The 143,192-nt window shown below is 47.4% G+C and overlaps 2 protein-coding genes, 1 long non-coding RNA gene and 1 pseudogene across 7 annotated transcripts in view; 1 reads left to right on the top strand and 3 right to left on the bottom strand.

Annotated features, from left to right (window-relative positions):
- PRPS1 (phosphoribosyl pyrophosphate synthetase 1) overlaps window positions 1–12,913 on the top strand; it is a 19,809-nt gene extending 6,896 nt beyond the window's left edge. The window contains exons 2-7 of the mRNA XM_033116986.1: window positions 3,090–3,273; window positions 4,392–4,490; window positions 5,797–5,921; window positions 8,553–8,726; window positions 10,718–10,877; window positions 11,797–12,913. Coding sequence (XP_032972877.1) covers window positions 3,090–3,273; window positions 4,392–4,490; window positions 5,797–5,921; window positions 8,553–8,726; window positions 10,718–10,877; window positions 11,797–11,889 — 835 coding nt within the window. The 3' untranslated portion in view covers window positions 11,890–12,913. The remainder of the gene's footprint in view (window positions 1–3,089; window positions 3,274–4,391; window positions 4,491–5,796; window positions 5,922–8,552; window positions 8,727–10,717; window positions 10,878–11,796) is intronic.
- Window positions 12,914–19,421: 6,508 nt separating this feature from the next.
- Window positions 19,422–42,000, bottom strand: LOC117026038 (uncharacterized). The gene is made up of 3 exons (XR_004423689.1): window positions 41,921–42,000; window positions 23,950–23,994; window positions 19,422–20,469 (listed from the first exon to the last, which is right to left on the bottom strand). It is a non-coding gene; the product is annotated as an uncharacterized LOC117026038 (long non-coding RNA).
- Window positions 42,001–50,217: 8,217 nt separating this feature from the next.
- Window positions 50,218–50,626, bottom strand: LOC117026313 (40S ribosomal protein S24-like; annotated as a pseudogene).
- An 18,922-nt stretch (window positions 50,627–69,548) lies between these two features.
- On the bottom strand, window positions 69,549–131,309 carry TSC22D3 (TSC22 domain family member 3). Of its 5 annotated transcripts, none has more exons than XM_033107045.1 (4): window positions 131,294–131,309; window positions 129,805–130,227; window positions 72,195–72,246; window positions 69,549–71,067 (listed from the first exon to the last, which is right to left on the bottom strand). In XM_033107045.1, the coding sequence occupies exons 2-4, from the start codon at window positions 130,119–130,121 to the stop codon at window positions 70,837–70,839; spliced, it is 600 nt and encodes a 199-aa protein (XP_032962936.1). In that variant the 5' UTR covers window positions 130,122–130,227; window positions 131,294–131,309; the 3' UTR covers window positions 69,549–70,836. The 5 variants fall into 5 exon arrangements, with proteins under 5 accessions (XP_032962936.1, XP_032962931.1, XP_032962954.1 ...); XM_033107040.1 differs by lacking the exon at window positions 131,294–131,309 and adding an exon at window positions 130,824–130,977; XM_033107063.1 differs by lacking the exon at window positions 131,294–131,309 and adding an exon at window positions 130,480–130,682.
- Between the last annotated feature and the right edge of the window lie 11,883 nt (window positions 131,310–143,192).

Genomic DNA, 143,192 nt, shown 5'->3' with positions numbered 1-143,192 from the left:
AGGGCCTACACTTTGGGAAATGTGCACGCCGCTCTTCTAGAAAGCCCTCCTTGGCTCCCTCCAGCCCGTCCATTTGAATTATGAAGACTGTCTTCAGAAAGCAATTTTGGCATTTGGCATAGTTGACGTTGCTGACAGACTCGGTTGTTTCTCAAGGCTGGTCAGCTCAGCTGGGTCCACAAAATTGCTGTATTGTTCATTATATTGCTCAGTATCGTTATTTCAGGATCCCACCATAAAATTCTTTGTAGCTGTCACCCCCTATTGGGCCTATCAAGTTGTGGTTCTACCACAGAATAAGTATCTGTCAGCTGAGTATCTGTAAAAGGGTATGAACAGATTTGTCAAAACCTTTTGAGGAAACATGTTGGACCCACGTCTAGCATGAGGCACTATAAAAGTCAATCTTCTAAATTTTCACAGTAAGCAAGCCTGCAGATGGTTCCTACATTCTGTCTAAAGTGAGTGGATCCAAGAGGCAGCCTAACCCTGAGGGGCATTCGTTCATTCACTCTTTGTGTAATATTGACACTTGCTGGCTGGGAGACAGATGAACATTACAGATCTGGTCCCTACCTTCGTGGAGCTTGCATTCTGGTGGAGGAGACAGGCAATAAACAAGTGCATGAAAAAAATAAGGTGGTAAGTGTTGTGAAGGGAATAACTAGGGTGATGAGAGAATAACTGGGGAGGGTAATGTTATTTAATTTTATTGTGGAACATTCAAACATGCAGAAGTAGAGAGAATAGCATACTCCCACCTACCCTACCCCCCATGTACCCATCACCCAATCCAGTTTATGGCAGTTTATGGCTAATTGTGTTTGATCTATTCCCTCTCCATACACCTGCCTGCAATTGAATTATTTTGAAGCAAACCCAGGTATTATGTCACCCATATATATTTCAGTAGGCACAATACCATTTTCTTGCCTAAAAATATTAAACAGTAATCTTTTTATATCAAATAACTAGTGTTTAAATTTCCTTGTCTCATAAATGTGTTTTTTTGTTTTTTGTTTTACAATTTGCTCAAATTGGTATGCAAAGAAAGTCCATACGGTGCTATTGGTTGGTATTTATTTTTAAGTCACTTTTAATCTGATAGGTTCTCAGGGAAGTCACTTTTAATAAGATGGTCAGGGAAGATATTTTGATTGGAGACCTGAGAAATGAACGAGCTAGGTATAGGAAGAACATTCCAGGTCGTGGGAAGAATGTGAATTGTAAATTCACATGCAATTTTAAGAAATAATATGGAGAGCCAGTTATACCCATTACCCAGTTTTCCCAAAGTTCCAAAGTATAGTTTTTCCAGACTACAGTTTTCTTGCACAACTATGGTATAATGCATCAAGCAGGAACTTGACATTGATGCTGTCAAGATACAAAAAGTTTTCTATGGCAAGGATCCTTCCTGTTGCCCTCTTGTAACCACACCTACCCTTCTCCCCCTCTGTAGTTTTCCTTTTTATATTGCCTCTCTCTGGTTTGGTATCTGGGTAATACCAGCCTCATAAAATGATTTGGAAAACAATCCCTCCTCATCTGTTTTCTGGAAAGGATTGTGCAGAATTCATGTTCATTCTTTAGCTGGTAGAATTCTCCAGTGAAGCTGTTTTAGGTCAGTCTTCCTGGAGGTTTATCAATTTTATTGAGTCCCCTTCCCCCAAGAACCAGCTTTTGGTTTCATTGGCTTTTCTTATTGCTCTACTGTTTTCAATTTTATTGATTTCTACCCTTATGGTTATTTTCTCCTTTCTGCTTACTTTGGGTTTTATATTTCCCATTTTCTAGTTTCTTGATGTAGGAACTTAAATTATTGATTTGATCAAATAAGGCACTTTTAACATAAGGATCTCTAGTATAAAATATTTCTTGAATTTAGTGCATGAAGGTTTGTCTCCAGATATCACAAACTAATGTGTTTTCCTTTTTGTTCTAGCTACCAGTAATCTCAGCTTCCCTGTTCTAATTGGTTTCTGGTTTGATTTTTTTTTTTCTTTTTTTTACCATTTGCTTTTATTTTTCTTGCTTCATAATATAAACTAACCCCATTCTTTTCAAATGTAGCATCCTTTCCATTGTTACTTGGCTTGGAAAGGAATAAATATTAAATGACAATTATCGCCTAATAATTAAATAATAATTATCAGCTTCTTCTGGCAATGGAATTATCTCTTGCTGAAGAAGTTTTTCTCTTGGTCAATAGGTGTTATCAACCATTCTGGTTTACGTCTCATCTACACATATTACATACGCATGCACCTATGTGCACCCACAAATACCCCTCACCTAGAGGATTCATAGGGAAGATGGTGTTTTTTTGAGGTGTCACTGAGGTTATTTTTTTAATCATAAGTTATTCTTGGTAAAGATCCGAGTATAGATACTAAAACTTTCATTTTGTGATAAAAGATAGCCCTACTCCATAGTTATAGTAACTTCCTGTGGAATTTTTTAAAACAAGACTTACTGATTGGACCAGAGGACAGTTAGCTTAGAATGAGGGCTAGGACCACATCTGTTTTACTCTCTATTGTATCCCTGGCGCCTACCACAGTGACTGGCATAGGAACATTTTTTTTTTTTTGAGTGAACTGGCCCATATGGTAAGTGTGGTGCGATCTTCTGTAGAAGGCATCATTATAGAACCGTAGTGATTCATTCCTTATACGATCTTTCTACTTTGGTTATATGTGGATTGTGACAGTCACAGATGCTGTATCAAATTTGCATTCACATGTTACGTACCTGGAATGAGATACAAGCCGCCTAACTGAAATTGTGGTTCAATTACTTGTGAGTACTTTAGCCAGTCTTTTTCATGTTGTGTCCCATATAAAAATAGGTAATATTTGTATAGTGCACTGGAGTAAACTGGGGCAGTAGACCGCTTCTGGTACAAGGGCTCCTCCAGGGAGCCTCCTGATGTCTGAGGGGGATCAACGCCCACATGCAGGTGTAACCCCTTCATAGCGTACTAGTAGGGAAGCTATGCTTTTCTTGGCTTGACTGTGTGTGGAAGTATAGTTTATATAGTGCTTTCCAATCGATTGTTTTTATTGTCCTTCCTTTCCTGGTTGTAGCGTGGAAATTGGCGAAAGTGTACGAGGAGAGGATGTCTACATCGTTCAGAGCGGCTGTGGTGAAATTAACGACAATCTGATGGAGCTTTTGATTATGATCAATGCCTGCAAGATTGCTTCAGCCAGCCGCGTTACGGCGGTGATACCGTGCTTCCCTTACGCCCGGCAGGATAAGAAGGATAAGGTAGGAGCATAATCTCCTTTATGAAACAAGTTTGTTTTTTGTTTTCTTAAATCAGGGGAAGCATGAGCACTGGCCAAAGTTCCAAATAATCCCTTCATCCTCAGATATACATTTGGAGAGTATTATTTCTCGCATTCTGTTAGGAATTACCGAATTTTCAAAACAGTCGATATGTAACTGGTATAAAGCAACACATTTGCAGTCTGTATATTTTATTCCAGTCATACGTATATGACTTTATTAGCTCACTGCTGTTTTTCAATTGTATCAGTGAGACTTAAGTACCAGCTCCCATGGAACAGAATTTTTTTTAACTGTGGTAGATCCTCTGGGACCCTTTTGGGGTCGTCATTGTGACCTCTTCATAAAACTTGAAGTCTGTTACATGAATACTTGGTCTCATTATACACACGCACACACATACACCTCACCTTGTTTATCTGGTACATATTAGAGGATAAGGCATATACATAAAACTTTGCAAGTCTATTGTCTATTGTCATCAGTGCCCAATTTTACATACAGTGCCTGGGAGAAGGCCAGATGTTTTATCCCAATAGAGTACGGTGCTCCTACAGAATGTAAAGGGCATGGGCTTTGCCATTTTACAGTACAGCAGATGTGTTTACCTGTTACTTAAGGGGCTTGAGGTCACTGGAAGGTTGACCTCCAGATGAGTAAGGGAGTGATATAATTTACAACACAAACTGTGGTATCTTCAAATATTGACATGTTAGATGTTATACAGTTTTGACTATGTGTTAAAAGAGATTTTAAGAAAATTCTTTCAAAAAAGATGTAAGTCTGCCTAATTTAAATGGAGCATTGGAAACACTTGAATAGGCTGAAAATATGTACATTAAGTTAAGAAAAGGAAAGGTAGGAAGGTATTTCCTTATACTAAATATGTATCCTGAGTTGGAAAAGTGATGTTCAACCTAGTATTTATGCTAGATTGTGATCTACTCAGTCAGTGGCCATGTCACTTTCTCTGGATTTTCTGGTTAGCACAGTGCCTTAAACATTGTAAGTAGGTGCACAGTAAATAAATGCTGCTTCAGCAAAGGAGTTCTTTCTCTAATTGGCTTTTTGGATTTTTTTTTCTCCCCTCCATTTAGAGCCGTGCTCCAATCTCAGCCAAGCTTGTTGCAAATATGCTTTCTGTAGCAGGCGCGGATCATATTATCACCATGGACCTGCATGCTTCTCAAATTCAGGTATCAGTGGAAGCTAAATATTAGCTTAGAGATTTTTAGGAGTTAGAAAGGGGGGAGGAGAGGACTGATAATGCTGAAGACTGCAGAGAAGAAAAAAACTGCTCAAGTACAGCTCAAACTAGACCTTTTAAACATCCTCACTTTAAGCTTAGTTTATGGTCTTAGTCATTTGGGGTGGTTGGAAAGGGAGGCAGTATATGTATTCCGGGCAGAGTAGGCTTTGGGATCCGACCTAGTTTGAATATTGGCTCTGATGATTACTAGTTTTATAACCTTGGGCAGATTATTTGAGTTATGAATATACACTGCTTTGTTACTGTGAGTATTAAGTAAGATACTAAATTCATAGTATAATACCTGGCTGATGACAGGAACCAAATAAATGGGAGCTGTTAATGTCATCATCAAATTTAGAGCCACAGATACTGCAACCTACTTTCTAGCATAAACCCAGAGTAAGGGGAACAGAATGCCACCTTATGTTTATACATTTTAAAGATACTTTCAAATCGTTACCATTGGAGGCTTACGGCATTCCAGTGAGTTATATAGGGCAAATGATTATACCCATTTTACAGAAGAGGAACACAACTAATCTATAGCAACTAGTACCGTGTTTCCCCAAAAATAAGACCGGGTCTTATGTTAATTTTTGCTCCATTAGGGCTTATTTTCAGGGGACATCTTATTTTTTTCATGTACAACAATCTATATTTATTCAATTACAGTCATGTCATCTTCTGGAACATTGTCATAACATATTAAATGCGTCCTTCATGCTGAGATCTTAACTGGTGCTTATCTTCGGGGTAGGTCTTATTTTCGGGGAAACACGGTATTAGAACATAGATCTGGCTTCTAGTTACTGTTATTTATTATAAATATCTTCCACTAAGTTTATATGCCATAGCATCTCTAACTGGTTTACCAGTTAGCTTTTGCTCCTGAAACCAGGTCAACATTTATTAGCATGAAACAGTAAGTATTTATTACCTTGTGAGTCTGCACATTGGCTGGGTAGTTCTGGTCTTGGCTTAACATGGACCTTTTTCCCAAGGGTTCACTCATGTGGCTGTGGTCACTTGTGGGTTACCAGGGGCTGGCATTGCCCATTGTGGCTGGGCTCTCTTGCACAGCCTGGATTCGAGGAGGCCATTTTTAGCCTCCCACACTGAGTATGCCTTCTAATCAGTCTGAATGCTGCAGTAAGGTATTCTTTGGACAAGTCACTATTCTCTTTGTGTTAGTCATTTATAAATGGAAGAGAAGAAACACGAAGCAAACCTGACCCAGCTTCTTCCTACAGGGATTTTTTGATATCCCTGTGGATAATTTGTACGCAGAGCCCGCTGTCCTGAAGTGGATAAGGGAGAACATCTCTGAGTGGAGGAACTGCACTATTGTCTCGCCTGATGCTGGGGGAGCTAAGAGGTAAGAGGTTGGTTTTTTACCTGTATTTTTTTTTTTCAGTTTATTGGGGTGACAGTGGTTAGTAAAGTGACATAAGTTTCAAGCATTTGACAAGATACAGCATCCATTGATGATTAAAACGCTTAATAAAATGGGTATAGAAGGAAAATACCTCAATATGACAAACCCTCAGCTAATCTCATAATTAGTGGTGAAAAATTGAAGCCCTTTGCTCTACGTTCAGGAACACGACAGGGCTGTCCCTTATCGCCTCTGCTTTTCGATATAGTATTGGAAGTTCTCGCCAGTGCAACCAGGCAAGAGAAAGAAAATAAAAGAGATCCTTATTGGGGCTGAAATTTGTATTATTCTGTACTGGGAAAATCTTTCAGACAGTTGTCAGAAAACGATGCTTTTCTATCCAAGTGACAGATTTTAAGTAGTACTTCAGAATGGATGTACCGATAGCTGGGACACAGGCTGGATATAGTTTTACTCACTCCTCTTTCCTGGCCCGAGTCACTACCTGAAAGACAAGACAGCAGCAGAGGGGCCCTATATAGTTTGGTACCTGTTGTGGGCCTGACTGTGACCCGTTAGTAACTTGGCCCCGCGGGCCTAACAATACTGCTGGAAGCCTATAGGGAAGTGGGGGAGGAAATTCGGTTTTCTAATGAGCAGCACCTGCTGTCAAACCACATGATAATAGTGGACAAGTAAGCTTTTACATACCTCTTAATGCTGTTGTTGGTTAGATCATTTTGATCCTTTGGATTAAAGTATTAAGCAGGAAGGAAAATAAAGCGTGATAATTTTATTTAAAGCCCAGACCTTAACATTTTAAACAAACTGCCAGGGATTACCAGTTGCAATATTTTACAGCTCACATGGTGCTGACTAAGAGCTTTTTATTTCCTTAGTGGGTCACTCATTAGTAATGCATTCAAAAGTGACACATGCTCTACTTGTTGTGGGAATAGAATGAAAAGCTACAAAAGGCAGATGATTAGGAAAAGCTAATTCAGATCTCTACAAGCCATTCAAATCTTCAATGACTGTTTCTCAACAATCTCTTTATTTCAGTAACTTCAACAGTACTGATAAGCTGAGAACTTTGAGTTCCATTATCCAGCCAGATGTATGGCTTTGTCAGGCTCATGTAATCGCTGATTACCATCTGTAATACTAGAGACAGCCTAAAAAAGATTCCCCTAATAGTGGTTGTCATACTTATCTTAACTTATTTTCACATCTTGCTATGGGACTTAGAAAACAGTCACATTTGAAGTAAACAAGCAGGATTTTCTTTCCAAAGTTGGGTACAGAAAAATTGCCTTTAGCAGATGATGTGGGTTTTTTGGTTTATAATTTTCTTATAGTGATGGAGTATTTTCAAAGTGAGAGGCCCTCACTTCTGTGTTGGCAGGATTTGGAGTTCAGATCCCTGTGCAGTTGTGACTTGTACATGGTTCTCCCCTCAAGGGCACAGGTAGTGACTTTTTCTAGTCCTTTATGCTTTGTCGATCACTAAGTTTGTTGCTGTTAAGCATGGATTGGGATGCTTGAAGTAACCATGCCTTTCTCTTGGATGAATCATCATTCCAAGCAGATTGGTGACTAGATGTTATGTGCCCACGAGGTAGTAATGGAGAGCACAGGGTGTGGCTTATTTAGATCAGGGTACAGTGTCTACTGGGTTGTGGCTCAAACCTTGTGTGTTCTCTATTATGTGGTCACAGGTTCTCCCCTGTCTAGCAGAAACTCAGGTATGTGACCATTGTCAGAAGGGAATTAGGACAGAGTGCTCTGGTTGGACCAGTACATTCAAAACAAAGCCCAAAGCACAGGCCTCGTCACACACGAGGACGGCACAGTCGAGCACGGATGTACATGTCACTGGGGCTGCAATGTCATTTACTGAATGAATTTCTGTTTGCGTGAATCATGTGGTACTCTGGCACCAGACAGATTTGTCTTCTGTCTCACCTGGTCTGCTTTGTATTTTCTTGTAATTAAAAAAAAAACAAAAACAAAAAAAACAACCTATTTTGATTTGGAGATACTTTGGCTGTACAGTGAGGTGCCCCGTTTGCCCAGTTAATTGGTCTAACTTTCTTTTTAGCCGTCATTAATGGAACTCCCAAGCTTGGTGCCCAGGTACAGTTGACATTGACAGTTGGTGGATCACTGGGGGGAGTGTGATGAGGGCACAGGCATTGGAACAGGTTGGCTACTGCTGCTCTTCTGCCAGGTTCAGGTGCACTTCTCACCCCATCCGCATGTCAAAGTGGGACAGTCTGCACTGCTGGCATTAGTTAACCAAATCTTCTCTCTCCCCTTCTGCTGCGAATTCATTAAATGAATGTGCCTTAGCATTATGCTGCTTCCTGGAACTGGTGAAGGTATATGTCTATCCCCTACTGTAAGGCAGAATGGGTTCTAATTTATATTCGTAAACTGCTCTCAGGATATGGAGGCATTAGTCTATAAAAGCCAATTGTGATGTTAATAAATTATAGTTGCTTTCTTCCAGCCCTGGGAACTGTTGAGTTTCATGTTTTCTCCCCCAGAAAACAAGCACATTCTTCAGTTCATTTCTTTTGTCTCAGGAGCCACTCTCCCCAGGTTTTAACTGAATACCTGCTTTTGCAGAGTGACCTCCATTGCTGACCGATTGAATGTGGACTTTGCCTTGATTCACAAAGAACGAAAGAAGGCCAACGAAGTGGACCGCATGGTGCTGGTAGGAGACGTGAAGGACCGCGTGGCCATCCTAGTGGATGACATGGCTGACACTTGTGGCACAATCTGCCATGCAGCTGACAAGTGAGTGCTGAGCGGTGGGGCTGGTGGTTAGAAGTAAAACGCTGACAGCTGTCTGAGTGCCTTAAGCCTGCTGATTCTTTTGGGAACTGAATTGAGATGATAACTAGCTTTGGGAGTTTTTCATCACCTGAGGCTTGAATCGCAGTATGTATAAATTGATGAGTGCTCTTTCTCCCCCCACCAGATTTCCTTAGTTTTTTTGTCTTTTTATTTTGCTAAATGATACATAACATAAAGTTGGCCATTTTAACTGTGCGGTTCAATGGCATTAGTTACATTCGTACTGTTGTACAACTATCACCACTATATTTCCAAAATTTTTTCATCACTCTGAATACTCTACTTTTGATAGTTTTTATAAACAAGTTAAGGTAGAAATCCACAGGCCTGAGCAGACAAAAATATACTGGGGGTGCCAAAAAAAATGTATACAAGTGGACACTGGTCAACGTTGCTCAAGCAGTAGTTGGTTGTAATCAGAAGTGTCTGGACGCTGATGGTAACCACTTTGAGCACCTCTTGTAATTGCAGAAGTCAAACATGACTTGTATTCATCTTTTGTTATCGGTATGCATTGAGTATTATGATTTTAATACAGTTTTCCTTTCTTAAAATGTGTATACATTTTTTTGGCACCCTCTGTATTCTCATGTTTATATTTTACCTAAGCCTAAAACCCTAGTCTTACTTCTCAGTAAGTAAGACTCCTACCTTCATTCAAATTACTTTCCATCTCTTGCATGCACTGTTTTAAAATGCCTCCCCTCTGTTCTCTCTGCTGCCAGTCACGGGTCTCCTACCTCCTCAGTCCATCTTTCACTTTGCCATCCCACTTGCAAATCTTCCTAAAACCTAATACTAGATCCCATCACTCTCCCCTTTAAAATTTAAGTGCTTACAATCCAAGCCACTATAGACAGCACTGTTTCTCACAACTTTTTTTTTTTTTTTTTTTTAACCTCCAAGCGTGCCTTGCACAGGGCCTGGCATATAATGGGTGCCAAAAAAGTATTTGTGTGCTGAATGAAGTCTGATTTGGATCCTGGAGTATTCATAAAATTCCTTTTGTTCTAGTATTAGTAAGGTAATGCTAATTGCTATACCACAACAACTCCCTGAAATGTCGGTGGCTTAACATGATACAGTTTCTTTCTTGCTCATGGCGTACTCCAATGCAAGTATTCTTCTTTCAGTCTTATGGCACTGCATCAGTGCCTTCCAGGAATCCTTTCAAATGTGGCTTCCAAAAATCCTTTCAAAGACATTTATTTCCATTTTGGCCATCCAAAAAGGGAAAAGAACATGGAAGATTGCTCACCTATGGAAGAATTTTATAAGCTCAGCCAGGAAGTGGTGCCCACATTTTGATAGCCAGAATTAAGTCACATGGCCACACCTAACTATGCAAGGGAGGCTGGGAAATGTAGTCCAACTGTATGCCCAGGGAGAAGAGGAAATAGATTTTGTTGAGTGTAGCAGTCTGCTACAGCTCTTTTACATGAATCCAAACCTATTCAGATTAAGTTCTTAGTCCATTTCTCTCTCCTTGGTATGGATTCAACTGTGGCCCCCTGAAATGTATACATTGAAGCCCTAACCCCCAATGCAATGGTATTTGGAGATAGGACCTTTGAGAAATATTTAAGTTTAGATGAGCTCATCAGGGTGGGGTCCTTATGATGCGATTGGTGCCCTTAATAAGAGACCAGAAAGCTCACTGCCTCCCTTCTCCCCATGCATGTGTACACACAAAGAGGTCAGAGTGGTCGTGTGAATACACAGGGAGATGGTAGGAGCCCACAAGCCAAGAGAAACCTGCCTTGCCACCACCTTGATCTTGGACTTTGCAGCCTCCAGAACTACGAGAAATAAAATTCTGTTTAAGCTATGGACTGTGGCATGGCAGCCAAGCTGATTAATACACCGCTCCTTCCTAACTCAGATTCTATAGTGACAAGATGAACCCAAATCAACTCTGCTTTTTCCTGTAGACTTCTCTCAGCTGGAGCCACCAGAGTTTATGCTATCTTGACCCATGGCATCTTTTCTGGCCCAGCCATTTCTCGCATTAACAGCGCATGCTTTGAAGCAGTAGTAGTCACCAACACCATACCTCAGGAGGATAAGATGAAGCATTGCTCCAAAATACAGGTGAGGGCAAGATTCTTGCAAAACAAAACTCCACCGAAGCATTCAGGAGGTGGTTACATATGTCGAATTACCAGATTCCCTGCTTTGTTCTTAAGGGTTTAGTCTGTCATCAGGATCTGTGATCCAAAAGTAAAACAAAAACGTGTGTTTAAAAATTCAGATTGCTCTACCATGTTTCCCCGAAAATAAGACCTAGCCAGACAATCAGCTCCAATGTGTCTTATGGAGCAAAAATGAATATAAGACCCAGTATTATATTTATTATATTATATTATATTATATTATGTTCAAGACCCAGTCTTATAGTAAAAAAAAGACATAATGTGAAACCTTTAAACTGATGGTATACTCCTTAGAATTCCAGAGTCTCTCAACGTTGCTCTGAAAACAACCTCACTTAATTACCTAGTGTTCTTGTTAAAATGCAGATTCCTTTGCTCCATTCAAGACCTGCAAAACCAGAGGTCCTGGGACCACTGCTTTAAAGTAATTCTCCAAGTAATTGTTAGACAATCAATTTTGAATGCTGAATATATTTTAAAGACAAGGCCTTTGTTTAATTATGTGTATAATAATCTATTAGCTTTCTGAAATATGTAGAATTGGAGGGTTGATGCTCCATTCCTAAGGATTTATTTTCAACTTAAATGTATATTTTTTTCATTCCTAAGAATTTTTAGATGCCAGCGCGCCATCGTCTTAGTGAGTCTGAGTTAGCACTTTTCCTCCATTAGCATTTTGACTATCCTACGTGGTTATATTTAAAATGTCATGAAGAATGAGTGCCAGCTCATGAGGGGAAACAGCACAGTGCAACAGTCTTAAGAGGAAGGACTCTCATTGGGCTGCTCAGCGGTGCGCAAACTGGCCTGTCATCTGTGTCTGTGATACAAACCTGGTGCTTTTCTTGCCTTTCTAGGTGATTGACATCTCCATGATCCTTGCAGAAGCCATCCGGAGAACTCACAATGGGGAATCTGTTTCCTATCTGTTCAGCCATGTCCCTTTATAATAGAATAACTCCTGAGGCTTTTAAAAAATAAAGTGAACCCCACTCCTTGTTTTCCCTTGGTATTTGATGAAAAACTCAGCAGAAGACCCAGCATTTTGCTCCTGTAGCTTTCTACATCCCGTATCAGGTATATTAGTGTTTCTCCAAAATCAGGGAAAAACAGATTGAGACTAACTGCTCAGGTTTCCTACCTGCATTGTCTTATTCTGGCTTCTTTGATTTTGTGAGCCTTGCAGCTTTAACTACAGCTCAGCTGCTGCAAGATTTCAGACTTTGAAGGGTGTTGTGCCGGGGGTGTTGGAATGTTTTTAGGGGAAGTTCAGACTTTCGCATGTGAATACTTTAGGGCTTCCTTGGTTCAGAACTACTAGCAGCAAATCCAACCTAGTGCCCCCCCCCCCCCCCCCCCGCTCACACACACACACAAACAACATGTGACAAGTTCTCTAAGGTCTATGCTAAATTACAAGAGCTGTAGGCAGCCCAGAACCCAGCTCTGATAGCTGAGCCCCTTTAAGGCAGGCAGCTCTTGGTGGGTGGGGGTGGGGGTGGGGGCAGGGGAGAGCTGATGAAAGATAGCACACAGTGCAGCAGATACTTCTGGAGAGGAACAAACCTGATCCATTACCCTCTGCTTGGACTGTCGCTTAGAGTCTTTGGTACCTATTCCTTCTCTATTTGGCTTGACCTTCAACCATCTTGACCTTTTTCTGGCCAAATATCTTCTTGGGCCCAAATGAACATTGTACTAAAGTCTTCTGGAAAGCAAACCTCATTTCTTGCTATGTATTCTTTACCATTTACACAAGGTTATTTCGCTGTAGCTTAATCTTCCTTAGCCCACTACCACCATGGTAGAAGGTTCTAGGTGGTATTGTAGTGCCTTTTGATTAATTTAAGTATTTAATTTGCATCTTTCTTCCTTGGATCTGTTTGGCCTCTCAAATGACCTGAGGTTTCTGTTAAAAAGATTGATGTCACTAGCTCTTGTAGAGGAAATTAATAAAGTATTTGTGTTGTGTGACCGTGGGTCTATATCATATCTGTACTGCGCTGTCTGCCACAGGTTGCGTTTAGGTGTCTTGCTGCCCAATGATACTTATTCTTTATTTCCAAACTATTAGCCACATTGTTAAGCCAAGAGAAGATATTGGCAGCAGTTTTATTCAACTTAAGATTTCTGGGGTTTATGTAGAACTATATATATATACTGTAATTCTATGCAATATACCTGAATTACAGGCTGTATAATGCCTGCTGGATGTCTTATTCCTGGTTCTTATTCCCGGGGAGAGGAATTAGGTATTTTCTTATTGGAAAAGAATAGTTTCTATAATTTATTTTGAACCAATTTTGCCAAATATGGTAAAATTTTCCTACATCAGTAGTTGACATACATTTGGTATTTAATTTCAGCCCTTCTAAATAAATATCTGGGGAAGGTAAATGTGCAAAACTTAAGAATGAATTATAATGCATTCCAAAGTTTTAAGTGAGTTTTTTGCGTTTCATCAAATAAGGGCTTTTATTTTGGGAAGCTACATGCTTCTGGGGCTTTGTGAAGAGTGCTCCCTTATCTTTGAAGCCTGGTTCTGGTTTGTTTTTGCTTTATGTTGAATATTGGGATATCTGTTTTACAATGAGTCTTTTGAAGAAGTGATTCAGAAGGGACGGAAGTGAGATATTAAAAGTATGGCTCTGACCCTCTAGTCCTCTCTCACCCCAAATCTTTGTTCTGGGAGAAGCTGACATGGAGCATCAATGTTGTAATTTGCTGATAATGCTATTTCCTGAAGTATTGAATCAGTTGATCAGGGTTTGCCATGTCAGAAGATTTTGACAAAACATACTGTGCCCCGCCCCCCTTTGGTTCCAGGTCCTTGAATAAGGTTTTGAGATCATTCAAGAGGCCCTCAGTTCCGACCTCTGATCCCTAAGCCTGGGGGAAGGTCAGTATTCAATTCCCTGTGACACTCAGCAAAATGTCACAAGCACCTCCAAGGCCATTCTTTTTTTCTCCAGTGGGAGAGACCCAGGTGTCCCGGCTGGCAAGTGGTTAATGATTCTTGACTGGGGAACAGCAGCAGGAACACGGGTGTGAGGAGGCTACACCAAAGCCGAATGGAGTTGAAGCACAGTTGAATGGAATGGAGCACAGTTGAAAGGAAGCTACCCGTGCGTGAGAGCATAGGATCACTTGAACAAAAGGCATCACGACGTTCTATTTCATATCCCCTCACCTTCCCCCACCATCAGAAACAAGGAAGATTATTTGGACCAAGGGTAAACTTTTCAAGTCCCCAAGCTTATAAACGCCCTTATAAAAGATTTATTTCTTCTCAAATTGGGGCTGTTAGTCCTTCCAGATTCGGAATAGAAGCATTTTCTGCTAAAGGGCTTACTTAATGTGCACGTTAGTATCATGTAGTCCTTAACCTGAGGATTATTAAGAATCATATAAAAAGCTTGCAATTAAGACAAAACATTGTCTCCCCGTGACCTGCCCCTCCACCATTTTGCTCTGACTAAGCTCTTGATTGTGTTTAGTGGGTTGGATTGTGGGGGAGAGGGAAGAGGCCTCAGGGAAGGAGTCTGGCTTCTGGGCACCTCCACCACAAACTCAAAGTGAGGATGAGGAAGGAAGCTCTGTACTACCGCCCAGGGCCCACCACTCAGACTAGAGACCCGTGAGGGAGTAAGTGCCCTATTTATGAATAGCCATTACACTCAGCTGGGAAATGGAGCCAGCCTATCACCCTTTTCGTCTGAACCTCCAGCCATTAGCCAGATGCTTCTTCAGTTGATTGGCTCCTGGAGCCCTGAGCCCTGGCTTCCTCTGCCTCTGGTTTGCCCTTGTGTTGCCTTGGCTGGGGTTCATTTTCATTGCCCATGACAAGACCTTTTGCACCCAGTGCATAATACGACAAAAACAGGTTCAGTTCTAGGAGGGCCACGTGTCTTTGGAGTCCTCTACATCACGTAACTGATGTCACCACCAGGGCCATCTATATTATCCTCTCCATCGCTACAAATGGGAGAAGGGAAGATTAGAATGAACACAACGATGGGAACACACCACAAAGTTCATTCACACCTCATTTCCAGACTGAGGATTGACCAATTATGTGCCTTTTAGTCATTTGCTGCCTTTTGCCCAATGGTGGCTCTCAGGTAAGGCTTTTTGAAAGGCTCGGCCTTTTGCAGGTGGTTATTCAAAAACACGCATGGCGGTCTCCCTCCCCTCAGAACCATTCACTGGCCCCTGGACAATGCTGCTTGAAACAGGTGGCTTCTGTCATGATAGTCATGGCTTAAAGGGAAAGGGTTCTACAGCTGAATATCTCCCCTCCTGCTTTCGTTTCCCGCCATGATTTGAGGCCTGTTTTTCTCCTGCAGATCTTTTTCGCCAGTCTGAGACTCCTTAAGAATAAAGCAAATTCCGTTCCAAATTATGACAGATAAAGCTTGATGTTCCATTGAATCTTGGTTCAAAGCATTTCTTCTAAATCACCTTTTTCAAAGTCTAAGTCTTTGTGAGACAAGTGCAGGGGAGCTAGTATGTTAATGGGCATATTTGGGTCCCATGTACTAAACGCACATGGGGGTTAGGGTCAGGCCTTGCCACTGGTTCTCAGGTTGTTCTGGGATCTTTGTGCCGGGGCAGGCGATATTAGCTGCCTCAGACCTTACACTGTTAAGACAAACCTGTGTAGAAAATCTGTTACTTCAGGGATAAGATTGAATGTAAGGTAGATTTAAATGAGAAGTAAGGCCAGAAAAGTCAGTGGTCAAATCTGAAGGAAATTCCGGTGTCGTCAGTTTCTGAAAGTTTGCCATAGTCTCATAACGGGAAAGTGACTTGCAGTCATGTTTGCTGCATTCCGATGGGGGAAGGAGGTCACCATTTCTTTTGAGTATGGAATCCAAATTGGTGGTGGTAGTGAGGGATATAGTGGGTAATATGAAGAAGGGATGGTCCTTAAAGCTTCAGGAAGTTGAATTTGACCCAGAAGACCCGTGATAACGATTGTCCAGTTGCTGCTCCACGTGGCCCTCAAGATTGCAAAGTAAAGGGGTCTCAGGGTCTGGACAGATTGCTACTGCCTCGCCCTTCCTGAGACTGCTTTCCTGACTCATGCAGCAAGGGCCATGAGAAAGAAGACACTTCCTGACCACCACCTTCCATTCCCCCCCTCTCCCACTGTCTCCTAACGGGAAGCCTGGATGCCCTCAGCCTTTGAGGTTCCAGAGTAGATCTTGCCATGAAGTTTCTTAGGCCCTCTTCTCCTGGAGGATGTTCCCTTGGATTTTTGCTTGCAGAGTGAAAGGGAAGGAGAGACAAGGGGGCAAGGTAGCTTTTTCCATCCCAGTCCTTGGTAACCTTACCAGCCCCAGAGCCTCAGAAGCCTGACTGGCTCCTTGCTCCTGCTCAGTCCATGTGGGTGTGATACTTTGTTGCTGACCTATTGCATGCCCCTTGGTGACAGCATACTGTCCCTGCCCCATGTCCTAAGGGAAACTAGAAGATCTCTACTGGTTACAAGAGTCAGATTCTTTTCCATCTTTTCCCTTTCCCGAGCTTTTTCCCCCAATATATTTCCTCCAGTATCTCAGCTACCAACTATAACATTAAAAACAGAGGGAGGGGAAGCTCATTTTGAAGCAAAAATATCTGAAACTATAGACCTTACTCCCATTCCCCTCCATCCCACTTTGATTTTTCAACTGGCTCAATTCTTATATTCTTGAAGTCTCCACTGCCACACTCAGTCTCCACTCGCTGCTGCCGCTGGGTCTTGTTACTTCACCCATATAGTTCCATGAACTCACATCTTGTGGTTTTGATTCAGGGTTTGAATATAAAACAAGACAGGGCAGCCAGGCGTGACTAATCTATTTCACTGAGCAGAGGTTTCCGAACCTCCAACATGTAATACAAGTAAATCAGCCTGGAGGCACGCTGCCCAACTTTAGTCATCATCCTCAAAGTTCGTGGGGAAGGGCCTCTGATGACACAGTGGGTGGGGACTTTGTGGTGTGGGAGGAGCTGCAGCAAGGTAGGGGAGAATCATGAGGAGGGGAGGGCTGCCCAGATATTGAAGCCTGGCTAAGAGCACTTCCCCTCCGGTCCCTTTCCTGCACCCAGTACCTAGTCTTCGGTACCTGTCACTACTGCCCATCTGCCACTAGGGGGAGCCAAGCAGAGAATAAAGGGAAGGGATATCTGGGGAAAATGGCTTGGGGCTCCGGGAGTGGTGTGAGCGGCAGCCTCAGCACCTGTAGGTCCTCCAGGTCCCCTCTTCTTCCCCTTAACGTCCCCAGCAGCCAGGGTGACAACACTGTGCTCAATTCCCACTCATTCAACAGAAGGAAAGTGCACAAAGTGTAAGTGAATAAACTGAGGTGCTCCCCTCTAGAGGGGGAAACAGGACATTACAACTTGGTGTCATAAGGCCTATAATGAGGGACGAGCAAGGTCTGATGGGAGCATAGGAAGGGGCACCTAGGCCACGGTTGGAAGTCATGGAAGGCTTCCTGGAGGAAACTGACTCTTGAAGCAGTTCATTAGAAGTTAGCCAAAGAGGGAGTGGAGAAAAGGGTAGAATAGCACATGCTTACCTAGTGTGGGGACAGAGTCCCAGAGAGCAGTTTCCAGGCTCTTGGCCTCGCGTTGCGGGGGCGGGGTGGGGGGGTGCTGGCTCAGGTGGTAGTTGGCCGTTGGCTGTAGCCGGTTGGCCAATTGGCTGCTGATGTACCTGCCATGATTGCGTTGGTTGGTTGGCTGGTTGGCAGGCAGAAAGGGGGACGGCGGGTTGCGGATGGTGTGGCTCCTGTTTCGTATGTCTCGCTCGGCTGCCAGCGAGAGTATAGTGGTATGACTCCCCTGTCTATGGATCCGTGGGTGTTCCTTTTTGGCCTCACCATGTCCTGCGTTCTTATGTGGTGAGTGGGAGCTGACATCCCGTGTGACACCCTGCATGACACATGGCGCAGCCAGCAGGGTTTGGTGTCGGCCGAAACTCTCCGTAAGGTAATGGAGCAGTTTATACGTATAAAAGCTCAGTTTCAGAAGGTGCGTGAGGAGCTGCGCTGGAACGGGAGGTTCAGTCTGCCTGGGAGACATGAGCCTCCAGGTGGCACACCACCCTCTTGGCCATAGAAGGCGTCGCCTTCCTCTTGGTGATCTGCTGCTGCCATGGGCTCCGAGGGTTGTGGGCATCTTACACCGAGGCCACCACCCACTCAGACACCTGGCACAGTGAGCAGGATTCCGGCCAGGTCGGAATGGTGTCTGACTCTGGGCAGGAGGACAGGTGGCCCCCACATAGTGTGTGGTGTCCAGTGGCCACTATTCTCAGGAGTTGGACCCCCGAGGAGGGGTGGGAGGACATGGATGGCTCTCCGGCCAGCGTGGAGAGGGCCCTGCAGGCTCTGGTTGAGCGGTCGCCAGAGGAGGCGAAGGGTACAGCCAGCCACGTGGGCTGGATGTTCCTTGCTGCGTTGTGTCATAACATGGAGGACACACTTAATGAAATAGCTCAGGTGCAGGCCCAGCAGCCCCGGGAGGAGGTGCTGGAAGCTCAGGTCCGCCTGTTAGAAGAGGGGCCCCACAGTGGAGACGCTGAGGCAGAGGCGGAGGAAGCGAGTGGAGACAATGTAGCTCCCAACCACCAAACCTGGCCCATCTTGAAGCAAAGGGTAAAATGTGAGCAACCTTTGGACCCCCGGCGGCGTTGCTGCCGGCAACCCAGCTGTGACTGAGTTCACAACCTACACCCCTTACACTCCCACTGAGTTGCAGGAGCTGGGGAGGCGGTACAGAGAGAGCCCTGGAGAGCCAGTCTCGGCTTGGCTACTACATTTATGGGATGAGGGAGCAAACAACATTCTCTGCTCCCCAGGCGAGATGGAAAAGCTAGCCTTTGTGACAGTGCATCCGTCCCTGCGACAAAGGTTACAGAACTGCCATAGGTTGGCCCAAGACCAGGGCAACCCACACTCTAATGGAGTGGCTCACTGCTGCGGTACGCACAGTATGGGGACAGGCTGGCGAGCTGCCAGACACTGTGAGTCAATGGCAGTCATATACAGAACTTACGCAAATCATCTGTGAAGTGGGTATGAGACATGCTATGTTCAACCCTAATATGCGGAGGCCGGATGACAAGCATTTTACAACCAGCATGAGAGATCTGGTTTTGGATACGGCCCCTGCAAGTGCTTTTGGATCCTTGGTTGCCATTCTTACGCCCTATGTGGGGTGGCGGATCCATGAAGTTACAATCTCCATGGCCACCGCAAGTGACTGTGGTATATGGAGGTCCCGATGCCGGGATGATTTTGCGGGGAACCCGTGTGCTCTCACTATGGGGTCTATTATGGGGTCCCCTGTTCTGTTACATGTTGAAACTACGCAAGGAACCCCAAGCACTGCCATAAAGGTTTGGTACCACAAACCGGGAAAGGTGCCAGTGGCAGCGACCCTCCTTTCCCAGGACAATAAGCTAGCGTGTATCCTCCCAGATGGAAGGGATTTACCATTGTTGGTTCCTAAGACTACTGTTTCTTTCCACCCATAGGTGCCTATAGGTTAATACCACACAGGGCCCCTCACGGAAGATGATTGTCACGTAGATTGTGAGGCAAGACCCTGGAGGGGTGGAATGTGGGGACGGAGTCCCAGAGAGCAGTTTCCAGGCTCTCGGCCTCACATGGGGAGGTGCTGGCTCCAGTGGTGGTTGGCTGTTGGCTGTAGCTGGTTGGCCAATTGGCTACCGTTGTAATTGCCATGATTGCGTTGGTTGGTCAGCTGGTTGGCAGGCAGAAAAGGGGACGGCGGGTTGCGGATAGTGTGGCTTCTACTTCGTATGTCTCGCCCGGCTGCCAATGGTATGACTCCCCTATCTATGGCTCCGTGGGTGTTCCTTTTAGGCTTCACCATGTGTTCTTAAGAGGGGAGCGGGAACTGAGACGCTGCATGACACCCTGCATGACACCTAGACACCCAAAAGAACACATATGGGGCTCGTGTGTGTGTGTGTGTGTGTGTGTGTGTGTGTGTGTGTGTGTGTTTGAGGGTAGGATGCGGAGCTGCGAAGAGGGATGGGGCTGGAGAGACCAGATCATGAAGGATCTGATAAGTAGAGTGACCAGAGGCCTATTGCCCCAGCGTACTTATTAATAACACCACCTTTCACTCTCAAAAGTGTCCTTGTTTGGTCACCCTCTTATATGGTAACCCTACTTGTAAGACATACTAAGGAATTTGAACTTTGTTTTCCCCTTCCACCTTCCCCCCTCCCCACTCCAGTTCAAGCCGTTGTTTCGCAGTCTAGTTGTGTAGGACACAGCTCCCTGGCCCATGCTGGGATTATGAGCCTTGCACTCCCCCCCCCCCCCCGGCTGAGGAAGTCAGTCGTAGGTCCTCAGTCGGCCACTTGCAGCAGCTCATGGCAGCTCACGGCTGCTCTCTCCCGCTGCAGGCTGCTCACGCTGGCTCCTGGTAGCACCAGCAACTTCGGCATTAGGAGCACAGCGCTCCAACCACCTGAGTTACTGGGCCCGCCCAGGAGTTTGAACCTGGAAGCAAAGAGGAGCCAGTGAGAGTTTTTAAGGATGGTACTGAAAGGGTCAGATTCACACAGTTAAAATAGACTGGCAGTGATGTGAAGAATGGATTGAGTCGGGGCAAGACTGAAGGAAGGGAGACCAGTTAGTAGGAAGTCAGGCAGTCGTCCAAGGGAGAGATGAAGGCGGCCATGGTGGCAGAAGTGCTGGTAAAGAGAAGATCAATTTGCAGTAGAGCTTGGAGGGGCCCGCCCAGTGGCTCAGGTGGTTGGAGCGCCATGCTCCTAACGCCGAGGTCGCTGGTTCGATTCCCACATGGGCCGGTGAGCTACACCCTCTACAGCTAAGATTGTGAACAACAGCTCTCCCTGGAGCTGGGCTGCCTGACAGACAGATTGAGGTCATCAATACATTTTTGCAGACATGCCTTCTCCAGATGGTCATGGAGTGGTAGGGCTCTACAGACCGGCCTTCAGAATCCTGGGTGTTTGACTCAAAAGGACAAGGAAAAATGGGGGACATTATGGAACAGGAGCAAAGCTAGGGAACAAGGAGGAAAGGTAAAAAGGGTTTTAAATGCACAAAATGAAAATCTGGGTTATATGTTACCTAAAAGAGAAAGATAAATAGAACCCAACAAAGAAGGCTCTAAAAGAAAGAGTTGTGGGTCTTTGTGAAATTATGGACAGTTTATAATAGCATTACAGATAATTTGGGAAATGTGTGTAAAAAGCCTTAACTTATAATCTGCTGCCCCATCACAATGATTATTTTGGTGTATTTGGAAGGTATGCGTGAGTGAAGCAAGAGCAGCAGCAGCAGGTTAACTAAAGAAAATCTGCAGTAACAGTTTAACAGGGTCCAAGGTTAGACTTGGAAGGCTACATCAGCAATCCAGATAGGGAATGCCAATCAAGGCCTCATTGAAAAGGGGGGCAAGGGCTTCAGAGAACACAACAGAGAGTCCCTATGCCTCTGTTTAAATTAAAGTGTTTACTTTGAGATAAGTACAGATTTACATACAGTTGTGAAAAATAATACAGAGAGATCTAATATACCCTTTACCCAGCTTCTCCCAATGGTAACATCTTGCAGATACAGATAAGAGACAAGCAGTACCATCACCACAAAGAGTCCTTGGTTGCCCTTGTACAGCTACAGCCACTTCCCTCTTACTCCTGCCCCCTCCTTAACCCCTGGCAACTACTAATCTGTTCTTCATTTCCATAATTTTGTCATTTCAAGGATCATAGAGCATGTAACCTTTTGGGATTGGCTTTTTTTCAAAACACAGCTTAATTTTCGGGTGATTCATCCAAGTTCATGTATCAATAGCTTGTTCCTTTTTAGTGCAAGTAGAATTCCATGGTCTATATGTACCAGTTTGTTTAATCATTCACCTATTGAAGGACATATGTGTTTCCAGTTTGGGGCTATTATGAATAAAACTGCAATGAACATTGATGTGCAGGTTTTTGTGTGAAGTTTTTATTACTCTGAAATAAATACCCAGAAATTCAGTTGCTGAGTTGTATGGTAGTTGCATTGTCTTTTTTAAAGAAACTGCCAAACTGGTTCCACCGTGGCCATACTATTTCACATTTCCACCAGCAATGAATGAATGGTCCAGTTTCTCCACATCCTCACCAGCCTTTGGTGGCATCACTGTTTTGTTTTTTGGTTTTTGTTGTGTCACTCTGATAAATGTGTAGCAATCTCTCTTTGTGGTTTATTTGCATTTCCCTAATGGCTGATGATTTTTTTCATGTGCTTATTTGCCATCCTTTATGTCCCTTTTGCTGAAGTGTCTGGTCAAATCATTTTGGATCTTACTTAAGCCGTGTGTTTCAGCTGGCTCCTTCGGACATCATTCCAGCATGGGAAGGAGAGGTGGGGCACCACCTCATGACCGCCAGCTGGGGGTCAAAGTACAGGTCCCCACTCAGCCCCCATTGACAACCAAGTAAGGAACCTCCCTGCTACTGCTAGGAGGGCACGGGAGTCCCAGCCTCCACTGGGCCTCTACTGATACCTCCTGGCTGGGAGGGGTAGGCGGTGCTCCTTGCTGCTCCCCAGAGGGCTTCCCCAGACATCACAGGATGGGGAGGGTGTGGCCCCGTTACTGCTGGGTGACCATGAAAGTCTTAACTCCCCACTAGAACTCCTGACACCAACCATCCAGGAAGGGGAGGGTCACCTCATTACTGCCTAGTGGAGGGAGAAGTCCAAGTTCCCCATGTGTTCTCCACTGATACCCCTGAAGGGGGGTCCTCATTACCACTCAGCAGGGAAAAAAGTCCCAGCTCCCTACTAGGCCTGCTCTGACACTCCGTGGCAGGGGGTATAGGCGGGAGCTTGGGGAGGTCTCTTTACAGCCTGTAGTTGAAGTCTCTGCACCCTACCCAGGCCTATGCTGGTGGGGGTTGGGCCATAGTTTTTTCTGTGGTGCTTAGCGACACTAGGGAGATAAATAGCTACAATTTTCTGTCTTCCTAGGCTGCCCCGTTCCTAGAGAGAGAGGACTTTTGTTTGGGCTTTTTTGGTCTGCACCCACTGGTGTTTCCGGGTTGTGGGCTTCTTCAGCCAAGTCTGGAATATATGAGACAAGAAGAAAACCCAGGGAACTCACCACCATGTTGTTCCTTGAGTCTGAAACCCCTAGTCGATCTCCCTTCTCTCCACCTTTCAGAGTCTTCTATGGTCGTTTTATTTATACTGTCCATAGTTTTTGGTGGTACTTAGCAGAAGGAACGGGCAAAAAAGGTACATCTACTCCACCTTCCCAGAACTCAATATGTCTTTGAAAAACAAAATTTTTCATTGATATAAAACACATAAGAAAGTGCACATTTAGTAATTTTATAGCTCAGTGGATTTTCACAAACATACCTAGCAACCAGATGCCAATACAACATTACTAGCACCCCAGAAGTCCCTTCTTGCCCCCTTTCAGCTACAACTCTCCACACTAGAGTAGCTCTTGCCTCTGTGGCTCTTCCCTGGCTGGTGTAGCAGAAGGGCATTGACAGCTTGAGACCCACTCTAACTGGCTTAATGCTCTCTCCAGTGTATGTGTGTGTGTGCACGTACACTCATGTCCCCTTGAGCATAGGCCTGTGGCTTTTGGCAAACAACTTCTATCAATTTGACTTCCTCACCTAGGCACCTTAGGTTTGAAAGTTCTTCACAGACCCGGGTTCAAAAGTGAGCTCCATTATTTATCAAAAGTGCACTGTAGTCACTAAGAGCATGGGCTTTGGAGTCGAACTTGAGTTCAAATCTCAGCTCTACCACTTTTCACTAGGTGGTCTAAGAAAGGGTGATAACAGTGCCGAGCTTGTGGCGTTGTTGTGAGGATTAAATGAAACAACTCATGTGAGCTGTTTAAAATGGTGCTGGGCGCATAAATCAACCCTCCATCAATGGTAGGTATTACCATTATTAGTATTAGCACTGTTGTGAATATTAAATTATGTAAATTATGTAAAGTACCTGGTAAAGTTCCGGCCACCCAGTGTTCCTTGTCTTCCTTCCATCCTGCCAGGGAACAAATTGGTACCATTGTACCAATTGTAACTTTGTTCTTGTGGGTTGGAGGGAGGGAGAGAAAGGTTTCAGTGGGGAGAGTAGCTGTGCTGTGGTGTCCTTCTCAGGTCCCACTGCCTCCCTTCATGCCCCTACTCAGGACTCTTATCAGCGAAGGCCTGCATGGAGCACAAAGCAGTGCTGATGGGACGCCAGCCCCCCTCCAGAGCTTGAGGTCTACCTGGCCCCTAGCACTAATACTATTTTACTTCCCTCTTTATATGGTGGAGTAAAGGTCTTGCAGGGCCCCAGGCTAGCACAACTCCATGCCCCAGCTTGGCCCCTGTGAGTGTTTTCCTTTCTCTGGCAAATGGTACCAGCTGCCATGCCCAGGTCTGCCTCAGTGAAGCCCCAAGGTGGCTCCCAGTACCCCTATTTGGGGGTTAAGGGGAGACTTTGTCACTAAATGTCCAAAATGCAGTTTGACATAACCTTCATTTTCAAACTATGTCATTACACATTTCTGTGAGGAAAGAAGGAATGAGTATCTTGAAGTTAAACAGAGTTAAGGCATTACATCTCCCCAACATTTGGGGATTGGCTGGCTACTCTCACAATGGAATGGAATTTATGAACTCCTGATCCACCTTGTTCAATTGCTGAGAAATTTGCTACAGCCTCTAGATTTATGGCGTTGCTCTTCTCTCTGCAGACAGCAGAGGGCCTCCTTAGCACAAACTCAAAGTCACTGGTAAATATAATACATGGGAAAGGAAGTTTGTCAAGGTTCTAGAAGCACAGTAAAAGTTTGATTAATAGAAATGTGCAAGAAAATTGTTCAGCTTAATTCCCTCAGGAAAAAAAAAACAACAACAACAACAACGACAACAACAACACGATTTTCTGAGTTAATAGGGTGAAGCAGAACCTTCTTATTGTTCCACTCCTGTGGTTGAAAATTCATCCAAAATTCCCAAGTCATCTTTACTGCCTCAACTAGCTACATGGATTTGAGTAGGGTTGCCAGATTTAGAAAATAAAAATACAGGCTGCCAAATAACAACACTGAAAATTATATATTTTAAAAATAAGACAGATGGAGAGAGGAAAGCTAGGGTCCTCAGGACCTGAGGAACAACAGTGGTGAGTTCCCTGGATTTTCTTTTTGCCTCATATATCCTGGACTGGATGCTGGAGAGGCAGGTAACCCAGAAATGCCAATGGCCGCAGACAAAAATGCCCTAACAAAGTCCAGCTCTCTTTAGGCAAAAGAGCAGGAAAGAGACAGCCTAACAAGACAGAAAACTTATAGACAATAACCAGTCTATGGCAACAAACACCACAAAGGAAACATGCCAGACCCGCCCCATGCCAGCAAAGACCTAGTGGGAAGCCATGATTTCCACCTTGCCAGGCTATAAGGAGGTTCCCAAATCCCTCACCAGGGTGGTTTCAGAAAGGCCTAGCATGGGGTCAGGGCTTTCATCACCAATAGGTGATAAGGAGGCCTCTCACCCCATAGTGTCAGTGGAAGGACCCCCCTGCCCCTCCCAGTGAGGATCTAGTGGAGAGCCTGAACCTTCACCCTTGCCCAGCCTCTGTCAACCAAGGGTGTCAACCAAAGCTGAGTGGAGACCCTGGACTTCCGTCTCACATGGCTGTTAAGAGACTACGGACCCTTCTACCAGCAGGATGTCTGAGGAGACTGGCTAAAACAGTTTTAAAGAAGATCCAGAGTCTGATAATACCCCCGATGTCCAAGCTGCAATAAAAAAAAAAAATCAGTTGTCTTCCCAAGAGCCAGGAATATCGCAGATTGATTGGAAAAAAAAAAAAAAGATCATTAATAGATGCCAACACCAGGATAACAGAGATGTTAGAATTATCTGACAAAGATTTTAAAGTAGTCACCATCATAAGAATGCTTCAATGAGCAAATACAAACACACTTGAAACAAATGAAAAATCAAAAGTCTCAGCAAAGAAATAGAGATCTAAAGAAACAATTGGAAATTTTAGAACTGAAAAATACAAGAACTCAATTGATGAGCTCAACAGCAGAGTGGAGGGGCCAGAGAAGAAAGTGTCAGTGAACTCGAAGATAAAACAATAGACGTGACCAATTCTGAACTTTAGAGAGAACATTAATGGGAAGGTGAAAAGAACAGAACATTGGGGACTTGCACGACTCTAACAAAAATTCTAACATTTAAGACATCGGTTCAGGAAGGAGAGGAGAAAGAAGATGGGGCTAACAAGATACTGGAAGAAATAATGGCTGAAAACTTCCTAAATTTGGCAGAAGACATAAACCAACAGATTCAAGAAGCTGAGTGAACACCAAACAGGATAAACCCCAGTATAATCCACACCAAAATACATCACAGTCACACTTCTAAAAACCTAAGACAAAGAAAAAATCATAAAAGCAGGGAGAGAGAAATGACACCTTACCAAGAATGGAAAAGCAATTTAAATGACAGCAGATTTCTCATCAGAAGCCATGGGGGCCAGGAGGGAGTGCTAAAAGAAAAGAACCATCAGCCCAGAATCCAGTGAAAATATCTTTCAGAAATGAAGAGGGGAGAAATCAAGACATTGTTAGATGAAGGAGAATTAAGGACAATTTGTCATCAGCAGACCTACTCTGAAAGAATGGCTAAAGGAAGTTCTCTGAACAGAAAGGAATTGATAAAAGAAGAAATCAAATCTTGGAACATCAGGAAAGAGGAAAGAATATAGTAAACAAAAATATGGGTAAATACAATAGGCTTTCCTTCTTCTCTTGAGTTTTCTAAATTATATTTGATGGTTGAAGCAAAACTTATAACCCTGTCTAATGTGGTTCTTAATGTTTGTAGAGGTAATATTTAAGACAATCATGTACTTGTCAATTATACTTCAATAAAGCTAGAAAAAAATTGAGAACATAAGGAAAAAACAAGTATAAATGAGGGAGAACAAAGGGAGATACGGTTTCTACACTTCTCTCAAACTGGTCAAATGTCGACACCAGTAAGCTGTGATAAATTATGTATATATTGTATAATGTCTAGAGCAACCACTAGAGAAGTTATGCAAACACCCCAAAGCACTATAGATAATTAAAACAGAATTTTAAAAATGGTACAAGTAACCCACAGGAAGTTAGGAAAAAGAGAACAAGAAAACAAAAAACAGAACAAACAGTAAACAAACAATAAAATAGTGGTCTTGATCGCCAGCATATCTAGCACATAATCACATTTGATGAATATGGTCTAAGTACACCAATTACAAGTCTTAGGCTGGCACAGTGGATTTAGAAAAATGAAGGAAAAAAAAAACACTGGGTGGATGTTCACTAGACTTATTGTGGTGATCATTTTGCAACATATACATACATCGAATGATTATTTTGTACCCCTGAAACTAACATAATGTTATATGGAATTATATCTCAATATTTTTTAAGTTAAAACAAATACTATATGTCTAGCTAAATTTGAATTTCAGGTAAACAATGAAAACATTTTTCGTATAAGTATGTCCCATGCAATTGCTAGCTTAAATGCCCCATAGCTGATTGTTTTCCTCCCAGTTGCTCATTTCTCCTAAAAATCAAGAGCAGGAAGAAAAATAAGCAGTTGTTTAATTCATGTGTCTTCTCCAAGGAAACTGAACTGATTGTCTATGAGGCAGATTTCTCTCACAGGATTATTGTGTGGATTAAATGAGCTAATGAAAATGAAAGCCCTTAGCACCCAGGAACTGCTCAATAAATGTTACTCTTCTTTCCTTAAACATCAAGAACTTTCAGACACAGTCAGCTTGGCTGTGGCTCAGAGATAAAGCTCAGCTCTCCCCCTGAACTCGGAATGGCATTATTATTTTAGTAACAAATGTTTTTATTGAAAAGATAGGACATGATTAACAACATTCCAGCCAGTATAACATGGTATACGAAGAAAATGAAGTCTCTCTCCTATCCCAGGCCACAGTCCTCCACTTCCTCTCCCTAGAGGCAAACGCTGTTACAAATTTATTCTTCCAGAGGAGTTCTATGCATATGAATGCCTATATATAACCGTCATTTTTCCCACCAGTGCGAATACACTAGACGCACTGTTCTGCACCTTCACACGCTATTTTTAGCTTCTTATTGCCTGGCTGCAGCGGGGTACGGGCAGTTGATCCGGAGGGTCCTCATGAAAAACAGCCCTTTGAAACTTGTTGCTACCTCTGTGTGAGGATGTCGTCAAGGATGTTGTTCATTGTGTCCCACAGAATCCTCTCTGAGGGACCCCGGGGAGGAATTCCTGTCTGATCTTAGTACTGAGAACAGTTGCCCTTCTGAGCAATGAGCTTGTTTTTATCTCCTGGACATTGTGAATTGTGTAAAAACAAGGTTTCCCCTTTCCTGTTAGCTGCTAGAAAGCTTAGAGCCAACTTTTGGGCCCGCCCTTCACGGGATCAGAGGCTTTTATGCTATGAATGTCTACCCTCATTTTGGCCCCACTTTCTGCCCACTCTTGGTTTTCTATCTTTAATTTATGCCACTTTGACTTATGTCGTGTGTCCTTGTAAGCTACCTGATTTTCTTTCTTACTGAGAAAAGGTGAAGTTGGAATAATTAAATAACTGCCTGGCTTTACTCACTACCTCCAGTCCCCACCTACCCTTCTCTTAACCCCCATCATATCCTTTCATCGGCTTCCTGGTGCTCCCCTCTGGCCTGCTTGCCGATTGCTCCCCCTCCAACCTTTTAACTCAACTGGCCTTTATTGATTTGGGGCTTTGAGGGGGGACTCTCTTGTTTGTCATTGCCTCCCCACCCCCACCCCTTGCCACAGTCCTCAGCTCCATATACATTGTGGGCAGCCTCTCTGTGCTTGATTTGATCATTCCAGGACTGAAAACCCTGGCTCCTGGCCATGTATTAGGACCATTCTGCATCCACCCAAGGTTCCAGCTTGTACCCCTGGCAGCTGGGCCTGCGTTTGGTAATGTGAGCAGTGTGTGCTACAACAGCAGGGTCCTCACAGGCCCGGGTTACTGCTCTAGACCAAGGTGGGCAAAGCTTCAAGGGAAGGTTCCAGAGACGAGATGAATTTAGAAGGAAGCTACGGCCCAGGGCAGCTAACTTTGTTTCCCAGGTGAAGGGCTTGAAGGGCCAGGAAGGAAGAGTGGTCTCTGGAAAAGATCACAAAGATTATAGAAAAATTAGGAGCCCCGACTTCTGTTCCCACACCTGCCACTGAGTGGTTAGGCAATTTCGGACAAGTCCTGTCCTCTCCCTGGGCCCCAGTTTTCTAATCCATAAAGATAGAAAGATTAGATGATCTCTAAGTGCCCTTTCAGCTCTGACAGTTCATGGTCCTACCACTTTTTATATGGCCTCTACCCCTCCCATGGGAGTTTCCCAACCTGTTAGCCAGTCTACATATCTAAGCGGCGTGGCTGGTTCTGCCCTCCTCTAGAGGATGTGTTCATTCCCTCTTGTCTGCAGCAGGTGTGCCTACACTGGACTTGCTCACAAGACAATTCTACTCCTCGGCCATAGAAGAGAGGTTCCTGCAATTACCAATATTCTAAACTGGCAGAGATGCTCCTAGAGATTGTAGTAGTCTGAATTCCAATTTAACACAGTAAGAAGTTCAAGGGAAGCCCAGCTGGAAGGTCTGATTGGCCCACTGTTTAGCTAGTTGCATTTTCCTTTCAATGCAACGCAATATTGTCTGTTTTGCACTGCAGCATTGCCACTGGTCGATAGTCTGGATCATAATGAGCGCCGTTTCACTGTGGTACTAATTAGCACACTGATCATTCTCATCAGAGCTGAAAGTGCTCAGAAGTTAATAGTTGCCTTTTTCCAGGGACTGGAAATATATATTTTTTAAATTCAGAAACACCTTCAAATATATGGAAAACTACAGAAGCAATAATAGCTGATTCTCATAGTTGATATTTGAGGACAGGAATGTAGCAGTCCTATTCCAAGCACTTTTGTGGATTAACTCACTCTTTACAACAACCCAGTGAAGTTGGTACCATTATAATAAACACCTATGTAGCCACGATCCAGACTTAACAAATGTTCACTTTTTGCCATATTTACCTTAGATCCCTTAAACGAAAGAGAGAGAAAGAGAGAGAGAGAGAGAGAGAGAGAGAGAGAGAGAGAGAGAGAGAGAGAGAGAGAGAGAGAGAGAGAAGAGAAAGGAAAAAAGAAAATAAATAAAACATTGCAGAAACAGTTAACATTCTCCCCATCCCATTCCTCTTCTACCTTCCTCACTGGCAACCATTATTCTGAAGTTGGTGGTTGATGGCAGTCTTTCCTATGTATGTTTTTATGATTTAATCACATAGTGTATATTCATAAATATTCTATAGTATTGATTTTTTATTTTGCATAAATGGTGTCATGGTATACATTTCCTTTTTAAACTTTAGTGGTTAATTTTGTGTCTGCTGTAGTGGATGACCTTGTTCACCCAGTTTCCAGATCATAAAATGTCAATGATTAGAGTCCATCTAGCCTTGCCTTCACCACAGAGCTCCGAATTTCCTCACAGCCTTGGGCTTGAAGAGGTCTTCCCGTTAGTCTTCTATGGACCAGCTTTATGTCCCTTACAACAGAACCAAGCTAACTAGCTCCCATCAAGCTACTAGCCAGGAATTCCCTCAACTTCCAACCTGCCGTCCACCAAATTATCTGTATCTTTATTCACCACCTTAACCTTCTTTCTTCCAATTTCATCAATCCCCAGAGCTTCAATGATTACCTATTGAATGAATGACTCGCAAATCCATATAAACCCCAGACTTTACTTCTGATCTCCAGACCTGTGTAGCTATCTGCCTAACTGGACACTGTCTGGATGTCATAAAGGTACCTCAGATTCAACTTGCTTCAAACTGACCTATTTCCACCTTCCTTTCTAAAACAAAGCACAACTCTTGAAAGAATTGCCTCCAAGCAGTTTCAATGTTTCACGTCCCATTTACTCTTCTTTTTTAATCCATTCATTCTTTAACCCACTACCATCTGGCTTCCATCCCCACCACTTCACCAAAACTGTTCTTGTCAAGGTCCCTAGTCCCTCCAAGGTACCAACTCGAATGGTCAATTCTGTCCTCAACTTCCTAGGCCTCTCAACACCAGTTGTCCCATCAATCACTTCTTCTTGAAACTCTTTCTTCATTTTGTTTATGGGATTTCTCCACGCTTTCCTGGTTTTCCTACCTCACTGGTTGCTCCTTCTCAGTCTGCTGTGCAGGGCCCTTCTCATCTTTGTGATCACTAAACATTGGAGTGCCCAGGGCTTAGTTCTTACAACCTTCTTCTCCTCTACCTGTACTCATTCTGATGGGGACCTGTGGGGACAGAGCCCCAAAAAGCAGTTTCCAGGCTCTCAGCCTCACATAGAAAGGTGCTGGCTCAGGTAGTAAATGGCCATCGACTGTGATCAAATGGCCATCAGCTGTGGCTAGTTGGCCGTCAGCTGTAACCGGTGAGCCATTAGCCATGAATATAACTGCCGTGGCTAGGCTAGTAGCAAGTGGGGGCTAGCAAGGAGATGGTGGCTGAGCCTGCAAGTGGAGCAGTGAGGGTTGAGAATTGTGTGGCTCCTGTTTCCTGTGTCTCCAACGCAGCCGCCAGCAAGAGTATAGTGGTATGACTCCCCTATCTATGGCTCCGTGGGTGTTCCTTTTTGGCCTCACCATGTCCTGCGTTCTTATGTGGGGAGTGGGAGCTGAGACCCTGCAGGCCGCCCTGTGTGACACTTGGCGTAGTCGGCAGGATCCCCCACAGGCCGCCCCGCATGACACCCTGCATGACACATGGCGAAGTCGGCAGGATCCCCTGCACTACACATGGCGCAGCGAGCAGGGTACGGTGCCGGCCAAAGCTCTCCGAAGTGCAGTGAAGCAATTTGTGCATGAGTCTGAGGAAGACCAGGAGGAGCAGCTGCTGGAGAGCTGGACCCCCGTGGAGGGGTGGGAAGACATGGACGGTTCCCCAACCAGCATAGGCCGGAGAAAGCAAAGGTTGTTGCAGCCCTGTGAGCTGGGAAGTGCTTGCTGAGGCAGCCCAGATGCAGGACTTGTAGTCCCAGGAGGACAGGCTTGCTGAGTCCTCCGTGGCAGCTGAAGGTTATGTCAAGGTCATCCCTCACCCCCAGGACAGCCCTGGCGATGACTATGGACTATGGGGAATTGCCTTCCATCCCTAATTTAATGGACAGCTTGACTGTTTGGGAACATACCACCATGTAGTGGAACTGGCAGATGTTTGCTTTTGTGTCTTGACCGGCCACCATTGAGAATATTAAGCACCTTGACTGTGAGTCGCTGTTGTTCCAGCACAGTACCCTGAGGGGCCCAGAGAGAGTGGCAGTGCCCTGAGAGCCCTGGCTGTGTCCAGGAAGTCTGGCTGTGCCCAGAGAGAGTGGCAGTGCCCTGAGAAGCCCTGGCTGAGTCCAGGAAGTCTGGCTGTGCCCAGAGAGAGTGGCAGTGCTCTGAGAGGCCCTCGTGTGCCCGGGGAGACTAGTGGTACCCTAAGAAGTCCACGAAGTCTGGCTGTGCCCAGAAGTACTGGTGGTGCCCTGAGAAACCCTGGCTGTGACCAGAGAGCTTGGCTGTGTCCAGGAAATAGCATTCACCTCCAGGCTCCTTGCACAGGGCCCCTCGCGGAAGACATTTGTCGCGTAGATTGTGAGGCGAGACCCTGTAGGTGTGGAGTGTGGGGACAGAGCCCCAAAAAGCAGTTTCCAGGTTCTCAGCCTCACATAGAAAGGTGCTGGCTCAGGTAGTAAATGGCCATCGACTGTGATCAAATGGCCATCAGCTGTGGCTAGTTGGCCGTCAGCTGTAACCAGTGAGCTATTAGCCACGAATATAACTGCCGTGGCGAGGCTAGCAGAGGATGGGGGCTAGCAAGGAGATGGTGGCTGTGCCTGCAAGTGGAGCAGTGAGGGTTGAGAATTGTGTGGCTCCTGTTTCCTGTGTCTCCAACCCAGCCGCCAGCGAGAGTATAGTGGTATGACTCCCCTACCTATGGCTCCGTGGGTGTTCCTTTTTGGCCTCACCATGTCCTGCGTTCTTATGTGGGGAGCGGGACCAGAGACCCCGCCTGACACCCTGCATGACAGGACCTCATTCAGTCTCACTGCTGGCGAACCCTGAATTTGTAGCCCCACTCAACACCTCCCCTCTGAACTCCAGACTCATATATCCAACCAGTTACAGGGCATTTCCACGTGGGTGTTTCACAGACACTTCCAACCAGTGTAGCTCAAACTGAGCTCCAGTCCTTGCCCAAAGCAGACGTCTTCACCTCAGCACGTGGCCCTACAGAGAAACCTAGAGGTCATCCTTAACGTCTTCTTCCCGCACGCTACCTGCCACCCAATCCTGCCCACTCTGCTCCCTAAACGTAGGTCTATTCCTACCACTTCTCACCACCTCTACAGCTACCACCCGAGCCTGAGCCACCATATTCTCTTTCCTGGACCTCTAATTGGTTTCTCTACCTCCACTCTTGCCCTCCTCTAATCCATTCTGCACACATATAGCAGATATTAAAACTATTAGATATTTGAAAACTACTATTGTGGACAATGGGCGAATAATAAAGGATCTAAAGTAAAGTAGTCAATATATTTGATTTATCATGTATATTTGATTTTTATCTGCCCATTGTTCCCAACACTAGTTTTACAACTTATGTGTCAGTGGTGTTTTGTTTATAACAGTGGAACTTTTTTAAAAAACTTTTTTTTGTAAAAACAAACAAAACTCTGTAACTGAAGTAAAAGTGGAGCTTTTCTAGTTGGAGAGAAGCAGATATGCTATAGCCCCATCCACTCAGCTTCTTTCTTGCCCCTTTCTCCCCTCTCAGCCCCAGAAGCAACTGGGGTAGCTCCACAAAGGCCTTCAGGAAAAACCGTTGGAAAACCTGCAGGATAAAGTCCAAACTCTTACAAAACAAAGAAACCGCCCATAATAAGAAAGTACTTCTCCATGGTCTGTGTCCTGCTCCCCTGCCTGTTGCGTGTCTTGCCACGCTACCACACTTCTTTTGCTTCGGCTACAGCCAACCACTGGCCTGTTCTTTGGCACCCCCAGCAATTTCAGCCCTTCGTGCACAAATGCCCTGTCCCCTGGCGTAATGCATTGTCCTCCCTGCCATGCCTCAGTCCGACAAACTTCCCTTTCAAGGGTCAACAAAAACGTCAGCACTGCCTCTGCAGAGTCTTGCATTACACTTCCAGGAAGATTTAGGGAGGCCTTCTTCAAGCTCTCTCAGCACACTTTGAGCCTTGCATTTTCTTGGCCTGGGTGCCTCGAGGGCAGGAATCTTACTCTGCGTATTTCAGTATGCCACGGACGTGCCTAGTTTGTAACAGGTGCCCAATCAATGACTGGGGAATGACCGAGTAGACGGAAGTGATGATCTTGATCCTATTTACAGAGCCTACGAATGTGTTGCTGTAACCCAGAGGACGAACTGGGTAGGGCGATCTTTACTGATAATGTGAAATACACTGAGCCTGGTTTCTTCTCGGCCGGTCTGGAAGCTGTAAACAATGTGCTCCTTCTGTCACAGATTCCTGAGGGGAAAGAGGAGTTTCTTAAAGCCAGCTGCTGTTGGCAGTTTTCCCAAGCCATATCTGGCCTGAGTTGGGAGCCCCACAGGACCTCCAAATTGTTGCACACACAATGGCTGCCATGTGCTGGGCAACAGGAGCTGAAGAGAACAATCTCTATCATCTCTATATTGTTTACACTAACGTAACAAAAGCATTTCACACAAGTGGAGGGGCACCAGACTGAGAAGACTATCAACAAGGGAAGGGGGTGGTGGATGGTGGAAAGGGAAGTCTGTCAATTCAACACCAACCATCCCTGGAAAATATACTGATGGGGCTCCCACTCTCTCCTGGATTTTTGTTGTTGTTGTTGTCATCAAAGAGGCAGTGAGGGGGAGAAAGGGGACTTCAAAATAACAGCTCCTATTTATTTAGCGTTTACTATGCATCAGGCATTGCACTGATGGCTTTGTGTATATTATATCATTTAATTCCTCATAACCCCTTGAGATAGATATTATTATCATCCCCATTTCACAGATGGAGAAACTGAGGCATGGTGAGGCCAAGTAGCTTGCCCAACTCTACACAAGGAGTGAGTCAGGATCCAAACCCTGGCAATTTGGCCCCAGAATTGGGGCCAAATTGTTCATGAGTGTTCCCAGAACCCACGACCTTAGCCACTGCACCACACGGTCTGCCACTGGTTGTACAAAGACCATGGAAGCTGTGGTCCTGGTCCTTAGGGAGCTGACGAAGAGGACAACTGAAGACTGACATGGTCTTCACAGGGGGGGAGCGAATATGACCAGAAGTACGCAGTGAAGTAGAAAATGAAGCCCAGAGAGGCTCACCAGTCAGAGTCGGTGCCAAGGATCACTGGCAACAGGGTGGCGGTACGGTGGGATGAAGTATGGAAGCTTCCTAGAGTTGCTGACAGGTGCACTGAAACAAAGCAGAGTAAGGGCAGAAAGCTAGGAAGGCCAGGCTGCTAGTGTCGCACACGGAATAGGCAAATAGCCCTAACCTTTACTCCCAGGTACATATCGCCAAGAAGTGAAAGCCGAGACTTGAACAGATACCTGTACACCTATGCTCACAGTAGCACTATTCACAATAGCTAAAAAGTGGAAACCCAAATGTCTGGTTGATGAGTGGATAAACGAAATATGGTGTATACATTCTATTAGTCAGCCTCACTTAAAGAAGAGTGAAATTCTGACTCATGCTGCAACATGGATGAACTTTGATGACGTGAGATTAAGTGAAATAAGCCAGACACAGAAGGACAAATACTGTACGAGTCCACTGATATGAGATGGACTGGTGAGAACAATCAAATTCATAGAGACAGAGGTAGCATAGTGGTTACCAGGGGCTGGGGGGAGGGAGGATTGGGGAGTAATTAATTGTTTAATGGGGACAGAGTTTCAGTTTAGGATGATGAAAAAGTTCTGGAGATGGGTAGTGGTTGACGGTTGTATAATAATGTGAATGTACTTAATCACTGGATGGTACACTTAAAAAATGATTCAAATGGTAAAAACAGGCCCAGAAGCTGCCTGATCCACTGAGCTTACAGCCAACAGGGAATGGTGGTGGGTTTTGAGCCTCAGATGGCCGAAACTGGTCACCCAGAGAGAGGAGAGGCAGTGAGTGTGCATTGCCTGAAGAGGGTGCCAGAGAGCTCCAGGATGGTGAGGTTCTTCAACCACCTCCTTCCCTCACCCCACCCCCCCTAGTCTGCGTGTGAGAGCCTGTACACACACACACACACACACACACACACACACACACACACTCACACACTCAGCTACCCCACTCCAGAGCAGACACGGCCCGCCAGCCCAGCAGAAGCGGCAAGTTTGGAGCGGCCTAACTTCCAGGGAGTCCTGGGGAATCCCTAAAACTGAGCAAAGGTTGTATCTGCCTCTCCCAGCTTCTCCAGGGAGCACATCCTCCCCTCCAAGGCTCGAGCCAGTCTATTCTCCAGTGAAAAGATTGCTAAGAGGTGCCATCTGTCTGATCCTCGGGATTGACTTGTGGGAAAAGGAGGGAGTCCAGTACAGTGGAAGGATCATGGAGTGTAAGAGACTAGAGTTCAAATTCTGATTCTACCACTTGGTTGTGTATGACCTTGGACACAGTATTTAACATCTCTGTGCCTCAGCTTCCTTTTCTGTAAGATGTGATTAATAATGGCACATGGATTTATTTTACACTTGTTGTGAGGACTAGTGAGATATGTCAAGTGCTTTCAACAGGGCCTGCATTTAGTGACTGTGAAATAAGTATTAGCTAGCATTCCCTCACAAAGTGGTTGTGATGATTAAATGGGAAAGGTTGAAAGCACCCAGGGCCATATGGATACTTGAGCTCTGGTGAATAATTAATAATAATAATAATAATAATAATAATAATGTTAATACCAGAGATCCACAACGCTGAGCAGTGAGAGTCATGGCCAGAGGAATGTGGAGACACTGAGTGCTGCTAGAGAAAGGAAAACCATGGTTTGCAGTCTCTCAGGAAGACAGTGACAGCCAGTCCCCAAAGAGCATGCCTTGCATCCTCCCTAGGTCATTGCTTGGTGGATCAGGCAGCCATTCAAGAAGGCATGGGGAGGGAAGTGAAGAATCAGCAGTAGACACTGCTGGCCTGCCCTGTATGGGACGTCTTCAGAGAAGGGGAGGGGGGTGGGTCCACCCAGAGTCTCCAGGGACGAGCTGTACAGTAATAGCCTCTGTTTCAATTCCTCCCCTCTTGGTGTCTAAGCTTGTTTTTGTGGCTGGAGAGGAAAGGCATGGGCGGGGCTCTGTTGTACAGCACCAGGAACCACAAACCCGCCCCAGAGTAAGGGTACAGAATGTACCCAGACTGCAAACCACACCCTTGTGGCTTGGGGAGGCCCCTGGGGCGGGCTGGGGAACTGTCACACTACATTGTTTGAGAGTTCCGTGCCTAGCAACTGGCCTGGGATTCCACTGCACTCAGACAATGGGATGTCCTTAGGGGCCATGACTGAGTTAAAGGCCCTCCTGCCTCCCTCCTGGGGCCAAATTAAGTCTGAAGCTTCCAACCTAAGGTCACCATGAAGGGACACTCCGAGACACAGCCAGGCCTTCCTCCACTCCCAACCAATTTTGGGGAACAGATTTGGCCTCCTTCCTGTCTGCACCATCCCCCAGGAAGCCTCATGAGTGTTCCCAGAGTAGTGAAAGGAGGGAGACAGATGGGACATTTGTGGAGTGTGGAGATGATTTCCCCAAATCTGAGGTAACTTGGAAATGAAAGAAGATTGGGAGGAGCCAAGTTCACAGGAGATGGGGGAAGAACTTTCAGCAGGACAGGTTGGAGGAAGAATGTCCTGCAAAACCAGGATGAAATTCAGTGGGGACAAGTGCAAGGGGTCTGTTAGTGACAAAACTTAACAACATAATTTGGTGCAACACAAATAAACAAGAAACACACCAAGTGAAAGAGGGAGTTCACCGCAAGTTGAATGTGAATCAGTCTCAAAATAGAGCATGGCTCACTTATGTTGGCCACATTTTCCAAACCAAAGATCAGGGCACATATTTGACAAGGATGAGTGTACTTATGGGGAAACAAGCCTGGGAACTTGGAATTGAGATTTTTCTTAGCAAACCTAGGTCCTAGGCTCACTGAGATCATGCTCTGTGACAGCCTCGTCTCCATCAGAGAGCTATGTCCAGAATCTAGAGGAAATGGAAGAGGTTCAGAAGAAGAAAAAAGATGAAAAAATGGGGCCTCTGGGCAAGGACCGATAAAGTAGAGGCCGCATGATGACGTAGAAAGAACTCGGGCACCAATGTCCAGGAGCTAGACAACTTAATGACTGTGCAACATCAAGAAAGTTACTTAACCTCTCTGAGCTCCAGTTTCCTTGTCTTTAAAACTAGGATAATAATATCTGCCATAAAGATTGTAAAGGTTCAAGTGATTCCAAAAACGTAAAGCACCAAACACATTGCAGGTCCTCAATATATGCATAGTTGTCAGTCTGGAGAAGGGAAGGATTAGATGTGAGAAGATCTTATGAGGCAGCTACTAAGTAATTGTTCCTCCACGTCCGTGGAACCTGGAACAAGAAGAAATGGACTATAGCTGAGTAGGAAGGATTTTGGTGGGCGTGGATAAGAACTTGGTGACCATCAGAAGTTGCAAACTGGCAGCTGACAGGCTGAATCCAGCCCTCAGGCTTGTTTTGTTTGGCCCGAACAGTGTTTTCCAAAAATTTGAATTAGTTGCCAATCTTTTAAAAAGTGGAAGATTTCACATAAAGATCCAGATTTCTGGCTTCTTTTGAAAAAGCAGAAAATCTAGCAGCTCTGGACTCACATGTACACATGACCAGGATGTGGGAAAGGAGTGAGGGCTCCTTCTTTTAGGTCTCTCAGCTGTAACGTGCTGAGGAATCACCTGGGAATTCGGTTAACATGCAGATGCTAACATCCGGGACAGGCAAGTCCATGGAGACAGAAAGTATAATAGTGGTTGCCCATGGTTGGAGGGAGTAGGGAATGGGAGTGAGATTGCTGGTGGCTATGTGGTTTCTTTATGGGGTGATGAAAATGGAACCAGGTAGATAGAGGTGGTGGTTGCATAGAATTGTGAATATACTAAAACAAACAAATGACAAACAAACAAACAAAAAACCCACACCGAATTGTGCACTTTTAAAGGGTGTATTTTGTGGTATGTGAATGATACCTTAAGAAAGCTGTTGCTTGAAAAACGCAGGTGCTGATTCAGTGGGGCTGAGTTAGGACAGAGGTTCTGCGTTTCTAACACACTCCCCAGGGTCAAGGCTGCTGGTCCTTGGAGTAGCTACGAGGAGCTCTTACAGGGCTGCTTTTCAAATTCTGCTGCCCATTGGAACCACCTGCAGAGTTTTAAAAACTACTCATGCATGGGACCCACACCCCCGGGGATTCTGATGACATTGGTCTGCGGTGAGACCCCCTGAATCAGGAGTTTTAAAGCTCCCCAGGTGATTCTAATTTGCAGCCAAGTTTGAGAACTACCACCTTACACCCTGGCCACTTTGCCCTTTCCCCTTAACTGCAGGTGCAACCTTCCTGGGGCATTGGACCCCTGCTAAGCTCAGCCCTGAAGCTTGGCTTCCCAGGCCCCCTTCATCCCACCTTAGTGTTGGGATTCTTTTTTTTTTTTTTTAACTTTTATTTGTTTGTGTTTTTCCAGGACCCATCAGCGCCAAGTCACATAGTTGTTTTAATCTAGTTGTGGAGGGTGCAGCTCAGTGGCCCATGTGGGGATGGAACCAGCAATCTTGCTGTTAAGAGCACCACGCTCTAGCCAACTGAGCTAACCGCAACCCCAGTGCTGGAATTTTGAGCCAAATATTTCCTCCCCTTCCTCCCTCCTCAAGTCCCTTGTTTGTGCAGGTTATTTTGTTTTCTTGGGTGGCTTTGGGTAAGGACATTTATCAGGGGCTTCTGGAAAAATCTAAAGAACTCGGATTCTACCAGAACTTGGTGCCCCTGGTAAGTAATCCAGGACTCGCCCCGGAGGCTCCCCTCCTCCCCCCAACTCCGTTTCCCTGCCACGCCCTCGTCTGGTGGCCGCGTGGCGGCCCACATGTCCTCCCGTGTCCCCCAGTGGAAGCGGCATGGGATAACATGTGCTCACGGGGAGGGTGAGCCTGAGGCAAGAGCTGCCGGTCTGCCTAGACTTGGAAGCCGCCTAAACACCAAGGACAGAGGGAGGGGAAGGAAGGGGGTGGGGCGGGGGAGGGGACGTTGAACTGAGGCTGACTGGGTAATTCAGCATGTTGCGTGAGAGCGTCTTAGAGCTGCAGCTCTGAGCAAGGTCCAGACTCCAGCAAGTCATTCCAAGTGAAAAGAGGTTACAACCACAAAAAGACAGAACATTTCGTTCTGAGTGGGAGGAAGACAACTGGGCAAGGCCGATGGAAAGGCCCCCCATCCGGCCTTGCTTCCACAGGACACATACCACTTCCCAGATGTTTTAAGCATTAACGTCTCTGTTTAACCCCGCTGACTGCTTATTATCTCTGTTAGTTGGCTTGAATTGCAGCTATTTGTGTCCTTTTCTCAAGTGTTTGCTTGTCTGTTTTTCTAGAAATTGGAAATGATTTAATGAGACTCTACCTAGAAGGTACAGTAAAAGCTGGGGAAAAGCTTGATTGCTAAGGTGATGCTAATTGATTTAGCACCAGGGACATTTTCACACTTGGTCTTGATAACTCCTCGATAGTGTAGTGACATAAGTGCAATTTGGAGGCCTGGTGTACAGTTTCAAGAGCAAACAAAGGCCTCTGGTGGCGGCGGGTCACTGCCTGGCTCTTCAAGGCAGCGTCTCTTTTCAAGACTAGCTTTGCTCCTTGAATTTTCAGTGTTTAGTATGAATCAGGGCACATGGGTGTCTGCGAGAGAGCAGTGGAGGATGACAACGCCGGGCTGGGCTGAGGGGCCGGCAGGAGGACTATGTGGGAGGTAAGCTTTGGAGCTCGTTGAACTTCTTGTTCCTTCCTTCCACCCAAGAAATCAGAGAGCCTGTGGGGGAGGAGGCGGTTGCCAGCGACAGGCCTGCTTGGGGCAGAAGCAGGGGCCCTCAGCAGCCGCACTGAAAAGTGTTGACAGCACAGACTCAGCATCAACTCCCTCCCGCCTGGCCCAGCCAGCCTGCTCTCCGCCCCGGCCCTCTGTCCTCATCTCTGGCTCCCTCTCCAACAATGGCACAGGAGATAAAAGGCCAAAGATGGAGCTATACAGGGCAAGTGGCTCTGAATTAGGATGAGAGGCCCTGGGAGAACCACCATCTATGGAGCAAGGACGGAGTTACTCAGAGAAGGATCCTTGGGGAGGGCTCTGTGGCCAGGCAATGGTGGCCTGAAGGGGATAGGTCTGAACTGTGACCTTGAGAAAAAGAATGTGATGAGGGGTGAGAGAGAACAGAGAGGCAATGGGCAATGAAGGAGGATAATTATACTAGCTAATGTTTATTCAATGCTTACAAAGTGCCAGAGGAAGGGCTAAATACTTTACATGGGTAATCTCATTTAATTCTCTCAACTACCCTAATTGCCACCATTTTACACATTGGTAGTAGAAATTCAGGCTCAGACAGGTTGAGTAACTAGTCCAAGGTCCACAGTTAGTAAGGGGAGAGTGAGGCCTAGAACTCAGCTCCTTCTGAGTTTAGAGCCACTGCCCTTAACTAGCCTCCCCACTGATGGCATAATGGCCTCAGAGGTTACCGAGGAAGGTGCTGGCAACTACATTGCAGGCCCCGCAGGACTACTGTATCCCACAAATCCTGGGGCCAGACAGCAGGGGTCATGGGAAAATTCTTACCTCACCCTCTCTGCCCACTTCTGTAGCCTGTGAAGAAGAGCCCTTCCTTGCTAGCAGCTTCCACTCCCTGCAGATCCACGTGCAGCCAAGAGGATCATGGGATAGGGGCGGGACTTGAGGTTGGCACAAGTGTCTGGGCTAGAGAGGAACAAATTGACACACAGAAGCAGGCTCTGCCTTCTTGGCTCTTGCAACCCCAAGGAGTGCAAGGCTTGAGCTAGGAGAGAATTTTAGGTGTTCCTGGCCAGCAGGGCTAAGATGGAGCATCTCTTTCATTAGCTGTGCTGAAAATTGCCCCAAAAACAGCCAGCACCATTTGACACCTATTGTTTCCCCCCACGTGAACCTTTCTGTAAGGCTGTGCACAGGGGACCCTTTGGAATGTTCCCTGGGGTTGCCTGGTCCTTGCTGTAGCAGGCTGGCCCTTCCGGCCAGGGACAATGAATCACCGAGTCCAGAATGTGTGCATCTGCCTGGGAGAACACTGTGTGCCCTGGACTGGTGCCGGAGGCCGAGGGGAAAGGGAAGTGTGCGGACTGACTGGCTAGGGGAAAGACGGGGAGGGGTTTCTGCTATGGCAGCTGCTCATGCTCCTGCACCTAAGCTTCACCAGTGTGAGCCTCACCTCTTTCTTTTGGCAACAGGAGCTCCTGGGAGAAATCACATGATGCTGCACCCGGCCCCCACTTGGAGGCTGCTCCCCTACAGGCCCTGGGCATTGAGTCAAAATCCCCCAACGGGTACTTCTTACTAATATACCATCATCTGATTTGAGGTGGATTGCTTGTGGACACCAGCCTATTCTCTATGCCCCCCGCCTCTGTAATGACTCGGGTTTTGAGCCTCTGTCCCCTGAATTGCTGTCACAATTTCCAGGTCCCCCCCACCGCGCCAACCAGTTCTCCTCACCACTACCTGAGCCATCTTTCTGTGAAAGGCATATCTGATCATGTCAGTCTTATAGTTCAAAACCCTTCAGTGGGTCTTCATTATCATCAGGGCACAGGGTAAACATTTTGTTGTGTCATTCAGGGCTTTCATGGTTTGGCCCAATCTTGCTCTCCACCAGCATAGGGATGCTCAATTAAATGTGAATTTCGGATACACAACAAATAATTTTTTAGTTTAAGTATGTCCCTTGCACTGTGTTCTGTAATTTTATTTGTTAAATCTGGAAACCCTACTACAGCCGCATAGCCATTTCTACTGATATAGCTATACTTCAGGCCCTTATCATCACTCTCTTTTATGAAGTTACCAGTGTCCAAACTGAACCCTTGGCCCCTGGGCTCTCCCTCTTTTAAACCATCTTCCCTTCTGCCCCCGAATGTTGCTCACACCATTCCATCACTACCATTGAAGAATGTTCTTTACATTTCCCATTTCTGTCCAAATCCTTCCTCACACTCAAATTCTTCCTCCATGATGCTCTCTCTAAGAGTCCCAACAACACTCATGCTCCTGACTTCTGGGGTCTTAACACACCTCACTGTCCCATCTAACATTTGGTCATGTCATGTTTTGCATTGCAACCTGCTGATCTGTGGCGAGTGTATCTTCTCGACTAGATTGAAAGCTCCAAGAGGGCAGGCATCAGGCCTCATCATTTTGATTCTCTCCCTCCTCCCACCATTGTGTAGCGGGGCCTTGGTAAATGTAGATTGGTTGATCAGTGGCTTATTTACTCTCTGACAAAACTGTCAGCTCCTCAAGGGCAGTTTCTGGACTGAGTCTCATGCAGTTCTGTTTGGCTTAATGAACATTTATTTGAGTGCCCATTCTGAGCCAGGAGCTGTTCCTGATGTGATGATACAGAAATGACTGGAGTAGAGCCTTCTCTCTCAAGGAACTCATGGTCTAGCTAGGGAGTTCCAATGTGTATGGACACTTACAAAGCAACATGAGTTGTGCAATGAAGAAAGCATATACAAGATGCAAAGTGCTTCCGGAGGTCAAAATGATGAACAGAAATTAGGAAATGGGATGTTGGAGACATTATAGCCAAGGTTAGGCTTCCTTAGTGGGGTGGGGGGATAAGGGAATTCTAGGCAGGGGGACCTCAGGTACCAAGGCATGGAGGCAAGAAAGAGCATGGTGTGTATGAGGGAAGCATAAGAAGTTCAAGATCAAGGCAAGGTGAGAAGGACCATGAAAAGTAATAAGAGATATTTGGATTGTGGATGATGGGGAGCCATTCAAGGGCTTTCCCCTCCAGCTTTGTTGAGCTATAATTGGCACAGAACATTGTGTGAATTTAAGGTATACAGCTTGATGAGTTGATATATTTCTATATTGTAAAATGATTATCACAGTAAGATTAGTTAACACATCCATCAACTAGTTAACATTTCGTTCAAGGGTTTTAACTAAGCAGACTTCTGTATTAAGACAGGTAATGAAAGCCAAACAAAAACAGACCACACGGTGCCTGGTTCCATTTATATGAAATGACCAGAAAATGCAAATCCACAGAGACAGAAAGTAGATTAATTGTTGTCTGCGGCTGGGGTAGGAATAGAAAGTGACTGCTAATGGGCATGAGGGACCTTTTTGGGGTGATGGAAGATTCTAAAATTGGATTGTGGTGGTGGTTATACAACTCTGAATATACAAAAATCATTGGACTGTACACTTAAAACAGGTGAATTTTATAGTATGTAAACTATACCTCTATTAGGCAGTTTAAAAATAAGAGACCATCAGTCTGGTTGCAGTGTGGGAAATGGATTGGAGTGGGGCAAGCCTGGGTGTGATGAGAGCAGTGAAGAAAATTCCACAAAAGTCCAGGCAGAATTAGTGAGCTCTGGCACTAAGGCAGTGACAGAGGGGTTGAGGGGGAAGAGTGGAGTCAATAGACATTTAGAAGGTGAATCAATGCAGTTTAGTAAACGGATTGCCTGGAGGGGATAATTAAGAGATCAAAGAGTCTAGGGATGACACTCTGGTTTCTGGCTTTGGCAGGTGGGCAATGGTTGCACCACCAGCCCTGATAGCAATTAGTGCACTGCTTGGCCTTCAGCACTCATTTATGGAACAAATAAATGATTGAATGAATGAATGAATGAATGAAGTACATTCGTGTCGTCTGCTGTTCTATTGCTCCTTCTCCCCTGTAGACTAGGCGTTTGGACTCTAGTACTTGTTTCTAGCACTGCCCATTTAGAGGCATGGAGATTCTGCTGTTCCCAGATTCACCCCTAGAAAAACCCTCATCTTGCTTCTTCCCTTCTGGCCCAGAAACCCCCGGGGCATACCAGAGATCCCTATCCTGGGGTGAGTGGAACACTCAGGAATGGATGGCCACCAAGGCCCTGAGAACTCTTGTCAAGGGCTCAGGATTCCTGTCTTACACCGTTAATCCCCCACTCACCCAGACTCTGCCACTCACCCACAAACTCCCTCCTTACCCCCATCAATCAGTGATGCGTCCCAAGTCCTCAAGGTACACTGTAGTGCTAGGCTTCCACTTTTAAGTTCCCACTTGCTTCTGGTGCCTGCCAGTTCAGCTGACCAATGTTCCACAGAGTGTTCTGTTTGGACCACCAGTCTCAGAATGATGTTGGGGGGATGTTTATTAAACATGCAGATGGCCGAGCCCCATGCCTGACCTAATCCATCAGAATATACAGGGCTGGGTCAGAGGAAGGTGTGGGTTCTGTGTGTTTCAGGAGTTCCCTGGGTGGTTCTGAGACCCAGTAATGTGAGAGCTGCTGTGGCAGAGAATGTGAGTGTGGATTAGGGGTGCTTATGGGCCTGCCACCCCAGCACACAGCACCTGGTGGCCACTCGATGGGCAGAGAGCCCTCCCCAACATGGACTTCCTTTCCTGCTCCTCATCTTTCCATCAGGAAAGGCCTCCTGCTCTACCGCTAATCAGATTACCCTCTTGCACAATCTTCTGCCCCTCTTCCTTCACCCACTAAATGTCCACAGGGCAATCAGTGCTCAATTGCTCTTTCCTCTGTCCTCTCAGGCACTTAGTACAGGGTGACGTGAATAAGAATTGGTTGTTTACATGTGAGCTTTTGAAGAGCCCAGATAAAGTCTGGAAAGATGAATGGCTTTAGACTAGCAGCATCTAGGACAGGGCCAGGTACACAGTAGGTGCCCAATAGTACTTGGGGGGGTTAAATTACTAATGAAAGGAGCCAGAGGCATGAATAACAAGTAAACCAAAGTCTGTTGTTTTTGGCTTTAGGAGTGACCCCATTGCAAGTCTTCCAACAACAGATTTGCTCCACTGGCTTACCTAAGAGTGAGGTCAATAGGTCAACACCACTGTGTTAAAGCTCCAGAAAGGGTGGGGACGCAGCGACCAGGCTAAGGAACTATAAGACTGGCACTGTGGGCTGCCCAGTCTGGTGAGGAGCTTCATTCATTCATTCAATCAATTTTTAGCGGGCTCCTCTAATGCGCCAGTCACCGCACAAGTTACCAAAAATTAAACGGTGAACAGGATAGACAAGCTTCCTGCCCTCACAGAGCTTACAGTTTAGTAGGGAAGACAGACATTAAAGAATTATAGTTGTGAGAAGTGCTGCGAAGGCAAAGAGCAGTGTGCGCTGACAGGGTACATAACAGGAGACCCGGAATGAGCGTGGCGGGAATGGAGGGAGGAGGCTGTTCTAGGAGGGTGGACCCAAGGAAGTGACCTTGAGTCAGGACCACAGCAGGACCAAGAGGGAAATAGGCAAGAAAACTGAGGGGAGAGCATTTCAGGCAGAGGGTGCAGCCACGTGAGGACCTGAGGCGGTTACAAGCTTGGCGTGTGTATTTGTGGAACATGAGAGAGGGCTGGTTGTGGCTGGGAGAGGGAGTGAGGGGGTGGGAGGCAGGAGATGAGACTAGACATCTCGGTAGGGGCCTTGCGGATCACGGTAAAGAGTTGGCATTTTATTTAAAGCTGGAGAGTAGTACGATCTAATTTGAGTTTTAAACAGTCCCCTGGCTGCTGTGTTGATAATGGATTGAAGGGGGCAGAAGTGGAAGCAGAGAGACAAATCAGGAGGTTTTGATGGTGACCTGGCCTTAGCCTAGGGTGGTGGCTGCAGAGACCTCAGTGAAGCAGTGCAGCCCACACATTTTATGGATGAGGAAACGGAGGCCCAGAGAAGGGGAATGACTTGCCCAAGGTCACTCTGCCTCCCCGTCTTGTTCTCCCACAGGAGGGAGGTTAACAGAGAACCAAGCAGAGAAGGCAAAGTGAATAACAGTATGCAAGTTTCAGATGTTGTGGCAGGTGATGGTGGGTTGGGGAAGAAATTTTTGGATGGGGACAAGGGGCGATCATACATTTATTGTGTTTTTTAATGTACCAGAGTAGGATGAATTTATCGATGACTTGGGGCACACATGGGGGTCTGGAAGCCGATGTAGATGCTCAGAGTGGGAAGGAGATGAAGTGACTCTGGTATCCATTATTCAGGCACTCTGAAGTTCCACTGCCTGGGGGTGCAATGAAGCCAGCAACAGCCCTCAGTTGCCTATCCCAGCCCTGTTTAGTCTGGCTGTTGCTCAGCCAGCAGCTGAGTACTTACTGGCCAGTTCCTTCCAGTCTCCATAGTATAACCAAGTGTCGAGCTGGGCAGAACTCCCAGTGCTCCTTGGTCTCAGAGCAAGCAAGCAGCAACCTCATGCGGGGCCACGTGAGGTCAGGGGGGAGGGGCAGCACTCCTGAGCTTGCATGGAATTGATCGCTCTTGGACACACCGATTCTGTCGATGGCCAATCACAAGAGCCACAGCATAGTTGCTCTTTTTTTTTTTTCCTTCTGTGCTTGCCCTTGTGAAAACCACAGAACTTCCCGCCACAAAGTGAGCTGGGGAGAGAAGTTGCTTCCCTCCCCTGCCCCACACCCAGCCCAGAAGGCCTTGTGGAGAGGCACCTGGCTCACAGCCCAAGGAGGATGAATGCTCTGTTTCCTGAAGTGAAACATTAGCTCTTTGGGGAGAACTCAGTTGACAACCAATTAGAGAGAAGTAACACCAAATGGATGGTCAATCAAGACTTTGCTGAAACAGCCTTGGGTGTAGAGAACCATGAAAATAATCCTAAACAGGAACATTCTCACAGGCCTCTTTTGCTAGTCAGCGTCGGTGTGTCCTTCTACTGCACCAGCCAAAGAGGCGTTTGCTGTCTACCCGCCCAACCTGGCTCCGGCAGCTCAGTCCTCACTTCACTACCCACCCATCTACTTTGGGAGTCAGGTTCTTTGGGCAAGAGTGGCACCATGGCGGATTGAAAAGGATTAGGGAATCTTTCTTATCCTGCTTCTTTCATGAACAAGTCGGAAAACCTCCCTCTAGGCTCATTTCCCCATTTAGAAAATGAGAGGTCCAAGTAAATGCTCTCCAAGGTCACATTTAGTTGTGACATGTTAGGAACCTAATAGCTGCTATGCACCAGATGCCGGGCTTGCCATTTTACATTCCTCATCTCATTTAATCTTCACAACAACTCCTGTGAGGTAGATACTATTATCCCCCCTTCACTTTACAGATGAGGAAATGAGGCCCAGAGAGGTTAAGTGACTTACTCCAGAACACACAGCAAAGGACAGAGACTGGATCTGAATTCATGTCTGTCTGATCCCACACCCCACATTCATAATTGCTTCCCTAAGCAGTGACGTTATAGGCTCTACACAATCCAAATTGCTCTTGAAGCCCTGACAAGCTAGGAACGCCCAAGAGAGAAAATGACCACGCCTCCCCATTTTACACTTGGATTGCCAGCCTGACATGTTGGTAGAAGCAGGGGGACACTTTGTTGCTGTGAGCTGAGGGGTCAAGAGAAGGCCTGTTTCAATTAGCTTCTCGTAATGGTGCCGTGGTAGGGGTCCTGGGCACCCAGGGGAAAGTAGGAGGGCACTGCCACCTGGGAAAGTTGGCAGGAGTGCCTCATGAGGGTATTACCCACTTTATAGCCTTAGATCCCTTTCTTGGATTCTGGGATAGCTGACAAATACTACACAGGTTCTCAGGTCTCTAGTCTAATGATATTAATGAGGACAGGGGAGCCTGGTGAAAATTTAATAGACAAATATAAAAAGTTTCACAGACTCTGTCTGCAGAAGTTCTTTTGAAGGTCTGCACAAAGCTGCAAGGGCTGCTTGGAACTCTCCATCCAAAAAATAATTAGCCTTCCTCGTTTCTGGAGAACGATGCAATGTGTTTATTAAATACCTAAATTAAAGGGAGAGGATACCGTCCAGTTGGGGGTTTTCCACCATAATTCATTTGAGGCTCTCGGTCAGGGAAATTCGAGCCTAAGGCTGACTCGGCTTCCTGACCACTTCCTGCTCCCAGGCTTCCTCCAGCCCTGTGCCTCTAATAAGTTCAGGTTGTTCAGAGTTCAGCTCTCATTAACCCTTTGAAGTCTGGGTGGATACATCACAGTTAAAGTTCACAAACCACTTAATGTACATCAAAGATTGGCCAAGGAAGCAATTGTTCCAGCGTGGAGGCTTCTATTGTAAGGATCAAATGAGATAATGTGTGTGTGTGAAAGCACTTTGTGATCCTTGAAGCACAGTAAATTACTTTTATTATTATTTTTCTCAATAGGGTGGTTTGTTTATTTACAAGATGGATGCCTGTCCTCATTAGGGGCCTTTAAACAAACCAAGTTAGTACTTGGCAAGCCTGGAAAAGTACTAACCTTTCCTTATACTTCCTCCTGTGTTCCTCAAGCTAATTGACCCTTGATTAAGAACTTTCTGATAGGCCTGTCGCCTTGTGTACTTGGAGCCAGTATGATTTGCTTACTGTTTCTCCTCAACAAAGAATGTGAAAGGCACAAGATGCAGCAGCATTGCCAGCAATGGTGGACTTGGGTTTGTCCATGCTCCGCCTGGCATGGGAGTTCTCATGGAGCAGGGTTGTGTGCTGAGTGGCTGAGGGGCCTTCGTGCGTAATGGAATGGATCAGTCATACACAGAGACAAGTCAGCTAGGAAATGGAGCTAGTTAATGTTCTGAGAAAACCCTCCTCCAAAAATGCCTGAGGTGACTCTCGTGCATTACGGCTGGAAAATAAAATTGATATAACCCTTTGGGGGGGGGCATTTGACGATATCTCAAAATTATATATGCATTTACCTTTTGATTCACCAATCCCATTTTTAGGGATTTACCCCATGATACACCTCCAATAGTATGCAAATGCACATGTATGAGGTTATTCATTATGTTCTTTTTTTTTTAAGTTCTTAGTTTATTAGTCCTCTCCTGAAAAATCTGCTCAATCACTACAAAGTCACTGACGAATCTTTACTCCTTCTGTCATCCAATCTCCACCTCACTTTTTGCCAGCACCAACACTGGCCTTTGCAGTCCCCTAACTTTCTTCATTCTGTTCTTGCGTTCCTTTCGCTGTCTTCTTGAGGTCATTTTCTTCTCACACAGGCCATGTCTTGCAAGTCTATGTTTGGGTTCGTTTTTCTTTGCGTAATCCAAGGAATCATAAATCATGCCAAAGCCAGTTCAGTTGTCTTGCCACCACCAAAATGGGTTCTGAATCCAAATACAAAGATGACATCTGGTGTGGTCTTGTACATTTTGGCTAGTTTTTCCCGAATTTCTGTCTTAGGTAATGTTGCCTTCCCAGGGTGAAGGGCGTTGATGACCATCTGTTTCCGTTGAAGTAGTCTATTGGTCATGAACTTCCTGGTCCGGATAGTTACTGTGTCGTTCATGATGGCAGTGGGCCTTCAAGCAGCCAGGGGGAAAAGAGGATTATATTCTTTATAATTGCAAAATATTTGAAACTACCTAAATGTCCATACGTAGGAGAGTGATTGAATAGATGTTGGTACAGCCACAGAGTGGAGTACTACACTTCTGTAAAAAGAATGAAGACATCCCCTGTGAACTGATAGGGAGTGATTTCCAGGATACATTGGTAAGTAAAAAGAAAAAAAAAAAAGCAAAGTGCAAAAACGTATCTGTAGTATGCTTCCTTTTGTGTAAGAAGGAAGGGAAGTGAGAAAATACAGATGCATCTGCTCATTTGTACAAAAAGAAACATAAGATAAACCAGAAACTAATGGAATTAGTTACCTACAAGATTGGGTGGGAACAGTGCACCATAGGTTCTCAATAGACGTTTCCTGACAATGACTTCCAGGTGGTCTAGAAGACAGTAGAGTGAATGGTAGATTCAGCCTGGGAGCATCAGGAAGTTTCTGTTGCTGACTTGAAAGATGAATATGTGGTCAGCAGTTTGGCTGACCATAATGGGGAGATTATTCCAAGCAGAGGAACCAGTTATGAGCAAAGATCCAGAAGGGGGAGATAGCCTGGCATGGAAAGTGGCTGGAGCATTAGGTGGGAGGGGACTACTGTAGAAGAATGCTGGCTAGGGCAGGCAGGATCCAGAATGTGGACTTCCTGTTCTGCAGTGGTAGGGAGTTTGAATTTTATTCTAAGTGAGATGAGAAGCCATTGGGAGCAGAGGAATGATATGGGCCTTTTCATGCTGCATCAGTCCCTCTGGCTGTAATGTGGGGTATGACTGAAAGGGAACAAAATGGAAGCAGGGAAACCCGTTAGGAGGCTACTGCAGCCATCCAGGCAAGAGAGGGTGGTGGTTTGGACCAGGAAGGTAGTCGTAGAGGTGAAAAGGAGTGGTCATGTTATGGATCTATTTTGAAGGGACAGCTGGTGGGACAAACTGATGGGATGGATGTGGGAGAAGGTGAAGGAGAAGGAAAACTCTGGAATAATTTCCAGATTTCTTGCTTAAGTGATTTGGTGTCTGATGGAACCACTCAACAAGATGGGGAGCACAGTAGAAAGAGGGAAATTTATGGGGAAAGATGATGAGTCGGCTTGGATATGTCAAGTGTGCGGTGTCAGTGCGACACTCCGCAGTTAGAAGCACAGGTCTGGGGCTCAAGGGAAAGGTGCGGGCTGGCACCATAGGTGTGGGACCACATAAATGGAGGTTGAAAGGATGAGGCCAGAATGTGAGAGTATAGTATTACCGCGAGAAGACAGGAGATCTGGGGACAGAGTCCTGGGGAACACTAACATGAAAGAGGGGCAGAAGGTGAAGACTCCATGAAGGGCTACAAAACAGTTGTACTAGAAATAGGAGGGCTAAGAGAGAAGAGGGCCATGGAGGCCCCGGGGGAGAGAGTTTCGAGGGCAGGGTGCTCAGCAGTGCCCAGGGCTGCAGGGGTGTCCCTAAACTAAGAGCTGCAAAGTGTCCCTTGAGCAGATGGGGGGATCGGTGAAGCCAAGCTGCAGAGACTGCTGAACATGGGAGAAGTGAGGAAGTGCAGCCAGCGAGGCAGGCTCTTCTTCAAAGACTTTTGAAGGGAAGGGAAGGAGTGAGGGGGGATGGCAGCTGGGAGAGGGGAGGGTGAAGGGTTGGAGGAGAGTCATTATTATAAGCAAGCCTGTTTCAGTCGTAGAGAAAGTCAGCAGACATGCAAGGCTGAAAACCCAGAAAAAAAGGAATTAACCGGTAGAATCAGGTTGGCATGGAGAGGCCAGGGAGAGGGGCAGGGTTGAGTGGAAAAAGGCAGACCTCTCTCTGAAGGGTAACTTCTCATGAAATCATTTTCAATGTGAAGGAAGCAGTGAAGATCAAATTATCCATGCATGCACTCGGGCTCTTTGCAAGCTTGGAGGCTACGGGCGTAATCCTGTGCTAATTCAAACAGAACCCCGGGCCTTGGTCATAGGCATCTGGAGAAGACAGTGCTGACAGATGCTGGTTGCCCGCTGCCAACTGCAAACAGTACACATTTCAGGCATGTTTGTACAGACTCAAACGCAGTTTAATGTACACAAGGGAGGCAATGGTGTTAATCAAGGTAAAAAGTCTCCCTTAAAACAAATGATGAGACTTTACAATGAATAAATAGTACCTAATTCATGGGTTTGCCAATCGTTCTTTCCCGCGCTGGACTTTGGCCAGGAGCTGGAGGGCTGAGAGCAGGTCAGGGAGAAAGGCCGCAGGCTCCTTTTCTGGTTCTCATCTCTGAGGCCACCCCTAACCTTGAAGGTGCAGAAGAACACGGGCAGAAGTGAGGCCTGCGTGTGGCCGCAGGCTGATCTGTTATGAAGCAGACAGGCCCAGCGGTCACAGTTTGTGCTCCAAGGACGGAGGACTCAGGGCTAAGACATTCTGTCCCTTTGCAGACAATGGAACCTGTAAGCTGTTTCAGAGGAGCTCGTGCAAGTCATTATCTAACTGCAAAACAATGCTGACCCTCCCTACATGGCGTGATATATATTGGACAGAGAAGCAAAACATTAGGTTTGGGTCCAGGCTCTGCTGCAAGCTTGCCGTGTAACTTGAGGCAAGTACCTTCTGCTCTTTGGGCTTCAGCTGTTCCATCTGCCAAAAAAAGTAAACTGGACAGATCATCTCTAAGAGACCTGCCCTCCCTCCTCCAACACACACACACACACACACACACACACACACACACACACGCACATTTATTTATTTATTTTTATTAATAGACTTTATTTATATAATAGGTCCACAGCAAAATTGAGTGAAAAGTACAGAGAGTTCTCATGTACCCCTGCCCACCCACATGCACAACCTCCTCCACCTGTGGACGTCCTGCGCCAGAGGGGTACATTTGTTACATTCGATGGACCTATATTGACACGTCATTATCACCCAATGTCCTTAGTAGTGGTGTACATTCTGTGGGTTTGGACAAATGTATAACGACATGTATCCACCATTACAGTATCATACAGGATAGTTTCACTGCCCTAAAAATCCTCTCTACTCCACTAATTCATCCCTGCTTCCTCTCAGCCCCAAGCAACCACTAATCTTATTACTGTCTCCATAGTTTTGCCTTTTCCAGAATGTCACATAATTAGGATAATTCAGATTGGCTTCTCTCACTTAGTAATATACACGTAACTTTCCTCCTTATCTTTTTGTGGCTTGATCATTTCTTTTTAGCACTGAATAATATTCCATTGGATGCTCCACAGTTTGTTTATCCATTCACCTGCTGACGGACATCTCAGTTGCTTCCAAGTTTTGGCAATTATGAATAAAGCTGCTATAAACATCCATGTTCAGATTTTTATGTTTGGCATAAGTTTTTGACTCATTTGGATAAATACCAAGGAACATGATTGCTGGATTGCATGATTAAGTGTATGTTTAGTTTTATAAAAAACTGCCAAACTGTCCTTTTAAAGTGGCTGTGCCTTTTTGCATTCACACCAGCAGTGAATGAGAGTTCCTGTTGTCCCATATCCTCTCCAGCATTTGGTGTCACCAGTTTGGGATTTTGGCCATTCTAATAAGTGTATAGTGGTATCTTGTTTTTTTAATTTGCATTTCCCTAATGACATATGATGTTGAACATCTTTTTGTATGGTTACTTGCCATCTGCATGCTATCTATTCAGGTGAAGTGTCTGTTCAGGTCTTTCGTCCATTTCTTTAATTGGGTTGTTCTCTTCCTTCCTTCCTTCCTTCCTTCCTTCCTTCCTTCCTTCCTTCCTTCCTTTTTTAATTGGGGAATATTGGCGAGCAGTGTGTTTTTCCAGGACCCATCAGCTCCATGTCAAGTCGTTGTTTTCAATCTAGTTGTGGAGGGCGCAGCTCACTGGCCCATGTGGGATTTGAACCGGTGACCTTGGTGTTATGAGCACTGCACTCTAACCATTGAGCAAACTGACCATTCGGCTCAGCTTCAAGCTCAAGCTGTTGCTGGGCCATGTGGGAAATCGAACCGGCAATCTTGGTATTATGAGCACAGAGCTCTAACCATTGAGCAACCGGCCACCCACCGGGCTGCTCAGCTTCAAGCTCAAGCTGTTGTTTTCAATCTAGTTGTGGAAGACACAGTTCACTGGCCCATGTGGGAATCAAACTGGCAACCTTGTTTTCAAGAGCTCGAGCTCTAACCAACTGAACCATCTGGCCGCCCCAGGTTGTTCATTTTCTTGTTAAGTTTTAAGAGTTCTTTTTATATTTTAGATAACAGTTCTTTATCAGATGTGTCCCTTGCAAATATTTTATCTCAGTCTGTGGTTTGTCTTCTTATTCTCTTGACAGTGTCTTTCACAGAGCAGACGTTTTTAATTTAATTTAATTTAATTTATTTTTTTAAATGTATTTTTTTATTTTCACACACGTATTTTTTTACGTGAATGGCATTATGCTATGCATATTTTTAACCTGAGTTTTTCATTTAACAATCTACCGTGAGTTTTTTCATGTCAAGGACAGTGTCCTGCGATTTCCTTATTAACAACCGAAGAGCGTTCCTTTCTATGAATGTGCAGCAGGGTCCTTCTATCCAGTGTCTCAGCAGCTTCCTTTTTCCTTTCTTTCTTTCTTTCTCTCTTTCTTTCTTTCTCTCTTTCTCTCTTTCTCTCTTTCTCTCTTTCTCTCTTTCTCTCTTTCTCTCTTTCTCTCTTTCTCTCTTTCTCTCTCTCTCTCTCTCTCTCTCTCTCTCTCTCTCTCTCTCTCTCTCTCTCCCCCCCCCCCCCTCCCTCCCTCCCTCCCTCCCCCCCCCCCCCCCTCCCTTCCTCCTTCCTTCCTTTCTCCCTTCCTCCTTCCTTCCTTTCTCCCTGTCTTTCTTAGTTTCAGGTGTACAAAACAATGTAATAGTTAGACATGTATACCCCTCACAAAGTGATAACCCCTCCTCCCCCATCTACTATCCCTCTGACATCGCACACAGCCGTTACATTTCAACTGTCTCTATTCCTTATGCTGTACTCTGCTTCTTGTGACCATATATATATATATATATATATATATATATATATATATATAATTATAGTTGACATTCATTAGTATTCAGTTTCAGCTTCAGGTGTACAGAGTTTTTAATTTTAGTGAAGTCCAGCTTATCAATTATTTTTCATGGATTGTGCCTTTTGTGTTGTATTTGAAAAGTCATTTTTATAACCAAGGTCATCTTGGTTTTCTCCTACCTTCTAGAACTCAATATTGTCGTAGTATTACATTTTCCATTTTAGGTCTATGATCCATTTTAAGTTGATTTTTGTGAAGAGTGTATGGTCTGTGTCTAGATTCATTTTCTTTTGCATGTGGATGTCCAGGTTTTCCAGTACCATTTGTTGAAAAAACTATCTTTGCTCTATTGTATTGTCTTTGCTCCTTCATCAAAGATCTGTTGAGTATATTTATCTGGGTCTATTTATGGGCTCTCTATTCTGTTCCATTGATCTCTTTGTGTATTCTTTCACCCACACCACACTGTCTTGATTACCATAGCTTTGTAGTAAGTCATAAAGTTGAGCAGTGTCAGTCCTCTGACTTTTTTTCACCTGCAGGATTTTTATTCTTTTAAATTTGTTAAGGTGTTTATTGTGGCCCACAATGTGGTCTATCTTGGTGAATGTTCCATGTGAGCTTGAGAAGAATGTGTTCTCTGCTGTTGTTGGATGAAGTATGGATGTCAATTATACCCAGTTGATTGATGGTGTTATTGAGTTCAACTATGTCCTTACTGATTGTCTGACTGCTGAATCTGTTCATTTCTGAGAGAGACGTGTTAAAGACTCCAACTATAATAGTGGATCATCTATTTCTCCTTGCAGTTCTTTCATTTTTCTCTCATGCATTTTGCTGCTATTTTGTTGGGTGCATATGCATTAAGGATTGCTATGCCTTTCTGGAGAACTGATCCCTTTATCACTATGTAACCCCTCTCTTTATCCCTAATAACTTTACTTGCTTTGAAGTCCACCTCATCTGAAATTAATGTACTGTATTTTGCTGTGTATAATGTGCTCCCGTGTCTAATGTGCACCCATAATTTTGGCCCAAACCTTCAGGGAAAATATCTTTCATTTTAACTTTTTAATTCAAGTTTTTATTTGTTTACATTTAGGTACTTGTTTTTTGTATTATAAAGAAATTTTGGCATTTATTTTTTAACATATTATGGTACAGGAAATTTTATGCAACAATTACAAAACACGAGAACAGACACAAGGTACAAGAAATTTTATGTACCGGTAGCAAATTTACGATATTTACGCATCATAGAAGGCGAAGAACTCTTCGTCGTTGCAACTTCGTCCTAAGTTCAACAAAACCGATTATCATATTCCAGGGTATTATTTTTCATGTAGGTATCGTTATTGATTTCTACAGTTAAACTTTTAACTCATAAGCATAAATAAAACAATTAAAAACATTTATATAGATAGAAAATTAGTACTACCCATGTATAATGCGCATCCTTATTTCCCCCCCCAAATTTGGGCAACAATGTGTGCATTAAACATGGCAAAAGACTACCTACTTCCACATTATGTTGATTAGTGTTAGCATGGTATATCTCTCTCTATCCCTTTATTTTTTTTCCCCTTCTTCCACCTCCCCCCCCCACACTCCAGTTCAAGCCGTTGTTTCTCAGTCTAGTTGTGTAGGACACAGCTCCCTGGCCCATGCTGGTATTATGAGCCTTGTGCTCCCCCCGGCTGAGGCAATCTGTAACCGGTCATCGATCGGCCACTCACAACAGCTCATGGCAACTCACAGCAGCTCTTGCTGGCTGTCAGCCATTCACACTGGCTGCCGGCCACTCATGGCGGCACATGGTAGCCTGAGGCAGCCCACGGCAGCCCGTGGCAGCTCATACCAACCTCCGGCTGCCCACGGCAGCCCATCTCCAGGGAGAGCCATTGTTCACAATCTTAGCTGTAGAGGGCGCAGCTCACTGGCCCCTGTGGGAATCGAACAGGCGACCTCGGTGTTAGGAGCACAGTGCTCCAACCACCTGAGCCACGGGGCGGGCTCTATCCCTTTACTTTTAATCTCTATGTGTCTTTATATTTAAAGTGAATTTCTTGTAGACAGCATATAGTTGGGTCTTGTTTTTTTGATCCTCTCTGACCATCTCTGTCTTTTAATTAGTGTATTTAGTCTATTGATGTTTAAAGTGGTTATTGATTTAGTTGGATTAATGTCTACCATATTTGTTACTGTTTTCTATTTGTGGCTCTTGTTCTTCTTTTTGTCTTCCACACTTTTTCTGCCTTTTGTGGTTTTGAGCATTATATATGATTAATTTTCTCTCCTTTCTTAGTATATCAATCATACTTCTTTTCCCTGCCGTTTTTAGTGATTGCCCTAGAGTTTGCAATATATATATTTGCAAGTAATCCAAGTATAATTGCTATCTTTCATTTCACTTATACATAAGCAAAATGTATTCAAATGCATTATTACTATCATTATTTTGAACAAACTATTATCTGTTAATCAATTAAGAATAAGAAAAATAAAAATTTTAGTTTACATTAATATATTAATTCTCCGATGTTCTTCTTTTCTTCATGTAGATCTCAGTTTCTGACCTAAATCATTTTCCTTGTCACTAAAGAACTTCTTTTAACATTTTTTACAAGGTAGGTTTACTGGCAGCAAACTTCCTCAATTTTTGTTTGTCTGAGGAAGTCTTTATTTCTCCTTCACCTTTGAAGGATAATTTTTCAAGGTACAGAATTCTATGTTGGTGTCTTTTTTTCTCTAAGTATTTCACTCCATTTTCTTCTCGCATGCATGGTTTCTGAAGAGAAGATGGATGAAATACTTATTTTGCTCCTCTATAGGTAAGATGTTTTTTCTTCTAGCTTCTTTAAAGATATTTTTTCTTTATCTTTTTTTTTTTGAAGTTTGAACATGATACGCCCATGAGTAGTTTCTTTGGCATTTATCTTGCTTGGTGTTCTCTGAGGTTCCTGGATCTGTAGTTTCGTATCTGACATTAATTTGGGGAAATTCTCAATCATATTGGCTCAAACATTCCTCCTCCTCCTCCTCCTCCTCCTCCTCCTCCTCCTCCTCCTCCTTCTCTCTCTCTCTCTCTCTCTCTCTCTCCCCCCTTCCCTCCCTCCCTTCCTCCCTCCCTCCCTCCTTTTCTCCCTTCCTTTCTCTCCTTCTCTTTCTTTCTGGTATTCCCATCATATATATGTTACACCTTTTGTAGTTTTCCCACAGTTCTTGGATACTCTTTTTTTTTCTTTTCAGTTTTGTTTGTTTGTTTTTGCTTTTCAGTTTTGGAAGTTTCTATTGTCATATCCTCAAGCTCAGAGACTCTTTCCTCAGCTATGTTTAGTCTACTAATAAGCCCATTAAAGGTGTTCTTCATTTCTATTAGCATGTTTGATCTCTAGTCTTTCTTTTTGATACCTTCTTAGACTTGCCATCTCTCTGTTTACATTATCTGCCTGTTCTTGCATGTTGTCTACTTTATCCATTAAAGCCCTTAGCATAGCAATCATAGTTTTAAAAAATCCCTGGTCTGGTAATTCCAACATTCCTGCCACAGCTGAGTCTGGTTCTGATGCTTATTCAGTCTCAAACTGTGTGGTTTTTGTTTTTGTTTTTCCCTTTTAGCATGTTTTATAATTTTTTTGTTGTTGTTGAAAGGTGAATATGACATACTGGGTAAAAGGAACTGCAGTAAACAGGCCTTTAGTAATGTGGTGGTGAGGCGTGGGAGAGGAGGAGCGTTCTATAATCCTATGATTAAGTCTCAGTCTTCTGCGATGCTGTGCCCCTGTACCGTGAACATCACCAGTGTTTCTCAGTTTCCCCCCCATAGGAGTGGTTAGAGTAGGCTGGAGTTGGGTAGTTCCCTTCCCCCACATGGAAGGCTAGCGCCAGCTAGAGTCAAATATTTCCTTCCCCCAGGTCAATTAGACTCTGCTAAAACCCCAGAAGGTTAGGTGCTGGTAAATCGGTTTCTCCAGAGGGCAGGACTTTTTAAGAAGAATAGAATGTTCTGATGCATTTCAAAATAATTACTTTTCATCTTTCCCTGCGAGAAGCACAAAGGAATTTTTTCCAATATTCACTCTGAAGACCTGGTTGAGCTCCTGGAGATAATATTCACAAAAGCTGGGTGGTCTCCTGGAGTTTTTAAATCTCAGGTTTGTCCACACTGAGCCACCAGAAATTCTTCAATGACAATTCAGGTTTTCCTACCCTGGTACTAGTTCCCACAGAGGTTTCTTCTGCTCCTGGGTTTCTGCTCTAAGTTGTGATTCTTTGTATCTCCTTGTCTGTCTCTCCAATTTGGGGGGTAGCATTTTGCCCTGTGACTTCACTTCTGTTATGGATCTAAGCTTTTTAATTGTTGTTCAATGGAGTGGAGACTTCTAAGCTCCTCATATGCCAAACTGGAAACCACAGGTCTCTATGGCTTTTTCTGTATGTTTATTTATGTCTTGTCTCCCTGATTATCCTGTCATCTCTGTGAGACAGGAACTTTGTCTGTCTTATTCATTTTACGAGTATATTCGCAGTGCCTAGTACTGTGCCTGGCACATGGTGGGTGCTCAACACTCAATGTACATTTAATGAAAAAATGGGGGGACTGGGAGTCAGAAGATCTAGATCGTGTGATCTTGGGCAAGTCCCTTCCTCTCTTCCGGCCTCTTCTTCCTCACTATCTGATGTGGTTCTTGTTTGGTTACTTATTGTCTGTCTCTACTGGAATGTACGCTCCATGAGATCAGGAATCTCATCAGTCAGAGAGCCTGGCACAAAATAGGTTCTCTACTAATACTTGTTGAATGAATGAACAAACGACTGAATGACTGAATCTACAAAAGGAGGGGATTTACCTTGGTAATCAGATGGCAGGCGTTTCTGGGAACTTTCCCTTTTCCATACCCTGACGGGGGTGCCTGTCTGGGCTAGTTTTATGTACCCTTAAGAGAGCTTAATGCCTCTCTAGGAGAGGAACGCAAATAGGTCACATGGGTTAAGATGATCAAAAGTGTATGGGAAAACAACTTGCCGAACTTTGGAACTCAGTAGCTTCCCTGTGTGTCAGCCAGAACACAGGCTGTGCTCCAACAAGTGTGTCTGACAACAATTGGAAGCTTGATGTTGAGCCCTTCAAAATCACATAGACTTAGGTCATGTGACCCAATTTCTTGGTTTTGCCAAGAAGGGGGTGTGCAACTGGGAGAAGGGCGTGCAGTTATTTACCAGTTTCTTCCTAAGGGCAAAAAAACAGAATGTTCAGCATTTGTGGGAGGGGCAGGAGTTGTGTTCTGCCTGAGGAATTTCTGCTCACTGGATGGGCAGGGTCACGTGACAAACTTCCATAGCTCAGCCTGGCACTAGAACGGGCCCTGCCCAGAAGCAGGGGAACTGGGTGTTATTGGGTCATTTTTACCCACAAAAATATTTTGGCTCTGCAGAAAGGTACATTCTCATAGAAAATAACCCCCTCAGATTAACATCTCTTCAATGCAGCCTGCCTGTCTTGAGTGTAAGGTTGAAGGGTGGAAGACAGTGGTGATTGGTGGGATAAGGCCGGATTTGATGATGTGCAAGGCCTCTTGCAGCCCCAAGAATTGAAGATTCTGTGCTGATGTTCCCTTTAAAATGGTCTTCTCTGGGATTTTGACTGGATATCGGAGCCCCAGATTTTGGCCTGGGGCTTCTTGTTTTAGGGATCACTTTCCCTTTTGACTCCATAGATACATTTAAGAGGATAGTCTGAACTCCCAGTTTCCAGAATCTTTCTGTTGAGAGGCTTCTTGGGTTACCTCCTAAGAGCCCCTTGGCAGGGAAATTGTGGAAAAACGGTTCTATAGCAGTACAGACACCCCCTCCCCGCAAGGGTCTACTCTGCTTGCTCTGTTCCTAGAGCACGTGGTCACACCTTCCAGCCAGCTCTAGCCCACTGGAGTAGGCAGTGGTCATAGACCCTTTTATGATGGCCTTTTCTATGCCCTCTTCCTTTTTTCTTCTTCTCATCTCTCAATATAGCCAAATACCTGAAGAAGAAACGCTGGTTACTTACTCCAACATCCATTCTCCTCTTCCTTAAAAACAGAAACTTGAATTTGTTTGGGAATAGCAATATACCCAGTTAAAGAAAGCTGCCCTTAGGAGGAGTGACCAGACTACATTCTAGCCAATGAGATGTAAGCAGAAGTGTTGTGCAGTATTTATGGGAAGCTTCCTCAAAAAGAAGGAGTGATGTTTCTTCCCCTTCCTCCTTTCTGCTGTCTGGATTGTGGATGCAATGGCTGGAGCTTAAGCAACCGTCATGGACAATGAGGCAACATGCTAAATATGGTGGATCAGCAACTTGGAAGAAGTTTGGGTGTCTGGTGACTTTATAGAGTCACCCTATCAACCCTATACTGCCTTCTTTGATTGGAATTTCCCTAGGAAAGCACCATGGGAATGCCTCTAGGCTGTCTGCAGTTTCCCTTCACAGTAAAGCCCATGAGAACCTGCGCCACACCTCAGATTTGCCACAGTATCCTCCATGCCTCGCCTGGTGCCTGACAAATAGAACAGGCTCAATTAAAAACTGTTGAAAGAATAAACAGTTTGTTGCTTTCGTAACTGACATAATTAACAGGCCAGTTTACTTGTGTGATTTGAAAGACTGGGAAAGCTCTCCCCTCGTACCCATCCCCAAAATTTCTTCCACCACATCTGAAACTTGCGTGCATTTATTTCCTGATCAGCTTGTGACAGGTACTGTGTTCAGCTCTGAGGATATAGTGGTGAGGAGAACAGGTAGCGTCCTGCTCTTCGGGAGCTTCTGGTGCAATGAGGCAGACACAACAAACAAAAATATGTGAACTGGTGTTTACAATCTGGGATAAGTGCAAGGAGAGAAACAGTAATGGGGGAAACTTCTTTAGACAACGGTATGGTTGAAAGCCTCTCAGAGGAAGGGAGTCAGCTGAAGGATGGGAACAATCGGCCATGAAAATGGTGGGAGCATTCTGGACTGAGGGAACCACATGCACAAAGGCTCTGAGGTGTGTTTAAGGAATGAAAGAAGCTCAGTGGGGCTGGAGCTGGGTAAGGGGGGGTGTGATGTGCGAAAAGCCTGGAGAGGTCATCAGAGGCCGGATCACGTAGGCATCTGTAGGCTGTAGGAAGGAGTTTGGACTTTATTCTAAGTGCAGTGATAAGCCTTTGATAAGCTTGAAGCATGGGAACACCAAGATCTGATTTTGCATTAAGAAAGTCAGTCTGGCTGCTGTGTGGAATTGGACAAGGACCAGTGTGCAAGCAGGGAGACCAAGGAGTGAGGCTTTGTCTCCATGTGAGAGAGGAGGGTAGCTTAGACCAGGTAGTGGCAATGGGGCTTTAAAGCAGGGACTCGAGGTGTGTCTTGGAGTTGGACCACACCGGGCAATGGATTGGCTGTGGGAGCCAACGGGGAGGGAGGAATCAAAGGTTCTGGTTTGAACAGCTGTGTAGATAGGTGATGGTGCCTTCCACTGAGGTGAGGTGCACTGGCGGAGGTGGGAGTCAAGACTTTGATTTTGATCACGTATATACTGATGTACTTGTGAAACACGCAAATGGAGCTGTCGAGGAGACAGTTGAATATTTGAGTCCAGAGCTCAGGGGAATGCTTAGGACTGGAAATATAAATTTCATGTTGCTCAAGGCCTTGGCATAGATGGAATCCATCAGAGAGAAAGAGTGTAGAGAGGGGTAGAGTTGAGTCCAGAAGCACTCCAGCAGTTAAAGGAGGAGAAACCCGCAAAGGTGACTGAAAATTATGAAAATTAGGATTATTTGTATACCATCCACCATCCCCAACAGCACGCTTTAGAGTTTGAGGAGGCTAATCCATAGCACCTGTTGTCTTCTGCCTCCAATCAGAATCAATCAATCAGAGAGACATACACACGAGTCAGGCAGGAGACAGGCCTATCGCCTTCATGAATCACAGAGCTGCTTGGAGAAAGAGGAGCAGAGTTGTCTGTAAACAGGCCTGCTACTGTGAGCAGCTTACTATGAGTAGCTCTCTCTTCTGGAAACATAAAATGAGCTCCAGGAGCACAGAACCCCTGTCTGACCTGGTCTGTGCCTAGCAGTGGGCCTGGCGCACAGTAGGTGCCAATGTTTGTTGAATGAGTGTATCTGGATGTCAAGGTTGAGACAGTCTTCACAGATCGTCCGGGAATTAACCAGGGAGCTTAAAAATGCCTATACCCATGTTACAAGCCCAGACCCATTTTGTCAGCATTTCTGGGGGTGGGCTTCAGGCCTCAGTACAGCATTAAATGATCTCCATGTGGTTCCAACGCACAACCAAGGATAAAAACCACCGCTCTTGTTTTACAGATGGGGACACTGAGGCTTAGAGAAAGAGGCTCATGTGTAACATAGTGGCTAGGACAAGCCTGTTTCTCTCTATAAGCTTCAGTGAAGAGACTGGGACAGTTAATTTCAAGAGCCCTATTCGGCCCTAATGGCATATTACTCTGTTCTCTGATCCCAAGTGTGACTTAACTCCCTGGAATACGGTATCATTTGTGCCTGAAGATGCTTCTGCACGATAGTTAGGTTAGTTTTGCACCTGAATGACTGAGTTCTGTATTGCAATGGACAGCAAAGCAGGGATGTGTGGGACAGTTCAGGACCCATGGAGCAGTCTGTGGTGGAGAATTTGTCCTGTTTTCTCTTAGGTCGTAGCAACTGGAAGTTCACCAGTAGAACAACAAAACAGCGGAGGAGCCAGCTGAGGAAAGTCCACTGGGCTGGGGCTGTCTTTTCTGCTCATGTTCCTCCTCTTCTAGTTCTTGTCTTCCCCTGACCACTCCCTCCGAGTCAGCTCTTTTTCATTCCTTTCCTTCCCTCTCCATTTATATGCATCAGTCTCAAGTCTTTCAAAGGCGAGTCTGTTCCCTCTGCAACCAGAAGTGGGTCACGAAATGATAAAGGCTGGGAAATAAGGCTGTAGGTGATTCCTTCCTCTATGAAATTAAATGAGGTGTTGTGGCGCTCAGCCATGTGTTGGTCTTTAAAAGTGGCTGTTTCTTCAGCAACTTGATAAGACCTTGATATGAGGATAAATAGAATCTGGGGGCTAGAAGGGAAACTGAGGGCTCCAGCAAAGAGATAATGTGTATAAGGCTCACAGGTGCAGGGCTCTTCCAGGCCTGGGTACTTACTAAGCACCTGGCTTAGAAATGATCCTAGGTAACCGCTTTATTTTGCAAATTGGAACGCTCAGGTCTAGAGACACTGATGACTTACCCAAGGTCATATAGCTTGTTAGCCAAGGACAAGGACCACGCCCCACGGCTCCTGACCCCTCTTCCTAGAACGCCTCAGCTGCCTCAGCCTTCCTCAAAGTGACCTTCAGGGACCAGTTTAATTTTATACACCGGTGGGGCTTGGGGTAAGGACTAGGAAGAGGAAATGACAAAAAGAATAGACAAAAAGATAAAAATGGAGAGGAGGTCACAATCATCAGCTAGGATTTTCCAATGTCTGTCTCTGACACCTCCGCAGCTGGCCTTTCCTCTTCCTTCAAATTGCCTTACTGTGGGCGGCCTCATGAGGCTCAAGCTCCGGGCCGGCTGCTCGGCCTCCTCTACACACACTTTCTGGGGCCCATGTCTTCTCACGTCACTTCAGCTCCTTTGACAGGCAGGCACTACAGCATCTGGTGCTCTAGCCCTGGACTTCACACTTCTTTCTGCAGCTGGTTCGGAGATAAATATGTAAATGTGCTTATGTAAATATGCTTAGCTCAGATGGAAATCAAAATTGGAATTCATTTTCTTTTCTGAAAATCTGCAGCCTTTTTCTACATCTGGTTCCTTCAGTACTTCTGTATTCTCCCAATCCTCCAGACTCAACCTTTCACGGCCCCAGAGGCTGGGGGGAGGTGGGAATGGGGAGGTGGTGTTTAATGGGGGCAGCGTTTCAGTTTGGGAAGATGAAAAAGTTCTGGAGATGGATGGTGGTGATAGTTGTACAACAGTGTGAATGTACTCAATGCTACTGGACTGTACACTTAAAAATGGTTAAGATGAAACATTTTTTGACCACAATTAAAAAAAGACACACATAAAAAGAACTTTCAAGTCATCCTCAACTCATGGATACTTTGCTTTCTCCTCCCCAGCTCACTTTGTTACCAGGTCATGCTGATTTTTCACGTAGTGGAAGTTCCTCAAACTTTCGTATACTCCAGCATCGCCAGGGAAGCTTGCCTGAGTGCCACTCCCCTCTAGTCTGGGACTGGGGCCTGGAATATGCATTTAAACAAACTTCCCAACAAACCTGATACAGACGGACACAGACCACACTCGGAGAAATACTGCCTTTCGGTGTCCTTTTGGCTTTGTCCCTTTGTCTCCTTTCCACGACCGCTCTCCCTGTCCCGGCTGGCTCTCATCTCCTCACACCTGGAATACAGCAACAGCTGGCCTGCCTTCAGCTAGCCTTTCTCTGCTCCATCCTCTACAGCTGCCAGGACCCATCTTCTGCAAATATCGTTGGCATCACATCATTTCCCTGCTCAGAAGCCTACTGTGGCTCCTTCAGACTTATTAGATCCTATCTCACTCACTTCATTTGGCTGGGAGCCAGCCAAGTCAGCCTCCCATTCTTCCCCTTTCTTCCTTCCTTGTTTACTTCCATCTCTCCAGGCTCATTGGCCATTTTAAATCTTATGTTAGCCCTTCTGCTAGTTTGGGGTGGTCTCCTTTCCACCCTCCCCTCCCCACCCCTGGAACACTTCTGGTTACACAGGGGAATCATGAAAACTGTTGGGATTCTCCATCCTTTTTCTGAATGAATTTTCTCCCCCCGACCCCCCAAGTCCCGGCTCTGCCATTCACTAGCTGCATGACTTGGGCAAGTTGCTTCACTTCTCTGTGCCTTAGTGTTTTCATTTTCTCATCTGTAAAATGGGGATCTTAATGGCACATCCTCATGGGTTTGTGGAGAAGATGAAAAGAATCAATAGACATAAAAGGGTTTAGAACAGTCTCTGACACCAAGTGCCATGTAAGTGTTAGCTATTATTATTAATTATTGTTATGATGGCCCCTTCCAGCCAGCTCCTCCCTGGAAGCCACTTTTGTTTGGAATAGCTCACTGATGGAGTTCTCTGTCAAACCTTGTGAGATCTAGGGGACGTGGTTAAGTGTTAAGTATTTTAGTTCCAATGAGCTTCTCTGCATGAGACAACCTGAAGAACTGGGCTGTCCACAAAGCTCTGATTGTGTCCATTAATTCCTAACTTACAAGGAGGAGAGGAGGGGAGATTTGAAAGCAAGATTTTTCCAGGATAAGTAGGATGATGTTGGGACAATTTCAAAACACCCTAAGGGACAGTGGGTTGTGCACCTTCTTTCCTATGGTCTTTCTAGAGTCCTTCTCCCTACACACCAAGTTCCAATGGCCCTGCTTCCTCACCTGCTCACTCTCTGGGTTCCTTCCAGAGCGCAGTAGGGAGCACCTTCCCTGGTGACAGTTCCCAGCCTGAGAGCCTTGCACCCCAGCAGTCCTTGTCTGTGAATCATGTACCGCCCACATTTCTGTTCTACTTTTCAAATTCACCTGTGTGCTTTTGTGGCAAACACACTACATTCCTTTAAAAGCGCCCACCGAACTCAGTCAGTTTGTCATTACGTGTTCTCTGGCAGTGAATGCTAAAAGTTCAGCTACTATCGGGTTAGGGGAGGTCTGACGATATTTTTTCATATTTAAAGTGGGCCCTTGTGGTCTCACACAGGCTGGGAACCGCTGCACCATGGGATACGTGGGCGCTGTGGGAGTAGCACTGAGCTCTCTGGCTCTTAGTTTTCTTGTCTATCAAATGGAGGTAAATCATAACTGCCTCTTTTTCTAAGGGCAGGAAACAGAATGTTCTGTATTCATGAGGGGGGACGTGGAGGTGTGCCCTTGTGATTCCTGTCAACATGCGGCGTGCGGGGGGGGGGGGAGCTGCTGTGAGGATCAGATGAGATAATAAATAGGCGGGGACAGGGAGAGGGAGCATTATTGCTGCTGTTTCTCTTTTTCTTTTCCTTGTTCCAGCTCCAGCTGGACCAGCCAAGTCCAGAAACCTAAAGCCCGCGAAGATCTTTCCAGGAGCAATGTGTTCTTCTGCCTTTCCCCACCCCTAGTTGTTTTTCTGTGGGATGACAACAACGAGCTGTTCCTTTATGTGACTAACAAACAGCCACAGAAGTTCCTCTTATCTGGTCTAGCAACCGCTGTGGCCACCGCAGTGGCAGTGTTTGTCTCTGTTTAGTTGGGGTTGCCTAGGAAACAAAGCTGTTCTCTCTTTCCCACTATGTGACTGTGGGCAAGTCTTTTCCCCTTTCTTGTAGGGAAGGCGTGGATCACCAGAGAGGGCTGTGTGTTTGCTGGGCCATCTTCTGAGTTTCCTTTTTGCATCTGTTAGCTCTTGTTTGGCTCCAAATCACATGTGGGGAGTCTATAGAGGAGCTGAAGACTCAAAAACTCCCTCAGCTCATCTTGAAAGGGGGAGTGTTTGGGAGTTAAGTGGGGACTGAGGACAGCCCGTCCACGTCAGGGCTGGCTGACTGGTCCAAAGTTGGCATCTGTTCAGTAGCTGTGAAATCTGGACACCATGACCAAATTGGCAGGTGTAGACAATGAACTTGGCATCATGAGAAGGGAGGTTGGGAGTGGGTGGGAAATTGGGATTTGAGAGGCCACCAACCAGGGGTTTGCAACACTCTGAAGAAGAGTTTTGGTGATTAGAAAAGAACAGGCCAACAAGTATGAGCTTTACAGTAGAGGAAGCATGACATTTTGAACATATTAAGGCCATTATTGGCGCAAAGGATGGCGCCAAGACCCCCTGGTATCTGAGGTTTGTGGTTCAGGAAAGTCCAGGTGTTCTGTTCAATTGCAAGGGGCAAAAGAATAGTTATATATTCTATGGGAAGCTGAGATCGAACAGGTATGATAGCCTCCACTGGGAACACAGTGGGCCTAGGACACAGCTCAGGGTCCAGGGTGGCTCCGGGTTAGGGTGTGGTAGACACCGAATGCTCATTGACAGCCAAGGAGAGAAATGGCAGGACTCCGGCTGCCAGAGGACATGGGGCTTTGAAAGGGTGATGGGTGAGGACGAACACCAAAGAGAGGCAGAGAAAGGAAGCTGAAGTCAGGACCCTTAGACTTGGTCTTGCCCACGCGACTGCTGGGTTTTGTGAGCGAACTTCCAGCAGTGACAAGTGGAACAGCAGGGACTGAGAGCAACTTTCCTCGGAGGAAAGAGATGGGGTTTTGGCCACCGCATACACTTTGCGCCCTTTTCTCACTAAGGTCCTTTTAATCCTTTGCCAAGGTTGAGGGTCTCGTGTGGATTGATTGGTATTAAGGCAAGTGTACTAAGTGATCCCAATGATGGTTTTCGAAGCAGAAAGAGGCCGACTCGTGCTTACTTGCTTCTTCTCTTCTTGCTCCCTCACACATATACCCTGCCCTTTTCTTTTGGGACTTCGTGGGGTAGCCTTCCTCCCATGTCAGCCCCTCAAGCTGAGGTTGTGTGTTATAAGTCACTTTGCCACTCACTTTGAACACGTCATATGAAAGCAGGGGTAGGACAGAGAGAGATGGATGTAGGGTTGAGTCCAATTTGCCCTAATAGCTGTGTGACGTTGGACAAGTCACTTAAACTGACTCTGTTTCCTCACTCATACAAATGGGGGTACTCTGACGGTTACAGAAGATCAGGGAGGTGGCGCAGGCCTGCCCCTGAGGGGGTGCTGCCGAGTGGTCAGTGAGTCAGGAAACAGTGCTCCCAACCATGCAAGGGGCCCTTACCACCCACTCCATTTATACTCAGTCAGACACCAGGTTTATTTTTAGAAAAAAAAAAAAAAGAGCAAAGTTTATTGAAACTTCAAGCTACAATTGAAAAATCCAAATCCAAATCCTGGAGACATACGTCAGGATAAGGTGTCAGAAAGTGGAAAGTGTTCACTGCCTCAGAACCCCTCTCAGACAAGCTCCCTGAGCACATCACCCAGGCACCGTCGGGTCAAAGCCATTCTCTTGTCCTTCCCGTGTCCACAAAAGGATACCAGGAAGCCAATCGTTCTCTTCACTCGAAAGTTTTTCACAAACATTTTAAAAATAAAGTTTTCGAATGACAATGTGAAGTCCCAGCTGATCTCTCAACCCCATTCTATGTAGTCAGCACCAGTGAATGGTGGGTTTGGCATTCAAAAGAGGACATCACGTGTTTTCAGGGGGCAGGTGGGGCAAGGGCTGCAGCAGCAAGGCATCCGCGGCTGCATTCAGAGGCTGGGCCCCTCCTTGCCTTTACTCTTAGTCTTACCTAACCTAGAGGACAAACTGGATCAATTTGGTAAACAAACACAGTCAAAGAATTAGCCTTAAGAGATAAGGGACCGGTCAATACTCCCAAAGCTGGTTAGGCCCTTCAACATGTAGGTGTATGTGTATATGAATACATCGCTACACTAAGATATAGATCTAGCCCTATGGGTATATATACGCATGTATGGCTATATAGAAAACCTATGCCATTACTAACCAAACAGAACTTTGTAAGCAGTCATCCCAAAGCCGTAATCCCACACTGGGCTGTGCACAAAGCCATGCATTATACCATATGAATCAACAGAAGGCTGACTTGGCTCAATCTCTCCCATCTGTGGCACTGCCTTGGTGAGGCAGGGGAGACGAGAGAGGTTGCCTCTGCTTAAAACACAAGTGGCTTCTTCATAGGAACAGTTGTTAGGTGAAGCTGTTGAAGATGTCCATGGAAATGAAAAGCAGAACCCCTTATGCTTTCTGGAGCAAACTGGCATCACATCTCAAACTACCTTTCTCCTTTGCCAGTAGCAGCTAAGTTGCCTGGGCCCTGGGAGCCCCCAGGGCGCGGTGGCATTAGAGGCTCACTGGCTTGGGGTGACGAAGCCCCATGCAACTCAGCCTTCAAAGACCTGCTCTTTGTCAGGGGTCTGTCACTGGAGTGGACCCAGGTGGCCATGTCCTTGGGACATCTCTTGGCACCAGCTATGCTAGGTGTAAAGTTCTCCACGTGAGATGACGCTTGGGGAGCCAAAAACAAACTGGAAAGAACTAGGTAGAACAAGTTTAGTGGCTCTGCCCACCCTGAGGACAGAGCCACTTACACCGCAGAACCACCAGGGGCCTCAGGCGATTGTGGGGTTTCGGGAGCCGGCTCTTCAGGGCTCAGCCGGGACTGGAACTTCTCCAGCTGCTCTGGGCTCGCCAGGGTCTTCAGGAGGGTGTTCTCACGCTCCAGCTGGGAGTTCTTCTCCACCAGCTCTCGGATCTGCTCCTTCAGGATCTCCACCTCCTCTCTCACAGCGTACATCAGATGATTCTTCACCAGATCCTGTCAGAAGAAATCACAACGAAGACATTCGTGAGCCGGCAGGGTACCTCCGCAGCCCTTTCACCTCCCCGTCCAGGTGCCTGCGCTGTCCCTCATGCCACCGACCCCCAGCTTTCCCTCAGCAGCCCCTCAGCATGCGGGCCCTGCAGCCCCAGTCGTCCTGCACCCCTGTCTCGCTCAGGAGGGCTGAACGATCAAAGCCCCGCCTGAGTTGGGAGACCCAGCTTTTGAGCTACACAGGACCTTCCTTGCAAATTGCTTATCACTTCCAAAGCTGGCCGCTTAGGAACTTTCTGGGTGAGACTGCTGCTGGTTGCTGGTGGCTGGCTATATCCCCACGTAAAGTCCTGCTGCTGGCCCAGATCCCAGGGAGGACCTGCAATGCACCCCATGCCCCCACGCTGTTTGTCTGCTTTACACATCTTCACCGAGACAATAATTGGCCATTTTGGAGTCTCCTCCTCTCCACATGACCCAGCACACTGAGTTGCAGCTGTCCTGCAGCCTGGCACGACAAGGCCCTGGGGGAGGTACTGGATCGCTGCATCCTCTCAGAATTTGATGACTGCCCTGGGGGAGGGGAACTGTGCCATTAGGCTCCAGGGCACAATTAAGTGGTTGCTAACTGCTGGATGCCTTAACCCCTTGCAGCCATGATGGATGCTGGGTAGAACATGCCCTCCACCTGGTGAGGAGACCAGGAGGGGTGGGGTGCTTTGTTTCCTGTTCTCTCCCAACTCCTGACCCCAGCCCAGGCTCTGCAGAAGCACTGCAGTGCGGCTGCATCCAATGAGCTCTGGCCCCTGCCAAATGTGAGATGCAGACAAATGCAAGTGTCTGAGCACACTGCCCTGAAAAGAGGCCTGGGAGGGAGCCAGAGGCTGCTACCAAGTCCGGGGATGGGCAAGGGAGGGCTGAAAGGAAGGAGCCAAGCGAGAGTAAACTGGAAATGCCCTCAGAGGTGCCACTCTGATGGGACTCTACTCAAGGCCTCTGGGGGACAGGAAGCAGGCTCTTGGGTGAAAAGCATGGCTATGGGCTTTTCCATGCACCCTCTCAGTCCTGCCCTGAAATACATAAGCAGCAGCCAGGTCTGGGGATGGGAATGACGCAGTGATGCCACTCACCATGGCCTGCTCAATCTTGTTGTCTATGGCCACCACGCTGGCTCCGGAGGCACTGCCAAGACAAAAAGCAAAGCGACCCGGTTACCCACTGCATTCCACTCTGAGTACCTGGCAGCTGTGGCCAAAGTCCTCCATCTGCCCCCAGCTCTTCCTCTCCTCCGCCTCCGTGGCCCGCAGTTCCGGGCACCTAGTCCCCAGGTCCCTTCCTGGCCCCAGCAGGAAGCTGCACCTCCCCACCCGGGCTGGCTCCGCGCCGCCACCGCCCAGAGCTGGGCGTGCAGCAGCGCGCGGGTCCCGGGGCGCCGGGGCCGGCGAGGCCTGCTCGACAGCCCGGGCGACAGGCAAACAATGGGGGCTCGCGGCCCAGGGAGGCCCCCGCCGCCGGCCCGTTGCAGCGCTGGCCCAGAAGGTCCTGGGCAAACCTACCAAGCTCCGAAGCTAGCTAGGAATTCCCTCTCGGCTTGGAAGCTTCAGGCCTGCTCCCCAGCGGCGCCCAGCCCCCTGCCCAGCCCGGTCCGCCGCCCCTCTGCCTCCGCCTCCGCCTCGGGCTGCAGCTGCTCGTTCTCACGGCGCAGCGGCCGCAGGGACGCTCCGACCGCGGATCCCAGCGCGGCGGTGACCGCCCCTCCCTGCGTCCCCTACCCCCGCCCCTTCCCAGGATGCTGCACAGCGGGGAACCGGGACCGGCGGCGCGCGGCTCGCTCTGAGATCCTGCTAGCAGCTCATCCCCCGCCGGCGCTCGCTCTGAAGCTGCGGCCAGTGTTTACCTGTTATCCAGCTTAACGGAAACCACATCCCCTCCAAGCAGGGAAGAGAAGAAGGAGATGTTGAAATTGTGCAGCTGATAGACCGCCACCTCCATGGGGGTCTGATACATTTCGGTGTTCATAGCTGGGCTGCCAGGGAGCTCTGGCCGGGCTGGGCGGGCGGGAATGCTGAAGCGCTGCGCCGGGCTGGGCTGTGCGCGTCCGGCCCTGGGGTTAGGAAGGGGCGAAGGCTGCCGAACGGACCCAAAGCTAGGCAAGCACGCCGGACTTGAAGGGAAGTAACTCGAGGGGTGTCACCTAATGTGTCACAAACTCCACGGCCGCTAGTCCAACCCAGACTCAGAGATATTTCGGCTCCTGCTTCATTATATAGGAGGAGCCGGTTGCGTCACATGGCGTCAGGGGCCATGCAAATGAGCCTCATACTGGGCTTTGTGGCCCAGTGAAACCACATCCCCTCCCTGAACCTGAGGCTGGGACTGTAAACAGTTCAGCACTTTCTTGTGCCAACTGGCATCTCCGAAGAGGGTTCTGGAGATTGGTGAAAACCAAACTGGAGCTGATTTCTTAGAGAAATAAATACAAATGCCATAACAGGAGGAAGAAAGTGTGCAGTAGAGGGCAGCGCCGGTTTTAAAAGCTCCTCTTCAGGGCTCAGCCAGCATACCCCCATGGTTTTGCAATGCTAACACACGCCACACTCCCTGGACACCCACCCTCACCACCAGGAGCCCGGTCTTATTCCCACCGCCTGCCTTCTCAGCCTCCCTCCTGCACGCATACTTTGTCACCCGCATGTCCCCAGACCCAGTCAGCTGGCCCGCTGGCTCACTCTGACCCCAGCACCTATCCACTCAGCTCCTCCTTTGGATGCGCGTGTCTGTGTACTGACACACGCGCAGATCTGTGACACGTACAGGATGTGTGCACGGGTCTGAGATATTCTGTGCATGCCAATGTACATGCGTGGGGGAGAGAGTGTCCGGAGCTCGGGTGAGCGGGGAAACACATACAGGGAGCAGCAGGGGCCCAGGTGGGTGACAGAGGAGGCGGGGAGGAGACGGGAGGGCCGTGAGCCCTGCAGTGACCACAAGATGCCAGCCCTTTTCTCTTGGGTCTCCCTACCCTACTCTGCAAAGAACACACGTTCAACATTATCCAGGATCTCATGTACCTATTTTTAAAGACAAGATTTTGTTACTTTCCTATAAACAGCAAAAGACAACAGCACTGCAAACCAAACCATCCCAGGAAAACACCTACCCCGTGTTGGGTCCAGGAATACATAAGGTTAGAGGGTACTTCAGACACAAACAGATTTCCATGTCACAAGGACAAGGAGATGAGCGCTGCCTCATGTATATATATATATATATATATATATATATATATATATATATATATATATATATAACTCTTAGTAGGCAACGCTCATCTCCTTGTCCTTGTCCTCATATGTATACACACACACGCGCGCGCACACACACACACACATATTTCCATCAAAACATGTTTTCATTCTTTTCAGCCACAAGCCTAAAAAAAAAAAAAAATCAGAGGCTTGAGGACCTTTTCTCTGGCTCCTTCCTATGTGAGGCCACCTGGTGGACAGACGCAGAATTGCAGCCAGAAGGAGCAACCCGGGCACAACAAGGGACAGGTGATGCAACTCCGAGTACTAGTTACACCAAGTCAGGGCCGTAAGGAGACACTGGGTTCAGCCACATATACAGTAGTTTGGTTGAAGTTAAGGCCAGTACCCGTGAGTCGGTTTGTGATTCAGGCTGTGGTCCAAAGAAATCCCTTAATGCAATCTTGCTGTTGGAAAAGTACTGTGGCTCTCTTATCAGCACAGAAGGTAATTATTTGCTTCAGGATATTTCTCCTAACCAGGTGCCTGGCACTGATGCCCTGGCCAAGGCCCCGGCTAAGCCCAGTCTGAAGGCCTTGACGTTCTCTAGGCTGCCAGTGCAGTTATGCCACCGGACAGCCAACATTTTTCACTTTGACGTGGGGCTCCCATTGGACCCCACTGGTGGTAATGCGTGCACAAGGGCCATTCTGTTTGCGAAGGGATGACAAATAGAACTATCCAAGCAAACGTTCTGTACTAGGCCAGGGTGGTGTTTTTCTTTATCCCCGTTTAGGTGGGAGACAATCCCAATTTCAGAACATTAGGTTATGTTTTGGTCCCAAGCTGCCTGAACATTGGTGTTTGCACTAAGACCCCTGTGTACTACACAGAACAAAGTGCAGACTATATTTACAGGCCATCAAACACATTAGCTGAGAAAAAAGAAAACCTTTAATCAGGAGCTTAGTTGATATTGGAATCTCCTGATATATTAGTGTGCCCTCGGTACCACATAGAGCTTTCTTGGTTCAGGAAGAGTCTCTGAGTTGACCTTTCACTGGCTTGTAAATATTTCCTAAACTAACTATTGCTACCCACCCTGAGATTCCGAGGGAGATGATGAAAAGAAAAAGGGAGAGATAAATAAATGGGTTGGCAGGGGGAAAAACAAAAAAAACAAACCACCAGCAGGAAAACAGGGCATAGGACCGAAGAAAAATTAGCTCCTTCAGGGGGGCCTCCTTTACATGGACACAGAGGTAGAGATATCCAGGTAGTTTGGGGAGGGAAAAGACAAGAGGTTAAGTTTGCTAGCTAGGCTGTGTTTGAACTGTATGTTAATTATACTATAAAATAAGCTGAGTTTGAGACTCGCTGACAATAATAGCGACCATTAACCGAGCACCATCGGCTGTGCTGGCTGCGCCACAAACCCTGCATGTAGGCGCTGTCACCATCACTTCACAGAGGAAGAAACCGAGGGTCTGAGAGGCTATCTTGCCCAAGGTGGCGCAGCTAAGAAATTGTAGAACCGGGAGTGCAGCCCACGTCTTCCTGACCGAGACCAAGCTCGTAACTAATATACTTTCTAGTCCTCGTGGGGCAGGGAGAAGGTTTGTTAAATGAGTGAGTCCAGGCAGTTGGGGGATGGGTTGGAGGTGCCAGGAAAGTGGCGAGGAGGCAAAACAGGGTGAAGGGCAGAAGGACCTGTGGGACGCCTGCAGCACTAACTACTATTAGAGAGAGGTCCAGAGGCCGCCTCTGAGTTCCATGAGTGTAGCGGGCTTTTCTGACACTCACAGGAAGGGCAAGCAGCATCGGGGCACAGAAAGAATATCCAGAGTCCAATTTTTCCATAAGAGGGCTGTGCGCACCCACATCATTTGAAAGGCAGCCATGCAGGCCTCAAAGAAAGCACTCTGTCTAGGGAATGGGAAACATTAATGCGACCGGGTGGCTTGCAAAATGGAGTCCATCATCCTGGGGTACAGGGTATCCCAAATAAGGCCAGAGTCTTGGCAGTCCAGTCAGATCTCCTGTTCCTAGGGCCCAGTAACTGGCACCTTAACGAATTCTTCCCCCTGCCCCATTCCTGCTGTGCTCAGCTTTGAAGAGAATGAAGCCAACAACAAGAAAACAAGCTCATGTCAGGGGTTTAGTTGAAAACAACAACTTTGAGGGGATGCCCCAGGCTCAGCCCACACTCTGGCAATCTTGCATTCGCTCTACACTTCTGCTTTGCCAGCCGCCAGCCAAGTGAGAAGTGATCACTTCTTGGGGTCCTCCCTCGTCAAACGGGTTGGGTCCCAGGATCCCAGGGCTTGCTTAGGGTAAGACAATGGACACAGATGTCCCCGTAGAAAGATTTTCAAATAAGGGAAGGTAGGAGGAGGAGACAAGAAGGAAGAACCCAAAAGGTTTTTTTCTGCTGAACCCTCAGTGCACGAGAAAATTCCTCTGCCTGGAATAGCTGCGTCAAACCGTGCAGTGAGTCCTGTACGAGATATCTATGATCTGATCTAACTTTTCTGAGTCAAGTGCTGATCCATGAGGCTCTCAGCATCTTTATGTCTTGTGGACTTTGAGGTGAGCCCCAGGCAGAAAACAGTGGCCTAGGAATTCAACAGCCTGGCAACCTTGTGTAAATGTGTCCAAACTCCCTATGTCCCATCCTCCATTTACAAGGTAGGCTGGTCCCAGAGCCAGCACAGCAAGAGCGCCCAGCTGATGAGCCAGGTCCTTTGCTGGCTCTCAGATCTAGCCCTACGGCTCCGGGATTCAGCAATAACACAGACACAGCTATCTCTTCCTCTCTCAGGGGCGACCTTCTAGATGGAGGGTGGCATAATGAGGACCAGGACTACTTCCTCCATTTCAGGAGGCCATGGCAGCCCACTTGTCCCCTTGGAGCTGGAAGAAGTGTCTCAGCATTCCCACTGGTCTGTTCCACTTCAAAAGCCAGACTCTCTAGACAAGAGCCCTTCCTGCTTCGGGTTCCCATGGGACAGTGGGACGGATACTGGGCAGTCAGGACCACTGAACCCGTGGGTAGGATCTCAGCCCGCTGCCAAAGGGTGGGGGGAGCAGCCTCGGGTGGGTGCGGTAGATAGAGGGTGGCAATGAGGGGGAACATCTTACTTCCCTCTTTGTCACACTCGAAGCACTGTGTACCATGCAGCCCAAAGGAAACTATTTATAGGCAAGTCTTCCTTATTTTCTACAGGGAATGTTCTACCCAAAGATTCAGTACCGTTGACAGCAAAACACAGGATCTAGTGTCAGGAGAAGCGGAAAAAGACACGATGTGAGAGGTGTGGGACAAGCCAGAAAGCAATCACTGGGTTAGGCACTGGAAAAGGAAATCCAAAAGGATATTGAGCATGGGAGCGTTAGCACAGTTAATGGGATACGGGATGGCTGCGAAACAGCCCTCCCTACTTACTCCTCCATGGAGGCCCCCTTCTGGCTGAAGCTCTGTCTACTTCTAATTACTTACTTGTCCCTTTTTCTGAAGAGGCTGGGGGAATAAGGAGGCTGAAACGCCATCGTTTAGTTTGTCCTTGATTCTCTCTTATCTTCTCTCTTCCCCTCTGGTTCCACTCCAGTGTGGAAGACTATAGACGGGAAGACTGCTGCCACTTACATCGTAACTTTGGCTTTGTGGAAAATCCCCAAAGTCCAGAAGGAAGGAAGCAAGAAGGAAAGACTGTGACAGAGAAAGTGCCTTGTCCTCTGTGGGTCATGTGAGTGTCCCTGCGTGACCAAGGCCCAGAACCCCAACTTTGGGGGGCAGGAGAATGGGGAGGAGATTGCGGACACAGATGCAGAAGGCGATGGTGGGAGGGAGCCCAAGGAGAATCCTGGCGGAGATGGACACACTCTCTGGGAAAAGCAGCTGTAGCACCCGATTTGGGCCAAACCCTGGCACTGAGTGATGGCAGGAGCAATGAATTGTGCCTTTCAGCTCCGTCCCGGATAGGGTCCCATGTGAGCTTCACAAACAATCTCTGAGTGACACCAGGGATGACAGGCAGAACCAAACCCCATTTGGACCAGGCATTCTACCCCACTCACCCTCATTCAGAGAAGTGAAAAAAGTGTTCTTGTCAAATCAGCTTTGTCACCCCAACTTTGGAGGCTAACTATGGGCAGTTTGTCCCGGCGTCTCAGCACGACTAGAAGAATTGGCAATGTGATCCACGAATGCAGTTTAGCTCCGGGGACCTTCAACTGCATGAACCTTGTGTCAATATTTATGCCTGTCTCCCTTCCCCTTATGTCTTGCAGCTGGGAAAATTTACCTCCATAATTTTTCCAAGCCCTCTCCTTTCTCATTTCCAACCCTCCCCATTGCCCATCCACAAATATGAAATAGATATTCCTGAAAAAGTGATTGTAAAAGTAACCCCCATAAATGGAATCACTTCCTCCCTGCTCCCCACACTGGTTGTCATTATTCAATTCAGTCCAGTTCAACTGAGTTGAATTCAAAGTTGCTGAAATGCCTATTCAAAGTGCAAGGTACATTTTAGGAAAGTCAAAAACAAACAAACTGGTAGTACAAGTCAAAAATCGTGCTTCCTTCCAGAATACCCTGGGCCTGTGGCAACCTCAGAAGTCTCCCTACTGGTTAAATCTCAGTGAAATGTGTGCTTCAGGAGAAAACCTAGGGCTTAGGGGTGCTTGGGAGGGCAGTCTGGGCTTTGGGAGGACCATGCTACTGGCCCCGTTGGCCATCAGCTCCTTCTTCTGAATTGGGAGTGCTTTTTTTCTCCCGCCCTGCCCTTTGGCCCTTGCCTGTCCAGATGGGGGTAACACAGCAGCCACAAAGCTTAGAGTTGCTCTGGGACGTAACGCTCCTCTGACATTGTGGCTGATAGTGCCAGGGTCCCGGACTCCCATTTCCTTCCTTAACCCCTGGGGTTTGTCAAGAGAAGGAGGCACATGTGTTTGTTCTTTGAGTTGCTAGTTCCTTCCTTCTGAGAAGGGAGTCTATGTTTAGTGCAGGGGTCACTTCTACCTACGAACGTCTTGGCCTCCCTTCTATGGCCAGCTCCTCATCTTACTCTTGTTTCATCTCGCCCTCCCAGACCAGCAAGCATCTTCAGATGAGCAAACAGTCCCCCTCGTCATGGCCCACGCTCTGGGAATGCTCGCCCACTTCAGCCTTCCCTGAGAGAGGCTGGGAAAGAAAGCGGCAGGAACATGGCCGCTGCATGCTTGCCTGCACCAGCCCTCCACCAGACTACCCAGGCCTCTCCCCAGCTCCTCTGCTCTATGGAGCAGTCCCAAGAGCCAAAATTCGAAGCTATTTTTTTTCTGGCAGTTGTCAAGGTTACTCTGGGTGGTATGTGAAGGACGTGGGGCTACTGGCAATACTTGGAAGACAAGAGCCAGGAGGGCCTTGTCGGGGACATGAGGCCAGCAGACAAGGGGACTGTGGGAGGCCAGGGCCACTTTGGGTGACATCTGAAGTAGTACAGGCTCCCTGGAGAACAAAACCACGGTAATATACCAGCCTTTTCAGGCACTCGGGCTCTTGGCCCATGATGGGTAAGCATGATGAGGCTCCCAGCGCTCTCACACTGTATTACGAGGCACTCTGAGAGTCTCGGTTACCTTACAGCAGAGCGACTCAGCGGGGCTCACTGGAGGACGCTCCTTGGTCCTCTGCTGTGGGACTCTGTGACTTGTGAAGAGGGGCTGTGCAATGACAAGGGGCCTCTGGCCCTCTAGCACCGACCCCACCTGGGGCTTCCTGGGGGAGAGAAGGCAGCCCATCTGGGAGACAGTGGCAGGAGGGGGCAGGAGACACACTACTCCCAGAACAGAAAGAAAGAAGAGAAATAAGGCCAACTCCTCCCCGGGCAGCACTCCCCCCACCCCCACCCCGCTCCAGCCATGGGAACAGTGCCAGGGAGCTCAAAGGAGTTCTGGGAGGGGTTAAGGAAGGCCTCCTGGCCCGGTTTGAGAATTGCTGACAGGGAATACACACACCTTATCAGGAAGAAAGAGAAGCACGAAAGCATACACACATTTATGCAAACACAGAGATAGGAAGGCAGAAAGGCATCGTTCTCTCTCTCTCTCTCTCTCTCTCTCTCTCTCTCTCTCTCTCTCTCTCTCTCTCTCTCGCTGTCTCTCTTGCACTCTCGCTCTCTCAGTCTCTCTCTCTCTTGCCAGCTTCCCTGTGACCCCAAAGGGGTAGTGAGGCAACAGGACATGGGAAAATAGCAAGGCAGGACACTCTAGACAAGGCCATGAGTGTCAAAAGTCACGGCCTCTGCTCTCTCTGACGTCCACAGCTGGCTGTGTGCTGTGCAGGGGTCAGAGGTGACAGGGTCCTAAGGGAAGCTTGGAGTGGCAGTCAGGTGGGCATGGGGGAAACAGCTTGCAGCCTTACGCTGTATACCAGAAACAGGAAGCCCTGGTGCTGCCAGGTCCACAGTGTTCAAAGATGTCAATCACACATTAAAATGAAAGGGAAATAAAAACAAGCGGCACTTGTGCACAATCAATCATATGAACAAAGAAATGAACTAAGAAATGATTCCCACAGGCTGCTCGTGAGGACAGCTTTAACTGGAGCCAGTCCCGGCGTAGATGCCATATGCGACTGGCTACCTGAGAAGTGCGATTTGAAGGGCACTGAGAATACATTCCTCTCAGCCCAAGCATTGGCCCGACCTGACTCTGACATGCCTACAGACATCAGCCTCTGACTCACATCTTTGGGGTCTGACTGAGCTTTTCACACTTTGAGGAATTAGAAATGCAAAAAGCCCTGGGAAAGTGCCACATTCTGCCATCATTAGTCACAAATACTTAACTATGAGCTAAATTATCGTATGACTTTCAAGAGTAGTCGTTGGCAAATCAGCATCAGACTACTGGACACACAGCAGGTAAACTTTGTGGTGGGCTCTGGGGGGAGAGAAATGAGGTTCTTAACATCAGGATGGAGGAGGGGAGCTGGTGGAAAGTGCAGGTGTCCTGGGCTCAAGCCCCAGGAAACCTAGTGGAATAGGTCTGTGGCATGGGGAGGGTGTATTCAGGTGATACGGATGCAGCTCTTCCGGCCCTGGTCCATGGAAGTCCCTTTGGGAATCACTGGCCTAAAGGAGAGCCCCCGTAGTGCCACCGTCACCAAGACCCACTTTGGATGACACACCATGATGGGGTGCAGCATATTCTGGGCCGGATGTCTGTTTGGCCATCTCTTTTCCTTTCACTCCTGAGCTCGACCAGAACATGCATGAGAGCTGCTTTTAGAAGGAAACTTCAAACCTGCTCTGATTTATAAATTAATCTTTGGCAAATTTGGCCCGTTATGAGGAACACATCACTTTTACTTCACAGCTGTCGGTGGCGGTGGCGACTCTTCGCCTGGGTGCTTGGGGACATGGGGGAGGGCATCACAGGGCAGGTAGGAAGAAGAACCTGGGGAGACGACGAGAACTGGGAGGGGCTGATTCCTCTTCATTGAACCAGCCCTGCCTATCTTCTACAATCGCCAGCCCTCCTCCGGCCTGGTGGCTGTCACCACCCGGTCAAATGTGGGTCCATTTTGAGATTGGCTGCAAGGTTGGGACTCATTCCCCTTCAGGAACCTGCTGGAGCTGACTACATGCCCATCCCCACCCTGATTCAAGCCTTGCGCTCCTCTGCCCCTGCCATCCTTACCCCATCCCTTGGCTTGTGAGCACCCCCCTTGCCAGGAGGCCCCAATGCTCACAGACCCCTCTCCCAGGGGACTGCAGAAGGGGAATTCGCTGCTCCCTGTGGTACACATGCAGCCTGCGTTTTGTTATTTTATTTTATTTTGATGTTTAATTTATACTGCCTGCTAGGTTTGGGGCTTAAATAAACAAAGTCTATGCGTCCCCCAAGGCCTGGACTTCCTGGTTGCCTGTCAGCAACACATTGACCCTTTCAACCTCTCCTCTGGTCCTTGAGACAGGCAGTGTTGGGGATGGGGTTGGAAAAGGACCATATTTTGAGTGAAAAGCCGGGAAATTCTCAGTGCCAGCCTAAAATACAGCCCCTCGTCCCCTTCTTGACAACATCAATGTTAATTCCTGATGCCACCTTACCAAGTATAGACTTCTTTTAAAGGCCACGGCAAGACCTTAGGGTAAAGCACAGAAATGTAAAATTCAAAGTGTTTGTATTTTTTGTTGTTGTTGTTGTTGAAAAATCTATTTACAGACGTCTTTGTACCACTAAGCAAAGACAGAAGGGTCCAGGTCTTTGGGGGCAGAGCTGTGGCAGCAAAGCAGCCTTCCAGGCTTATAGCCTAAGCTGAGCGTGGTGGGCCTGCCCGGGAAAGGCCTCCTGCCAAAGCTCAGACACCTTCCAAACTAAGCGAAACACTGGCCCCTATGTCCCGGGACAGCACTCTAACAGCAAAGTAATGAATCCTGGTCAACTGTTCTGACATCCTGTTATTTGCTAAAACTAATAATACCATGGAGTTTGTTGACAAAATTGCAGAAGAGCTAAAGTAAATATGGAAACTGAGGAATGGCCAAGTACGACAGTTACTAGCTCAGCAGGTGAGAAGAAGGGAGTTTCACAGATACTCCTTGGGCGTCTTGCAGCACCAGGGCCTGAGCACGGCTGGGAAATAATTCAGAGGCATGTGCTATGTCACCCGGCAATCTCTCTCCGACAGTACACTGCTGCAATAGCCGGCTTGGCCCCTGGAGCTGGTCCTGAGCTCTCAGACAGAACTTACTCAGGCATGACACATTTTACTGCCCTTTGCAGATAGTGCATTTTTTACAAATTGAATGTCTGTGGCAACCCTGTGTCGACCAAGTCTATGGTGCCATTTTCCAGCCGGCTCAGATAATGGTTAACATTTTTTAGCAATAAAGTCCTTTTAAATTAAGGTATGTGCATTGTTGTCTTAGACCTAATGCTCTTGCACACTTAATAGATTACAGTATACTGTAAACATACTTTGATATGTACTTGGGAACAACAAATTTGTGTGACTCTCTTTGTTGTGATATTCACTTCATTGTGGCAATGGAACCGAACCTGCAATATGTCTGAGGTATACCTGTAATGATAAGAAGAACTGAGAGAGATTCCCCTAGTGCATATGCCAGGGGAGGTGCTGCCTGAGAAACACAGCTCTAGCACCCATTCTAAATGAACTTGGTTAAGTGGGAAGAAAAGATGTTCTTTTTCCAACTTGGCCACTAGCCAGCTTGGGGGGGTGGGGGGTGGTGCTGCTTAGAGGGTTTCTAAAGCCCCTATACTGCCAGCTCTTCATTCATGAAATGGGAACGATGCTTCCTTCCCCAACATACATACTACACAAGGCGTATATGTTTATGGACACCCTAAAGTCTAGAAACAGAGATAATACTGTATTTTTTTGCAGACTGATGATGTCCTCGGCAACAATACATGTATTTGCTCGTGTTTCCAGACGTGGCGGACATGCATAGGCGGCATAGCTGAGTTCTTTGGGAAGCAAGAAGAATATGATATGCTCCATGATGAGCAAAGGCCCTGACCCCCAAACACTGCTGGCAAAATGGCTCCCCAAGTCAACAGCCCTATCGATGCGGTTTCAAAGTCCAGCACTGCTAACTTTCTGTCCGGTTCCAATTGTTGTTTCTGTGGTTTCACAAGTTATCAACAGTGCTCATGGGGAGGGGGTGGTTAGAGGGATTGATGTGAAAATGGAATCAGTACTTCAATTTAGTCTCTTGAAGATCTTAGCAGTCTTTCCCTGTAAGTAGGATCTGAAACCTGCACAAGGTTTTGGCTTTGAGAGCCTCTCAGTGGCACAAGCACTCAGTAATCAGCAGGACCTCTAGTCTTGCAAGCAGTACCGAAGGCACAGCCAGATAAGACCATGAGCGGAAGTGGGCCGTGCAGAAGGTTTTAAGTGGGCTTCCTAGACCAGAATACAAGCTCTGCGAGAGCAGGGGCTTACCTTATTCATCACTATGCTTGCAGGGTCTGGACCAGGGCCTGGCATACAGCCTCAAGGAGGTAAATATGTGCTTAATAAATAAATACAGTGTTCTGGATAAATGTTAGAACTTTGCTAATGGCCCCCATGGGGAAGAATGATAGGCAAATTCATGAATTCGCCTTGTGTGAACATTTTAATTTGGGGATGATCATTGTCTGAGAGCAACCTTGCAGTTAAAAACATGAAAGGCCAGTGAAAATCAAACATACTTGGGAAACCGAACCCAAACACAATTTAATTGAGTAAGTGGCCACTAATGACCTGGAACCAAGGCCCAAGTTCTTCAATAAAAGGGATAATTCACCCGTGTGTGTGTGTGTGTGTGTGTGTGTGTGTGTGTGTGTGTGTGTTTGTGTGTATGCTTCTGGTCCTCCACTAACACTAAGACTTTGGTCAGTTTCCATCTTTAACTGGAGGGGTTGGGTCAGTTGAGAACAGGACACCCACAGGGAGCAGTGGGGGCTGATGAAGCCCAGGAGTAGGGCAGCCAAGTCTCAGCTGGCAGCGACATCAAAGACGGATTTCGGACTAGCAGGACTGATTCTGAGCGAGTGACAGCCATATAACCGGAACGACTGGGGGCGGGGGGCGGGGGGAGAAACTATCCTGACTAAAAATACCCTGATGCCCGCCAAGAGAAAGGGCATTCTCACCATTAATGTCACCCTTGCGTTTGAAATCTTGAGGATCCCTTTAAAAATGAAAAGTCTTTCTCAGAAGGGGAACTGTTTAGTTTTTCTCAGGAAAGAAACATGATGATCTGCTCAATGTGATCCAAATAGTGGGATGTTTCTAGGAGAAGTGACCCAGGCGGACTAAGTGGAGACTGGGGGTTTGCTGCCTGAAGCCGGGCCTCACAATGGGTCCTGGCTAACTGGTGGCCTTGCACTTTCAGGGGACAGGCAAATGTGCCCCAATATTCCTGGACTCGCTGTCAAGAAACCAAAATGCCTGAGTGTCCTGTCCGGGGGAATCTCATTAGCCTGCTCATCAAAGCGTGTTTCCTGGACAGGTCCTCCTTAAGTTCTGCTTACTCATTTACACTTTGGCACAGGTGAGAACTTGACCCCCAGGAAGGCTCTGTGCTCGATGAATGGTTGATGGGTTCTCTTTCCCTAGGGTAACCTTTTCTTTCTTTTCCTTTTTCTTTTCTTTTACCAAGAGCCTCCAGTTAACCCACAGGAATGAGTCTGACTTGGGGCAATGCCAGGCAGAAGGGGAGAGTGCTGGGGGGAACTTTGTTTGAATGCTTTCCGCCACTCCCTGTTAGCAGTTACCTTCTCTGCCTGTGCAGCAGGCAGCCCTGGCAGCAGACGCAATCATCATAGCAGGACAACCCTTGCCTCTCAGCACCCCTCCTTCTTACCCTTGTAAAACTGGGGCTTCGGACTCTCACTCTGTCTTGACCAGGGGATGGCCAACCGCCTGCCACCGGGCAGAGCTGGCCCAATGGAGGCAGGCTGGGGAGTAGGGCGGGCAGCCCCCCACCACCTCCATGGCCCTATTGTGAGGCGCTGACAGCTGGGAGAGGACCTGAAACCAGTGAGCCTGGGGCTCCCAGCCAGCAGTGTATTTTCATCTTGTTTTGACTGGGATTGTCCTCCCCTGTGTAAACATGTCCATGGCAGGGGGAAGAAAATGTAGAACAGCTTAAATAGGTGGATGGCATGCACACCACCCATGAATCCCCAGTGCAGGGAATGTCCTGCAGGTGGGCCTTGCTTTAAGCAAACCTGACATAATCAAACCTCGATTCAACAAGAGGGCCAGGATGGACTGCTGTTTGGTCTTGACCTATCACTGGGAGATCTCCAAGCCACATCTGGCCTACGTAATAACACCAGTAACTCCCACATACTGGTTATTGAGTGGGCACCATGCCAAGAGCCTTACATACATTAGCCTTTTGAACCTTGTCAACGGTTGCATAACTGATGGCAGGAACTGGGTATCATATTGTCCTTAGGCCCATTTTCTCAGATGAAGAAACTGAGGCTCATAGAGGTTAAGTGACTTGTCTTGGGTCACCCAGCTAGGGTCATAGGCCAGATAAGAATCTCTGGTGTGTGATTCTAAAGCTCTGGACTGTTTCTAGCAGGGCATTTCACTTAGTTTTGAGATTTCCAGGCAGGGCTGCATTCTAAGTATGAATGTCCCTACCCACTGAACCTCCTTCGTCACTGCTGCAGGGGACTTGGAAACAGGCCTTTATCAGGGTCAGGGCAGGGAAGCCCGCCAGTGGGGGCTGCATCTTTCCATTGACTACAGGATTCCCATTGCGATTCTCTGGAGAGGGGATACCCCCTAGCATGCCAGGATGGGACAGAGCTGCATTTCAATTCAGGGGCTGGCAGACAATTTATTTAAGGGCAACTGCTTGACCAGATTCAGGGAAGGTCCCTCAGAAATCTACAAACTACTCAGTCTGGAGAAGGGACAAAAGACTCAGTATAATCCAGTGCAAGGAAAAGACGACATGGAAACATGTATTTTGAAACCATATGTCACCGGTCACCATGTCGGTACAGGGCTGGCCCCAAGGCTAAACTGTGAAGTAGGAGTCTGTCTTCAGAACCTTCCTGCTTCCTTCTCAGGTACCTTCCTCTTGCCTGTCCCCTCAGGTGACCTGTGCCTGACTTACATGGGACCCCTCTCTACTGTCTGGGGGGCAGCCTGCCCTCCCTAGCCATGCCCCCTTTAAGGGAACTCCCAGTCTCTCTCCTCCAATCAAATGAGCCTGGCCTTTGGGCCAATCCTAAAGGACAAATCAGAGAAATGTGTGTAAATGGTAGGTAATGGTTTAACAGGTTTTGCCCAGTCAGATCACAGGGCCTTTAATCCAAAGATTTCCGTCAGTGATATAATTTCAGGTATGGGTTGGGGGCTGCAGGTGGGGTGGGAACAAGCTGAGGGGGCAACAGTGGGAGGGGGAGATTGTTCATCAGTAATCTTCAAATCTTGCCAAGTGGGCCAGGTGCTACTCTGAATGTAGGTTAAGTCCGGCTCTACATAGAGGGATAAATACTATGTCCTTATACTCATGCTGTATTCTTTCCAGAACATGGTGGAAAGAACACTGGAATAGTAGTCAGGAGACCTGGGTTCTGACCCAGTTCTGCCCCTGCTACCAGAACAAACTTGGAAAAGCCCCATAACCATTCTGGGCCCTGGATTTCCCTAAATGTAAAATGAGATGATTGGGCCTGCAAATTTACATTTATTTCAGTACTTATTGGATGAGTGATAGCCCGATTTAGACTGGGAGCTCCACGAAGCCGTATACCAAGGGCCTATAACAGTGTTTGCCACATAGTAAGCATGCAACGATGGAATAATTGAATGAATGAATGAACAGCAAAGTAACCTCTAAGGTTGCTGCTAGTCCTAACAGTCCTAGTCTCAATCTCCTCCGATGCAGCTATTTACAGTGGAGGGACCAGGCCAAGGGCTGGCTGAGGCCTTCAGGCCCTTGCCCTCAGGACCATGTGGTGCAGAGGCAGCCTGCACTGTGGAGGGGGCCCCTGGGAACACAGACAGCAGGCCAGAGTTTCTATGCAGCCCCAAAGGCTTGCAGGATGCTGGATGGGGGTGGCGAGGGCTGTAGGAAGGACAAGGTTGGTCAGGAGGAGTCCAGATAGTCACTTTTACAGTTTTCTGTAAAACGGGAAGCCAAGATAAGAGACCTGATGGGTGTATGGGCTGAGGTAGGAAAAGTGCCGAGTTGCATGGTGACTCAAGGTCAGGGGCTGGAATGGGGCCCAGAGCTCTCAAGCCTCAGCTCACCCCCTTGGGACTGGCCCCTGGCTCCTGGCCAGATCCCTGAATAGCTCCCCCACTCCCACCAACCCCTCCACAATTTCAGCTTCTTAGGCCAACCTGCTTCCTTAGCTGCCCTCCCCCACCGCTACATGGAAGTCTTCCCCTCCCCCGGCCTTCCTCCAAGGACTCCAGGTACAGTCACCCAATAGAGCCCTCTGAGGCCTGCTTCTGGCTGGACTTGTCCCCCTTCTCGGTGTCGCCAGCATTCACGCTCTGACGCAACTCCTCCTCTTCTTACGCAAAAGGGGATGGTTTGCCAGTGCTGCTCCCTTCCCTCTCCTTTCCTCCTAACAACCCCCCTGACCTGCCCTCCCCTCCCCCACCCACTCTGGCCAGGGCCCTCTGCTAGGAACACTCCCAGGCTTTATTCTAAGGTGCTGAGATATTCTCCCGTGCCCCCACACTTTCCTCCAGCACCCTTCCACGTCTTAATAGGGTCTACAGTTTCATGCCAAAAGAATGAATCTGTAAGAGTGTAATTGCAGGCATTAGTGACTGGAGAGAGAGAGATTTATGGGGCAGGGTTTTCCCCAGTGTTCCTGAGATAACACTGTGGAGGTGGTTACCTCCATACTCTGGATGCTCATTAGGCCAGTTCTGGCCTTCCCGGCCTGGGAGTCAGAGGAGATCCAAGATCTTGCCCCCTCGCTGCCATTAAAATTGTATGACCTTCGGCAAGTCACTTCATCTCTCCGACTCTCAGTTTCTTCATCTGTCAAAGAGGCGTAATTACCCCATGCCCTATCCACCTTGACAGGGCTGTTATGAAAATTAAAGGAGACTCTGTATGTGTGTGTGTGTGTGTGTGCGCGCGCGCGCGCCAGGGTGCGCTTTCTGAGTGGCAAGGTCCTGGACAGATATCACGGACTATTATGTCTCCCCCCTGCTGTGCTAGAAGAACTCATTCTGGTTACTTAGTAGAGCCCTCTTTACAAAAAAAAAAAACAACCAAACAAACAAAAACAAACAAATAAACAAAAAAAACCTGCCACTATCCCTTTGGTCTGCCCCCTTCCTCTCGTCCATCCTCTGCCTCTCCTCCAGGGCTTGGTCCTTAGCCAGATGTGGTCTCCGCCGTGCTTTAACATCTCCCTCTCTACTCCTGTCCCCTCACCACCCATCCTGTCAGCCTCAGGCCTTCATTCACCAGCCGCCACACTCTCCCCTCTCCAGGCCATCGGTGTGCCAACCGACTCCGCTCCCCCATGCCTGACTTCAGCCAGTCCCCATGGAAGCTTTGAAGAAGAAGAACTCTGGGGGGTGGGGATGGTAATGACTGAACTTGACAATTTGCTACAGAGGCTGAACACAATGTGAAACACCTGGCATGTGCTCAGAAACACACCATCGTTTGGTTACATGTGCTGGAGGAAACCTGGGGGTGGAGTCTGCTTTGGGGCACATGAAATCTCGCCAGATAGGCCATTGCTTGCTCTGCTATCTCTAGATTCACAAGGCACCACCCGCCTGCTCTTCCCACCCATCTTTCCTTTCACCTCTCAACCCAGAGAATGGGCTAGGCTCTTTCATCTCCAGGACCTGCACGCTAGAATGTGATTTCCAGCCTCCCTGGCCTAGCGCCACCAGTTTCTCTACTGACCCCACCTTTCCCCCAAGGAACAACAGGCTGGGAGCAGTTTGGGACACCCTCTGAATTTCCCAGCATAAGCAATCAGCTCCCTCTGAAAGGCCGCACCCAAGAGTCTTTTCACCTGAGGAAACCTGGGTTTCCCTCCGCAGAATGAGGGGCCCCTGAGCTTTCCGAGTGGCTGGCGAATGACACCCACCACAGGTGAGCACAGATCGAATAGAGCTGTTCCTCTATGACGTGATGCTCATCCCCTTGGCTGCAACGCCTCTCAGTCTGGCAAATACTGGAGGGAAGCTTTCGCCCTAATTGTAGGGGCAGAGTCCTTGCTTTGATCCGAATGCTCAGGGCTTTGTTTCAAACTCTTCTCAAAGGAGGACATTAGAAGCAAAAGGTGACCTTGCTATCTACCGTGTTTCCCCACAAATAAGACCTCGCCGGACAATCAGCTCTAAGGCATCTTTTGGAGCAACAATTTATATATAAAAGACCCGATATTATATTAATATAATATTATATTAAATTTATATATATATATAAATTTATTATAATTTATATATATTATTATATTTATAATTATGGTCAATATTATTATATTATAATTAATTTAATTATAATATAATATTATACATTATAATTAGTTTCAGTTAACTAATTATATCATAATCAATTAGTATCATAATTAATATAATTGATTAATTGTAATTAATATTAATCGATATGTATTTATATATTATATTACTATATTAATTATATTATAATTAATATAATTATATTATAATTAATATAATTATATTAATTATAATATAAAATAATATTTATAATTTTATAATACATATTATAAATATTACATAATATTTATAATATATAATATACTATTATATTATAATATTGCAATTGTATGACCTTCGGCAAGTCACTTCATCTCTCTGAGTGACTTGCCGAAAGTCATAGAATTTTAATATTATATAATATTTATAATATTGTAATATATTATAATATAATATAATATTAATATAATATTATACCAGGTTTTATATGAATTTTTGCTCCAAAAGACGCCTTAGAGCTCATTGCCCAGCTAGGCCTTATTTTCGGGGAAACACAGTAGTAGGCCCTGCCAGGAAACTGGTGACAGGGTGGCAATGCATGGCCTCATTTTGTTGGCCCCCACCACCTGTCTCCCTCCCTCTGTGCGCTGCTGGGGCCCCATGTTGGCAGGCAGGTCAGGAGGAGATGGGACTCTCCAGAGAGGCCACCCAGGGAAAGCTGGTTCTGTAATGGAGGTGACGAAGGTGGCCTCAGAGGCCCATAGGTCAGCAGCTGAAGCAGTGGCAGGATTCTGAGGCAAGCGAGGGAACAGGGCAGTTGCTAGTGCAGAGTTTAGGTCTTTGATGACGGTGGGAGGTTGGTAGGAAAGATCACAAACTCTCACATTTATTAAACCAGTAACGATAAGAGTAATGATAACAGCTACTACTTATTTGAAGTTTCTTATGTGCCAGGCACTGTGCCAAGCTCTTTTTGTGCATCATTTCAATTATTCCTTATGACCTTATGTAAAAAGAAAGAGAAATTTTTTTTTCACAGATGACAGATGAAGAACTAGAAGCTCAGGGAGGTGGTGACCAGCCCAAGGTCACACAGATGGAGGTGGGATTTGAGGACTAGATGACTCTAGAACCCACACTCTTCACAACTACCCAGCATTCACTGTCCTGTGGCCAAAGGGCCCACTTGGTACCTTCTAGCATGGTTTGACCTCACAAGGCCCCGAGAGCCTCAGTTACCTGGAAATGCTTTTTCTTCAGTCCATTTTTTTCCCCCTAAGAGGCCCACAATTCTAACCAAGGATTTGTTTCAGACCATGCAATGGAGGGGGCAGGAGTCACACAAAAGAACTGGGCTCTGAATCGGGAGACCGACTCTTGCCATGAAGTTGTCATATGACAAGTATCTCTGGGTCTGGGCAGGGATCAGTGATGCATAACATCCAAGAGTATCGAACACTTAGTGAGGAGCCCCTGACCACCCTCTCTCCATGGAAGGACTGCCAGGTTGAAAGCGGTCCAGCTCCTCGCCTGCCACTTGGGGCTTAGCTTTGGGTGAGTGTGCTTGTAGCACTCATCACTACCCTCAGCATCTGGTCTGCGACCTACTCAGGACTTCCGTGCCAGGCAGTGGTTCCTATAAGCAGGCCCTCCAAGCAAGCCCCTTTTCACCCAACATGCTTCAGTGTTTCTTCCAATCACTACCCTGAGATGACCTCGCCTTGCCTTTTCCTTCCTCTTCCCCTTCTCCTTCCTCTCCTACCGTCCCCCCTCCCCCTGCCACCCACTATTGCTCTAAGAACACCACCCTTCTTTTCTCCTCCTTGAACATGCAATTCTCCCCTTTGGCCTACTTGGCATCTTCCGGCCTCGTTTTGTTGTGTTTTGTTTTCCCACATATTCAGAGAGATGGAAGGAACCATACGGATCAACTAGTTCAATTCCTTCTTTTTGTGGGTAAGGGAACTGAAATTTGGATAGGGCAAATGACTTGCCCACGGTCCCACAGCCAGGCAGGGGCAGAGCCAATATTCCATTCAGGTCTGTCTGATTCTGAGGCTGCTGCTCCTTTAATTTTCTTCTTTGCCCTTTAGGTAAGGCATCAGCCTACCAGCCACGATCACCTGCCCCTTCTCCCAACGCACCCATGGTCTATGTCACACCACTGAGCACTGATTCTGTTCCCATGTGTGTATATAGGTTTCCCAACAAGAACTTAGTCTGGGGGCAGGGAGCTTGTACCTCCCACTTGAATGAGGTACAAAGAGGGTAAGTGACTTGCCTAAGGTCAGACAGCTCATTAGTGGTAGAATTAAGAACAGGATCGAGACCTCCGAATCTCCACTTGGGGCATTTCCGCTTCACCACGATGCACTGCACCTCTCCGCCATTTTCCCACTTCTGTGCTGTACTGGAACGTTTCATTCTTGCTCTTTCCTCTCTTCTTTATATTCTTCTCCCCTTCCTAACTGGTGCAGTTTTCACAAACCTTGCTGGATTTTAGAGCTGGAAGGCACCTCAGGGATCATTCAGTTCCACATACCACTAAACAGACGAGAAAACTGAGACCACGAGAGGGGAAGTCATTTGCTTGAAATCAGAGAGCTAATTAGTGGCCAAACGGGATACAAGCCCAAGTCACCAACTCCTAGTTCACTGCCCTTTCAACCCCTCTCTTCCTATCTAAGCTTCCTGTGTAAGAGTCCTTCTTCCTTGAAAAGCCCTCTCCCCTGCCATCCAGGTCCAGTGAAATCTAAGAGTGCTTGAGCCCAGAGTCATACAGTGTCCCTGGGGAAAGGTGGAAGGAGCAGAGAGGCCTGTAACCACCCACATCCTCCCTCATCCCACCGGGGGAGGCCCTGGCCTGGCCTTGCCGAGAGTGGTGACTATCAGGCATGTGCTGAGATAAAGCCATAGCCTCTCAGATTCTTGGTTCATGGCCTAGACAGTGGCGTCAAAGCCCAAGCCGGCTGCAAAACGAGGTCAGTTCACTGTCCTTCCAATGGAAAAATCTTGTAAAATCAATAGCACTTATAATGTCAACAGACCCAAAGACCTTTCCTCTGTTTGTTTTTTCCTCCTGGGCCACTCTTGTCTCACCTACCCTGCTGTGAAGCCATAGACAACACAGGAATCTGGCAAGCAAAGCTGCAAAGACCAGACCTCGGCTCCCAGAGTCCCTGAACTGAAGTGGGAGGAGAGGGGGCATGCTGAGGTCTGAGTGACTTAGGAAGACCCCAGCTGAGGCCGTCCTGGCTCCCTCAGGCGGTGCTAATCAAATCCAAGCTCCTCCTTCTCAACAGGCACCTGGTTGGGAATAACCAGAAGCCTCCCAGAGTTCCAGGAGAGATTCTGGAGGCTCAGCCCCACCCTGGCTTTGCCACAGGACCTTCACTAAGGAAGAGAACAACTAGACAGCCAATTAGACACCACCATGGGGCCTTCCTGCACTGGAAAGTGTCTGAGGCCCTCAGACTGGAGTGTATGCTGGCCCTTTTCCCAGACATCCTTCCCTCACCCTCCGTGGGTGTATCCTACCTCCCCTCCATACACACAGAGGGTGGTTGCCCCCATGCTGTTATCTGCAGGGTCACAGCAGGCTTCTTCCTCCTGACCCTGATCGAGTCCTACCCCAGAGGCTAACATTTCTACGATTAAATGCAGTCTTTTATAGGAAAGGATTGTGAATTTATTCCAGGATTGTGGATTTATTTGACAAATATCTATTGAGCATCTACTCTGTGGCAGACACTGGCAGCTTCTATCAATTGTGTTTTATGCTGCTGAAGACTATATACCTCTTGAGTCCCCATCGAGAGGGCAGAAACAGCACATTTGCTGCTACCAGGCAGAGGGACCTCAGGGAGGAGATATGAAGGCAGGTCCTGAGAGTAAGCACGGGCCTTGGTGTGGGTCTCTGGACATGAGGGATATTGAGGCATAGGTGCTTATGGCGATGAGCTTCTTCCCCACAAACTCCTAGGAACGGGGACAAACATCACACCCCAGGGAAGCCGTCCTGGGTGGCTACAAGAGGCCAAAGAGAGGACAACCACAGGGCCTTCCCCAGCTAAGGGACAACTGTTCCCTCTGCCCTCAGTCCTCAAGCAGGGATCCTTGCCTGTTGGCCTTCCAAACAAGGCAAAGGACAGGAAGCTTTGGAATAAGCGGTTCTCTCTTTTCTAACATGTCCCCTGGGCACCTGAGTTCGGTTCCTCTGCAGCTCGACATGTACGCAAGGCCTTTAAAGGCATCCAGGTGGCTCTTCAGTACAAAGTTTTCCTGGTTAAACACTGTACCCCGACCTCCTGAAGGCATGAGCTACACTGTACAGCTCTTCTTCTAAGCAAGGTCTTGGCACTCTGCCTGCTCCCCCAACCCTGCCCTCTGGGTGATCTTGCTCAAGGACGCCCAGGGAATTGGTGGCAGGGGCTGGGAGTGGAGCCCAGGTTTCCTGGATCCTGGCCTGGCACTCTGGCCACCAGAGCCCACCACCTCTCCCTCTCCTCTCTTGCCCTTTGTGCTCTGTCTGTACCCTCTGGAGGCACGTGCCCTGCACCCCACTAGCTTTCACTGGGCGAGATGTTTCTGTCCAACACCAGTCAGTGCTTCAGCCATATGGGGCATAGGGAGTCTGGCTGCCTGGGGGAGGGGAAGGGCAGGCCGCTTTGCTGGTCTGAGACCTGCAGAGCTGGGTCCCTAAGGCAGTTGTTTTTGTTGTTGTTGTTGTTGTTGTTGTTGTTGTTGTTGTTGTTTGCCTGGTACCCTAAGTGCAGTCCCTATACTTGGTATCTCAGAGCTAGGGCCAGGTCACCGTGGAGCCCCTACTCCCAGGCTTGTTGCTATGACACATGGTTCTTTCTACAAGTGCTGAGCGGCATTGTCAGGGCCGGATGCAAACGGCACGCAGCAGAGTCTCGCTGTGAGCCAGTTGGCCAGCTGACATTTCAGGGTCCAAAGAGCTTGTGTGTACTGGACAAGCTGTTTATTGTGGTCTTGGCACTGCCCGGCCCTTCAGACAGCAACAAATGCTCCCAAACTGGGAAAGAGGAAATAAGGAATCATCCGTAGCCAAAGAAGACCTGGAATCTCTTCCCTCATGCCATTTGCTCCCTGCAGCTGACATGCTGCTGGTGCCAACGATCGGAAGTGCCCCCATGAGGGAACTGGAGGGGGCAAGCCCCACAAACTTCCATTAGTGAAAACCTAGATCACAAATCGTGTACATGCCCACGTCAGCATCCTTCTGACTACCCAGCTCTCAGAGGCTGCTGCTGAGGGAGGATCGAGCAGTCAGTATTTGGACTAGGAGTGAGAAATGTTGGTGTCACAAGGCTTAAACAGGCAGAGGAACTGGTATCCCAAGGCTGCAGGCTCTAGACACACAACCCCCCACACACACACAAACACACACGGTCACTGTGGACCCTGAGAAAGAAGATACCTATCAACAAGGACTGCTGGTGGCTAACCTGGGCTCAAATTTAAAAACAGAGCCTAGCAGCCATTTCTACACAGGGGCCTCTTACGCATATTGCACTTTAGGGAGAAGCCTGCCCTGAACTGCCTGCCTGCACTGCATTCCTGCCATCTGAGCTAGCTTATAAAAGCGTTCCTGGAATCGTATTTCAACCAATAGGACGGAGGCTTTCCCCGTCCAATTGGAGCTGTGCACCTATATTCCTCCATCAGAATCTTTACCAAAAAATCAGAGCAACTCAATTCTGACCACTCAGGACAATGCCTTTTGGACCAATCAAACTGCGAGGATTTGGAATCCTCGTTTGTATGAGGACAGACCAATCAGGGGCCAGAGGTGGGGACTTCTGTCCATATAAGTCAACTCCCCTCTGGCTTGGAGAGGGGCCCTAAGAGTGCACACTTTCCCTTTCCATGGTTTCCTTGGCTGGAACTGTAATACCAAAGATGAAACACCGAAGAGGTCTTACTGGACTAGAGAAGAGCAGACCAGACTGGCATGGAGTGGAGCAGAACAGAACTGTTTAGCAGAAAGGGCCTGGCCCAAGAGCCACTTGGTCCCAGGGACACCTCGCAGTCATGCTGCTTCATAATTGAGCAGTAATACTATTGAGCTGTTCCACAGCCATGCCGTTCTCACAGCCATGCTGTATCACAATTAAGCTGTTTGCACTGAATAAAGTTTCCTTCTCATCGCACCCCAAATTGGGTGCACCCTGTTGGTGTTGAATCGACACCAACGGCCATCGGTTAACATCATCAGCAGGGCATGATACAAATAGTCCTTGTGAGTCCTGGCCTGGTCTTTTCAGATACACTCAGAGTTGACAATATGCTGAGGGAAATGTGGCATGGGCATGTGTGTTAGAGCATATAGGGTGGGGTGAACAGGTGACAGAAAGAGGATCCCGAATGAGAGAACCCAGGAAGCCAGAGTTCAGAGAAGTTGTGGGGAAAGGGAAGCTTCCCAGAAGACATTTGGCCCCACCCATGCCCGGGAGCCAGTCCAGTCAATCCTATGTCCTGAGGGGAAATGTTACTTAGTAGGGGCTGGATCAGAAATAAAGGGTTCAACTCTGCCTCAGGCTCTCAACTTCCACACCTTGTCCCACCTGGTATTGTGGCTGCCAAGGCTGGACAAATGGAACTGCTGAAGTCTTCTGAGTGTCCTCATCAGGGCCTCCGCTTTGTCTATGGTTTAGTACGTAGTCGGTCCTATCAGCCTTGCTGCACATGATAGACGTCTTCAACACACACACACACACACACACACACACACACACTCACACTCACACACTGCAGCAGTATCGAACACCAGCAGTTTGCATTCATTGAGTACCTACTTTATACCAGGCATAGTTCAAAGCACTTCATATTCAATTTATATATATGATCTCAATGAATCTTCCCCAAGCCCTGTTGGGTTGGTATTGTTTGTATCATTCTCAGTTCACAGAGGGGGATTGTGAGCTCGGCTCAGAGAGACGAAATAACTTTCTCAAAGTCCCACCAAGGTATAGTGAGTGGCTGAATAGGGATTCAAGGGCTGTCTGACTCCAAAGCCTGTGCTCATTATACTACAGAGCCCACGTGACTAAGCATGTGAAAGGGTCCATCTGTACAAAAAGCCTCAGGGAAGGAATCAAGAGAGGGGTAAGACAGAAGGTCCAAGAACTTGGCCTTGGGAGAACCACGATGGTGAGAGAGGGTGTGCAAGAGGAAGGATTGCCAGCAGGAGGCCAAGCAGACGCCAGAAGCTAACACCACCTAAGTTTGGGCCTCACTCCTCTTGGTAAGCCCCACAGCCCCCAGCACGGTCCTGCCATCTCCCTGCAACTCACTCAGGGAAACCGCTAAAGAATGCATAGGCTCAACATGGCAGCTTGTTGAGAAGACACACAGACCAAGTTGTTGCCTCCTACTTGGTAAGACCAAAGCTTTAATGTGGTTTCCCCAGAGGCCAGGTCACAGACTTTGCTTTAGCCCCCAGCACATGGCAGGCAATGGGAGTATAGAGACGAACCCAACAGGACTCCTGCCCTTAACATGTGGCCAGTATGGCAGAGGGGATGTTTGACTTGCTTTGAGCCATCCCCAGGGGCCCACTGGGGCGAGGGGTGCAGGCTGTGCAGAGTCAGGAAACAGAATAAAGTTCCTGGGCCTCCCCAGGGATGGGGCTGCTGCCTTCGGCCCCACTCACAGAGCTGGGCAGCCCCGCCGGCACCATTCTGCACTGGTTGCTCCTACAAATGCAGCTCGGAGCTGCCTTTCAGGGCTGTGATGGCCACTTCAGCTGGCAAACCAGGAACCTGAAATGGGTGAGGGCTGGGAGAAGGGGTGAAGCCACAGGAGGTTACCCTCACCCTCTCTCTCCTTAGCATCTGCCAGTGGGCCCCCACCGCCAGGAAGGGGAGAATCCCCTTCTTTAGAGCTCTCTCCCACCCACACATCATCTCCTTCCTCCCTGGGAAGCCCAAGGCTTAGAGAAATGAATCCAAGTAATTAACTAATTAATGAATCTGGACGGCAAAGTTGCTGAGGTTGCTGGAAAACACCCTGTTGCCGCCAGCACACAAAGCGAAGCCAGGCACTGCCTCCCACTGTGGGCAAAAAGGAGGCGACAGGGGCGACTGTGTCTCCCCAAGACTCCAGCTGCAGCAGAAGCGGCTGCCACTGAGCAGCCCCTTGCCCAGTGCCGGACACTCATGTCTGGGCAGCACCCATACACACACAACAGTCACCCCCCCGCCCCTCCTCCAGCTGCGCCTGCGCTCTGCTAGTTCCCCAGCATCCAGGGTACTCTCTGTGGTCCCAGAAAGCCTGTCTGTGGGCTCTCCCAACACGAAGTACAAGAATGCAGGAGATAGACAGATAGAGATAGGAGAAGGGGAGAGAAAAGGAGAAGGAGAGACCAAGAGGCACACACAGCTGGCAGGAGCCCATCTCCAGCTGTTGGGCGGGCTGTTTCCTTTGATAAAGCACTTGGCAGTACTCCCAGTTCTGTAGTTTCTGGCCTGTGAAAGCACACCCGGAGCACGAGCCTGCCTGTGGGAGGACTTCAGCCTTGCTTTGTTTTCTTTCTTTCTTTCCTTTTTTTTTAAGCTATAGAAAATGCTCCACCCCTTCCAAAGAACCTTGCCCCTCCTCCACACCTGGGCAAAGTGAAGTTGTAGCAACAGGTGTGTGGGCTGGGCCACTGATTGTTGTCACAGAAAGTCAGTGCAACAGAACCACAATTGGGGATCTGGGAGGGGTATGCAGTGAGGCCTCAGCGTATGTGTTTGTGTGTGTGTGTGTGTGTGTGTGTGTGTGTGTGTGTGAAAGAGAGAGAGAGAGAGAGAGTGGTGTGTGTGTGTGTGTGTGTCTCTGTGTGTGTGTGTGTGTGTGTGTGTGTGTCTGCCTGAGACGCTGTGCTTGTTTGTTGTGGCTGACACTGCCTTCTGTGTGGCACATCATCACTCTTCTCCCTGCCTAGGCTCCTTCCAGCTCACTGTTTCCCTGGAAAGGACTAGGAAATAGGGGGAGTCCCAGGGTCATGTGATCACACAGAACAACAAGCCCTCCCTCCAACCCCTGGTCCTGCAGCCTCCGTGGAAGCCCGTCTCCTCCCTCCCTCATAAAACGAGGAGCCCGGCGTGAAGTCCTCCAAGGTCCCTTGGAGGAACCAGAGCATGGCATGCCACAGAGCCCCCTGCCCCCTCCTTTCCCTCAGGCTCATTTATACCCTAATGACAAACCGCCCCCAGGCCCCCAATTTGAGCAGCCCCTGCAGGGCCTCCGTCAGTCCCAGTTTCCCAGATTCCTGAGAGGAACTTGATCTGGCCCAGGGGTCAGCACGGGCTTCTCACATCGTCCCCAGAAATCACTGCTCAAGAGCCCCAGCACAGCACCCACTCCTACACCCAGGCAGCCCCAAGGCGCCGGGCGGCTGGTGTGTTGGAGGGGTCCTCTCAGGGTCAGTTCACCAGGCTCCCTGCCTGGTCAGGCAGGAGAGGGCGGCTCCAGCAGGAGTGGCAGAACTTCTTCCGCAGCCCGAGGGGGAAGCAGCCACTCCGCCTGGAGCAACTCACTGACCTGCCGCCCCACTGTGTTCACAGCCCAAACCAGAGTGGCTGTTGGCCCTTAGTGATGGGAGAAACCAGTCAGGAAGAAGCAAACACAACACAAAAACAAACACAGCTTGGGAACTTTGGACCAGCTTCCAAACTGAAAGTCCTCAAATGTCCCTTGCCCCCACCCCCCAAAAATGTGTTTACTATTGAAAAAAGGGAGGACAGTTAGACTCTGAGATGTGAGAGCCAGAATGCACCTTAGAGATCATCTAGTCCGACAATTTCATCTTACATATGTGGAAACTAAGGCCTCCAGTGAGACAGATTTCTGCTGCTTAGCAGAAAACCTGGCACTAGAAGTCAATGCACTGTCACAAAGACTTCTGGTTCCTGGCCATGGCTAGAAGAAGATATACCAATTTAAGTCCCAAGCAGGAATTTGGGGGCCCAGTAGCTGTAGGCCCAGCTCCAGGTTGCAGTGGGCAGTGTGTCCTGGTGAGCTGAGGGTGGCCATGAGGGCAGTGTGGGGTTGTGAGCCCTCTAGACCCCTTCTGCCTATCAACAGATATGCCTGCTGACATTACTGGGCCAAGTGGCATCACACCTGAGGCTCAATGTCAAGCCTGGTTGGGTTGGGGACCCCTGCTCTTCCCTGTCTTTACATTTTCTAGAATATTCTTCCTACTGAGGGCTCAAGCTCTGAGAGGGGGTAGAAGCCCAGCCCCAGTTTCTCCACTGGTTGGGGGGGTAGTGGGGGGACAAACCCCGATATGTGGCCTTCAGCACTCCTTTGGGATTCAGAGCCCATGTTGTTCTTTTCCAGCCCAGATGGAATGCTCCAGTTGTGAACAGGAAGAAGAAGTGGGTGGGTGAGAGTGCCTACCGGCTTGAAGCAGGTGATAAACAATGGATAGCTTTCTTAACTTTGAGCAAGCTGTGGGGCCAGATTATAGGCACACGGCAAGGTCCACAGGGCTGACCCTGGAATGCTCAGGCCAAAATGAAATAGAGGGTATGTGCTGAAGCCATGGACTGGGGGTGAAGCCAAGTTGACCCCACCCTCTCTGACCTGGCCAACCCCCCCGCTACTAGAAGGCGTCAACCCTTCACTATGACCAGTGTGGAAACCGCACATGGCAGTTTTCTGAGACAGGGTGATGTGGATATCTGGGAGAAGCTCTATTAAAGTACAGAGCTCAGCATGGAAAACAATCGTGTCCACTGCTTTCAATCCTTAAAACACATGCTTTGGAACCTACTCCAGCCACTTCATTTCGTCTTGTTCTTGCTTGGGGCTGCGTTATTCAGGCGACAGAACAAAGTCCTATTGACCTTTCACTCACAAAGTTCTGCACCAAAATTCCGGACAGTCACAACTGCCACTTCATTCCACCTATCATTTTACAGAGCCCATCGTTTTATAGGATATTTTGGTATGTGTCATTTTGCATCTGTGGACATATATCTTTATAACTGTTCTTGAGCGATTTCTCTGCATGTATTTCATCTTCCCAACTTGACTCAAAGCTGCTGAAAGATGGAAAGCAGGCCTTTGGTGCTTTTCTCTCCCCTCCTGCCTTCCCCTGTGGCACTCAGCACAGTGGTGTGGCCAAGAAGATGGTCTCAATAGTGCTGTTCAAGTCAGTCACAACAATTGGGGAGGCCAGCATAATTTCTGAATTCATTTGCAAGAGTATCCAGTGATGATGGAAATCTGCAGCTGGATGTATCGGCTGCAGCAAATAAAGAGGTATTCTTGAAGGGAGGGCCACCCAAAGCCAGCATGTCAGTTGACTTAACCGCCCCCTTCCCATCCCATCTTGATGAACTAACAAATAATCAGTTGGGAAGAGTGGGGTGCCTCGCACCAAGCGGCCATTAAACCCAGGAGCTGGACACTCCATTTCCCAGCATCCTCTGTTCTGTTTCACCCATCTCTTTGGCAACAGGGTGTAAGGCTGCTTTCTAGGTTTGTTTCAGAAGTGGTGGTCTCCCTGAATCTAGCTACCGGACTGACTATATCAGATCCAGAGTGAGTTATTGATAGGACATTATTTGAAATTAGAGATCATATTTGTTCATTAGTAGGTATTAAAATATGTCTTGTTTATGGGTTTACCTAGGAGAAGATATAAGGGGACTGGTTTTGATGGTGGACACACACATATGATGGGAACTTTGAGTATTTGGGAATACTTTCCCTAAACACTCATTCCAATCAGAACCGTCTCTAGGTTTTCCTTCTTTCCTGTTTTACAAGTGGCCTCCCCGGCCAGAGTAAGATAGAAATCTTTCATTTCTGACAGGAAGAATACAAAGGGAGCCTGGAGATCTGTGTTGTAACTAAGACTGAATTGTGCTAAAGAGCTGAACTACTTACTATTAACCAAGTCATTAATTAGGATCATGTTTGCACTTCAATTGTCAGCCCCAAACATCTGTTTGTTTAAACTGAGGTCACTTTAGTTTATAACAGTTATAGCCACTGGTGAGATAATCTGCTTAGATTTCACAAGTATGTGTGAATTGCCTACCTCAGCCCTTATTTTCACAGAATAAGAGTTCTCTTGAAGGCACAGGGTCAGACTAAAGATAATAAATGATTTTCCTTCTCAATAGAACTGAAAACAAGGCTTTAATTAATTCACCAGAATTCTAGGATTGAATATCTATATTACATTTCTTAATGGTGTGACTCTGTCCAAGGGTGATCCACGGGATTCCCGTTGCTCCAAGAATAATCTTTAGGCAGACATATCATTGGCTCTGAGATTGTTTCCCAATCATTCAGTGCTGCCCTTCTCAACAGCGGAGTCACTCTCACTTTGTTGGTAGAGACTGTAGGTGGCCTGGGAGAGGGGGCAGTGTGGGGCATGATACAGAAACAGAGAAAGAAGGGATACACGCTAGAAACCATCTCCTTAAGGAGCAGGAAACAGAGGCAGAGAACTTAAGGTGGTCCGTGAGTGGACAAAAGGGAATGGAGGCCAGGGAAGCCTAAGACTTGAGGATAGTCCATACATACACACCTATACAACCCCTCACCAGACAGACAGACAGACACACACACACACACACACACTCACACACACACGCTCACATACCTTTTTCACATGTACCTTCCTCACTCTAACTCTCAAGTCTCATAAACTGGAATAGAGTCAAATGGAACTACGTACATGTCTCACCCACACAAGCACACACAAGAACCTCCTAGATGCCATCCTCCCAGCTATCCCTTCACAAACACTTGTATCTCTCCTCCCCACACACATAAATAGATTTACCATACATTTTGTCATACCCTTTTCCCGTAAGATTTAAACACTTTTATGTATATCCACATTACCACCCGAATCCCCTCCATAAACCCAAGTCCTGACATATGTACACAGGTGCACATGCACACACTCATACACATCTTCCTTCTCAACAAAGGCAAAAGGAGGCTGTACTCAACAAATTCTAGTGCTTTCTTCCTTGGTGGATGGGATTGAAAGGGATGGCTATATAGCTAAGTTAATAAGAGAAGTAATTTTTCTAATGGCTCTTCACATGGTGGAAAAGTCCATGAAGGACTTTTGAAATCCCTCACAGAGTTTACTCCCTTGGCCTATAGACAAGACACCAGCGGTAACCTTTAGTGACTGCCAAAAGCTTCTAAGCTTCTCTTAGTCCTGCTATGCTAGCTGACCTTTGCAAGGAATCCTGGGTATTTTGAAGTAAGAACATTTAGTATAAGAAACAAAACAACAAAACAAAACTCTTGCCCTGACATTTAAGAACAATACGAAAGTGTCTGTCCAAATTCACCTGGCAGGCCTGGCAAGAAGGGCAAGTTGAATTTAAAGTCTACTAGCTCTGGATGTCCTCTTGGAGCCTGCTCCCTTCCCCCTCACTACTCATGCCCTGCAACCTCAGCTTGTCCCCCGCCGGGCTGACTCTGTACTGGCCAAAGAAGACTAGAAGTGGGGAGAGCTTTTGGATTTGATTAGAAGGAAGTCATAGGCAAGCTTAGAGGGAGCAGTGAGTATTAGATCTAAGATCCAAGTGGCAGGCACCGTGATCTCCACAGTGCCGTCTGCATAGAAAATCTAGGGTCTAGTGAGTTTTTATCCAAGTCCTGCCAGCCTGCACATTAAAAAGTTCAAATGTGGCTCGGTGAAAAGCAATCAGATGTGTTACTGACACTGTTTCATTCTGAATAGCAAATAGGACTAAAGGCTTTCTTGACTTGGTTCATTAGTTAGCTAACAAGCATTTTCCAAGCACCTACTGTGCATGGAGCACTCTCCCAGATACTCGGCTCTTGCTGTTGCTGCTACTGCTATTGAATTTCTGAATACAGGCTGTTGCCAGACATCCAATTTTCTGAGTGCTTGCTCTGACAGGGAACAATGACTAATGAACCAAACATCAGGGAGGGCCCTCTGATCTCCAGCACAGAACATGCCCATAAAGGCAGAGTCTAATTTGTTCAGCAAGCAGCTGCCAATTCTTCTGGGATCTTAATTACCTGGAGCAGTTTATATGGGTGAATCCCCTTGGGAGAGAAACCCTGAACCCTGCCTTTCTCACACCCTCTCATACCCCAGGCCCCATAAATGGCTTTAAGCCTCAGCCATTGCACATGGGTACAAAGTCCAGGCCACAGCAGTTCACCAGACAGACATTAGGACACTGCACACAACTCTCCTTCACACCTGTACACACAGTCCCCTAGAGAGAGGGAGAGAGAGAGAGAGAGGCAGCAGTTGGCTATAGTGGGAAGCACTCTGGACTGCAAGTCGGAAGATCTGGGTATCAACCCAGCTCTGCCTTGGCTTCTCTGCGTGACCTTGGGCAAGACTTTTTTTCTGTCTCTGGGCTTCTGTTTCCTCTCCTATAAAATGAGGGGTGGGACTAGATGATGTCTATGGGCCTTTCCAGTTCTAGGACTTGACATTCTGCTTTCTGAGCCTCAAGAGAGCTGTATCCCATGGGGGTGAGGCAAGGAGGGGTCACTGGACGGCTCAGGAGCCTGAGCCATCGCCATCACAGGGAAGGGAAAATCTCTCTGCCTCCTTTCCAAAGTCCATACTACTTCCAAAGAGTTTCACAAACCAGCCTGGCAGAGCCGGTGGCCCTGTGGGGTCTGCTGTTCCCTTCTGCCTCATCTCCCTCCCCTGTCATTCCTTTTATAACCCTTGTTTCATCCAACTCTCATTCTTTTTAACCAGCTCTTCAGCTCAAATTGACTAGTTCTCTTTAGCAAGCTCTTCAGAGAAGCCAGTGAGTAAATGGTCTCAAGAGTCTCCTGAGTCTGTAAAATGTAAATAACAGCCCCTGCCCTGGCGGCCTTCATAGGCTTTCCAAAGGATCAGATTAAGATACAGTCTGTGAAAATGCTTTGGGAATTGTCGAGTGCTATGCAAATGTGAGGGATTATTAGTAATGATGGGTGGGGAGGCAGCCACGTGATGCGAGGAGCAGAGCGCCAACTTGCTTACTATCCTCACCATCTTCCCTGGGTAAAGAAGGCACTGGCATTGCCTGCCAGCCTGTAGCCAGGTCACCCATCAATCAGGATGGTTATTTGATTAGGGTTATCTGCCCCCTTCACTCTCCCCTAGAAGAGCTCCGAGGAAAGAGGACAAGGAAGGAGTGGGTTGATTGGGGTTTGGAGAGACAAAGACCTAGAGGAGTGATTGGGAAAAAAAAAAAAAAAAGTGGACCCCTTCTTTCAAACAGTCTCACATGGCAAATCCAATTTATAAAAAAGACGAGGCAGAGCTACTCTAGTTGAAGTTGGGGTCAGTGGCATGGAGTCCCACTGGCTGGGCTCTCCACATGCCCTTGAGATCAGTCTGGTGGGTCCCTAGGATTTCAGAGGAGCACACTGGAAAAACCGGGGTATTGAGCAAGAGCTCTTGCGTGGCACCTGGTGCTCTGGGCATCCAGGAGGCAGCCACAGCCTGGGCACCGCAGGGCTGGGGGTACCGGGCACAGAGAAGGGGGTGAGAGAATGCTATGGAACGGCAGACAGGCTTGGGTGCAACACCTTTTGTCTATTCAGCAGCTTCGCCTAGGGTCCCAGGCCTGCATTTTCCGGTTACCCTAGAATGGGGTTGTAGCTTTGTGAATCAGTTCTGGAAGGCCTGTGAAACATGTGGACCTAGCAATGGGTGAAATGAAGGCCTGGACCAAATGAACATGAGCAGTGCGCCTCCTCTCTCCCTTAGCTTCGAGGTGGAGGAATTGTTCCCCAGGGTGAGTCTGCTGAAGCAGTTCCTTCCAACTCATGGCCCGACCATGAATGGGCATCCCTGACCTGATTAGGAGGAAAAGGCCAGAAGGAATTGGCCGGACAGCTTTAGGTCTGCTCAGTGACCAGGTAGGCAGACATCTGCCAGTGGTCCAGGGGCTGAATGGAGAGGAGTGGCGGAAGTTTGGGTGGCCGAGCACAACAGCAGAGCCACTACTCCACACAGGGGTATTGGCCACGGCCACAACTGGGCCCAGAAGCTAGAGACACAGAATGAGGAGGGGAAGCCGGGCAGTCGGGGGTCGGGGGGAGGCGGGGAAACACAGAACAGCTCCCTCCTGGAGCACTGGCTTCATTTTCCCACCCTCCCCACCCAGACAGGCTCAGCGACAGGGCACAGCTGACTGACGAGGCAGAAACTGATCAGATACTGCAGGTGGAAGCTGAAGGTTCCAGGCTGGCTCGGGGTATGTGCGCCCCAGAGTTTCACAGCCAGGACATGGGTGGTTGCTGACTCCCTAAGGCAGATGGAACAGTGTCAGGGGTTTCATTAGAGTCACTGCACCGGGGAAGATATAGCAATAATAATAATAATAATAATAATAATAATAATAAATATCACCTAGGCGTAAATGATGCTGGCATCCTAGAAACATCCAGTGCTAGTATTCCTATATTATTAAGGCCCTTTGCAAAAAGCCCAGCATCTTTCTCTAGGAGATTCTTATTCCACATGTGTCTTCCCCTGATTCCTTTTCCACATGTGGTGGCCCAGAGCTCCTTCTCAAATTACCCTGAGGTAGCTGCTACAGAGACACATTTGCTGTGCCAGGGCTGAGCAGGAAATGGGTAACCCAGAGCAGAGGATCAGCAGCAAAAGCCATTTGTGCTTGAAGGAAACGAGAGCATTTGGAATTCCGGTGTGCTTGGGCGGAGGGGAAGAGGTCGTTACATCGGCCCAGACAGTCTTTGTCCCCGCTCTTCTGGAAGGGAGCAGTGGGACTATCTCGGAAAATGTGTTGGATGAGAGAATCGCTTGGCTAGGGGTTACTTCCCCTGCATAAGCCTGTGTGAGCACAGACATAGGGAAAGGAGGTGGAGAGGGGGGCTCTTGAGGGGCCTGGAGAGGAACAGCACTCAAGGAGGAAAGAAGAGCAAATGAGCCAAAAATAGCTTTGCAACAGACCCTTCTGAAGAAGGGCTGTAAGCCTAGGAGCTTCTCCCTTTAAACAAGAATGGTTTTGCTATTGTAACCGCCTCCCTCTTGTTTTCTCAGGTATTTAAAAAGTCAACTGACATTTCTCCAAAGAGGACATACAAATGGCAAATAGACATGTGAAAAAATGCTCAACATCACTAATCATCAGAGAAATGCAAATAAAAACCACAATGAGATATCACCTCACCCCAGTCAGAATGGCTATTATCAACAAGACAAACAATAACAAGTGTTGGAGAGGCTGTGGAGAAAAAGGAACCCTCATCCACTGTTGGTGGGAATGCAGACTGGTGCAGCCGTTATGGAAGTCAGTGTGGAGGTTCCTCAAAAAATTACGAATAGAATTACTGTCTGACCCAGCAATCCCTCTCCTGGGTATCTACCCAAAAAATCTGAAAACATTTATACATAAAGACACGTGTGCTCCAATGTTCATTGCAGCTCTGTTTACGGTGGCCAAGACATGGAAACAACCAAAATGTCCTTCGATAGATGAATGGATAAAGAAGTTGTGGTATATATACACAATGGAATACTATTCGGCGGTAAGAAAAGATGATATAGGAACATGTGTGACAACATGGATGGATCTTGAGAGTATAATGCTAAGTGAAATAAGTCAGACAGAAAAAGCAGAGAACCATATGATTTCACTGATATGTGGTATATAAACCAAAAACAACAAAAGAACAAGACAAACAAATGAGAAACAAAAACTCATAGACACAGACAATAGTTTAGTGGTTACCAGAGGATAAGAGGGGTCGGGGGTGGGAGATGAGGGTAAGGGGGATCAAATATATGGTGATGGAAGGAGAACTGACTCTGGGTGGTGAACACACAATGGGATTTATAGATGACATGATACAGAATTGTACACCTGAAATCTATGTAATTTTACTAACAATTGTCACCCCAATAAATTAAAAAAAAAAATTCAACTGAGTCAGGTACACAGGAGGAGGGATTTCCGGTTTCTCCCCTGCATCGTGTAAAAGTGCCTGGGAGGCTGGTGGGGGGAGGGCACAGAGGCCTGAGCGGCTTCAGCGACCTGATCTGCAGGCTAAGCCAGGGCCCCCTCGCCCCCGCGCGCTGACACCCATCCCCTTGTGTCTGTGCATCTACGGGAGTGGGGGGGAACACAGCCAGAACTCTCCCAGGCCCCTCTGCTAACGTCCACCACACACATCCCCAGGCATGGCCTTACACATACATGGACAGGGTAGCTGTCTGCTTCGTGTGATTTGAGGAGCTAGAGGTCAAAGGAACCTTGTCCAGGCCCCAGAAGGCCCACTCCAGCAGCCCACAGGTGAGCCCCAGTTCTGACTTGCCTTACGGTAGAATTGTGACTTAGGAGGGGAACGACATTCAGCTACTATCAGCTGTTTACACTTTCGCTGGATTCATTGTATCACATTAGCAATGGTAGAAAGCAAGCCTCCTCCTAGGGGATGGTTAAGATGCTGGGAGATGAGGAAAGTTCTGGAACATGAGCTATATCACCTTGTAGTTGAGAGCCCTGAGCAGCTGGGGATAATTTGAGGGAGCTTGTGCTACAAGGGGGAACGAGGGAGAGAAGAGAGTATCAAAAACAAATCCTCCCCAGGTCACCATTATCCAAGGGATGCCCTTGCTTCCTGTACCCCAGCTGATAATGTTTCAGATTTGGCAAGTGGGTTTAACACAAGGGAGATCCCACATCCTTTCTAGATAGGCATTTCCCAAGAATTCATACTCACCTCCTCCCAGTTAATGCAGGGACCATGAGGATCCCTTAGTGCAGGTTGAGGAGGAACGAGATCTGGAGTGGGGGTGCCATTCACCTTCCCTACTGGGCTTCAAGCCCTGGCACGGCTCACCCCTTGCTTCCTAAGAGGGACAGTCCTTAGTTTGTCATGGCAGGGGTGGTGGAATTTGCTCCCTTGGCCAAGCCCCTGCCCGGAGACAAAGAACAGGGAAGGAACACACAAAGAGCTGCACCTGGAGGGCAGGATTCTGTCTCCACTGATGCCGGGCACAGACGTGAGTGGAGTGGGTGCTCCCAAAGACAGCTGGCGTGGACTTTGCATCTGGGGTCCATTTGCACTGGGGAGGTTAGAAGCCATCTGGACAACTACAGCCCTAAAGATGGAGCACTGCTGCCCAGCTTAGAGTCCCCAGAGACACCGCGGGAGCCTAATGAGGTTGCCAAGGGAACGGGTCTGGCATCCTCTTGGCAGGGGAAGGGATGTGGAGCAAAGACAGTCCCAGGCTCAGCAGAGGGCCCATAGCCAAGATACGCACGGCAGGCAAAAATGCAAAAATCAATTCACAAAGACAGCAAGCATTAAATCTAGGTAGAGCCTGACTGAGTGAGCCCCCTGGCCTGTGTGGGCTGTAGGGACTGGAGGAACTCCACCCACCCAGGTTGTCGCAGTGCCACTGTGGAGACATGGCATCAGCCTCCAGCTGCCGTGGCTAGCTCAAGGGGCTGGGACCCATCCGTTTGGCCTCTAAGTGCCATGCAAAAAGCAGCACAAGCCTCTGCTCTCCTTCCTACACCTACAGCTCGGCCCCTGGCATGGTGCACCTGGCCAGCACTGCTGTTTTCTTACGTGTGCCCTGAGCCAGGAAGAAGACAGTGAGGGAGGAAGGGCGCGAGGAGGGAGAAGGGACTCCAGGAAGGGAGGAAGGGCTGGGATGCCAGCCTCCTGAGGTAGCACAGATTCTGAATGAATACACTACTGACTGTGAAAGGTAGCAGTGCTGCCTCTTCCAATTCTAGCACTTCTGGGAGTCATTTCTCAACTCACACTTCCCTCCTGTGACAGATACATAAATCCTTGGCTGAAGAGGTTGCCGTGCCCCTTCCTGTCTCAAACGTGATTTTCCTCAGATGAATTGCACCACCTCCTTCATACTTGCATAGGTCAGACGACTAGACCAGGCACAGTGATATATATAGCCATCAAGTCATGGTGAGGAGGGAGAAGGGAACCAAGATTCCCTGCTGACTCCTTGGCCCTGTGTCTCCCCAAATCAAAGTAGGTATCAGTGGACAGGCCCCTTAGACCTTCCTGGACAAATCCACGGCATAATATGCATATGACACATTTCATAGACCCAGAAAAGACTTCTGTATGTCTGAAAACCAACTTCCAAGTATTTCTGGGTGGCTTTTCCACTTGTGAATTGTCTCTGGCAATGCTTGGGCTCAGCTTAGCTTCTCCCTACGTCCAGTTTTTCCTCCTGGTTTCCATATACTCTGGGATGCAAGCTCATTTTCCTATCAGCCCAAATAATTAGGAAGAAATAACTACTGAAAAATATTAGACCCATAGTGCAATTTCCAAGAGCTGTACATGATTTTTAAAATATTATCTTTTATTTTGATTACCCATGCAACACGTCCGATGTTCCCCCCAGCCACGTGAAATTCAACTATGATTATATTTGGAATCTGTGTATGAGTGGATGATTTATTTTCACAAGGACCTTCTTTTCTGTATGCTCGTCTTGGACTGCTGTCAAAGTCACCCCGCATGCCTGAGTACCCAGAGGCAGAAAGGATGGGGAACCTGGGACTTAGTGATCACTATGGATAGCCCACAAAGTGGATAATGAATAAAGGAATAATCAAAATGTGACTCTATCCAGATACAAGAATGGGGCTGTGTGGGTGGGTAGGGCGGCTGAAGACAGAGGCTGCAGTGAACCTTTAGCACACAATTCAGTATCATTACGGAACAAACATGATCCTGGGTGCTCTAAATAGGAAAAAGGCACACAGGAACTATGAGGTCATCTTCCGTCTCTATTCCATGGCCATCGGCCACTAATAAAACCCTACACTGCTCCAGTCTCCTATAGGACAGCTAGCTTAGGGTGTTAGGGCAGGTGATTGGGTCCAGTTAGCTTTGCTCCTTTCCTAACCTGCCATCTTGCGAATGTGTGTCACTGGTCAGAGGAGAGATTGCGGTGGTTGGCTGAATGCAAAGGTGTGCCTGCTCGTCTGGTGGGCAATTTGGAGATTGTCTAGAGGATGGAGAAAAATGGAAGCTGGTCCAAAGACTTTATTTTTTAAATCGATCTAGCTAATTTGGAAAAGAATGCCGACAAGGTACATAAATAAGCACTACTATTTAAGCATATTAAGTGGTGCACAAGAAGGCTAGAGGACAGCATTTAGGAGGAACAGTCTTAGAGAGCAGAGGTTATTAAACATGGGCCTGTACAACCAAAGGATGCTGTGGTATTTCCTTTCTTAGAGGTGTTGGAAGCTCAGCTGTCCCTGCTGGAGCCTTTTGCTAAAGACAGTTTCAGGGATACAACAATATAGGAAAGTCACGCAAGGCTGCTGAGGCACAACCCAGCCAGAAGGCAGGAGACCAGACCCCAAACCTCTCTCACCTCCTTTGCTTCCTTTCAGGGCTTACCCTCATAATCTGCAAGGTGAGCCCTCGGAGGAAGCAAGACTAATGAACATGTCCTCTATCTCATGGCAGTGGAAGGAGGAAGTAGACCAAAGAGACCATCACAAACTTTCGACGGAAGTGGGACCTCTCCTATCCAGTGTGATTTTATACAGTTGTCCCACAAAATATGTCCAAATCTGTCTGGAAATTGGCCCAAGTTCATGTGAAATCATTTCAGTGACATTATTTCCTGCCCTTCTCCTGTGGCTTTGTGCACTCAGAGAAAGACTGTAACCTCTTTGACTTGCTTCCTGGAAATACCTCCTTACGTTGGAGTTGAATACGCCCGTGAACAATGCTGAGAAGAAATCCGTGGAAGCTGGTGAGGACAGACAGCCCCACCACCCTTTCAGCGGCTGCTTCCCCGTGTGCGCGGGAGTGTGGCAGAGACAGACAGTGGCCTGGAGCAAGGGAAAGGCCTGCTGCTAATCTGGAGTGTTGAGTGTCACGGGGGCAGAGCAGGACAACGGGGATATAAAAATAGCAGGGTGTCCTTACACTTGCAATAGGGCTGTCAGAGGGGGCGTTCAAGCTAGGCGTACATGGACAAGCCGATCTCCAATCACACCGTGCGGCCTCCATGACTCCCTGGCTCCTCTCACCTGCCTCTGCTAACACGGTGTGGTCTACGGTCCCTATCCAGAGATTTGCTGACCCCTGTCAAGATGTTGGCCATATATTAGTGCTGTCGGTAGGCTATTTATCTCCTATTTTCTCTAAATTAACTTAAAGTAGATTCACTTCTTAAAAATGCCTCCACGTTACAAATATTTTTGAAATCACAGGGTGTATGGATTAGATACATTTCCCCCTAATACATGTTAAATAAATAAATAGCTATAAAAATAGAAAAACAAAGTTGGTCCACCTACCACCTAAAATCAGCTTGCACACCACCAGTGTATGTTTACCACGCTTAGGGAAACAGTGGTCTCTGTATAGTGCACGCAGATGGTCCCCAACTCCAACAAGCACGGCTTTATTTCCTCCTCCAATGTAAAGCCGACAGGGCTTTAGGCCGCCTGAATGGCTGGGATACCATCCTGAGCCTGCCTCTCTCGCCTTCCTCTCAGGGCTAGGGCCCTGGCCCTTATTATTTCCCTCCTTTCAGGTGCCAGCCCCAGCCAAGGCTGGAGTTTACAACAGAACACAGGGCCCTTATTCTCAGTCAAGTGCTCCTTCCCTCGAGCTATTTCCCCTGCTGAGAATTGCACACTAGACCTCACTTAACTCGGACAGTGCCCTCTGTGGAGTGGACTTCCTCCGCCTTGGCCCTAGGGGTTGCTTCGGCTAGAGTGCCCCCAGCCCACATCAGTAGCCCCAGCAACCTGCAGTAGCTGGGGGAGCCAGGATCACATGGGGCCCCTAGTTGGAACACAGACTTCCCTGGGAAGCCAGTAACCCCTGCCCGGTCCTTGAGCCTGATCCCCTGGTGGTCAGGAGACAAAGGAGGCCCTCAGCAGGAATAGGCTAAGTGGGGGCAAAGCATTCTTTGAGGCAGAAAGACGTGTGCGATATCGGCTAAACCCAAGGACCATCCAACAATCAGGGCTGACCAACAAGGGAGCCAGCTTGCAGGCCCTCAAGCCAAGTGGGCGTGCCTAAGCCCTGGGGATGCTTTAGAAGAGATTCCCGTGTCAGCTGGAGAGTTAAGGTCCTTCAGGGGCTTACATATGTTTGTTGTTGTTATTATAAATAGATAATCACCCCACCCTTCCCTCCACCCTCCTTAATCTCACCAGGCCGCTCTCAGGGTCTCTGGATATAAAGTTCTTAGAGGGGCAGAAAGGCTCCGAGAGAGTTGGGGCTGAGGCTGGGAGCTCCATGCACTGGGCTCTAGGAGCTCCCAAAGCCCCCTAGCTTCCACCACCACTAGGGAGACACTTTCTAGTCCATGGAACCCTCTGGGGAGAAGAGCATGCTAGGTGAGGATCCAAACTTTGCAATCTTTAAAGGACATATGTGGATTCTTATTTGTGTCCTTGTTTGTTTAGAGGTGTCAACTCTATTTGGTGAGGGTGGTGGCACAGTCCAGCTCCCTCTTTCTTGTTGTCCTCCCCACTTCTTCCCTCCCTTTCTCCCTTCATCTCCCCTTCCTGCAGCCTCTAAGGCGCCAAGGAGGACCGTAAGGGCTTGGTATAGTGCAGCCCTATTCCCTGAGGCGAATTCTGAGATCTCTTTCAACCTTAGGAATCTATGATGGATTGAGTGGCAAGAAATGATTATTGAACAAACTGAGCTAAGAAGAAAGAGGGCTGGCAGCGAGGGAGCGGAGTGCGCGGTGGTCAGGGTGAGGGTGCTAGGGCAGCGGGCAGGTGTCTGGATAGGTGGAGGTGGTTCTTTTTCTAGTCACTCTCCCCACTGCAGTCTCCACAGTAGTGGAGATAATGGTGGGTACACGGTTGGCAGGGGACACTGAAGATGGTCTGCCATGTAGGGAACACCAAGTTCTTATGCATGGGATGGCAAGGAACTGTCTGGTTAGTGAAATGTTACCTACTATGGCTTATAGACGCTCACCATATAGCCCAGAGAAGGATGACCAACTTTGAAGAAATCTGAGTGCCGTGAAATGCACCAGACACCAACACTCACCAAGCAGATTGGTTTTGGTAGCTCCTCTGTGCATCAGTGGGGGGAGAGTAGCTATATATAGTAGCCACCAAATTCTCAAAGGTCCCCACACTGAGTCATGCAGTGGTGGGTTTGGTGAGAAAGGGGATTTACCAAGAAAGGAGGTTTCTAAGACAAGGGGCCAGTCTCATCCCTCTCAGACTCTATTTTAGATCTGGACGTGAACATCCAAGATGTGAAAATGCCCCCAATTTGATTGAGAATTTCTGCAAAGACACACATGAAGAACTCAGAAAACACATTCTGGGTTAAACACCTGAGTTTTGAGGATGAAGGAGCCCCTGGGAGACATTTGGTGGAAGGGCTCATTAGCAACTGTGCATTGACCACACCCCCAAACACCCTAGTTCTCCTCACTCCCTCATTCCAAGCCCATCATTCTTGAGTTTTGAACATTGACCCTAATGTTCCATTCAGCCTGGACTCCCTCTTGGGGTCATGACTTTTAACACATTTACCCCCTTCTCCTGTTTTTCCTGGTTCATGTGAACCCTCTCTCCCCCACCCCCACCATTCTAACAATCAGGGGTTTCAATGACTTACTCAAGTGTCCGTGCATCCCATCCACACAGGTGTGGTCTTCCAGAATTATCTGAGTCGGAAGAGACCTTAGACACCATCTTGTCTGTGCCCTCCCCCATTTTGTAAGTAGGGAAAGCAGCCCACAGAAGGGCAGGGACTTACTTACTCGAGCTCGAGCATCAGATTGGTGGCAAAGTCGGGACTCGAACCCAGATCTTCTGGATCCAAATCTGACCCACTTTCCACCACCTCGAGCTGTAGCTCCTCCAGGAACTGTGCCTCCTCCATGAGTTCAGAGTCCTCCACAAGCTGGGGCTCCTCCAGCCTTTCCCCCTTCATCTCACCACTGCCCAGGGAAGCAAACCCAGGGAAAGCAAAGCCCAGGGAAGCCCAGGGTTTGCCTGGCTGGGGTTGGTTCCCTTCCCCTTCTCTCTCTCTCTTTCTCTCTCTCTCTCTCTCTCTCTCTCTCTCTCTCTCTCTCTCTCTCTCTCTCTCTCTCTCCCCCTTTCCCTCTCTCTCTCTCTCTCTTCCCCCCCTTCCCTCCCCCTCCCCCTCTCCCTCTCCCTCTCCTTCTCCAGAGCTTTCTCTTCCCTCTCCCTCTCTAACTCTCTCTCTCCTCACTCTGTAGCTGCCGAGCTAGGGCGGGAACAACTGAAAACTCTTTCCCAGGCTCGGAAGAAAAAGTGCTCAGGGAGTCCCGTGGCCAGCCTGGGCTGGCTCGGCTGTGGAGGCGGAGGCGGGAGGAAGTTCCCGGCTCTGAGCGCCTTGGGGGCTCCCAGGCTCTGAGGGAAGGCTGGAGCTCCTGGGGCGAACGCTGCCCTCCAGATCTTCTGCCGAGGCCAGGCCAGCTTCCTAAACTAACTCCCAGACTGAAGGGGAGGGCCGGATCCTCCGGGGGAGCCCAGACGGCGGCTCTGCCAGCCAGCCCCTGTGGTTGGAACTTTCAAAAAGACCAATGTTTCAGCAACTGATTTCTTTTCCAACCCGAAACAGCAGGCCTTTCTGTCCCCCTTGCATGACTGTGGCTGTGGCATGCAGCCCCAGCCTGAGCAGAAGCAGAATTCCAGGGCTGGGGCTCCATAACACCCAAACCACTGGTCAATTCCATTAAATAAAATCAAATAAAAAAACACCGTTTTTGGCATCAGGTGGACCCAAAGCTGGTCTCCTGGCATGGAGAAATTGTGTACCTACTGGGATGGGATGTGCACAGCTGTCTAGAGATGAGAAGTCAGAAGGCCATTGGATCAGAGAATCAGGAGATATGGTTTCTCTTTTTAGCTGGTCACTAATTGGCTGTTTGATTTTAGGCATGTACCCACCCCACTCTGGGCCTCAGTTTCCTCATCTGTAATGGGAGGGAGTCAGACTGAAGGGCTGCAAAAGCCCTATGAGTTCTGAGCCTCTGTGTGTCCATTTAAGATGCACGTGGAGGCAGAAGGTGCAGGCAGCCAACACCAGGAGGGAGACAGCTCCGGGTCTTGAAGAGGCAGTGCCCAGCTCCACTGCGCTCTGGGATCCTTCTCCAGTTGCTAGCTGTGCCAGCAGGGCAACCTTGTGATTCTGTAGGTTTTGATCTCTGGTAAAAATTCCAGAGCTCCTGGCAGCTCACCCTCGCGTCCCCCCTCCACCCAGTGGAAGAAAACCTTCTCAGTCATATCTGAGTGTGAATGAAGAATGTTCAGAGAGCAAGCAAGCCTTGACAGGGAGAGAGCGGCCAAGCTGGGTGGCAGGTGTTAGCTGGCTCTGAGCGGGACAGGGTTCCTGACTGATGGAGCAAGGGAAGGGTCAGTGAGGGCACTGGTGACAGAGGGAGGCAAGGCAAGTCAGGGAAGGTTTTGTTCTAGCTCCACATATGGCTTGCCTAAGGTAACGAAGGCTTCCCTCTTACTGAGCGCTTCCTGGGAGCGTCCTCTCACTTAACCTTCACAACCACACTTCCCCCATTTTCTAGATGAAGAAGCTGAGGTCCAGAGAAGTTGTCATTAGCCGAGTCAGAGAGTCTGTCAGTGGTAGTCCATTGGAATGGCAAGGCCCTGCGCATCACGAACACACGGTGGCTAATGTCTTTCTCTGCTCCTCAGTGGCCCCTCCAGGGCCTTTCAAAGGCAGAGAAGCCCCTCCCAGCTCCCTCACAAGTGCCAGCATCTCCCAATCCCGCTCTAGGCTCCTGGCTTCCCAGGATTCAACAGCCCGGCGCACACCTTGCCGCGAATGCTAGAACATGCTAGCAAAGCCTCCCACATTTGAATAGGAGACGGAAGACACAGCATTTTGGAGACATGGTTGTTTCTGGGGGCCAGTTTCAAGTATAATTTCCGGTGCATTAGTTCTTTATTCTCATCACTGACCTTCATCCTCTTCATCTGGCAAATGATGAGCTCTTCAGTCTTCCTGATCCTGATTTTCAGCTGATAGGCCAGTATGGGCCTTAGAGAATCACTCTGCTTAAATCAAGGCTGCTTGATCTTGGCAATGAGAACATTTCCTTGGGGGTTTGCTGCTATCCGAGTGCCTCAGTGAGCCAGACAATCTTCAAAATCCACATGTTAGGGCATTAGTAGTGACTGGGTCCATTTTGCCTTCCTTCGCTACAGATTTGGGGCAAGAATTCCCCCCAGAGGGGCACATGCAGTGCCCATGGTTTTAACAAGGTGACTTCTTTTCTTTTTGAGGATTTTGTAACCCTGGGGGAAGCCCCCTTAGCATATATTCTCGCAGCTTCCTGCAACTTTCCTTCATTACGATCAATTGTAATGATATGATTATTTGTGTAGTGATTATTTGACATCTGTCTCCACCACTAGAGTGTAAGTTTCCTGCCTCAGGATCCTGCCTGGTTTGTTGACTGACACTGTAGCTCCTTTGTCTACTGTTTGCTGTGTACATGAAAGGAGAGATCCTCCTCCTCTCCAAGTACCTGGGGGGGGGGGCAAGTTTTACTCCACTGACCCCAGGGTGCTCCCCAAAATTGTTCGACTATGGAAGGTGGGTGCCCCACTGAGGCTAATTTGGCCAGGAAATGAGAAGGGAGAAGAATGCGGGAACGGACCCTACCAGCTCCTTAGTCCATTCCCCCACGCCATTCGGTATCAGGAAAGTATATGCTCGTTTTAATGACTAACCTCTAATGGAGTTTCATAGACACTTTTATCAGGAAAGTATTTTCATGAAAACAGTTTCATCTACACATATCACACACGCACTTTCCTTTTCCTTAAGAAGCACCTGCTTCTGACTCCTTTGCTTTCCCCACCTGTCTGTCTCCTTCTGTCCATGGTCCTTATAACCAACCCTCTCACGGTTTTATCCAGTTCTTTATTGCCACTATCACCACCTTCCCCATATTTACAAATTAATATAACATCCCATGGTAATTTTATCTAGCTTCTCTGAATGCTTGCAGTCAGGAAGTACTTTTGGCTATCTAATCTCAATTCTTCATGCTACAGTAGAGGCCTGTTTCCTCTTGTTCTGTTCCTAGTGTGGTTTGGAAACAGCTAGTCACCATCTCTGAGTTGTGACTTTTCTTATATTTGAAGATCAACCTCTGTTTTCTCTCTCTACCATCCTCCACTCTACCTTTGAACTCCTCTTAGATCACTCATCTTAGTTCCTACAGCCTGACCCCACAGCCCTCTGAAGTCCCAGACTTCCCTCCTGTTGGCTAAAGTAGTCTTACCAGCCTTATCTGGACCATATACAATCAGACTCCCTTGGAGCATGCTGAGCTCTCAGCTGTCACTTGCCTTGACATTGTGTGGAATTTTCCCTCTGCCATGAAAGCTCTTTGGAGCCCCTCGATCAATCTCTTTGCCCCTCTCAGAGATGTAGCCTCCCTTCCCTTCTGCACTCAAGCTGTTTTTCAGACAAATATCTGACATTTGAAGTCCAGAAAATTTACACCTCGAGCCCCAGAAAGGCGTGCAGCCCAAAACACTGTCCCCACCGCCTCTGTACAATGAGAAGCATTCATAGTAACTTAGAAGGAGGCCTGCAAAGGGCAAAGAAAACCCAGACGACCCTCCCCTTTCTTTTTCCTTTACAGTAAATAATTTACAAAAAGAAATTTTCCTCCCCCTCCCCCCTCCCCCCCCCCCCCCCCCCGCTATACCCACTTTATCACCAGTTCCCAGGGCCAGTCTTTACACATTTCCATAGTGTCATGGACTATTTTTAGCAAAGGATTAAGTACTAGTTGCCCTGTGGGCTTGAAACTCATTTCTTCCTCTTGTCAGAATATTGTCAGCCCTCTACTTTTGGACCTGCTGGCCAGAAAGATATTATCACGGGTGTGAGCAGTTACCTACATGATATGATTTCAGGGGATCTTTTGAAACTCCTCAGTCTAAAAATGTCTCCTTTGGCCTGGGTCTGATGATTAGAATTTCAGCATTCGAGATTCATTTCTTTAGCTCAAGTATCACTTCCTCAGGAAGGCTTGCCTGATCCTTTGTTATGCTCTCTGACAGAAGCTCATTCCTTTTCCCTCTTGGCACTTAGTTTGAAATTACACATTCATTAGTGTGACTATTTGGTTAATGTCCATCTCCCCCACTCCACTGACTATTCCATGATGGTTGTGACCGTGCCTTTTGTGAGTTTCCCATTCTATTCCCAGTGCCTAACACTGAGCCTGGCACATGGAAGGTGTGCAAGATTTGTTGTTGACCGAATCTGTGCGTCAACTTAAGTGTGAATTCTTCAGAGCACCGGTGGGAAATGGATGCGCAGGATACTACCTGTGGGAAAGGGTCCCGGAAAGCCAAGGTGCACTGCTGAGCATAAGCAACACCCTCTTTCCCCAGGTGACCTGAGGCTGGTTCCTCTTCCTACCCCAGTTCCCTCTCCTTTCCTGTCTTCTTGAGGCTTCCCTTGTTGCTCAGCCCTGCCCCAGGGCCTTCATTTATTGGGCATCTGGGAAAAAAGGGTTTGACCCACGTGCAAACAAGGCTAAAATGACACCCTGAGGGGCCACCAGCAACTTTTTTTCCAGAGAGACTTGGACAAATGGTATATACAAAAGAAAATGTGTACACATTTTTAAGAAAGGGAAATTGTATTAAAATTGTAATACTCAATACATATTGATAACAAAAGATGAATACAAGGCACTTTTGACTTCTGCAATGACAAGAGGTGCTCAAAGTGGTTACCATCAGCGTAATTTTAATACAGTTTTTTTCCTTTCTTAAAATGTGTATACATTTTTTTGGCACCCTCTGTATATTCTCATGGGAGCACCGTGATACCCCACTGGAGTTACCCACCTCAAAAGGGCCCTAGTGGAGACTGAGGCCAGAGATGCACAGGTATGAAGCCACATCCCAGGCTCCTCTGGTGCCAGCCCCAGACTGCACTACCAAGCTCAACCCTCCGGGTCCCAGTGGGCTTTCTCCAGGCACCAAGGGAGGTGCCTTCCTGCTCCCAGGTCCTGAAAGGCCTCCACCCATCCAGGGCTAGCCCGGGTCCTTGAGCAGAGACTGCTAGGGGCCAGCTTGCTCCGAGTCTGAGAGGGGCATGGGAAGAGGGTCAGAGTGGGCCTTTTTCTCATTCCTGAACCTTGGTGACTGGGTTCCAGCCCAGGAAGAATGGAAAGTATTCCTCGCTATCCCCACCCAAGGCCAGCCCCTTTCTACCCATGAGCCCCACTGGATGGCAAGGCCCTCTCCCCTCTCCTGACCAGAAAGCCTGCAGCCAGTTCCCACAATGCCAAAGCCAACCCATTCTTTAAGGCTCTTCTAGAAGCTGCCACCATAAAGAGACTCTCCCTTCCTAGTTTGCTTTGGCACTGCCCACGCTCTGGCCCTGCAGACCCCGGGCACCATAAGCTTGAAGCTTTTCCCTCAAGGAGCAAGGGCCCCAGTGGCACTACTTTGTTCCCCACCTGCCGTGGGTATTGCTGCTCCCCTCCCCCGGCTACACTCTCAACTCCCCACGGCCCTGTCCTAGTCTCTGCCACCTCCCGTGTCCTCTACCATGCTCAGCAGGGAGGCCTTCGATAAATCCATAGTAAGTGCTCAATAAATTGCAGGCCCTTGGTGAAATAGGAGGGACGGACTCACTGAAGTGCTTGGTCACTCAGTACAAGGCTGAATGAGGTGCTGCCATCATTCATTTGCTGTGCACCTGAGCAGGCAGAGTATGTTGCCTTAACACTGAGCAGGGTTTGTTTCCTATTTTTTTTTTCCCTGTTTGTTTCTTTTTCCACTCAGCACTGACTATGAACTGAAAGAGCAAGGAGGATAGGGAGAAGTGAGTGGCTGGAAGCCTGGGAGAGGGCTCGAGGAAGGGAAATGCTGCATTTCCACCTCAGGACCCGGTATGGACCGAATTCCAGCTCCCCCGAGCACTGAGATGATGGTCTTCAAATTGTCTGAGGATGAATGTGTCTGAGCTTTGGATGCAACCAGACCTACTGGTTATCCCCACGCTACCTTTTTTTTAACTTTATTTCCTGTTTCTTCTTTCTCTGACTGGAGAGCAGCATCCCAAGCCACCCTCAGCCTGTGAGGCATTTACCCGCCAGCAACACAATGGGACAGGCTGGCTGGGTAAAGGCAAGGGAAGGCACGAAGAGGACCTACTGGTTTAGTCACAAACTTTGAGCCAACGGAATATTAGATTCATGGGGCTACTCTGTGATAGTCAAATGAGCTTATTAGAGAAACATGTCATAGAATCCAGGCAGCCTGACTTCACTGGGGGCTCAGTTGTACCAAGGCAGTAATGTAATTTACTGAATAGGCCAGGAAGACAGCTGAGAATCATCGAGAATTCAGGCCGGCCTGGGGACTTGGAGACTTCATGGAGAATGGACTGGGAATTGGCTCTTTTAGGGCCTTCCTTTAAACAGCTTCTCCAGCTTCCGGTAAAACCTTCTGTCTGGGGTCCCCAGAGTCGTTCCTGAACCAACAAGCAGATAAAAAAGGAAGAGGGACTTCTGAGACCTGTTCTGTACCTCCCCCTGAAGCAGCAGGCTGTCCCTTTAGCAAGGTACTATCAGGCGATAGCAGGGGGCTCCTTCCCCCGATAAGCCCTAAACCACACTCAGCCCACAGCAGATCACCTGCCTGCCTACATTTACTGCTGACTGTGGGAGTTCCAGGGGGATCACCTTTGCAGCCTGGTACTTGTCTCTGAGCAGACTGCTTGCCTGACACTAGGGAGAGCAGGCTTTTCCTTTGGGAGTATGATGAGCTCAATTTAGACCCCCAGCAGGCTTCTGAATCCTGGCCCCAGAGAGGCCTGCCACTGAACAAGCAGAAGCTTGATGCTTCAGTAACCTATCTCTGTTACATAAGGCACTGCGCACGATATGAGTCAGAGCCCTCAGGCTGGCCTAGGCCCTGTCTAGTCTGGGAGTGAGGCTAAATGGGAGGTGTGTGTGTGGGGCGGGGGGGGGGGGGGGGGGGGGGAGGGTGTAAGCCAGGAAGGAGCTGCTGGAACCATCTCCCTTCCTCTCACTTCTCACCCACTTCCTCAGGGATAACTGTAGCCAATCACTGGCCTAGAGAGCTCAGGGGAAATCCCAAATCCCGGCCAGACCCCTAAGCTGTGAGCAGCTGCTCTCCATCTCCCCTGAAGAGAAGACAAAAGGAAGCGAGGTGAATACCCAAGGCTGTTCGTGAGTAAATTCTTCCTTCGAGGAAGGATGGGGAAGGTCCCTGTGGTGCTCTGTCCACAGGCAAGGGCCTGATTTCAGGCTGGGCCTATTTGAGGCAAGTGGCTCCCAGGGGAGGAAGGCTGATAGCGTGCCTGGGGCATCAATGACCAAACAGGCTTCCAGCTCTTGTTTCCCCTTAGGCTAGTGTCTGCATAATGGAAAGCTTCCCATTCAGTCTCCTGTGCTGGCGGTGATCTCACACCTCTTAGACTGTTTCCAAAAGAGCGATAGCTACTTTGGGGCAGGGGTTTCCAGCTAGAAGGTAGAAGTGAATTTGTCTTGCCTGCTGATAAGATTCTCTCCTGCTTGAGTTCAGATTTGCAAAAGCTTGCTTTCTACTCTCACAGACCCCCATCTCATCCCCACCCAGACGCCTTAACTAAGCTCGACAATGGCCTCCATAAGCCATTTTCCCTGCCCTGCCTCCTTACCTAACCTGCTTTGAGACTTGAGATCTAGCCTTCTGACCTTCACAAGGTTCCCATTAGTCCATGGGGTTGTGTAGAGGGCCTGCTCTGCCAAAGCTGCGGACCCACAGTGAAGCCCTAACCCTTCTCCCATTATTGCAAGTATTGGGACAGCACAGCATGCCCTGGGCCATTATTGCTCTCTTCATCTAAAAGGGACATTTTGTCTTTTTGACCCCGGTGGTCATGGAATGCTCTCCCTTGAGTGCACCAAGCACACAGAGTGCCCCACCAAATGGCCCCACGCTTCATTCCCACTCAGCGTGTTGGCTTCTCTGGGGCTCAAGAGGCTATATTGCATGAGACCAACCACTTAGTTATGTAAACTCAGCCAGCCATTGCCGATTACGGCTTTGTAGTTATATTGAGGGATGTCTTACATAAGAGGAGAAAGTTCAGGTAGAAGCAGAATTGTGATGAGCAAACACAGCACAACGGCCACCACCAGGTGCAGACACGACCGCCCTCATTCCTCCCAGCCAGCCCAGAAGGTGGGGGCAAGGGCTCTGCTGAGCTCCATCACTCAGGGGACCCAGAGACCCTAGCAGTCGTGGCCAGACACATCCATCTCCATTGACTCAGACTCCCTGGCCTTCAGGACCTGTTTTGGAAAGGAGCCAACACTCTACCTGGAATTGAGAGTTTGCTAGTTTATCTGGAAGTGCAAATATAAGCAAGAGTGTTAACCTTCTCTTCAGGCGGAGAGGGAAAATAAGGTCACCCTGGAAAGAGTTATTTTCTGAAGTGTGGACTCACATGGGTCCACTCCTGGCAAACTGGAGAAGCAGGTAAACGTCATGCTCTGGTCCTGCCACTTTTCCTTAAGAGCATGAACCTTCCATCCAGGCCTCCCAAGCTCTCATGCTGTCCAGAGCCCCACACTGCAGCAGGCCTTTCATGGACTCTAGCCTCGATCCCTACCCCTCGTCTCCAAACTTGGCTTTCCCACGTCCCATTCCCAGAGAACCCTACTCCCTGTGAGCCGTCACCCTGAATGAAGGATGAACAAATCCACACAAAGCAGTCAATGATGAGTAAAGATGTCACTCGTTAGTCCTTTAAAAAGTGAGCCCTGGGACACAAACCAGGGTAGACCCTGGTCATTCATGAGCGAGACACACTAAGACTTTTGCCTGTCCCTTATTCATGAGCATCCAGAAAATACATCATTTCTCCCATAAAACTTGTATTTCCATCACTTTGTTAAACTTCTTAGCTCTCTTTACATTATAATCACTAGCACCAGCAGCTGACTCAGGTAGGGGGGCATTCTCTTCAAAGAAACAGACATTTGCTCCTTTCATGAGAGTTACTATATTTCTGTGGACTGACTATAACCAGAGGACCACAAAATTGGGTTGAAAAGTAGGTGCTGGGCAACTCCAGTCCTAGGAAGAGACCCAAAAGAATCGAAAGAAGGGACTCAAAAAGATAACTGTACACCAATGTTCATAGCAGCATTCCTCACCGAAGCCAACAGGTGGAAATAACCCAAGTGTCCATGGACGAATGAATGGATAAACAAAATGTAGAATATCTATAAATTCGAATATTATTCAGTCATGAAAAGAAATGAAGCACTGATAGATGCTACAACATGGACGAACCTTGAAAACATGATGCTAAGTGAAAGAAGCCAGATACAAAAGGCCACATATAATATGATTCTACTTATATGAAATAACTAGAATAGGCAAATTCAGAGACAGAAAGTAGACTAGAGATTACCAGGGGCTGGAGCAAGGGGAGAAGGGGGAGGTTATTGTTTAATAGGTACAGAGTTTCTGTTTGGGATGATGACGAAGTTCTGGAATTGGATAGTGGTGATGATTGCACAACACTGTGAGTGTACCTAATGCCACGGAATTATATACTTAGCATGGTTAGAGTGACACATTTTGTTATATACAATTTACTTCTCTATGTGTAATATATGCATATGTAATACACAGACAGTTTATATACATTATATATATGGTAGGTGTGCTGGTGGAGCACTAGAGTCACTCGTAGGCTGCTTAGCACATAGAATTCCCATCTGTGCCTCAGCAAAAAGACAGTTTCTTTTATATTGAGATTCTGATGAGGTACCCAAACCAGGAATGTTAAGTTGCAAATGCATTTGTGTTTTTAATAGGAAATGTGCCTTAATCTAAGAGTGCCTATTCTTTGTCAGACCACTAGGCACTCAGGAAATAGTTATTTTAAATTACCTTGGGCTAGGGAAGGACTTTTGAAGCTTGATACCAAAAGCAAAAATCACAAAGGCAAAGAAAGGCAGGCTTAACCACACAGAAACTCAAAACCTCTCAACAGCAAAGAACTCCATCGTCAAAATCAAATGTCAAATTAGGTGACAAAGGGTTGCAATCTCTAATTCAGGGTTTCTCACGGTGTGGTCCACATACCACTGTGCTATGGCAGAGGAGTTTTAGATGGTACCTGGACAGAGAACTGAATCCTAGAGTATGAATTTAGGCACTACAGCAAGCAGGCAGGAGAGTAGTTTTGCCCCTCAAGTCATACCATGTAAGTAGCTACGTCCTCAGAAGTCAGGTCCAGGAATATACATTTATGAAATCATGAATTCTAAGACTCACTTAGAGAAGCACGAATATTTATTTATGCAATAAATTTTTCTTGGAAACTTGATCTCTCCCCTTACAACTATATATCAACCCAACAGGGAAGGTTAAATGAATCTAGCATACATAAAACAATTAGAAATTTTTGCTATTGTTGTTTTCTGAGCATCTAAGTGTGGGAACTAGTTGGTGCCAGTTGGTAGGCTTAAAGGTAGGCTCCGAGGGCTTTTAGAGCTGAAAGGGAGCTCCAATTCCGAATATCTCAGACTATCCTGGGCAGGTGTGCTCAGGGACTGAAGGCAGGATAGAGCTGATTAAGAAGTTAAGGGGGGTGAGGGGTGGGAGATGAGGGTAAGGGGGATCAAATATATGGTGATGGAAGGAGAACTGACTCTGGGTGGTGAACACACAATGGGATTTATAGATGATGTGATACAGAATTGTACACCTGAAATCTATGCAATTTTACTAACAATTGTCATCCCACTAATGAAAAAAAGACGTTAAAAAAAAGAAAAAAAAATCAGAAGTTTTGGATAAAATCTTAGAAATAAATTTGAGGTTACAACAACAACAGAATACGGCAAAAGCTCCCCTTTCCGCTTGCTACACCTTACTGATCAGAGAATTAAGGCCCCTCAAATTTCACCTTTGCCAGTTTTTTTATAGGCTACATTTAAATTGGAAGTTTTAGCTGTTTGCCCAGCATATTTTATTTGCCGCCTAAGTTTTCCAGTTTTAGAAGCATATTCAAATGATAAGGTGGAGTCCCCTTATAATAGGGTGACAAACTATCCCCGTTTCCCAGGGCTGTTCAAGTTTGAGCATCGAAAGGCCTGTGTCCCGAAACAGGATAGTTGGTCACCCTACCTAATAAGCACATTTTAACCATTTGGTTAGTCTCTTGGCTAATATTTACCTCTGCTTAACAATTCTTTCTTAATAGACAAGTCTTTAGTGTCTGACTGATCTTTAGAGTTTTGCTCTGCTTTTCATTGTGAGGCATTGGGCAAGTTCCTTAATTTTCCCAAGCCTCAATTTCCTTCATTATAAAATGAAGAAGGGTGACAATAGCACCCATTTCATTGTGTTGGTCTAAATATTAAATGAAATTATGCAGACATAATGCTTAGTGCATACTGCAAATGCCCAGTAAGTGTTAGCTATTAATCTATTATAGTTATTAGTTACCTAACATAAGATCGAAGGGATGCAGTTTAAAACACACCTCACAATCCTTTAGCGACACCATTTACATACCAACAAACCGCATGCTCATTGCCACTGATTCACGTGTATATACACAGCACTATGCATCAGGACTTCTTCCAGGCTATTAGAGTTACACATGTGGTTCAAACCAAAAAAAAAAAAAAAAAAAAAAACGCATTTAAATTTTAAATAAGGATTTCCCAAGACTAGTTTAAAGTTGTTAAATCTTTACATTTTATAATTGTTACACTAACGATTAAGCAGTCATCTAACCAAAACAAAACAAAACCAAAATCCTTTATTGAGTAATGGCTGTATAACTGGAAATCCAGGGAAAACCAACCCTAATCCAGTATAAAATACAACCCTACCCTCAAATTGCTTATATTCTGTGTTCCAAGGACACCAAGAGCTAAGTTTGGAGGGAGGGACAGGTCAAAGCAGACAAACCAGATAGAAATCAAGAATGTGCCCCGCCCTTCCCTCCCAAGAATATAGGAGCCCTTCCAGTAGGGAAATGGGCTGCAAATGGGCTGCAGGGGAGGGGGGGAAGAGAAGCAAGGAGAGTCTCCTCTCCGGGAGAAGAGGTGGCCTTCAAAGTAGACAAGTTAAAAGAAAAAGACACCCAAGCAGGAATTTGAAATATCACATCATTAAATAGAATAGAAGTAAAAATGATGGCTTAGGTATAAAGATAGAAACCCAGGGAATAAATGAAGAAAGAGGAAATTTTCACTCAGGAGAAGACTGTCCAGCTTAGATATTGGAGAAGTGCCGTGACCAAGCAATAACGGTCTCCTACTATTACTAAGGAGCATGTTGCTCTGGGCAAATCCTAAACCAAATTCAGAATCCCCAATCTCTAAGGTCCTAGTTGCCAAGAGAAAAAAATGCAAGAATGCTTCATCCTGCTAGAACTGGAAGGCTATCACCACAGGACCCTGTCACTTCCCAGCCTCAAGGAAGGGCTTGCTGTTCACTGCTTAGCTATTTGGAACCAACCAAGAGTCGCTGTGATCCCAGGAGGCAGGGTGCTCAGGTTCATTCACCTTCCCAATAATTTGCCCTGCTCCCTCCACCAGTGCCCCCATCCCTACTCTGTAGCATTTCTAGGCATTGCCAAGAACCAAGCATCAATAGATAGGTGTCAATGGACCAGGTGACAAAGGAGGTCTTTCTGTTCAAGCAACCCAGACAACCAGAAAGCCTCCCAAGATGTGGCACAAGAGAACACTTTGATCTTCGGCTCTCAGCCTCACACCTCACTCACCTAGATCTGACTTTCGCAGGCCCAGAGCCTAGGAACCAAGCTGGGGAAGTGTCCCCTCTTACACATCATCAAGGACATTTGGGGCAGTTTCTCTCCCAGTTGAAAGAGTGCAAATGTGACAGGTGCTGTTTCCAAGTGTCTCTGCCAAGCCCCCCCCCCCCCCTACCAAGCCCATACCAAGCCCAGCTGGATTGTTAGGAGCCTGTCAGGGCTTTTGCTCGGCAGGGTTACAGCATCTGTGGTCTGAATACACTTGTAGTAATCTTTCACCAGAAATGAAGATTCCTTAGAAATCTGTTCATACGCGGCCTGGTTTCTTTGAGAAAATGAGATAAATTGATGCCTAAAGTGAAATAATAGATGAGAAAGGGCTTTGATGGCATTGAAAATGCCTGAGAAATACAACTTGTTATGATAATGCTAACAAAGTCAGCAGCCCTGCTGCCCCTCCTGGAACTTCTGGAGCTGAGGAGGCAAACAGTCTGAGCACTGACTGAAGGTAGTTCCTGCCTATCTCGATAGCCTTTAAAATGTTCTATTGGTACCTCTCTGAAAAGCCGTCCAATTATTCAAATATTCTATTCAAATATTCACAATTTCTTATTAGCTTGTCTGAGCACACACCACCTGCCCATGACCTGGAATCTCAGAACAAGAAGGAACCTTAGAGACCAGAGAGGTCAGGTGACTTGCTGAGGCTCACACAGTGAGGTAGAGCCATGACTTGTATTCCACACACTCCAGGTCTCCCACAGAAGGGTTCTCTTTTTTGTACATAACCTGCATCTTTGAGAAAAAATAAAATCCACCCTGTCCACACACATGCACGCACGCTGGTGCCCTGTTCCCATGGCTCCAAGAACACCAAACTCACAGAGGGGTGGCTGGCTTTCCTGAAGTTGCCTCCTTTGCCCCAAAATGGCCACAGTTGTCCCGCCAAAGACTGGCTCTTACCAAAGTGTCTCAGACTAGAGGACAGCAGCCACTTTGGGGCTTCCCACTGTGTTTCTCCCCTCCCTTATCCTGTCCTTGCCCTTCAGCAGGATTTCTAGAAAGTCTGAACACACAACGTGTGATGACATGGATTCATCCACTCTTTCATCCTAGGAAGCTCTCTGAGGCTGCTTTTAGCCATCATCGGAAATTGAAAGCTGTGATCCATAGAGGGGGTGGGGGTCCTCCCATCCAGAGTCTCAAGAAATTCTCACCGGTCTCTTAATTTTTCTTGTTCCCCATCCGCCCACACATCAGCAGCTGTTTCATTTGTCTTGACATTTTGCTTGTCCTCACTGTCAGTCAGGGCCACTCAGTAATTTAGATGCCCTTGCAGTTTCAGTCGGAGTTTGCATAGGTAGTTAGAAATGGGCTTCTGAGAACGCTGGGACTCAGATCCCAAGAGCATCCCCGGCAGAATCTCCAAAGTGATGGCGGAAATTGTGCATTGGAGGAAGGGGTGCCGCCAGCTACCCCCATACCATCCAGGGCTCTGGTCACCTTCTAGACTCCAGCACCTCCTTAGGAAAGCCTCTGCAGGAACCCTTCAAAACAGAGCTCCCACCTGCTAGGAGTCCCCTCAACCCCATAAGGATCCTGGGGAGCTTTAGGGTCCAGTCACAGCAACCTGTGAGCCCGACCTCCCCAGTGTCCCGGTGGCCCCTTCTGTCAGGTGAGAGTCCAGCACAGGCTGGTGCGACCCCAGACGCGTGCCCACCCATCTGGCCGGCCACCCACCTGTGGAAGAAGAGCAGGATGGACAGCATGGTCTGGTCGATGTTGCGGTTGCAGATGCCCTCGTTGAGAAGGTAGCAGGGGTCCCGCAGCACCGGCTCTAGCGAATCCTGCCGCATTATGCTGTTGAGCTTGTCGGTGTTGAGGTTCTCGAAGATCAGCTTCTCTTGCAACTGCCGAAAGTTGCTCACGGTAGGGCTGCCGGGGTTGTTGTTCTCCCCGCTGCTGTCTCCCAGCCCGCTCCGGTGGGCCAGGTCCAGACAGCAGTTGCAGCAGTCGAGACCGACAGGTGAGCGGCAGTCGGTCTTGGGCCGGGCCATCTTCTCAGGCTCAGGGGCAGCCTGACCTGCCAGGTCGGGGGCGGCTGGCAGGTGCGCGCCCGCCGGGCTGTCCTGAGGGGACTCCAGGGTGTCTGGAAAAGACAAGCTGCGAGAAGAGTTGGAAATTAGCGCCTCCAGCCAACCACCCTCGGATCGGCCCCCTTCTGGCTGTGCTGCTCCGGGTACGAACAGAAACAGCTGGATAAACAGTTCGGAGCGGATCCTTGGGGCTCACTTCCTTCTCTTCCTCCTCCTCCTTTTCCCCCTTCACTAGAGGCCCGGGCCGTCCCCCGAGGTGCCGCACGCGGCCCCAACGTTGTCCCAAGTTTCCCAAGTGTGATCGGGGCTCGGGGCGGACCTGTAGCAGCAGGAAGGGCGGGCAGCACGGCCGAGGGAAAGTCGAGGCGCGCCCTCGTTCCCTCCTCCTTGATCCCTCCCTCCCTGGCTCAATGGCTCGCCCTCTCTCGGGTTCCCTTGGGCTGTGCCGGCTGAACGGTGGCAGGAGCGGAGCGCGAGTGAGCCAGCGAGCGAGCTGCACGCCCAGGAGCCCGCACGGGCCTTGACAGCCAGTAAATTACCCCCGGGGGGCCGGCAGAGACTGCTCCTGCGCCGCTATCCCGGCGGGCTCCGGCCCCACGGCCTGCCCCCAACCCCCAGCTCCGCCTCACCCACACGCCCTCACACCCACACGGTGGCTCACACCTTCGCCCGCTCTCGGGGGAGCCCGGCCCCGCTCTCCCTCCCTCTGGGCGCCCAGCGTCTGGGCTCGGGTTCTCTCGCCGCTCACGGCGCATCCTCCGCCAGAAATCTACGAACCGCCGGACTGGGGCCGCCGCGCCGCCCCGCTCTCGAGCTCGGCGGGAGGGCAAATGTCCCTCGTCCCATCGCGGACGGGTCCCCCTACAGGAGAGACGCCGCCCTCGAGAGCCCGTCTAGTTACAGTCTTAAAACCGCCGCCCTCCACAAGTCTCTTTTCGGGGGTTGCGAAGCAAAAGCCTGGTTTCGAAGGGTGAAGGGAACGGCTGCCCCTGAAGAGAGTCTGAGCGTGCCAGGCACACATCAGGAGGACCCAATAAACGTCTTAAACAAAACTCACAGAAGCACGCTCAAACTCTCCTCGCTTTTTGTCCCTGTCTTCTCACTTCACTTATGTCCGTCCCCCCCCCACTCACTCTCTCCTCTCTTCCCTGAACCCCAACGGAGGCGATCTCCGTCCTAGCTTCCGGGAATGCCAGCTCCCCCGGCCAGCTCCCCGCTGCCCGGCCCCTTCTCCCTCCCTCGCTCTTCTCTCTTCCCCATTCGCCCCCTTCCCCCGGCCCCGCTCCCTTCCCTCTGCACTTCTTATCCCTGTCTTTCTTTTCTCTTTCTCTCTCTTTACCCGTTTCGCTCTTCCCTTTCTTTTTGCCCCCTTTCTTTCCTTATTTCTTTTTCTCTTTTTCCGTATTTCCTCATCTACCCCTTCTCGCGCTGGTTCTTTTTCTCTCCTCAAGGTCTTCCCCCTTCGTTTCCCTCATTTTATTTTCCCCTCGCTTTCCTCACCTCAGCACTCCCTCTTTCTCCTCAGTTTTGTCCATTTCTCCTCACTTCATTTTAGCTTCCCCTATTTTCCCAAACTTGCTCTCTTTCTTTTCTGACCCTTACCCTCTCAAGACACGTAGTGACGCGATTTGTGAGCACTGAGGGGGGTGTCGTGAAACTGCCGGTTGTGGCTAGAGCTGAGGTAAGGTGAAAGGGCAGATTTGCGGAGAGCGAGGCAGGCCGGTGCCCTGGGTCATACCCGCGCTGTACAAGATGTGGGGATGTTCTGGGTGGGCAAGCGGTAGACTTCCAGGACTTACACACGTGGACTACTTTGACTACATAGAAATCAATAATTATTGGTTCCTGAAAAGAGTTCAAAATATTCATGATGTTCAGTTTTCACATAAAACTCAAATGGATTTTCGTTTCAGTCAGCACTCCCCACCCCCCTTCAGCTCGCTTCATTCACAAGCCCACGGCCTTAGCCATAGAGCAGTACGTACTGCCACCTTGTGGTCAAGACGTCGAACATTTTCTGCCTGCGGCGAGGAGTTAGATCTTTGGGAGACGCCACCGGGGTTGCCTCCTACTGGAATTCACACCGCATTGGTTCTGAGAGCAGCAGGAAAAAGAAGGTAGATACTTTACACTAGCAAGCTGAACACCTGGACATTAATCAGGGCAGAGCCACCCTCTTTCTCGTGGAGCTTCGCTTGCCTGAGTCCCTGTAGGTCGGGCTTCCACAGATTTGAAATTCCTTCCAGGTGCCACAAGCATCAACCCTGTGATTAGGAGCAAAGGGCTGCCAACAAATGCCTGTTCCCAAGTGTTTCCCCGAAAATAAGACCTAACCGGAAAATAAACCCTAGCGTGATTTTTCAGGATGACATCCCCTGAACATAAGCCCTAATGCGACTTTTGGAGCAAAAATTAATATAAGACCTGGTCATATTTTGGGGGAAACACGGTATATGGGATCTATAAGGCTCTGTGGGTCTTATATGTGCCTCCCCCCTCCTCTTGCCCCCCTGTCCCTCCTCCTCCCCCTTTCTCCCTTACCCCCTGACCACCTCCACAGTTTGCGGAAATAGAGGGAGGGCAGTCCTCTACTCTGCTGTAGGGGCCAGAAAACCAGAAACAAGCTACAGCCCTGGCTCCTGACAGAATCCCAAATCAGAGACGAAAGAGGCATTTGGAGGTCACTGACCAGACCAGTGCAAAGAATAGGGTCCTTGAATTCTCACTGACCGCTGAGGATTCGGTTTGCTCTCTCAACAGCCAATCCTTTAGATGAATTAATTCCCTTCTTTTTCGTTGCCTTTTTTTTTTAACTGATGTGTTAATTTCCCCTTCTCTTCTTCACTGACTTTTTTTTTTTTAATGTTCTTGGGTAAAAGCCAGAGGAGGTAGTAGAATATGAAATTTCATATGTGTTGGGTAGACTTATAGCCACTGAATTGTTTTTAATTACAGTGTTTATGATTTTCCCTCTTGTTTATAGTTATTTTATGTTAAATGTTATAACAAAATATATTGGTTCTATAAATGTTTATTTAAGTTGTGTTTTGAGAACTGCTGGGGCCTTTTGCGTCTAGACTTGCCTGTGTCCTCTTATCTTTGTGCATAACCTTGGGACGAGGCCCTGGTGGAAGTATTTCCTTCTTGGCATTTGGCACCATTAAACTCAAGATTTTGTCCCCTTGACATTTCTCTTGTTGTAGTCCTTGCTCTCAAGCAGTATTGTTAATAATTCAGTACAGCTTTGCATACTATATCCAGGCTGATGAAGAGCAAACATAACTTAGATATAGAAAAATCTAGATAGTTCAGAGATAGAGTTCAGAAAGCTGTCATGTGTTTGCATACAAGTCCAGCTTGTATTGGCATATAGCCTACCTCCATGGGACAGGGCTTTCTCGGCTCCTCTCTGTGGAGGCTTGCTTTCTTCACATACATTGTGTTGGGTAGAGAGACTTCCAAGCAGCAAAAAGGTTTCTGCATAAACCCGGCCAGCAGAGGGGGTTTCCACTTCCAGACAGAGCTGCTGGCTTTCTGGGTGGAGCAGAAAGCAGATACACAGGACACCTCCTTCTCTGATGGACTGATTCCACACTTACTCTGCACTTGCCCTGTGCCAGGTACAGGGTTAGTGGAGATTCAGAGGTAAAGAAGACACAGACCAAGCCCACAAATAACTCGGTCTAACTAGCAAAACAGATACACAAACAGATAAAAACAGTACTAATGGGAAGTGATGATGGAGACCTGGTGTGTGGGGGGAGGGGTCGGGGAGCACATGCTGTGGGAAGGTGGAGGAGGGGTTAGCTCTGAATGGCAGGAAGGGCAATCAAGGTGGAGAGAGTGGAGAACAGAGGCCTGAAGGTGAGAACAGCATGTATTCTGGGGGCCAGGTGGGGATCACAAAGCAGGTCACTGTTGCTGGAGAAAAAGATGTAAGAGATGGAACAGTGAGAGTGGAGGCTGGGAAGGGATCAGGGACCAGGACTCAGGGAACCTCGTGTGATACATTAAGGGAATCCTCCCACTTCACAAGTTTGCCATGCATTTAGCAATCATTAAGAAGAAGAATAGAAAAAAAAAAAAAGAACAGATAGCATTTATTGAGTCTCGCCTATATGCCAGGTACTTTACATGTATTATCTCATTTAGTCCCCAAAACAACCCTATGAAGTAGGTATTATGATTCCAATGATGAAATGGTCTTGGGAAAAGATAAAGAAGCTCTCTGGTCACATAAGCAATAAGTAGTGGTGTTTGGATTTGAACCCACAGTTTTCTGACTTCAAAGTTTGTGCCTTTAACCATTCGATGACTTTTTAATGATGGGTTTACCAAACATTTACAAAGCATAACATCTGTTTTAAAAAGATTGCGTACTCAAAAAATGCAGCTCAAGGATTTACTGACTAATACATTTAAAGGCTTTTTATTTATGCTGTGGAGAACCGGGAAGGAAATTGACAAATCCGGTATAATAATTAATATTATAATAGCTGAATTTTTGATTATCTACGGTGTGCCAGGCACTGTGCCAAGTGCTTTACATGGTACTGTATCATCCAATTTAATTACCACAACCATCCTGTGAGTTAGATAATCCGATCATCCCCACTAAGAGATGAGGAGACTCAGGCATATAGCACATCTAGAGAATAGGTGGCTGCCCTCTATGCACTTCCAGTCTAGTTAGGTCCAAGTTAAGGTGCACAACAGTGATTTTTAGGCAAGGTAATTTCCCTGCCATCGATATTCAATTTGATCAACCTTTCTTACCTGAGGAAGGCACGTTACCTTTCTTGAAACTGCATAATTGTTCATCACAGATTTGTACACTATTATAGCTAATAAGGGTTTAAAAACATCTACATCAGGGGTTCTTAACCTTTTTGTGTGTGCTAAGGACCCCTTTGACAGTATAGTGAAGCCTATGGACCCTTTCTCAGATCAAGGTGTCAAAACAATGTTTTTACATATGTCGTGCGGGGCGGCCTGCGGGGTCTCTAGTCCTGCTCCCCACATAAGAACGCAGGATGTGGCTAGGCCAAAAAGGAACACCCACGGAGCCATAGGTAGGGGAGTCATACCACTATAGTCTCACTGGAGGCTGGATTCACACAACGTGCGACCTGCTGTCCGCTTTTCTGCCAACCGACCGACTCCCCTCCTCAGCACAGCCGCAGCAGTTATATCAGTGGCCAATTGGCTAACCGGCTACAGCTGACGGCCAACTAGCCACAGCTGACGGCTATCTACTACCCCAGCCAACACTTTTCCACTTGAGGCCGAGAGCCTGGAAACTGCTCTCCAGGGCTTTGTCCCCACACTCCACCCCTACAAGGTCTCGCCTCACAATCTACATGACAAGTGTCTTCCGTGAGGGTCCTTGTGCCTTATTAGGCTGCAGGCACCCGACCACACAACACCCAAAAACTTGACGGATAAGCCAGGGCCTTGGACCTTTTCCTCATTCACCGCCCAGCCGCGTGACTTCGGGTGGCAGAGAAGAGAGGGAGCTGCTTACTCTAAATCTGAAAGAGAATCTGATGTTAATAAAATATCATTGACATAATGAAACAAGGCCACAGAGGACGGGCGATCCCACTGTGCCAAATCCTGGGCCACGAGCCCGTGGTAGATAGTGGGGCTGTGCAAGTATCCCTGTGGAAGGACTTGAAAAGTCCACTGCCGCCCGTCCCAAGTAAAAGCAAACTGCTCTTGACACTTGGGTGCAATGTCAATGGAGAAAAAAGCATTGGCCAAGTCCACTACATAGTGATATGTCCCCAGGCGGACAGTCAGACGATCCATCAAATCGTGAATTGAAGGCACTGCAGTGTGCAAAGATGGTGTCACCTTATTTAACTACCTATAGTCCACAGTCATTCGCCAAGTCCCATCTGGCTTCTTGAAAGGCTAGACTGGGGAGTTAAAGGGACTGTGCGTCGGCCTCACAATTTGTGCCTTCTCCAATTCCAATATTGTAGGACCAATCTCCTCCTGCCCTCCTGGCAGGCGGTACTGTCACACTGTAACCACGCACCAGGGCTGTGGCAACACTTGAGGAGGGTGGTGAGCATGCCCACATGTCACCGCTTTCACCACCGAGATCCGGAGACGGAACTCTCCTACCGACGACGTCTGTAAGCTGAGGCCATGTAGCACGTCCACCCCTAGAATATACTCCGGAACGGGGGAGACATAAACCTTGTAGGTACGAGGGGGAAGCCTTCTTATACCCAGTGGTAAGGAAACAGCTTTTACAGCCACAGTCTTTCCCCCGTAGCCATCAAGGCAGATTGCTGGTTCGGGGAACAGTTCTGGGTTCCCATAAACAAGACTGCAGTCTGCGCCAGTGTCAACTGGGGCCAAAACCCTCTGCACATTAGAAGGGGACGAATGTATGGACAGTTCCACGTGGGGCCTTCGGTCCCTGCTCGTCCCCTCTGACCGGGTACCTTGGCCCCACCCCTAATCAAGCTGGAAGGAGTCGGCCTCAAGCGGCCGCAGGAAGTCCTGGAGGGACACTGGTCGTGCTTTCCCAGACTTCTCCTTTAGGCTTCTCCGGAATTGCTGTTCCGGATGCAACTGCTTCCAAAGTTCCAACAACAGTGCATTGGGTTGTCGGTCCATTTTCTCCCAATTGACCCCTGCTGCCACGAGATCACGTCACATCTGTGCGCGTGTTACTCTCTGAGGCCCGCGACCTCACCCCTTTACTTTTGATTTGGGCTTCCAGGTCTCAACTGCGTGGACCTCCTGTCTTAACTTCCTTCGCCTCTGGCTCTCAACATCCCCTAGGGTGGCCATGGCAGTTGTAACTTCATGGATCTGTTGCCCCATATAGGGCGTAAAAATGGCAACCAAGGGTCCAAAAGCACTCGCAGGTGCAGTATCCAAAACCAGATCTCTCATAGTGGCTGTAAAAAGCTCGTCATCCGGCCCTTGCATGTTAGGGTTAAAAATAGCATGTCTCATACCCATTTCACGGATGATTTGCGTAAGTTCTGTATATGACTGCCATTGACTCACAGTGTCTGGCAGTTCGCCATCCTGTCCCCATACTGTGCGTACCGCAGCAGTGAGCCACTCCATTAGAGTGTGGTTGCCCTGGTCTTGGGCCAACCTATGGCAGTTCTGTAACCTTTGTCGCAGGGACAGATGCACTGTCACAAAGGCTAGCTTTTCCATTTCGCCTGGGGAGCAGAGAATGTTGTCTGCTCTCTCATCCCATAAATATAATAGCCAAGCAGAGACTGGCGCTCCAGGGCGCTGTCTGTACCGCCTCCCCAGCTCCTGCAACTCAATGGGAGTGTAAGGGGTGTAGGTTGTGAACTCAGTCACAGCTGGGTTGCCTGCAGCAAGGCCCTTGAAGCCCAAAGGTTGCTCACGTTTTACCTTTTGCTTCAAGATTGGCCGGGCTGGGGGATTGGGAGCTACATTGTCTCCACTTGCTTTCTCTACCTCTGCCTCAGAGTCTCCACTGTGGGGCCCCTCTTCTAACAGGCGGACCCGAGCTTCCAGCGCTTCCAACCAGGACACCTGGTGCGGCACCTGGGCCATTTCATTAAGAGCATTTTCCGTGTTGAGACTCAAGGCCGTGACGAACATCCGGACCACGCGGCCAGCTGTACCCTTCGCCTCGTCCAGGCAACCGCTCAGCCAGAGCCTGCAGGGCCCTCTCCAAGCTGGCCGGAGAGCCATCCATGTCCTCCCACCCCTCCTTGGGGGTCCAACTCCTGAGAACAGTGGCCACCGGACACCACACACTGTGTGGGAGCCACCTGTCCTCCTGCCCAGAGTCAGACGCCATTCCTACCTGGTTGGAATCTCGCTCACCGTGCCAGGTGTCTGAGTGGGTGGAGGCCTCTGCGGAAGATGTCCACAACCCTCGGAGCTTAAGGCCGCAGCAGATCACCAAAATGAAGGCAACGCCGTCCATGGCCAAGAGGGTGGTGTGCCAGCTGGAGGCTTGAGTCTCCCCGGCAGACCGCTCCTACCGTTCCCTGTGTCGCTCCTCATGGGCCTCCCGAAGCTGAGCTGTCACACGCACAAACCGCTCCACCATGCTTCAGTAGGTTGTGGCCGGCACCGTACCCTGCTTACGAAACTGAGTTTTTATACGCATAAACTGCTCCAGTACATTCCAGAGAGTTTTGGCTGATACCACACCCTGCTCGCTACGCCATTTGTCATGCAGGACGGCCTGCAGGGTCTCTGCTCCCGCTCCCCACATAAGAACGCAGGACATGGTGAGGCCAAAAAGGAACACCCACGGAGCCATAGGTAGGGGTCTTCACGGAGACCACTATGGTCTCACTGGAGGCTGGATTCACACGACGTGCAACCTGCTGTCCGCTTTTCTGCCAACAGACCAACTCTGCTTGACTCCCCTCAACTCTCCTTGACTCGACCTCCCCAGCGCAGCCGCGGCAGTTATACTAGTGGCCAATGGCTCAAGGGTTACAGCTGTCGGCCAACTCGCCACAGCTGACGGCCATCTACTACCTGAGCCAGCACCCCTCCACGTGAGGCCGAGAGCCTGGAAACTGCTCTCCGGGGCTTTGTCCCCACTACATATATAAAATAAAGTGCGTAGGATTACAAAGGAACTCAATTATACTGTTATGCAATTATCAAAATATTAAAGAGAAAATTACTTGTTATATAAGTACTTGTTATTAATATAGTAAATAACAAGTTCTAAATGCAGCTCTGATAATCATGGTAACTTCAAGGTAATGATGAGTGTAAAAATAAAGACACCTGTGTTGACATGAAATTGTTTTCTACTGGTAACAAAGTCACAGATGCTGCTTGTACTACTGTGATCTGTTCTCTGCATTTGTAATTGAAGGAAATATAAATTTCAGCTAGAGGTTGGTGAAAATAAAGAGGTAATATTTTTTCCACTGAAGCTTATTATCCTCTGAATTTTTAAGAATCTTTGTTCTAGACCAACCACCTTATAATATTAATAACAATAACTAACATGAATGAGCCTTTACTATAGGCACTGTGCTAAGGGGCTTTACAACTGTTTTCCATTTATTACTCACAGTAAGCCTATGAGGTGGCCTCGCTTTATAGCTTTCAGAGAAATCTAATTAATTTTCCAAGGTTACACAGCTGGCAAGTGGAAAGGAACGACAGAAATGTATTTTCTTACAGTTCTGGAGGCTAGAAGTCCGAGATCAAGGTGTTGGCAAGATTGGTTTCTACTGGGGCTGCTTTCCTTGCCGATAGATGGCCGTCTTCACATTGTCTTTCCTTGCATGTGTCTGTGTCCAAATTTTCTTTTCTTATAAGGACACCGATCATATTGGATTAGGACTCACCTTATTGATCTCGTTTTAGCTTACTTCTTTAAAGATCCCTTTTCCAAAGATAGTCACATTCTGAGGTACTGGGGGATAGTACTTCAACATGTGGATTTGCCACGGGGTGCACAATATAGCCCATAACAGATCACAACCACAAGGATTCAGAATCAGTAGGTCTGGGGTGGGGACAAGGGAATCTATAATTTTAAAAAGTCCCCAGGTGATTCTTATAGACAGCCAGGTTTAGGAGCTGTCGTGTTCCCAACCACAAACTTTTTTTTAGCACAATACATGAGTATAGCAGATGCTCAATAAATATTTGTTGGTTGATTTACCAAGGGGAAATAAAATACGGAGGTGAGCAACTGGGGGAAATTTAAAGTGTCCTTAGGGATCATCAAGTAGAAGTTAGTTTGAGGTCTCAAACAGTATAGATGCCGTGTTTGCAGACAGGGAGCTGGACCAGATGATCTCAATGTCCATCCCTTCTTTCAGTTTTTCTGTATGCAAAAATAACAAGATGCAAATTTATATGCAAGTGATAAGAGAGCATTAACTAAGAGCTAATTTGAATGGAAATGAAAACAGAAGTAAGTCTCAATTATATGTAGGATGTTTGAGTCTTTGTATTTATGAATATATTTCTGTATGGAGTTTTGCTTATGCATGGATATTGTGTGTGTGTGTGTGTGTGTGTGTGTGTGTGTGTGTGTGTGTGTTTGAATATGGCTGTGTATAAGTCAGAGGGATTTGTATAGATGGATGTATGAAATGGCACTTGTATCAGGTTTCTTAATCTCAGGTGAGGGCCATTTTATTCTTCTCCCATAAAGCTCAATAAATGGTTACCATTATAATAATTAAAAAAAAGTAGTCATAGTGGTATAAGGTCCTGACACTCAAGAATCTCTAGTGGTGTTTTTTTTTTTTTTTTCAAAAAAAAAACATCTTCTTTAAATACTGATTTATTTTACTACAGTTTGGTTTTCCATCCTCCTATTATAACTGGGGTATACTCTACTCAGAGCTGCCATATTTTTTTCCCTTGTTTAAATGAATTATATTCCCTGTGAAAGGACTTCATCTAAATTGTTGACAGTGTTTACTTCTAAGGCAGGGGTGAGATTAGGTGTGGGGGGAAGGAGTAAAGGAGAGGGACTTTGTCGTTTTATCATTTGACCAAAAATTAGTATGTTTTGCTTAAATAAGTTAAAGATTTTTATTATAAAAGTAATATAAAATTATTTCAGAAAATTGCTAGTGCAGGATGGTATGAAGAAGCCTGAAAATTCACCCACAATTCTGCCATCTAAGAGCAACTTTTATCTCAACCTTTCTCTTTATAGAACTGTTTCATGGAGGTCATATATTATTGCATCGTAACATCTGCATTGTTTTCTTCTGGAGCTCATAGTCTGGTAGAGAGAGAGAGAGAGAGAGAGAGAGAGAGAGAGAGAGAGAGAGAGAGAGAGAGAGAGAGAGAGAGAGGAGATAAAAGTTGCGATAGAAGGAAATACAGGGTGGTGATGGAAGTAATGCAGATTGGGTGTACCTAACCCAGATTGGAAGGGTCAAGAAAGGCTTCCTGGAAGATGTGATACCTGAACTGAGCCTTGAAGGATGAATTGGGAAGGCTGAGCCTATTTTCTAGTGCCTAGTAGGGATTCACCTAAATGAGATAGTGGATATAAAACACTTAGTGGCTTAACACATAGTAAGAGCTCAACAAATGATAAATACCATTATTATTACCTGATCCTTTCAAACAAACTTGAATGACAACTTGTGTTTGCTATGAGGAATACATGAGATAATGCGTGTAAGGTATGTAAGATAGTGCCTGACGCATAATAAGTGCACAGTACATGGGGCAGCTGATAGTGTTGTTGGTGGTGGTTTTATTATGTTTTAGGTTCTACTGCACTGAGATGGAATCTTCTGTCTCTGATCTTCTGGGTTGTCTGACTCTGCAGTTTGTCCTGTTACATTATTTCAGGTATGATGTTTCCAAGCATGCTTATGTTTGGATGTTTTCATCATATAATAACAACTGTTGGCCCAACCGTCACTACCACCATCGCTGACCAGGTGGTATACTCAAGTTATAGTCTCCAAAACATATAGAAAATAGGGGAGCTGACATTAAAAGAGGTGGAGCAGAACCCTGGTTGCCTCAGAAAGTATTTTCTTTGTAGTAAACGGATAGTCTCTGGTTTTCTGATTAGTACAACCCTGGTGTTGCTATGATGAAGATAGCTAGTAGAAGTGAATCAAAAACTTTCCACATCTTTCTCCCAACTTTCATTGTCTGGATCAGAGAGTAGAGTGTACATAGGCTGCAAGTATGCTCCTTCATCCTACCCCATCTTCTCTCAAAAGCCAGCAGAAACTCCTTCCCCACTACCAGTTGGCAGTCGCTTCCCCCCACCCCACCCCATTTCCATAGCTAGTGCAGCTTTTCAGTGTTTTTGCAGAGCTTCATGGATATTTTAATGGGCATTTGTAAATGGTGGGTATTAGACATTGCTAGCTTGCTGCCCTCTTAATCCAGAATTCCCCTGGATATAACCCATCTTCTCGCTAAAGACTTCAGTGAGAAGGTATAAAAGTCCTTTGCTTTCCCATGGTCCTTTGTTACCAGCTTTCCACCCCTCTCCATCCTGGGGAGCCTGTTTTCACCAGTCATCTCATTTTATCCAATACAGGAGTCCTCTTCCTTTTTGTAAGGAAAAACTAGGTTGTACCTTCCTGAAGCCTTGACCTCTTCTGGAAAGAAGGGGGTTATGGGCAGAGCGAAGCTGACCGAGCCTGAGGGCTGGCTGTCAGCGTGTGGGGGTGAGGAGAATTGGGGGGCGGGTATACTGCTTTCTGTCTTCCTATCTGAGCTGAGAATCCAGGCAAAGTGTAGAGAGCAGGGAAGGAAGAAGGTAACCATCTTGCAGAGATAGCTTGTAAGGCCTTGATATTGTTTGTAGATCTTAAGATGATTAGGGGCCCCTTATCTAATATAGTAGAAAAATGTTTTGTGTTGTTGTTGCTCTTTTTTTAATACCGTTCCTGAGATATATCTCCCTTCCTGTATTAGCTTTCTAAATCTTGATACTGTGTACTTAGAATGAACTATTTGACCTACTTTACACTCCTTGGAGCATTCTTATTTACCTTTCTGTCACCTCTGGAATTCTGGACTTGGTTTATCTAGCCCTTTGTCTCCAATATGTTGACATACAGGCAGCCTCCAACTTGTATGCAGGCTGAGATTCAAAGTTCATTCTGAAGTCAATTGTTTGGAAGGTGACATGCATTTTTCCATAGGAGAAAAATATGTTATAAATGGTTGTTACGTTTCCAGGTCAGCCCACAAAAGATTATTTTTTAGCTTTAATGTACTAGAACTGTGCACCATTTGCAATAAAAAGGTAGAAATCTTACTAATTCAGCAAAAACAGGAAGATGGGCCAATGGAATAAGAAATGCTTTAGCATGATTGCTGGCTGGCCCTGGAATCAAGGAGGCTAAATTGGATGAGGTAGAAGGGGCTTTCATGGATGCCCTCACAGGGACTTTGTGGACTTTGGAAGGCTGTAGAGTCATAGCACTAGTTTGTTATTATTCTAACTTCACTTCAAAACTGATGGCTTTCAATAATAATAACACTATATGCTGAGCACTTACTGTGTGTCCGGCACTGTGTCAGGTCGTTGGCATA

Source organism: Rhinolophus ferrumequinum, chromosome X (assembly GCF_004115265.2).
Source record: "Rhinolophus ferrumequinum isolate MPI-CBG mRhiFer1 chromosome X, mRhiFer1_v1.p, whole genome shotgun sequence".
Classification (NCBI taxonomy): Eukaryota; Metazoa; Chordata; class Mammalia; order Chiroptera; family Rhinolophidae; genus Rhinolophus; species Rhinolophus ferrumequinum.
This window is presented reverse-complemented; position numbering and strand designations above follow the sequence as displayed.

Bases quoted from the DNA above. Each gene is read 5' to 3' on its own strand.
- TSC22D3 (XM_033107040.1), bottom strand. From the start codon at position 130,915: ATGCGCCGTGAGCGGCGAGAGAACCCGAGCCCAGACGCTGGGCGCCCA. The intron at 130,228-130,823 runs GTGTGAGCCACC...CTCTTCTCGCAG, and splicing joins TCCCCCGAGAGCGGGCGAAG to CTTGTCTTTTCCAGACACCC. The intron at 71,068-72,194 runs GTGAGTGGCATC...TTCTTCTGACAG, and splicing joins ACAAGATTGAGCAGGCCATG to GATCTGGTGAAGAATCATCT.